General features: G+C 46.8%; 3 protein-coding genes across 4 annotated transcripts in view; 2 read left to right on the forward strand and 1 right to left on the reverse strand.

Moving 5' to 3' along the window:
* Window positions 1–4,361, forward strand: part of Aldh1b1 (aldehyde dehydrogenase 1 family member B1) — a 5,353-nt gene extending 992 nt beyond the window's left edge. For both annotated transcript variants that reach the window (XM_004658306.2, XM_045142355.1), the window contains exon 2: window positions 1,815–4,361. In XM_004658306.2, the coding sequence (XP_004658363.2) occupies window positions 1,825–3,378 (1,554 nt within the window). In that variant the 5' untranslated portion in view covers window positions 1,815–1,824 and the 3' untranslated portion in view covers window positions 3,379–4,361. The remainder of the gene's footprint in view (window positions 1–1,814) is intronic.
* Window positions 4,362–14,101: 9,740 nt separating this feature from the next.
* Window positions 14,102–32,973, reverse strand: Igfbpl1 (insulin like growth factor binding protein like 1). The gene is made up of 5 exons (XM_045134445.1): window positions 32,529–32,973; window positions 23,194–23,303; window positions 21,725–21,841; window positions 18,054–18,211; window positions 14,102–15,575 (listed from the first exon to the last, which is right to left on the reverse strand). Exons 1-4 carry the CDS (start codon window positions 32,971–32,973, stop codon window positions 18,062–18,064), a joined length of 822 nt encoding a protein of 273 aa, XP_044990380.1. The 3' UTR covers window positions 14,102–15,575; window positions 18,054–18,061.
* Window positions 32,974–57,066: 24,093 nt separating this feature from the next.
* Window positions 57,067–121,063, forward strand: LOC101602009 (stimulated by retinoic acid gene 6 protein-like). Its single transcript, XM_012948766.2, has 18 exons — window positions 57,067–57,107; window positions 66,947–67,022; window positions 69,099–69,199; window positions 71,596–71,726; window positions 83,124–83,244; window positions 84,991–85,036; window positions 87,475–87,603; window positions 90,316–90,386; window positions 91,676–91,787; window positions 107,374–107,527; window positions 112,642–112,717; window positions 115,341–115,422; window positions 115,584–115,632; window positions 116,004–116,121; window positions 117,622–117,741; window positions 118,973–119,136; window positions 120,214–120,360; window positions 120,915–121,063. Exons 1-18 carry the CDS (start codon window positions 57,067–57,069, stop codon window positions 121,061–121,063), a joined length of 1,887 nt encoding a protein of 628 aa, XP_012804220.2.
* The last annotated feature ends 17,845 nt before the right edge of the window (window positions 121,064–138,908 follow it).

Consider the following 138,908-nt stretch of genomic DNA (forward strand, 5'->3'; position numbering starts at 1 on the left):
TGGGCTCTGTGGCTGGAAAGGAAGGGATTCCGATCCTGGTAGGAGATGAACTCCTTCGGTTAATCTAGGAAGCTTAAACGCGATTTAATGTTCATTTACTAAATTTACACACTATTTAAATTTTATAGCAATCGCCTTAATAGAGTTTCCATGGTTTTGAGAGTTATAGTTGAGAATAAACAGACGCTTCTCAGCCTGTCTGACACCCTGGGAAGCTGAGCTTCCCCCTCCCTCCTGCTTGAGTGCCCAGCTGGTTTCTGAGGTCCTGGATTGCTGAAGCTCATGGTGGGGTGGACCTTTCTTTTTACATGCTAGATCCTATTCAACATCACCCCGTTGGGCTGTTTTGCATATGAGGAAACAGAGTCCCTCAGCCAGTTCCTCAGTCACTTTGTGGAGAGTCCTGTGTTCCCGTAGCATAATCATCCTTAGCATATCACTCAGTCTGTTGAGTAGCTATTCTAACACAGGCCTAATTCTAGGCTTATGGACCAAGGGAGACTCAAGTTGGTAAAGGGAGAAGGGTTTTGTTTTGTTGAGACAGGGTTTCACTCTGTAGTCCAGGTTCGCCTCGAACTACGGCAGTCCTCCTGCCTCGGCCTTCCAGGTGCTGGGGTTACAGGCATGTGCCACCACACCTGTCTTGAGAAGGCTTTACTTGCAGTTATGGCCAGAATTAGGGTGAGAAGTTCCTACTTACTATCAGCCTTGTCTGCGGGGCACTGTTAAAATTCGATTGAAAAGATGAAGTAAAAGCCAGGAAAGATGCAAATGCCGACTTAACAGTGATGGAACCTTAGGAGCTTTCTGTCTTAGAGACCTCTCTCCTGGTGCCAAGGCTCCAAGGCATTGCCATTCTCAGAAGGGGAAAGGGTACTTTCTGGAGAAATTCTACTTGATCGGAGTCACAGAATGAATTCAGAATGTTTTACAACACTAGCAAAGAATGGGACAGCAGTCACCCAAACTTCCTGCCCTGGGGTTTATGTTCAGTGCAGAGGGACACAGCACAGACATGTCACATGCACATACAGTGGTTGGTGTATGACATGAAAGACAATCATACTGAATGATACTGGGGTTCAGAGGCACCTCCAGAAGGGTTCTAGGTTATTGTGCCTCCGAATAAGAAATTGAGCAGGCAACAGTTTAGCAGAAGCAGAGAGGTTGCCGAGATAGCATGCTTCCAAGGGAGAAGTGGGCTGGGCAGAGAAAAAGTTGTTGAGCAGCTCACATGACAGAGAGAGTACAGAAAGGCTCAGGGCTTTTATGTCACATGGCACGGGCACTCTCCTCACATGCTCAGTCTGTAGTTCTGTATACAACTTCAAACGTCACTTGTCTCATTTGCATTTTAAATCTCCACCTAGGAATGTGCATTTCAGTATTATAATGACACTTGTCACCTTCAGGCTTTGAAGTGGGGGGGTGGTCTTCCAGTCTTCCTCTTTGCCAACTGTTGTTTTTTTCAACATATGTTAATTTTGTAAGACCTTATTGACCTCACTTTCTGCTCTATTCTCCTGCCTCAGGAAGAGTACAGGGATAAACGTTGCTTTATTAAGGGGGGGGGGGCAAGGAGGGCCTTACAAAGGCAGTGATATTTGACAGACCCAGAAGAGGTAAGGATGTGATCCAGAGAGGGGGCGCATCATGAGCAAACCAGAGTTCTTTGACTCCTTGTTCCTTTGACGGTCCATATTACAGAGGTAGTAACCCTTTGTGTTAAGTCAGAATGTCTGGGTTGGTGGGCCTCTGGCTGGCCCTCTACCTCCTCTCACTTGTTCACGATCATTCCATCTGTCACTCTCCAGGGTGATCAACATGCTTCGCTTCCTGGTGCCCCGGCTGCTCTGTCTCCAGGGCAGGGCTGCCCAGTACTCTTCGGCGGCCGCCCTCCCGAGCCCAGTCCTGAACCCAGACATCCGCTACAGCCAGCTGTTTATCAATAATGAATGGCGAGATGCAGTCAGCAAGAAGACCTTCCCCACAGTGAACCCCACCACAGGTGAGGTCATTGGGCATGTGGCTGAAGGGGACAGGGCTGATGTGGACCTGGCCGTGAAAGCAGCCAGAGAGGCCTTCCGCCTGGGGTCCCCGTGGCGCCGGATGGATGCCTCCGAGCGGGGCCGGCTGTTGAACCGCCTGGCCGACCTCGTGGAGAGGGATCGAGTCTACCTGGCCTCACTGGAGACCTTGGACAATGGGAAGCCTTTCCAGGAGTCTTACGCCTTGGACCTGGATGAGGTCATCAAAGTGTATCGCTACTTTGCTGGCTGGGCTGACAAGTGGCATGGGAAGACCATCCCCATGGACGGTGAACATTTCTGCTTCACCCGACATGAGCCTGTGGGTGTCTGTGGCCAGATAATCCCCTGGAACTTCCCTTTGGTCATGCAGGGCTGGAAGCTCGCCCCAGCGCTCGCCACAGGCAACACCGTGGTCATGAAGGTGGCAGAGCAGACCCCACTTTCTGCCCTGTACTTGGCCTCCCTCATCCAGGAGGCCGGCTTTCCCCCGGGCGTAGTGAACATCATTACAGGCTACGGCCCCACGGCAGGAGCGGCCATCGCCCAGCACATGGATGTGGATAAAGTGGCTTTCACGGGCTCCACAGAAGTGGGTCACCTGATCCAGAAAGCCGCTGGCGACTCCAACCTCAAGAGAGTCACCCTGGAGCTGGGCGGGAAGAGCCCCAGCATCGTGCTGGCCGACGCCGACCTGGCTCACGCCGTAGAGCAGTGTCACGAGGCTCTCTTCTTCAACATGGGCCAGTGCTGCTGCGCGGGCTCCCGGACCTTCGTGGAAGAATCCATCTATGATGAGTTTCTTGAGAGAACTGTGGAGAAAGCCAAGCAGAGGAAAGTGGGGGACCCTTTTGAGCTGGACACCCAACAGGGGCCCCAGGTGGACAAGGAGCAGTTTGATCGGATCCTGGGCTACATTAAGCTTGGCCAGAAGGAGGGCGCAAGACTTCTGTGCGGCGGAGAGCGCTTTGGGGAGCGCGGCTTCTTCATCAAGCCCACGGTCTTTGGGGGTGTGCAGGATGACATGAGGATCGCAAAGGAGGAGATCTTTGGACCTGTGCAGCCCCTGTTCAAGTTCAAGAAGATCGAGGAAGTGATCGAGAGGGCCAACAACACCAGGTACGGCCTGGCAGCTGCTGTGTTCACCCAAGACCTGGACAGAGCCATGTATCTCACCCAAGCCCTGCAGGCTGGCACAGTGTGGGTGAACACCTACAACATCGTCACCTGCCACACACCATTTGGAGGCTTTAAGGAGTCTGGCAATGGGAGGGAGCTAGGGGAAGACGGGCTTAGAGCCTACACGGAGGTGAAAACAGTCACCATCAAGGTGCCTGAGAAAAACTCCTGAGGAGTGAGCCCCGGAAGTCCCACCCAGTGCTTCGATACCACAGCCACCCCACCCAGTGGATGCCAAGTTAATTTTAGCCAGAATTACAAACGAACTCTCAGATGGAACCTCAACAAATAAAGCAATGAAATCAGAGCTGTTCTAATTAAAGCAGGGACGGTGGCCGGGCCCAGGGAGCTCTCCCCATTCCTTTCTTGCCTTGCTAATGACCTTTGAGTTCTCTCCATGCAACCTCAGGAGTCTCTGAGAGATGTATTAAAAGCCACTGACTCAGCACTCGGGAGGCAGACATAGGAGGGTGGCTGTGAGTTCAAGGCCACCCTGAGACTACATCGTGAAATCCAGGTCAGCCTGAGCTGACCCTGTCTCAAAAAAAAAAAAGGAATGATGTACTGATCCATGCTGCAACATGAGTGAGCCTTGTAAACAGCATGCTAAGGGAAAGGAGCCAGCCACACAAGGCTGTGGATTGATGACATTTCACAGATTTGAACTTTCCAGACCAAGCAAATCTATAGCGGTAGAAAACAGATCAGTGATTGCCAGGACCTGGGGGAGGACGGATGGGGAATGGCTGCTAATAAATAGTGGAGGCTTTGAGGGAGGTTTTTAAACTGTTCTGGATTTAGACTGCAGTGAAAGGTGCACAACTTGGGAAACGTGCTAATTGGCTGGAGAGCTGGCTTAGCAGTTAAGGCACATGCCTGTGAAGCCTAAGGACCCAGGTTCGATTCTCCAGGTCCCACATAAGCCAGATGCACATGGTACTACATACATCTGGAGTTCATTTGCAGGGGCCAGAGGCCCTGGCACACCCGTTCTCTCTTTCTATCTCTCTCCCCCTCTGTCTCAAATAAATAATTTACAAATCTTTTTTTTTTTAAAAAGAAAATGTACTAGTTGACTACTAGAACTGTATACTTTAATTATGATACACGAATTAATTTCAGTTTAAAATGAAAATAAACTCTGCATTCTATTTACAGATTCATTTTGTCTGAATATTTTCCTGCTGCTGAGTATATCACAGTCTTGGGGCCAGAGAGCAACCAGGCAGTCGTTGAGCCTCCCACCCAGTGTTTCTGTTCTTGCTTTCATTTCCTCTTGGCTGATGACACAGTGCAAATTTAAGACCTGTGGAGAAACGCAGCTCCTGCCCAGAGCAACTCTATATCACTTAGAGCTTCCATTAGCATTCCTTCCCCCACCTCTGCTAAACCACCCTACTCCACAAGCCAAGCCAAGCATCAGGGCCATTCTGACATGCTGCAGGTTTCATTCCTCAAGTGAAGGGAGTTGAGGGAAATCCAGGGCTGCCAGGCTAAGGTCAAAGGCCAAATGCTGAGCCTGCCTCTCCTTGTCTGTTCTAGATCATGGTGCTTACAGATCACCCTGTTCATCTCTTCTACATCCAAATGTCCAGATGATTCTGTCTCATATCTGGACTTGGATTAGGCTTGAAATGGATTCTTTTGTTGGTGGTGGTGGTGTTGGGGGTATATATGTATTGTGAGCATGCATATGTACATGTGTGTTAATGTCCACATTTGTGTGCGTGTGTATGTAGGCCAAAGGTGGCTACTTTCATTGCACTCCTTTATTTTCTTTCTAAATTTTTTCTTCTTCTCTGAGACAAAGTCTCACTGAGCTTACACCACACTGATCTGGCTGGACTGGCTAGCCAGCAAGCCCTTGGAATTCTCCTATCGCTGCTTCGCCAGCATCGGGATCATAGGCACGTACCTGGTACTTTGTCAGGGTGTTGGAGATCTGAACTCAGGTCCTTGCACTTGCACAGTGAGCCCCTTAAGCCACCCCTTGAGGGTTGAAGGCTAGTTTGGTTCCCTTAGCTCCCTTCCTAGAACCCCCTTCTTACACCTCGTCTCTAAGGCTGACCTGACCCTCATGTTCCCTTAGTGTACCCTCCATCTATTTCTCTTGGAGGTCTTTGGTAGCCACTTTGCTCGGTAGTAAAGGTTTCTTATTATGCTGGTTAATCATTGTCGATTGGACTGGATTTAGAATCACCTAGAACACTGTTGAGCATTTGAGGGCATTTCCAGAGAGGTTTAACCAAGCAGGGAAAAGTCACCTTAAACATGGATGCCATCAGCTTAAGGGCTTGGGGTCTAGACTGAATCAAAAGGAAAAGAAAACCGGCTGTGGTGTCACCTTTAATCCTAGCACTGGGGAGGCAGAGGTAGGAGGATCACTGTGAGTCCCTGGCCACCCTGAGACTAACTACATGGCAAATTCCAGATCAGCCTGGGCTAGAGCAAGACACTACCTCGAAAAACCAAATAAATAAATAAATAAGGAAAAGGGAGAAGTCCTGCTGAGCACTAACATTCAGAACTCTGCTTCCTGATTGTAGACATTGTGAGCAGCCACCTCATACTCTCACCACCATGCTTTCCCTTCTGTGTTCTTCCCACATACACTACAGACTGTCTCATCACTCTGTGGGCCAAAATAAACCCTTTCTTCTCTAAGTTACTTCTTTTCAAGTATTTGATTGCATCAATAAAAAAGCAACTAATACACATAGGTACATAGAGAGTGGGGAGATAGAAGTGGGTATCTCTCATGGCTAACATGCAACATGGCCATAGTTTATAAAATATTTTATTTGCATTTATTTATTTGAGAGAGAGAGAGAGAGAGAATGGGCACACCAGGATCTCCCGTTGCTACAAATGAACTCCAGACGCACGCCATGCACTACCTTGTGCTTCTGGCTTACGTGGGTCTGGGGAATCAAACCTGGGTTCTTTGACTGTGCAGGCAAGTGCTTTAACTGCCAAGTCATCTCTCCAGCCCCCATATTTTAATATATTCTTTCTTCATCTGATTCTTAGTACTTTTAAGCCAGAAAGGAAGTGTCTCACTATGAGATAGGACTGGGAAGAGGCAATCTGTATAGTCGTGTGTGTGTATTTTGTTTGTTTGGTTTGGTTTGGTTTTCAAAGTAGGGTCTCATACTGGCCCAGGCTGGCCTGGAATTCACTATGTAGTCTCAGGGTGGCCTTGAACTCATGGAGATCCTCCTGAGTGCTGGGATTAAAGGCCTGTGCCATCATGCCTGGCTAGTGCCTTATTTTGATCCCTAAAGTTTTGAGATGGAGGTCTCCAGTCAGATGCTTCATGGGCTCAGCCTTCAATGGCCAGCCGCGCCTGTTCCCATGGCTTAGAATGCTGGCTGTGAGCAGGGAGGTTTACCTGGACATCATCCTTCAGTCCACACATGAGGCCTGCAAGACTGAGCTGTGGTACATGCCACAGTTTGGGGCACAAACCTTCACCAGACTTGTACTTGGTGAAGCAATGTTTCAGGCACATTCATGCCACTGTGGCCTTGAAGCTATCTTGTAAAGCAGGTAGTGGACTTGGCCTCCCTCCACCCCCTCCTTTCATTGAGCGAATGGAAGTTGAAAGGTTTCGCAGGCAGCTCATTTGGGTCAGTTTCCCATAAGCCCTGGGGAGCCGGGAAAGGCCACTCTGCGAGGCCTCAAGCAATGCTGCATAAGCCCAGCGGACCCGGCTCCTTGCAGTTCAGTCACCAGTTCTGAGGCCCTTTAGCAACTTAATTTAACTTGGCTCTATTGTGGGTGTGAGGCTGACCTCTGGTGGACACACCACTAACTAAGTTGCTCAGATCCTCCTTGGTTTAAGAAAAAGAAAAAATAAAGAGAGAAAGAAAAGAAAGATCCTGGCTCTTAGGTGGACCACTGGGGGAAGGGGAATCAAATCAGACAGCCTCTGCCCCGCGGAAGCTCGCAGTGTGGCAAGAGAGACAATCACAGAGCGTGATGGAAAGCGGGGTGACGTGAAGAAGTGACAAACCATGAGGTCACCAGAGAAAGGAATATACTTCTTAGCACAAGGTGCCATCTCGTTTAAAGCTCCCCCACCCTCCCACCATCGAGGTGCTTAGTTTAGTTCCATACGCACTAAACACGGAGCCCTGGAGATGCTCAACCTGAGTGGAACCAGGACTCCAACCGGAGTGTCTCTCTCTCTTTCTCTCTCTCCTGCTGCATACCACTCAGCCCCAGGGCAAGGGCAGGTGGGAATGGGGTATGGGGCATGGGATCCTGCCGGATGAGAAGTTACCAGGCCTTTTAACAAGGGACAGGATTTCCTGGTAGAGGGCAGGCAAGAAGCCCATGAGAAACTGCAGGAGGAAAGAAGGATAAGCTGGTTCCCATAGGGAGAAGGAGTGCATGGGAAGGGTAGGGAGGTAGGCAGGGGCCCGAGTACCCTGCCCTGCAAGGAAGGGGCTTTGCTGTGAGAAGCCTAGATGGTCTTAAAGAGATAGGATCATATTCAGCTTCTAAAGGCAACTTTGCTTTCTAGATGGACCGTGGGCCTTGGATGGGGGAGGGCATGACTGGGAACCTGAGGCCTCACAGTGACAGCCTATCTGAACAAGATGTGGGATGGTGGAAGATCCTGGTGAGCCAGGAGGCAGGCTAAGATGGACAGACTGACAAAAGAGGATCGTGAAACTTAGGATATTTCCACGTTTCTGGCTGGTTTAACTATGTCGGTGGGGATGCCAGCTACTTCAAAAGGGAACCTTAGGGCTGGGGATATAGTTGGTAGAGTACTTGCCTGCAAAGTCCTAGGTTTCACCACCAGCACCTCATAAACCAAGTGTAGTGGCACATGTGTAATCTCAGCACTTGAGAGGTGGAGGCAAAAGGATCAGGAGCTGAAAGTCATCATTGGGGCCCAGCTGGAGAGGCACCTACAGGGAGTGCAAGGAGAGCAGAAAGAGACTACTATAAAGGAACAAGGCAAAAGCGCTGGAGGAACTGAGAAGGCAGAATTCCCAAAGGAGGGAGCCACCTGCAGAGCTACCTGCTCCCAAGAGACCAAGAAAGGGTGCTATGGGGAAGGATCCCTGATTGGAGCCACAGACAAGCCCTGGAGTCCTGGGCTTGGGATAGCCTGTGTTGGAGAGATGATGGCTAGAAGCCAGGCAGTGAGGGTTGAGAACCACCAAGTCCCCATGAGGTATACAGTGATCTGTGCTGTAGCTCTAGAGGAAGATGCGCAAGAGAACCAGAGTCATACAGGGAGGCTGTTTAATATGGCTGTAGTATTACCCCACCTCACCTCATCAGAGGAGTCTGAGTAACAAATGCCCCAGGTCAGTAGTTTAGTAGGGCCATGGCATGGCCTAAGTCACAAGCCCCTTAGTCTCTAGCCAAGTAGATGTGACTTATGTGTTAGCTGCCACCATAAATGAACCCCAGAGAGTGTTCATTTCCTGTTTACGTCATAATCCAATGCAAGAATCCTAATGAACAATCTTTTCCACATGGAGATTCTAGGATACAGGGGGATTCCTTTCATCTGTGGTTTCACTATGATTTTTTTTTTTTACTTTTTATTGATAACTTCTGTACATAAAGACAATATATCATAATCATAATCCCCTCCCACCACCCTTCCTTTCCCGCTCACAAGTGAATTTCTTATTATTATTCTGCAGGTCGTGTGTAGGTGGTGTCAATGATTAACCTGACTGTCATGAATACTACTGCCAGTTTGTGTGTGGAAGACAGATTACAAAGCACTCCTCCCCTTCTTTGGCTCTTGGTTTTAAGCCACCTCTTCTGCAGTGGCCCCTGAGCCTCAGAGGGTGTGACAGAGATGTCTCACTTAGTGCTAAATACACCACTGTTATTTTTTTTTTTTTCTCTCAGCACTTGGGTGAATTTAGAATCTCCCCAGTGGTCACTGCCATCTGATAAAAGAAGCTTCCCTAACCAAAAGTGAAAGTAGCATTAATATATGGGCATACACATAAGTCTTTAGAATATATTTAGTCAGACAATAGTAGTAGTTGACCCCCTAGGGCTTGGGTTCTCTTCCACCCTGGCTTTTAATTAGGTTTTCGGTACCAGGCATGAGTTCTTTCCCATGGAGTGGACCTCAAATTCAATCAGAGAGCAGTTGGTTTCCCTCATAACAGATATGCCACCATTGCATCAATTGATACATTTGGCCCAGCTCTCAGCCATGAAGCTTGCAGGGTACACGGCTGGTTAAGACCGTTGATGACTTTTCTCTCCCAATAGGCTGCTTAGGTCTTTCTAGCATCCTGAGAGTCAATAAGGAGGAGATTTCCAACTCAGCTCCAGCTTGAGTTTTCAGTGTCCTGCAGCCCAAGCATGTGATATCCTCAGCAGTAGGGGCTTACCATCTAGTTCTGGAAGGTATCAAGAGCCTTGACAATGGCCTCCTGTAATGTTATGTGGGTATGGGGGGGGCTATGGTAGTTTGAATAGGTGGCCCCCAATATATTCAATGTTGTTTTAGTTTGTAGTTTGGATCTGCAGCCACCTGGCTGGAGGAGGTGTCACTGGATGGATCTTAAGGGGTGGTGGCAGTATTGAAATTCCAATCTAAAAGATATGCAAAGTGCCTAGCTGGAGTTCCTGAAGTGTGCTGTGTGGCTTTTGGCCTATGGCTTCTCTCTCTCTGCTTGGCCTTTTTAAAATAAACTTTATTTTTATTTATTTATTTGAGAGACAGAGAGAGAAAGAGGCAGAGAGAGGGAAAGAGAGAATGGGCACACCAGGGCCTCCAGCCACTGCAAATGAACTCCAGACGTGTGCATCTGGCTTACATGGGAAATTGAACCGAGGTCCTTTGGCTTTGCACACAAATGCCTTAACTGCTAAGCCATCCCTCCATCCCCTCTGCTTGGTCTTTTAAGAGGGGGACAACTTCTTCTGCCATTAAGGAACATCCCTGGATCTTTAAGCTTCAATAAGTCCCTTCCTCCATAATGATGTCTAGTCTGGAAGTTCATCTCAGCAACCTGAAGCTGTCTGCTACAGAGGTACTATGGTATTTCTTAACAATTTTTGTGTAACATGTTGCTTGGAAAATCCAGGAAAGGCAGCATCTTTCACCATACTAAAACACACATGTACACATTCATACAAAATTCTGCCCCACTATGGAGGGGGCCATGGCTTCCACTCTGTTACACATGGTCCCTCCAGGCAGGTACACAGCACGCCTAAGATTCAGTCTTCTTACAGACTGTCCTCTGCTGCCCCTCTGATCCTGCTGCTGTTCTCACTTTATCTTCAGATTCAACCCATTTTCTTAGAGCCTGCTTAAGACCCACCTCCTCCATGACCTTGGGGTAGTTTGAATGTATGACCCCATAGACTCAGGTGTTTTGTTGAAAATGAGTTTGCAGCCTTAGCCCCTAGCAGACAGACTCCGGCTATGGCGGGGGCGGGGACGGGTGTCACTGGAGGCAGATCTGAATTCCAGCCCAAAGGTACAGAGAAGAGTTTGAGCTCTTCATTCCTGCTCGCCCGTGCTAGGTGTTTGCTAGCTGCTTGGTGGGTTGCTCTCTGCTTGGATCTATGGAAGGGAGCTAGCTCAGCTGCTACCGCCATCGATGGAACTTACCCTGGATCTGTAAGCTTTAAATAAATCCCTTCCTCCGTCAAACTGTGTCTGTTTAGGGGTTCACTGCAGCAATGTGGAGCTGACTGCAACAGACCTAATAAAGGCACATCTGGTCCCTTGAGCTCAAGGCACCCACCTGTCACTTGGTTTTGTCCTGTGGCATTTCTTGCCACTTGTCATGTAATGCAATGAGTCGAATTTGTTGTTCGGCCCGACTCCCATGTCTTCCAGGAGCGTCTGCCTTCCCACGAGCTCTACGCATCTCCTGAAGAATGGACAGTGTGCGCCCTTCCCTCAGGGAACCCTCAGAGCAGCAGGTCAGGCCAGTGACATCCCTGGGCCCATGAGGAAGCAGTCAGAAAGCCAAGCTCAAGCTCTGCCATGGTCTCCAGGTCCAGAGTATTTCTCTTGGCTTTTTCTCTGGGCTTCCAGCTCCAAAGCTAAAGCCCAATCTACCCAGGTAACGAGTGTGCCTGACCGCACGGCACTCACCTTCCAGGAGCAAGTCAGCTCTAGCGTGCCCATGTGGGCAAGCTCCGTGGTGGGCTTCACATCCTGAATTCATTAAACTGCACACAGCAGAGCAATGTGGTTTCCCTTAATTAATTAAAATATCACATAATAACCATTCTCTGATTTAATGTTCATGAGGCCCTGGCGAAGGCTGGGAGCAAGGAAATTCATTAGAGAAGACCTTGCTGTAGGTTGATTTTGCTCATTCTTATTCATTTTACCTGGATACGCTATCTCTAGGGGGAGGAGAGGGCAATGTTTTCTAAAGATGTAGAAATTCATTTCGCCATAAAACCTGAAGGGAAAAAAAAAACCTACCTCAATTAAAACTCAGCTCTTTTTCTGGTTTACGGTAAGAAGTGGGTACACCTGAAGTTGAATCCTGGCTCACTGTACTCTCTTTTATCTCTGGGAAGTACATTTTAAGATTCCCACAGGCATTGGAAACCACAGGTTGTACCAGCCTCTATAAATACTATATATTTTTTCCTATACATACATGCCTATGATAAAACTGAGTTTAAAGATAAGCCATAGTAAGGAACAACAATAGCAAAAAATAAAAGGTTATAATGTACCATAAAGAAAGTTCTAGAGAAGTTCTTTCTCTCCAGGTTTCTAACTGGGCAGCTGGCAGCCCAGTTCCAGGAAGGCTCTTGGCACACGGTGGCCCAGGCACTGGCAAGGTCTTCCCCACCCAGCCACTTGCATCTTCCGGGCACCTGGTTTCCTTACTCATGTGTTTCTGGGAGATGAATGCACAGGTTAGTGAGTGACTGAAACATGAGAATGTATAAACAGTATCACATGCATGTTCAATAGGACTAGATGGTTAGGCCTGGTCAATGACTGCAAGTAGGAACCACTGCCCAGATGGGAGATACGAGGAGGACTGGACTACAGTAGATGATACAATCAGGAAAAGGGGGTAGAATGCATACAAGGTAACAAAAAAGCATGAGTGGAACCTGGACCTACCTACTGCCCACGGCTACATCCCCAGAGCAGAAAGACCACCATGATCAGCCTTCTAAAAACATTTATTTTCAGGGTACAGGGGTTGCAAACATAGCACCTGTGAAAACAGAGTAGAAAAAGGTACAGGCTTGGGCAGATGGGTGAGGAGAGGGCCTCATGCTTCCAACGGTGACAGCAGCCTTAGCACATGTTCCCAGCCTCTGAGAAATCCTTGGGGAGCTAACTTGTGGTAATCAGGAACTGGCTAAATAGTCACATCCATCCGTTTGGCCTTCGTGAAAATTTCAGACAGTGTAGCACAAATTATGATGTCACTCGTAAACATGCTGCGAAACCGGCCCCACAGGGATACGATGCTCAGCACAGGCACCAGGGCCTCCCATCACCACTGCCCCACCTTCCACCCAGTGCTGACCGGGCAGATGAGGGGACTCGCTGATTCTCCTGCATGTGCTGACGCCCCGTGTGTGATGAGGTTCTAGGAGCTTCCCCACAGCTCCAGGTCTGTAGTCCTTCAGACATCATTCCATTAAGCATCTGAGCAGCTCATCTCCTGCCCACTCAACCCACAGAGAAATTAAGAGTATTCTCTCTGACATGGGGGAGACAAGAGGGGCAGGTGGTGTCAAGTGGGGTGAGCATGTGAACAGAGCTCCTGGCAGCCCCAACTCCTGGTAGCAAGAGCTGCTTCCAATTTGAACAATTTCAACTTTGATTAAAAAAAAAAATACTGGACTGGAGAGATGGCTTAGTGGTTAAGCACTTGCCTATGGAGACTAAGGACCCCGGTTCGAGGCTTGAGTCCCCAGTACCCACGTTAGCCAGATGCACAAGGGGGCACATGTGTCTGGAGTTCGTCTGCAGTGGCTGGAGGCCCTGGTGTGCCCATTCTCTCTCTCTATCTGCCCCTTTCTCTCTTTGTCTGTCACTCTCAAATAAATAAGTAAATAAAGCTGGGCGTGGTGGCGCATGCCTTTAATCCCAGCACTTGGGAGGCAGAGGTAGGAGGATCGCTGTGAGTTCGAGGCCACCCTGAGACTCCTTAGTGAATTCCAGGTCAGCCTGGGGTGGAGTGAGACCCTACCTCGAAAAAACAAAATAAATAAGTAAATAAATTACTTGCAAGCAGAGAGAGAGAATGGGTACACCAGGTCCTCTTGCCACTGATAATGAACCCCAGACACGTGAGCTACTTTGTGCATCTGTCTTTATGTGAGTCCTGGAGAAATGAACCCAGGCTGACAGACCTTTGCAAGCAAGGGCCTTTAACTGCTGAACCATCTCCCCAGCCCTCAGTTTTTAGTTTATTCAAAGAAAGGGTTCTAGTGTTTTAAGTTTGAAAACCATTCCTCTAGTTCATTTTGTTTGAGAGAGCACAGAAGGCCTAGAAAATGAAAGGGTCTTATCCAGGGCTACATAACAAGATAGCTATGAATATGCAAATAAACTCCATGTTTCTGAATTTCCAGGCTGGTCTCCTGCTGTGTAATACATCAGGGCAATGCCATCTCAGCATTTCAGAAATGGATTGGTCGGGATTAAAGGCAGAAAATTCAGGTCTAATAAGGACTCCAAAAAATACATAAATAATTAAAGTTCAACATGAGCAGCACGAGAATGTGATGAAAAGCTAAGTCTTGGTAAGAACCTGAAGCCGGTTGGAGAGATGGCTTAGTGGTTAAGCACTTGCCTGTGAAGCCTAAGGACCCTGGTTCAAGGCTGGATTTCCCATTACCCACGTAAGCCAGATGCATGAGGTGGTGCATGCATCTGGAGTTTGTTTGCAGTGGCTGGTGGCCCTGGTGCACCCATTCTGTCTCTCTCTCCTTCTTTGTTTGTCTCTCTTAAATAAATAAATAAATAAAAATAAAACAAAAAATTAAAAATATATAAAATTGAAAATAAAAAGAACCTGAAGACTGTGGGACTGGCAGCATCTTCCTGTCCCTGGTTTTCAAGGTCACCCCGAGAAGCAGCTCTGTGGGAAAAGTGAGCCAGGGAGGTTACACTAATCCTACCGTGCTCAGAAGCATCTATATCTCACATGGAGCCTCCACCCTGAGCCGAACAGGAAGGACAGATTCCTGCTCTGCCTTCACCTTGCCCTCCCTCCAGCCCTTGGGTTAGGCTCAAGGATAGGAAAGTGCTTCATGCACTTTAAGGGCAGGCCACAGTGAGGGATCCTCGTTCTGATGGTAAGAAATTGAAATGACCAAGAGATCTAGTTTTCAGGCCAGACAGTAAATATTCTCCTTCCTTTTTCCCATTAAGAGGGATGTGGGGAAAATGCTCTATGCACTCTACTATACCGTGATTCTGTTATCTACAGATGAAGCCTCACCTTGTCTCCTTTCTCCATTGTAACATCCAGAAGCCAGGTCACCACTGGCCACATGCTGAGAGAATGCCGGGCTGGCAAGCAGACAGCTTTACCTACATCTGTTATCTACAGATGGAACCTGGCCTTGTCCCCTTTACCCAGTATGACATCCATAAGCCAGGTGTCCACTGCCCATGTGCTGACAGAATGCTGGGCTAGCAAGTGGACATCATGATCTCTAAATGCCCAGCCACAGGGCCTCTGCGTCTGGTAAAGTAACCCATCCAGGGCTAAAATGGCAAAAGGTGGGAGCGTAATGGCTACCCTAGATCTCTACACCCTGGTATGAAGTGGTAACTTGGGTTTTGAGGGAACAGCACTTAAAAGTAAATGCTAGGACCACACTTCCACAGAACAATCCAACTCCAGGACAGCAGGGCTATACCAGACACTGGCAATGCCCAGTCTCAATGTCATAATCACAGATGGGGAAGGTTCCTGTCCCAGTCATCCAGGAAAGGAGAGCCGCCCCCACCCCCTCCTTCTATAACACACGCTAAGTCACAGAGCACGTGCTGATCAGTTACAGACACATGAGGTAAAAGAGTCACAGTTGGCACAGGTCTTATGTTGAGCCCTTTAGAATTACAAACATACATTACTGGACCTTCCCTGGAAGGGAATAGTTAAAAAAAAAAAAAAAAAAAGAATCATCAGAGAGCTATTCATTCCAAAGATATAAAAAAGATACATGCATGTTTGTTTCCCAAGGTTTGCCCTGCTAAAAACTACATCTGCATATGAATCTAGTTTGCATTCCATTTTTTAAAAAAACCATACAAAAGGGAGTCAGCTACAAACACAGTTTTTTCCAAGTCTCCACGAAGCAGAATGATCCATGCCTTGACTTCTCCATCATCCTGGTACCAATGTCTCTAAGACCCTGAGAAGGAAAAAGGGGAGACATCAGGAGACAGAAACCTGCTATGTGTGATCAACTATGTGTTAAGTGGGAGGCTGAGGAAATGATACTGAGTTTCAAAGCTCTCCTCAGCAAGGGACAGGGCCAGAAGGGGGTGGAAGAGCCATAAGGCAGCAAGAACTATCCATAAGTCAACGGCCTCCAGTGAAGGTGGCTTCAGCTTACAGGGAAGAACTTCTCACCTACTGCCGACCTCCAATGTGGCTGTCTGGTGGGGGTGAACTCTGCACTCCTAGCTGCTGCAAACAAAAGCTGGCCACTGCTGCACGCTGTAGAGGAAACTCAAGCCCTGGATACACAATAGCACGAAAAACATACACGGTCCAGGAAAGGGCTCACTGAGCAAAATGCTCGCTGCACCAGCGTGAGGACTGGAGTTTGGATCCCCAGCACCTACATAAATGGCATGTGCAGTGGTGCATGCCTATAATCCCAGTGCTGGGGAGGCGCAGGCAGAAGGACCTCTGGAGCTTGCTGGATAGTTTGTCTAGCCAATTTGGTGAGCTCCAGGTTCTGTGAGGGACCCGGCCTCAAAAAAAAAAAAAAAAAAAAAAAAAGATGGAGAGCAATTGAGGGAGGCATCCAACATTGACCTCTGGCCTCCACATGCACATACATACATGCACAACACACACACACACACACACACACATGCAAAAGCCCTAGAGTAGCTAAAGTAATACATACAATAATACACATATCTGTATAATACAAAATAGTATTAGGAAGACAACTTTGAGATGTGATTTCCTAACTCTGCTGAATTTCTACTTCGTGGCTTTTTATACTTTCATATTTTCCCCCCATTTCTAAGACCTCTAACTGCCCACAAGCACCTGTCTTTGAACCTCCATTTCATTTCTCTAACAACAGCATCTTCCTTTGATGTCCCCAGTTCTGAAATGCTTCTCCTGCCTCAAACCCACGAACTTCCTTTGTTCCAGTAACGTTGCATTCTTTGTATTATAATGATGTTTACTTTCCATTTTTTCTGTGTCTCCCCTACAGAACTGATGTGTAAGGTAGTCCAAGAAAAGCAGCCAAAAGCATCATGGGATTTAAACCACAGCAAAATCTTTCTGCTTTTAAGGAAGTCTATCAAACTTGTTTCTAATTTTTCCTGCTTTATTAAAGCCTTGCTGGTCGGTCTTGGTGACGATGCCTGTTTAGGATGCTCCCCCAATGCCTGGCAGCAGATCACACCTGCTTTCCCTCTGTCTCCAGTGAGCAGAGCGCACAGGGCCCACTTCAGAGCTGTGTGGCTTGTACATGACACCACATCTGAGCAGAAATTTTAAACGAGACTGTATGCTTGGCTAAACCTCTTGCTAGTCCCTTCTGCCACAAGAAAGGACACAGTCCAAACAGGGCTGCCCCTCCTGCTGGGTACCAAACAAGAAGCCAGGTGGAGCACAGCCACAGCCAACCCTTACCGGTTACATGGATGTATGAACAAAAATGTTAATGGCTGTGAGTCATCAAGGTTTGGAAGGTGTTCATGGTCACCTGTGTATGGGGACAGCTGTCAACTGTGTGACAAGGACTAAGAGTGATCCAGACAGCAGAGAGAGGAAGAGATCCCCCCTGCCGCAAAGTGTGTTGCTGAGCATCATACAGCACTGAGGACAGCCAGGCAAGGCCTAGGGATGCAGTGCTTCCCACCAAAAAGGTGACCTGGGAATGTCACTGTCCGCCACCTCTTGGGACCCGAAGGAAATAGTTCATGAGGTTTCAGAACAGAGAGAGCGGACTGGTTTTCTGGCTCGTGGACTCTCACGTTCACAGCTTTGGGCTTTGCGTGTTGGGAAACAGCAATGCGTGTGCAGAGGTTCGTACAGCCCTGCCCTCCTCTGCTTTTCCTCTGGTTTGCCCCACTTAATGTCTCTCCCTGCTTTCGCTGTTTCTTTTTGTCTGTGTGTGACTATGTGCTATGTCTGTCTGCATGCTCACATGTACATGTGGAGAGGCTGGAGGTCAAAGCCAGGTGTCTTCCTCAATTGCTCCCCACTTTATTTTTTTTTTTTTTGATAATCATGAAATTATTATATTTATCGAGGGAGATACAGAGCCAAGGAAAGGCATCCACGTGGCTAGAGATCCCACATGGAGGGCCTGGAAAAACCACAGCTGGAGGTTCCCAAGTGATCAGAGCCCCACTTTATTTTTTGAGACAGGGCTTCTTACTAAGACTCACTGGCTAAGCTAGCCTGGCCAGGCAGCAAGCCTCAGGGGGCCTCTTCTTTCTACCTCCCACCGTGCCTGGCCTTTTACATGGGTGCCGGGGACCCACACTCAGGTCCACATGCTCGCCTGGCAAACGCTTTCCTAGCTGGGCCATCTTCCCAGCCCCTTTGCTTCCTTTCCCCCAGCCATCCAGTAAGTCACTTCCAATCTCTCAGACACATGGGGAGAAGCACAGAAATGACTTGGAATGCTTACCATGCTCATCACAGGCGGCTAAGCTGCAGCGGGGGACGAACACTTTTGTATCTGCTCAGGTCTAGGACTGTCACCGTGCTACGTGCCTGGGCCTCTCCGACGGCATTGGCTGCGTGGCACTGATAGACTCCCTCGTCTTCCTTTCTCAAGGGGTTGATCTAGAGGTACATTGGCACATCTATACCAATACACTTGGCACCAAAACGTGTAACATGGTTTTTTTTTTTTTTTTTTTTTTTTTTTCAGTTTTTCTAGGTGGGTTTCACTCTGGTCCAGGATGACCTGGAATTCACTATGCAGAGTGGCCTCGAACTCATGGTGAGCCTCCTACCTCTGCCTCCTGAGTGCTGGGATTAAAGGCGTGCGCCACCATGCCCAGCTCAAAAAGTGTATTTTTAATGAATTAGACAAATTGCTTTTTTAAAAAATAATTTTTTAACAAAGAAAGATTTTTTTAAATTTTTATTTAGTTATTTGAGAGCTACAGACAGAGAAAGAGAATGGGTGCACTAGGGCCTCTAGCCACTACAAATGAACTCCAGATGCATGTGCCACCTTGTGCATCTGGCTTACATAGGACCTGGGGAATTGAGCCTAGAACCGGGGTCCTTAGGCTTCACAGGCAAGCACTTAACTGCTAAGCCATCTCTCCAGCCCACAAATTCCTTTTTTTAAGTATAAATTATTGAGTTTATTTAGGAAGAAATCATAATTCATGAGGCTTATTTCAGGGAAATTGATATCTAGAAAAAGACTGGAGCAATTCCACACACTTGGAATATCAGACAGAGAAGCCCCTTCAAATCACAGACCAGAAAGAATTAAGAAATAATGAAGCCGGGTGTGGTGGCACACGCCTTTAATCCCAGCACTCAGGAGGTAGAGAAAGGATTGCTGTAAGTTTGAGGCCAGTCTGAGACTACATAGTGAATTCCAGGTCAGTCTGGGCTAGGGCAAAACCCTACCTTGATAAAACAAAAAACAACAACAAAAAAAGAGAGGTGCTGAGAAATAGTAAAGGACTCAGAAATCAAAGATAGCTCTTACATATAATCAAAGTGAGAGGGTACCCCAAGGCAAACCATTGATAGAAGGCAAGAAGCCAAGTAAGTAAGTATTCTCTTCCCAACCAGGCTGGTCCCAGACAAGCTAGGAAGGAGGGACAGACTCACGTGAATGCTCAGTCCAGGTCACAAGGCAAAAGGAAGAGAAAAGGGTGAATTAAACAAATTTTTAAATTTTATTTATTTACTTATTTTTATTTTAGAGAGAGAGAGAGAATTGGTGCTCCAGGGCCTCAGCCACTGAAATCGAATTGCAGATGCTTGTGCTATCTAGTGGGCATGTGTGACCTTGCCTCACCTTTGTGAGCCTGGCATATGTAGGATCTGGAGAGTCAAACATGGGTCCTTAGGCTTCGCAGGCAAGTGCCTTAACTGCTAAGCCATCTCTCCAGCCCTTAAGCAATTTTTTTTTTCTTGGTTTTCAAGGTAGGGTTTCACTCTAGCCCAGGCTGACCTGGAATTCACTATGGAGTCTCAGGGTGGCCTCGAACTCACAGCGATCCTCCTACCTCTGCCTCCCAAGTGCTGGGATTAAAGGCGTGCACCACCATGCCCGGCGCTTAAGCAAATTTTTAATGATACACCTGCATGCTTGTTCGTTTTCAAGAACTGACTGGGCTTCCCATGTCTCTCCTGGCTGTGGTGGCCAGGCACACATGGAAACTGCCTTCTCAGGGGCTCTCTTGAAGAGACTGCTTCCTGCTGTGCACTGGCTTTTGTTACTCCTCTGTATTCCCAGCCTGGCCCTTGCACTGAAGGCAACAGGTGGAGTTTGAGAAAAACCCACAAAGAAGAAACATCTACCCTCAAAGAAGGACCCTACATTGTTCCCCATAGGACAGGCTTCACAAAATACCATGGAGTGAACCTGTCTTCATCTTTTGTTTCTTTTTAAAAATTAATCAATTTTTATTAGTTATGGATATACTCAGTATGTAAACAGCACATGTTGGCACATCCTCACCCTCATCCCTGCCCCCCCTCCAAAGGGACCCTCCTTGGTGGGGATGCCGGTTATCCCCATGGGGATTGTGGGTCATGCATTGTGGGGGTCGCCATCAGTTATGGGGAAGAGGCAATGTCTTTGTGTGTAATGTCCCAACTTGTGGCTCTAACAATGTTTCTGCCCCCTCTTCTGTGAAATTCCCTGAGCCATGTTGGGTTCTTTTTAGGTCAACTTCAGTGATGGGCTCTTAGGGGCCTCTGTAGCTCTGGACCTCTGGTTTGGTAGGAGCTGAATGTTCTCTTCATCTTTTCTTGTAAGAAAATAAGGGAATGTGCTCAATTTGAAGAGTCCACAGACTCAACTGTATGCCAGGTCCCTTAGCTATGGAAAGTGTGACCACACCTTATAGAGCAGAGGGGCCAGGGGGAGAGACAGTGAGGTGAACGTGTTGAAGTGGTCACCCCCACATCCACAGCCAGCTCCCCTCTTTTTGGGTCATTTTATAACACCCGGTCCTATCCACTGCAGGCCACAGGGAAGGTCAGGCACACCCTGTCATTTTGAACTCACACCAGTCAGGAGTAAAGAGTGAATGCTATCAGCCACTTGTTACAGGTGATTCAGGCTGTTAGGATCATGAGAAACTGAGGCTAAGAAAAGAACAGTTACTGCCCAGTATGAACCTTAGCTGCTGGTTTCCCCAGGCTTTGAGGACAGGATATTTTCTTATCTTAGCAAAAATGTTCTGAGTGCCTTAACAAAGCCCTTGGGGGAGGACTCGAATGTCCTTCTTCCCTCTTTTCCAGTAATGTGGTCTTAGGCAGGTATATGAGTTTCCTTCCCATGGCTGCTATAACAAATGGTCCCAGGTAGATTGGCTTAACAACACAAATGTATTGCCTACATTTCTGGAGATTGGGTTCAAATCAAGGTGCCAATAGCATTCCCAAGCCTCTAGGAGATGGTGTATTTCCCTGTCTTGTCCAGGACTCCTTGGCTCATGGTCCCTTCCTCCATCTTCAACTCAACAGTGGTGGCAAGAGTCCTTCTCACATCTTGCCCCGGTTTTCTGCTTTCCTCTTCCTCATCTAAAGACTCCTCTTTAAATTGGACTCACCTGGGTTATCCAGGCTCCTCTTCCTCTCTTAAAGTCAGCTGTTAGCAAGCTAAATGCTCCTTGCCATGTAACAGCATATCCACAGGTATTGGGCATTAGGCCATGGGCATTTCGAGGAACAACTGCAGAAGACCACTTATGCTCCCAGGAGCTTTTCAACCTGTCCTGCCTACATATAGCCACTGGAGGCCCCAGTGGGAAATAGGTAGGAAGAAGCTGAACCTATTGGCACATGCCTATAAATCCCAGATAGTAGGGAGGCTGAAGCAGGAGAATAGTGAATTTGAGGCCAGCGTAAGCAATTTAGTGAGACTCTATCTGACATAGGTAAGTGGCAGAGTACTTGCTTAGCAAGCATGAGGCCCTCCCTGGGTTTAATACCCAGCAGAGTCAAAAGAAGGAAGGAGGGGAAGGAGGGGGAGGAGGAGGAGGAAGAGGAGGAAGAAGAAGAGAGACATGGATAGGAACAGCTTCAAAAAGTATAACATGTCATAGAAAGATAAAGGGTTAGGTCAATAATAGCCAATAATCCTAAAACACTCACCAAAATCCAGGCTGTGGCCTCATGGTCGGCAGGACCTCCTCGCACCTGGACAGCTATATTGACATGGTCTCCAGGCAACTCCTCCAATCCCTGGATGCCCTCAGGAGAGCGTGTGACCTGCAGAAGACAGAGAAACCAAGAGCAGTTTAGAAAAAGTATTTCTGGATGAAAACTACCCCTTAGACCTCTTGCTATTTGAGTTTCAAAGGCTGAAACCCCACTACCTCTCTCTCATTCCCCATGCAAGTGAAGTCAGGCTTCTTTTAAACCGACATGTGTGCAGACTGCACCCCCTGCTGGACAGTAAGGATGCCAACTTCACCAGGTTGGGAAAACAGTTGGGAATTTTACTCCCCCTATTGGTCCCTATTGAGGCAAGGGACCAAAAAAATAAAGGTGTGGTCTTTCAAACATGTGTTCAGTGTTTAGGGCAGGATTGGGTCTTCCTATGCCACCAGCCATATCTACAACTCCATTCCACAGAGAAGCAGACTGGAATGACCAAGCAGCTGATGTTAGGTGACAGCAGAATTTTCTGGGTACCTAAATGACCAAAGGAAGGGATGGCAAGAGAAGAATTGCAACCCCCCTTTGGATAGAGGCCTGGGTGACAGTTTTGAGGTAGAGGAGTGGTAAATATCAGGTATTTTTGTCTAATCGCCTGGTCTACATATATACACTCTGTGGTAGTTTGAATGTGTGTCCCCCATAGACTCAGGTATTTTACCAAAGCTTGTCTCCAGATGCCTGGCTGGAGGAGGTGTCACTGGGGGGCAGATCCTGGGCCCCAGCCCTAAGGTGTGTTGGAGGGGGGTCTGAATTCCAGCCAAAGGTATGCAGGGCAGTCTGAGCTCTGCAGGGTTCCCTGCTGTTTGCTGCTGCTTTTGTGCTTGTTGCTTTTGGTGTTTGCTGGCTGGTGATGGTCTCTCTGTGCTTGGGTGTATGGAAGCAGCTTCTTCTGCCACTGATGGGATTTCCCCCTGGATCTGTCAGCTTGAAATAAACCCCTTCCTCTGATAAACAGCGCCCGGTTTGGATGTTCAGCCCAGCAACACAGAACTGACTACAACACATCAAACATACTTAATGAAAAAGTTGGGCTGGAGAGATGGCTTAGCGGTTAAGCGCTTGCCTGTGAAGCCTAAGGACCCCGGTTCGAGGCTTGGTTCCCCAGGTCCCACATTAGCCAGATGCACAAGGGGGCGCACACGTCTGGAGTTCCTTTGCAGAGGCTGGAAGCCCTGGCGCGCCCATTCTCTCTCTCTCCCTCTATCTGTCTTTCTCTCTGTGTCTGTCGCTCTCAAATAAATAAATAAAAAATTTTTTAAAAATATATATTAAAAAAAAAAAGAAAAAGTCTTTACCGCCCACCCCTGTCTTTCTGTTCCCGTCTCTCTTCCCCATGCACACAAACACACCCATGCACAGATTACACCCTCACACGCACAACTTCTTGGGAAAAAACATACCTTTTTCCATGTGATGACTGGGGTGGGCATAGCTCTCACTTCACACGACAGATACACTTGTGCCCCAGTGACATTGCGAATATCCCAGGGGGGCCTGACGATCACGGGAGCTAGGGGACAAAGGAACACATCCTTTATCCGGGCTACACAGGGCCTGCAGGAGCTCTGCCTGCAGGGGAGCAAGGGCTCCTCCTCTGAGGAAAGGCACAGGGAGCAGAGACGGAGCTCTCCTCGGGTTTGGAAGGATGTCTTTGTTTTCCTGCCAAGAAAACAGAGGTCCAGAGAGGAAAGGCCACTGGCACGGTGGGTGGTGTGGTCTCAGCTCACTCCCTCCCTGGACCCGCTCCCTGGCCGGCTGCCATCTGCTTGCAGTTCGGGTGCAGGTCCCTCGGCAGCCTCTTAGAGGCCAGCTTCTCACACCATGTGCTGTGTAACTGAATGTGGGGCTGGGAAAACTTTGGCGGCAATCAAAGGTTTTCTGAATGCGCAGCGACCAGAAACGAAGTCAGAATCAAGCGAGGGGTGAATCCACGCTGCTTCTGGCAACACTCACGTCATGCGGCTTCACTGCAGCCTTGGTTCTGAACCCAGGGTATGTGCACGCTTTACCCTGCGCGCGCAACCATGCATGCAACGCCCAGGAACGCAGCTCAGATTGCGTGATGAACTGCAGCATTTTTACCATATGTACTGCTCTCACAGAAACATGAGCTCAAAACAAATGACACACACCTTTCTGCTTTTTTTAAAAAAAAAAATTTGTTCATTTTTATTTGTTTATTTGAGAGTGAGACTAGCGGTGGCAGGACTTTTATGCCTCATGGGGCGTGGCGGGCTGACCAGTGGGAGGGAGCTGGCCAGCGGAGGTGCAGGCTCAAGGAGCCAGCTTGTCCGGGTCCTGGTGGAGAGTGGCCTTCTGAGGAACTATTCCAGTTCAGGAGGCGAAGGGAGCTCTGAGCCTGACAACAAGTGGAGCACATTTAAGACCCCTGTCCTGAGTCAAGTCACATCACCACCAGCAGAGACGCTACAGGAGGCTTTTCAGCCTCTATTTCAAAGGGGACCTGAGAAGCCTGCAGAATGGAGTTAGAACCTCTTAGCTCATCTTCCACACCCTGCTTCCTTCCATGCCTGGCGTCTGCTTGGCTTGCACAGGCTGTGGGAATCAATCCCAGCATCCTCACTGTCAGACCATATCCAGAAGTCTCGCAGTGCCCTGCCTTCTCTGGGCATAGGATACCCATACCCTCTCTACCCCTCACCCCCAGCTTTACCCATCATGTAGGTCCAGCTCACCTAGAACCAGGGGTTTGCACCTCTTTGGCCTGCTGAGTCATAGCTGGCCTCGCAGTTTAGGGGGCTCTACGTACTCTCACCTGTGCCCGGTGGCAAGCTCAAGCCACCCTGGTGTACAGCCATGATGTTCTGGGCAAGGTGTAAAGAAAAGGGCTGGCCAGAGAAAGCTTTCAGCTCAGACTTCCTCACGTGTGAGATGGGGCCAAGAACCCTGCTTCCCAGGGCTGTGGAGCAGACCAGCCAGGAAAAGAGAAAGCGATGACTTTAGCAATATGTAATGCAAGCAGGAGCCGGCGCAGACCTGGAAAATAGGTGACTAGATGAAGAAATAAATGACAAACAAAAGAGCATGGGGCTTTGTCTGCTTGCTCAGGACAACCCTAGGAGGGAACAGCTTTTGTTCCCTAGGATACAGATGCTATAAAATAAGAAAACAAAGAGAGGGAGACCAGAGAGGGACAGGGTTGCGCACTCTGTAAGGCACAGGAATTGGCCAGGTACAGAAAGAGACTGGAATGGCCACTTCTTCAGACACTGCAAAGCAGATCGTGTCAAATGAATGAAAAGAAAAAAAAAAAAGAAAAGAATTTCTGACAAATTGTCTTAGAGTCAGTCTTGCACAGAATTATCCCTGTAGCACCCCAATTCCTTAAGGTTCTGTGCCTGACCCTATATTTCCCTCCTCCAGCCTCACTTGGACAGCTCCTTGGACAGAAGTCCTTACCTGCAGAGCCAGGCCTTCCGTACTGGGAGGGCTCTGCTGGTGAGAAAGTTCATCCTCACTGGAGCCACAAGCTTCCTCTATGCTCTCCCCCTCTGCTGATCTCAAGGCTGCCCTCTGGGGCCCACTGGGCAATGGCTCTCTGGAGTTAAATAGAGAGGCTGGCACTTCCATGGTAGAGTGCTTGCTTAGCATGCATGATTTCCAAGGTTCATTTTCTAGCACCAAAAAAGAAGAAGAAGAAACAGGACAGACAGACACTGCCTTCCCCATGCCAGGCCACCTCCACCTCCTGCCTGTGGCTGCCCTACCAAAGGACCATTCCAGCCCACATCTCAGAATGACACCCCAGTGAACTGAGCTCCTAGACTTCTAACATAGCCCACAGCCACAAACCCGCACACAAACTCCTCCAGCAGGATCCCATCTGTTACAACAAAGAGAGGCTAATTTATTCACATCATCCTTCCAGCACCTCTTCTGTGGCACAGGCTCTGTCAAGCTGCTTCCGCCCACAGGCCCCAAATGCTGGCTGTGGGACAGTCTTATTCCAGGGCCCTCAATGGGCTCCAAAGGGACGCTCCATCAACAATGTGTTTCACTTTCATTCATGTAAAGTCATAAATTTTAAATGAGATTTCATCACTCCCTTTCAGGCCTAAATGAATAAACCAGTAAATCACATTTCCCTTTCGCACTCCTCACGACTCTGTCTCTCCCTCCCTCTCTTTCAATAACTACAATTAAGAAAGACTGTCTGGGGGAAGCTGTCTAGGCCGCAGATTTCAAGGCAGGAAATACCACTTCTTTGACAATAGGCTATCCTGATTTCAATGCTAAGGGGATGTTTCACAGTGTATTTATGTCTTTATAAATTTGCATGCCACAGCATTCATTCTGATGCACAGTTCCAAGTTGTACAAATGCATATATTTAGAGAGCCATCATGATAGCCAAGACACAAGACAGTTGTTATCTCAAAAGATTTCCCCAGGCTGCACTATGCCACAATCAGCTGCCTTTAATTTTGTCATATCAGACATTAAATCTGCATCTATATCCATAACAGCTCTTTGTAACCAAATGATAATCACGGTAATGGTGGAAAAAGGTAAAGGTAAAAACTAATGCAGTGCGGCTAGGAGTTACAGCAATCTTACCTGCGGCCAGCAGGGGGAGCTGTACAGGGTTAGCCCGAGGAGGAGGCCATGAGCCTAGTGCTTTGGCTCTAGAGTCCAAACTCTTTTCAACCCGTCTGAATACTATCTTGCCTTTCCTTCAGAGGACCTTTCTGTGTCCTCACACCAGCCCTGTGAGGTAGGGGCTTTTATCCCCATTTGACAGATGGGGAAACGAAGGCTTAGAAAGGTGAAGGATCTGGAGGCATGGGGATTCAAACTTCTACACTGTTTTCAGCCAAGGAAACACAGCAAACTTAGCAGGGAGGAAAGTCCAGTGGGGGATCCACGCATCAGCTCCCCAGAGCCTCTCAGGGGAGCCACACAAGATGCAGCTATGAATAGAGCCAGGATTGTGAAAAGCTATCTGATTAGGAGGCTCACAAGGGGGCCCAGTGCCAGTTGTTTTTTTTTAATTTTGAATTTTTTAGAGAAAGAGAAAATTGGTGCGCCAGGGCCTTAGCCACTGAAATAGAACTGCAGACGCTTGTGCCACCTAGTGGGCAGGTGCAACTTGCATTTGCCTCACCTTTGTGCATCTCACTTACATGGGATCTGGAGAGTTGAACATGGGTCCACAGGCAAGTGTCTTAACTGCTAAGCCATATCTTCAGCCCCAGTGCCAGGATTTTTAGTGTGAGCTGGTAACATAGGCACTGATTTATGAAACTAAAGTTTCAGGCTCCCAGATGGAAAGCAGGCAATGCTATGGTTGGACAACCATCCTTAAGTCCACATGCTGAAGGTGGTTCCCAGGGTGTGTTACTGGGAGATTATAACGCCATCAGGAGGTCGAGCTTAACAGGAGGTCTTTAGGTCACCAGAGGGGTGTGTTCAGAGGAGACTGTAAGGTTCTGATTTCTTTCTCACCACACACTCCTGAAAAGATGTGCTATTCTAGCCAGAGTTCAAAGAGGAATGGGTCTGCTGATCTTTGACTAGAACCCCAGAACTGTGGGCCAAAACAAATGTATTCTCCTAGGCTAGTCCTCTCCGGTATTTTGTGTCGGTGATGAAAAGCTGACTGGCAGGCAGGCGGCACCCTGAGTAGTTGAGGCAGCGAGCCACTCTTCTTGGTTCTGGGAATGGCATAACCTCCTGAAGTCCAAGTTCTCAGACGCCAGCCACAGGACAAACCTGGCCAGCAGATCACTCTGAGACTACAGTCTAGGCTAGTCATGTTAGCTCTATTCTCAGAGAGGAAACACTCCAAACATCAACCCCACAGTGAAGCCCACAACATGGGCAATGGATCCTCAACACTAGCCATTCTCAGTCTTCACACTCACCGAGTGTGACACCAGGGTGCTCTGACTACCAGAGCAGGAGGCCACAGTATGGTGGGTGGGGGAAGGAGAGGGGAAGGAGGGAGGGAAGTTTGTCTATGTCATGTTCTAGTGCCTCGTCTCAGCCTCAGCTGCTGCTTCCTTAAGATGAACCCAGGAGCCCACTCTCCCTGTGACCCAATACCTGACAGAAACAAGTTAAAGGAGGAAAGATGTATTTTGAGTAAAAATTTCAGAGGTGTCAGTCCATGGCTAGCTGGCTCCATTTCTATTAGGTCTGTGGCAAGACAGAAATATCATGGTGGAAGGGCCTGGGGAGAGAAAAGCTGCTTAGCACGGCAGCCAGGAAGTCCGGGAGAGGGACAGAAGGAGGTGCAGGAACAAGATTCCTCCTTCTAAGGCATGACTGCCCACCTACTCCCTCCAGTTAGGCCCGACCTCCTGAGGCTTCCTCCGCCTCCCAACAGTGCGACCAGCTGGGATAAACCTTTGGAGAGCATTTCAAGTTTCCATCCATGGCGTTTCCCATGCTGCTTCCCACAGGCTGATGTGAGGAGCAGCTGCAAGGCCCTTCAGTACCTGTGAAGGTGTTCTGAGGAGGGATCCGAGGACACAGCAGCTTGTGTAACCCCAGGCCTACTATTTTTTTTTCCCTGTATTTGGTGTGTGTGCATGTGCAAGTTGTATGTGTGGTGTATGCACACGTGTGCAGAATGCGTGTGCCCTGTGTGTGTGCATGCAGAGGCCAAAGGAGAATGTTAGACGTCTGCTTCTATTGTCCATCCACGCACTTCTGTAAATGGAATCTCACTGAACCTGGAGCTGCTGTCTCCACTCCCCACAGGCCTGGGACTACAGACAGGTGTGGCCATGCCCAGCCGCCAGGCCTATTCTTCAACTGTACCATGTCTGCTGCCAGCTTTTTGCAAGTCTCTGGTGCCAGGGCCCATATGGAAGTACAGGACACCATGACCCTCAGACTCTCAGTTTGACCAGTCGAGGGCATCTCCTCTGACCTTATGGTTTCCAGGACTACCACCACCATGGAAGAGACAGGGCTTTCCACTGCACTTACCTTTGACAAGAAGGTTGTTTCGGGGGCGAGTCTTCACCTCTCCAGCTCTTTCTCACTAAATACTTGCTTTGTTCTGCTCATGCCCACAACAGCCCTGGAAATGTGGGATGGCCCAAACCCATCCATCCCAGAGCTGGACAATGGGTAACACAACCCAGTCACCCAGAAATGCCTGGTCACAGGAGGAAGTACCGTGGGGAGGTACCAGGAAGACTTAGCTGCCTGGGCGTCTAGGTGCCCACCTCTGAGTTTAGGAGGTGAACCATTCCTCCTTGCCTGCAGCGAGAGCAGTGCCCGCCCACACCCTCTGGAGTGTGGAGAGATAATTCATGTGCCTGTGTTAGCTGTGTGGATCCACATAAATAAAAGAGGTTTGTATTATTATTACACCGTGTGGTGATATGTCTCCCTACCCCATCCATTAAATGGGTCCTTGATGGCTGGGATGAAAGATTGTCCCAAATGCCTCAGATTTCATTCAAGTTAATGCTGTCAAGGGGAGGGGGGATAATAGTAAAAGTCATCCCCCAGGACCCCATCTGCTTGTATTAAGACACACACAAGCAAAGAGTTTAATAATCAACGCATCGAACATCCCTGATAATTTATGCTAATAGTCACGGTGGGATGTAGAATGAGACCCAGCTTAATCCCACCGCCTGCAGCCTGAACCTAAAATCCCCTCCCTCATATTCATAAAAGGCTTCTGAGCATGAGGCCCCTTCCTTTGTCCCTCTCACAAAGTGGCATTCACTGCCTCTTCTGGTTACCTGGTAACATGAACCCCAGGTTTCTAAATGGAACTGGAATTCCAACCAAGGTGAAATTTTCTAAGATTCTGGATATCAAGAGCTCATAGAAGCTGCCAGGGCTCGATGCCCTCCAGGCTGAGGATGGACAGCAGCTTTCTGCAAAGAGCCAGGCAAACAAACAGAGCTGGAATCCCACCTCAGCTGGAATGAGCCATGTGGCTCCAAGGAATTCCCTTGTATTAAGCATCCCCCTTGTATTAAGGGGGAGCAAGAACTACCCTGGTAGCTTTGAGAAACAAGATAGAAAATAGGTGCAAAAGGAATGTCCAGGGCTGGAGAGATGGCTTAGCGGTTAAGCGCTTGCCTGTGAAGCCTAAGGACCCCGGTTCGAGGCTCGGTTCCCCAGGTCCCACGTTAACAGGTGCACAAGGGGGCGCACGCGTCTGGAGTTCGTTTGCAGTGGCTGGAAGCCCTGGCGCGCCCATTCTCTCTCTCTCCCTCTATCTGTCTTTCTCTCTATCTCTGTCGCTCTCAAATAAATAAATAAAAAATGAACAAAAAAAATTAAAAAAAAAAAGGAATGTCCAAAAGTCAAGAATTATTCACACACAGGTCTTTAGTGGGCACCGATTTAAGGCTGCTCTCAGCATTACACATTGGGGCATTTCAAAGCAGAGGCTTCTGGGAAGAGCAGTATTTAGGGCCAAAGACCTCTTGCCACTGCCCAGAAAAGGCATTGCAGGGAAACTGGCCCTCACTGGGAGGAACTTACTAATACGTATGGAGCCTTCATTCCATTAAGGTGGAGTGCCTGGATGCTGGAGGAGTCTGGAAGAAGCTGAGCAGGCATGACTTTGTCACCAGTATCAAAGCAGAAGAGCCCTGCTCTGGCTGTCTGCTTTCCCTCAACCGCACTCCCCAGGGGCATTGTTAAAAAGTGTTCCTGCAGTGTCTTCTGAATTAAAGATGGCTTAGGGGCAGCCCAGACTGAGGTGTAACAGTAGCTAAGAAACAACTGCCTCACCAAGGACCAGGGCTGAATCACGTAAGCCCTCGAGGACAGAAGGTGGCCAGGGAGACTGCACCAGGTCTGAGGTGGGTGACAAATGATTTGGGGAAGGACAGATGAATTCAGGAGTCCTGATGCCTACTGCTAATGAGCTCATGAAAAGCGGTTTCTGAATTGCTCCCACTGGCTCTGAGTACCTCTTTATTTCCTGGGCTGGAGCTTAGGGTGGGCCTCGGAGCCCATAGATCAGAGTCGAGGGGCTGTCACATTTACTTGCCATTTGGTAATTTTCAGTGAATTAGGGGTGTAGGGTTTCCATCTGCCATCTGTCTGTACCCTGGTAACCATGGCAACAACCATCTGCCTGACAATGCTATCACGTCCAGTTCGAAAAAGCACTATATGAGGGGTTGGGTCCTGCGAAGTGGACAGTCGTTACTGGACATCTTGGACAAGTCCCCTACGCTTGCTGGGTCTGGATCTCTTTGCTTAATAGCAGATTTGGTTCATGCATCTTTTAGGAGTCTGTCTTCAAGGAACAGAGGGCCACTCCAGGGAGAAATGATCTGAGCCCATCACTATGGATTAGCTGCTGGTCAGCATTTCCTCTGTCTCCTGCATGCGCGGTCAGGGCTACCTTTCTGCAGACAAAGGGGACTGCCGGAGAATTAACTGCTGAGGAAGGCAAATTGTAAAAACGAGTGATAGAACTTTGAGAAGAAGAGACAGGACTGGTTCAGTGCCACAGAGCACAGAACAAGCACTCAAAGTAAAAGGGCCTTTAACAATGACTCCTTTAACAACGACGGCGGTGGTGTGGCCAGAGAGGGAGCTAGCAGCAGCCCAGCTCTGTCCTCCGCTGGGAACCCCAGCCAGGAATAGCTAGTAACTTTCCCAAGGAACCGAGGCAGCTCCAGCTCTGTATCTCCTTACTTTCTCTGGTCCATGACTTCCTGCTCCATCTCCAACAACCCATCAAATCTCCTGGATTTGAAAATATCTCTGCGGGATGTTTAAAGAGGGGAGGCAAACACCACAATAGCAGATAACTTCTTAAAACTTGGAACAAAGCAGCACCAACTTCCAGACTTCCTCCTTGAAGTTACGGTCATTACACTGACTTGGACTTTTAGTCTGGATTTGATCTCCCAGCCCAGGTCAGAAATCTTCCCCAGAAGCCTGAAGGCCAGGCTGCAAGGCAAGCTTTAGGGACTCACCAGCCCCGAACTCCCCACCATCTCTTCCAGGCAGAGTAGACAAGGACCGTTCTCCAAAACCTCATGGCATGGCTCAGACTTGGGCACAGTAGACTAACTAGGTTTGGCAGACATCCCTATATACTGATGCTTTAGTTTCTTTCTGTTGTGTGTTTAAAAACTTACACAGAGAAAGTGGTTACTATGATACCAATGGACAGTTCCAGTGTGATGTGAATGAAGCTTAAGTCAGGAAGGCCCTGGCCCTTCATAATTTTCTATTCCGTAAAGCAGAACCACAAAGCCTGGATTTGTCCCGAAGGGTTCCATAATCTTTTCAGAGCTTAAGTTTTCCAAAGGTCTCACCTGTCCTGGGTGGAAGCTCACCCAGAACCAGTGGCTGGGGCACTGGTCCTCTGGCCTGGTGACCCAGGAGTCCCCTTTGTAGCTTCGGCTCGTCCGGCATCCTTGCCTCCCTGTCTCATCTTTCAAACAACCCACTTTGGCACTGGACACCATCCTCCCTCCCTCCCTCTTCTCTCCCTCCGGGGCAAACATGCTAAGCCTGCAAATGATTGCATCAGCAGGTTTTTAAGCACCCAAATTCCTGCTTTCTCTGGGCTTGGAGTCTCCTTGCACTTGAAAAGGCAGGAGTAGGACGGATGCTAAATACATCTCCAGAAGGGGAAACTGAAGCCGAGGCGGCGCTGACCACCCCTGTGTCGCAAAATCCTTTGCTCCCCTCCCACGCCTTAAATAATTAGGATCCCTCTTTTTCCCACCAGCCTGGACCCTTCAGGGACCCCCCTCAACCCAACTCACCGAACTCGCAGGACCCCTCGTGCACCTTATGCAGGTGTCCGGGGTGCGCGCGGGGCGCGTGCCGGGCGCGCAGACGGAGCGCGCACACGCTGGGATAGGAGCGGCCGTCGGAGCCGCAGACGATGCCGCGCTGCGCGCAAACGCACTGCCCGGTGCCCTCGGGCGCCGCCCCCGCGGCCCGGCTGGCGCACACCAGGCCCGGGCCGCAGCGCTGGCCAGCCGGACCCCCGCAGCTCGCGCCCTCGGCGCCCAGGCAGCGCGCGCAGCAGCCGCACTCGTCGCGCGCGGAGATCCAGGGCGCTGGGCAGCGCACGGGCGCGGGGCAGCGCTCGGGCCGGCACGGAGCGCACTCGGGGTGCCGTCCGCCCGCGCCCCGGAGCCCGAGGCCGGGGACCAGCGGCTGCAGCAGGAGCAGCAGCGGGAAGAGCGGAGGCCAGCGCGGCATGGCCGGCTCCGGGGCGGCCGTGGCTGCTCTGCCCCGCGCTCGGCTCCCCGCGTGCGGAGCCGCCGCCAAGCCCGCCCCGCGGCCGCTGATTGGCCCGGCCTGCACCGCGGGGCGCCCGCCGGCTGCGGCCCCGGCACCGGCCCGGGCCCCGAGGCACAGTCAGCTTCCAGCCGTAGCGGGGCTCGGAGCGGGACCAACCACCCAAGACCAGCTCTCCCACATCTGATTGGGCTCTTTGGGGAAACCCAGCCGCAGTCCGAGCCGCAGTCCGAGCCGCAACTTGTCTGAGATCTCCAGGGTAGAGTCGGGATTGGAGGTCTTCATATCTAAGGCTGGCTGCAAATGTTATTTATGTCTTATAACCCTCCCAGAAGGATGAACTGTTTTATTTTGCCCGGCTTCCAGATTTATTTAATAAAGGGAATATCTAGTTAAGACGAACAAAAGAGATTATTTTTCTCCGCCAGCTTGAACTCCAGTCCCTCCGACTGGATGCCAGAGGCTACTCTTCCTGTCAGGCATTTGCATTACCTTTTCAGAAATTCTTCAGTGTAAAAGCGTAGATGACTGTTTACCCTCCCCGGTCGGTCCTCACTTAGAGCACCCACATACACCCAGTGCCTTGCTGCACGCATTACTTTGCAGTTGGGTTTTCCACCGACAGTATTTCGCATAATTTCCTCACCTTTTATCATCTCTGAAGTCCAGTCTCTTGTCTAAACAATGGGAGCATGGCTTGAATAATGTGTGTGCACTTGGACGGGTATTTCTTTTCTTTTTTCTTCTTTTCTACTTTTTTATTGACAACTTCCACAATTACAGACAATAAAACACCCCCCCCACACACACACACACTTTCCCCTTTGCAACTCCACTCTCCATCTTATTCCTTTCCCCCGTCAATCAGTCTCTCTTGATGTCATCATCTTTCCCTCTGAAGGAGGGTAGAGTTAGGATGACTGGACCCCTGAAAGTGTAAAAAGGGCAGGAAAGTTTTTCTTCTCTCTTGCTCAGTTCCAAAGAACTGTTTTTCCACAAACAGGACCCCTCCTGGGAGGGAGTCTTTCATAGGATTTAGACATTGTGGTTGGTTAAATTCAGCCCCCAGAAATTTGTGCCAGAGCTACTCTCTTCCTGAGACAGCCCCTAGTCCAAACCAACCAGCTGGCCCTCTGGCTCACCAGCCAAAAGACAGCTCACCACCCTAAGGTTATAAATAAATACCTTTGCAAGGGGAGGACGGGCTCTCTGGCTCTGATCACTTGGGAACTTCCAGCTGTGGGTGAGTTTTTCCCTGGGCTGGGCTAGGCCCAGCCAGGAGGGCTCCTTAGCCCTTACTCTGCATGGGTTCTTTATCCCCTCCAGGTCCCCACATGGGAACAGCTCCTTGAACTTTCTTTTCTCCTTCTTTTCCATGCTTTTTATCCAGATCCCTATCTGGTCACATGGACTTCTGAGCTCCACGTGGCTTTTGGGCTCCACATGGTGTACTTCTCCACCTTACCACACCACGCCTTCCCCTTTCGGCACTCCTTTGTAAAATCTGAATAAAATGTGCTATTTTAAAAATTCTCTTAGGGCTAGAGAGATGGCTTAGTGGTTAAGTGCTTGCCTGTGAAGCCTAAGGACCCTGGTTTGAGGCTCGATTCCCCAGGACCCACGTTAGCCAGATGCACAAGGGGGCGCACGCGTCTGGAGTTCGTTTGCAGTGGCTGGAAGCCCTGGCGCGCCCATTCTCTCTCTATCTGTCTCTCTCTCCCTCTCTCTGTCACTCTCAAATAAGTAAATAAAAAAATGAACAAAAAAAAATTCTCTTGAATCTGGAATTGCCAATTCTTAGGTTAGTTTTCAAATATGAACTGAGCGCTTGGAGTTCCAGGAAGTACCCCAGAACCTCATTTCCCCCATTACACCTCCTATTATGATGGCCTTGTGCAGGTAGTGTCAGGCACTGGGAGGTCATGGATATCCAGGCCATTCTGTGTCTGGAAGGGTGCATTGCAAGGAGTCCTACCCTTCCTTTGGCTCTTACATTCTTTCTGCCACCTCTTCCACAATGGGCCCTGAGTCTTGGAAGGTGTGATAGAGATGTTTCAGTGATGAGCACTCCTCTGTCACTCCTTCTCAGCACGATGGTGTCTTCTGAGTCATCCCAAGGTCACCGCCATCTGAAAAAGAGAAGCTTCTCTAACCAAAAGTAAAAGTAGCATTAATATATGGGTATGAACATTAAGAAAAGTGCTTACATGCAGTTTATAGTTTATATGTTTAGTCAGACACCAGCAGACATTACACCCCTATGGGTCATGACGACCCCTGTTGTAGGTTTTCAGTATCAGGATGTATTCCTTCCCATGGAGCGGGCCTCCAGTCCAATTAGAGGGCAGTTGGTTTCCACCATGACAGATGTGCCACTATTGCACCCATTGGCTCATTTGTCCTGGCTGGCCAAATATAAGGCTTGCAGTGTCCACTGTTGAGTATCTCACTGGTGATTTCTCTCTCTCCCATTGAACTGCATGCAGCATGGCTTCTTCCAGCTTTCTGTCAGCTGATCACCATGGAGGAGGTTTTCAGCTCAGCTTCCACAGGATTTCTCAGTGCCTTGCATGGGCAGGTATTTCCTAATGCTGCACAAAGTCGTGGTGTGGCTTATGATTTAATAGCGACCTCATTGTGATCAGATATGGTGATATAATTTGGAGGCCAAGTGGACTAGGGTGTTATAACTTTGCACAAAATTATGCAAAATGTTTAATTGCACAAAATTGTAGTTATTTAACCAGTTGTTTTCTGTCCTTTTGTTACAGGGAATGCCCCGATCAAGTTCTGGTGCATAGTGCCAATGAACCTGTGGCATAGAGGAGACAGAGTGTGGGGAAAACAGATTCTTGCTGTCAGTTATTCATGCAGGTGGGGAGCCAGGTTCTGCACACCTCACCCTTGTCCTAGAGGGTTCTGGTTGCTGGATTTCAATGTGTGGCCAGCTGTAGACACTGGAGGAATGAAGGAACTTTCCAAACAGGCTTCATGGAGGACTTTGGCTTCATCTGCTATTGCTCTTTTGCTCTGCCCTCCTCTCCCTCCGCCACCTCTTCCACTGCCACCACCTCCTTCTCTTTTTTCTCCTCTTGCTCTTCCTTCTTCACTAGTACCTGATAAGAGCTGGGCAGCTCTTGAAGTTGATGCTCAGTTTTCTTTCCCAGTCTGTAGTCTTCTGTTGGAGGACCTGGGCCCCCAGAAGTAGTCCCTTGGGAGGCTAGTTTATGTGGCGTCACAGCAGAGTGCCTTTCACTTCAGCTCCTAAGACCTTGCAGTTGGCCACGTAGAGCAGGGATGCTCAGACGCCATGGGGAAGGGAGGAAGACGTACTGAGGAATGAACAGGGTACTGATGGAAAGCACTCTGCACACGTTTGGTTTCTAGTCATGGTTGCATGCAAGCAGGAAGCCGCTGGCTACCTGGAGTGGCCTTTGAATGTGCTCACACCGCTTGACCCTATGCATCCATTCTCGTGTGTCTCCTAATGCTACAGGAAGTCATTGAGTCAGTGAGAGTAATCAAGTAAAGTGCACTTCAGAGAGAGAGGAGAGAACCTTTATTGAAGCTTTACATGCAGTCTTCTGCTAGCTAACACCCAAACAGAGACCCCGAACATTGATTTGTTAGAGTTTTATTTCTTTTACATTACCGCAGGTTGTTGTCTCCCAAGATAAGGCAGTTCCATATTGTCTGAAAGGGACCAGGCCCCAGTCAGTTCCTGTCTGCTTAACTTTAGCTGCAAATTATTTAAAGGAACTTTCCCAGCTACACTTCCACAGCAGTGTTGACTGCCCTACTGAAAGTCTTGGGTATATTCCTATATTTCTTACAGATTCATCAGTTATAGTCCATCCAGACGAATATAGGCTAGGAACACTAGCAATATGATATTTCCTCAATACCAAAAGAATAACCACTCTGTGTGAATATTTCATCTGGATATGGTCGTTAAATCAAAAACTTAGAAGTGTCCTACGTGCCCATGGACATCTGATCAAGTAAATCACTCTCCATCTGAAATAGAGGATTGTGTAGACACCGAAAATGAGGAAGGGCATGTAGGCTCATTGAAATGAAACATGTTTGTAATATATGGTTTAGTGACACAGCAAATACGAAATGCATGATCATATAACTGTGCGTTTTATGGCGCATTTTTTAATTTTTTCATTGTTGTGACCGAATAACTGACAAGAAGCTTGAGAGAGGGAGAGTGTATTTTGGTTTACAGGTCTAGGGAGTGGAGGGCAATGGAGCCAGGGGTGGGAGGCAGCTGGTTACACTGAGTCCACCGTCTGGAAGCAGACAGGGATGCTTGTCTAATGCTCAGCTCCTTTTCTCTTTTCATTCAGCCCCAGACCCGAGCCCACAGAATAGTGCTGCCAAGTTACGGTGGGTCTTCCCACCTCAGCTAACAATCTAGTATATCCCTCACAGACATGCCCAGAGGTTTGTCTCCTAGGTGATTCAGATCCTGTCACATGTGAGCATGCAAAACTTTTATGATTGTGCAATGAAGTCTGAAACCTGATGATTATGAAAGAAAGCGGAATTTAAAAGCAAAAGAGAAATAAGAAATATGTTTTAGCAGGGTGTGGTGGTGCACGCCTTTAATCCCAGCACTCAGGATGCAGAGGTAGGAGGATCGCCATGAGTTTGAGGCCATCCTGAGACTCTATAGTGAATTCCAGGTCAGCCTGGGCTAGAGTGAGACCCTACCTTGAAAAAACCAATATATATTTAAATTTTTAAAATATTATTTAAAAAAATAAAATAAGGGCTGGAGAGATGATTCAGAGGTTAAGGCACTTGCCTGCAAAGCCTAACAACCTGAGTTCTGTTCCCCAGGAGCCATGTAAAGCCAGACACACAAGGGGCCGCATGCATCTGGAGTTTATTTGCAGTGGCTGGAGGCCCTGGCGTGCCCATTCTCCCTCTCCTCTCTCTCTATTATCTCTCTTTGCTTGTAAATAAGTTAAAACATTATAAAAAATGAATAAACCAAAAGAGGTAAACTTTTCCATGAAATGTCAGGAATGCCTTCCTGATAAGTCCAAGCTTCCTAGTGGTTCCTGATTGCTGGAAGGGAGAACAGCCAGTGAGCTCTGTCAGTGGAGGAGTCTCAAGACAAAGGGGATCAAAGCGGTATGGGCTGGCTAAGGGGTACTTAAGTGGAACTGTCATTTCCTTAATCCAAAGCCGGGCCCTGAGACCTAGCCTAACAAGACACAGCAGTCCAAGCACACAGGACTGAGATGTCTGGTTTTACTTTTTTAATGCAACCTCCTAGGGAGCAATCACTGAGTGATGTCACTTAAATCCATGTGTGCTTAATGCAGGTTGAGCTATACACTCGCACAGAGGCACATTTACATATATCTGCATTCCTTTTAACTGGTGCAGAGAGCATTATGTATGCAGAATGACTCAGAATTAAAGCAAAAGACTCATTTCCAGCCTAGAGCTTGGGGCTTCAAAGTCTGAATGTCTGGGTGGGGGAAAACTACGAGGCTTTGAAGATATTAGCAGTGCCATTGTTTTGCTTTTTTTTTTTTTCTTTTTATTGCCCTCAAGCACACAGCCTTGCTTTCCAGGGGACCCGCTAATACTGTGGGCTACACCTGGGGCCCTGTAGGATGATGGAGAATGGTGAGGACAGGAAAGGAGGCTGGGGCACCACTATTGTCTGCTAGGCGCTGAGATCCCAGGCCTCTGGGAAATGAGAAGGCAGCGAGCATAAATGTGATTTTCTGCCTAGTGTGGGCACACCACTTCAGGGAAGAACAGTCCGTGTCCCACTTAGAATGAGGACCTATGAGGGCCCACACGCCAGACATTAGCTGGTCTCCCTGTCCCCAGGGAGCTCACACTGGGGGAGGATGCATGCATTTGAATCCCAGATTCAACCAAACACCTCAGGAAGGCCCTGCTCTGTGTCTTCAGATTGTCAACGGAGGTGTTTGGCAGAGGAAAGCCCATGAATAGAGAGTGGGGGTTCGCTTTAATGATGTGTACAGGAGCTCTGTAAAGATGGGCATACAGTTGCTGACAATGAGAAAAAAATAAAGAATAATAGAGGATTTCCTCCCCGCCCCCCCCCATGAATAAAATAAAATAAGATGGGTAGACAATGGATAGAGGAAGCCAGTCATCTATCTCCCAGCCCTTCTCCCAGGGGATGCGTTCCCGCCACAGTACAGAAAAGAAGAGCTCAAGTAATGAAGGAGAAATCTAGCTTCTTTTAGGCAATCTCAGTTAGGAACAGAGGCCCAGGGAGAACCTATGCCGCCTCACCTTGGCAGGAATGGAACCTGTGTCTCACCCAGACTCACCCACACAGCTGTGGTCCCCCCACCCACCCACCCCACCATCTAGCATGCTAGATGGGCGGTCTTCACCATCCAGGTGGGCTAGCCCTAGGGTCCGCCCTTTACATACCTGAATCAGAAAGAATACATTTTCAATTGACTATCAAGTCTTGTTTTTCAGCCTTCTTTCTCTCTCTGTGTTCTTGCTGGCCCTGCCCTGTGCTGCTGGGATACACTGGAGTCTGTTTCCAGTCCCCGCCCCCCCACCCCCCGACTCATACTTTGGGGTAACTTCTCACTTTAATTTCATGTCTGATTTTCCGCTGGTCTCTGAAATCTACCATGTGTGTATTTCCCTTATACTCCAGATCTATCACGTGGGGGCTTTCTCTAACTCTGGGCCTATACCTGTGTAACTTCTTTAAAATTGGGACAGCTGTGGGGACAACCCTCTTTGCCACTCATTTCTCATCTGAATTTCTTAGCCTCTGCCTTGATGGTTTCCCTCTGCTATTCCTTAAGCCACCACCATTTGCCCTCTTACCTTCCTTCCCTAGGGAAGCTCAAGACCGATGCTGTGTGTGCTCCTTATAAATCTCCCTACACAAGCGCCTGGGTTCGGTCTTCCTCGCTGTGACTGCACTCCAGGCTTTCCCTAAAACGCCCCGTTTCTCTTAAATGAGTCTCGTGACCTATGTTGTGTCTTCCGCATGAGTGCGCGTTCCCGCGCGCCTGTGACGCTGCTCTACCTTCTTTCCAGATTCCGAAAGGAGAGAATGGGAGGGAAAGGAAGAGGAGGGGAAAGGGGAGAAAGAAGAAGAAAAGTCGGAGTTTAGAACTAAGGAAGATGGGTCACACGAAGGGCCTGAGGAGCCCTGAGAGTGCACTAGAGTTTAATCCCCAGTGTTAGCAAAAAAGCAGGAAAGAGATGAGAGAGAGACTGCTCAACAGCAGAGACGGGCCTTATCAGGGGAAGCTGGAGGAGGGCTCTGAGCAGGCATGTCAGAAGCCACTTCCTTTACAGACTAGGGGCTACCTATGGGACAGTGGGGTCATTGCAATTCTTTGGTGGCAGGGTGGTCCACCTTGCCTCAGGGCTTGGGCCTCTTCAGGGAAGTCATAATCAGACAGGTGGTTTGGGCCATTCCAAGAAAGTGCTAATTGGGAGGGATGGTTTGGGTTACTCTTGGGAAGCAGAGCGCTACAATGAAATGGCAGTCAGAGTCCCAAAATGGAGACATTCTGGTCCTAACACCCAGGACCTGCATAGACAGCTGATTGTGACTATGTGCACCTGTGACCCCAATCCTGTGGGAGAGCAGATACCTGACAATCATCAGAGCTTTAAAAAGCCACGGGGGCTGGAGAGATGGCTTAGTGATTAAGGCACTTGCCTGTGAAGCCTAAGGATACATGTTTGACTCTCCAGATCCTATGTAAGTCAGATGCATAAAGATGAGGCAAGCACAAGGTTGCACATGCCCACTAGGTGGCATAAAGTCTGGAGTTTGATTTTACTGGCTGAGGCCCTGGCATGCCAATTCTCTCTCTCCTTCTCTAAAATAAAAAAAAAAAAATGTCAACCTCCAGGATCAGTAAGAGACTTTGGCTTAAATAAGAATGGGTAGGGGGTGGAGAGCTGCCTTAGTGGTTAAGGTGCTTGCCTGCAAAGCCTAAGGACCCATGTTCAACTCTCCAGATCCCACGTAAGCCAGACACACAAAGGTGAGGCAAGCACAAGGTTGCACATGCCCAGTAGGTGATGCAAGTGTCTGGAATTTGATTGCAGTGGCCAAGGCTCTGGCATGTCAATTCTCTGTCTGTCTCTCTCTGTCACTCTCAGTCTCTTTAAAAAAATGGGTGGAAAAGGGTCTGGAGAGATGGCCCAACAGTTAAGGCGCTTGCATGCAAAGCTTAATAACCCAGGTTTGATTCCTCAGTACCCATATAAAGCCAGATGCACCAAGAGGCACTTGCATCTGGAGTTTGTTTGCAGTGGCTAGAGAAGCCCTGGTGTGCCCATTCACACTCTCTCTTTCCATCCTTACAAACAAACAAATAAATAATAAAAGAACTGGTGGAAGAGAGGTGGAGCCAGACACCCAACTTCCCTTCTGCCGTCACAGCCATGGGCATACACACATGCAAACGTGGCACACACACACACACAAGTGAAAAAAACTTAAACAATTCAGACAGCTGGGTTTGGGGGAGCAGGACACAACAAAAGGAGGGCTAGGGAGAGGGGACCACAGAAATGTCAGACCTTTGACTCTATGCTATACCAATGTAGAGGACATTTTGGAGTGGTTTCATGGTGTCCCTTCTCCAAGAAGAGTGTAACACCCATCAGCTGGGCAGCACACCCCTGCCGAGGAGGGGGCTCCCACTCCAAGGACCCCTTTCTCTGCACTTCTCCATCATTCTTCCAGGCCGAAGAGTGGCAGCTGCTTCCAGCACTTGCCATCCCCCCGCCAGCCCCCATTGCTTAGATATCATTTTTAATATTAAATTCTGTCCGCTATCTGGTAAGACTTGAAAGACATACCAGTTAGTGGTGTTGCAGATTTTCTTGATACAACACTAGGAACAGTCCCAGGAAACAACCCACAAAGGTGGGTCACAAAGAGTTTCCCTAGAAATAAGCTTCCATGATAATGTAAATTATTCAAATAACAAATGGAGGGTTGAGGGGAAGGCTCAGTGGATAACAGTGTTTGTTGTACAAACATGAGGACTGGGGTTCAGATCCCTAGCACCCATGTAAATGTGGGCTAGGTGTTGCAAGCTGCCTGCAATGCCAGCCCTAGGGAGCTGAAGATGGGGCCCTGGAACAAACTGACTAGCTAGATGAGCCGAATCTGTGAGCTGAGCTCACGTGAATGATCCTGTCTCAGCGAAGTCATCTAAGAAGACACCCATCATCAACCTCTAGTTTCACATACATGCATGCACACCCCACATGCATGCGCCACATGCATATAAACATGCACACACACATGCACACATACACAAACCCACAAATAAATGTATTCTTGTCACTGTAGAGTCAGTATTGCTGACAATGACAGGGTAACTATGTGAGTTGTATAATCACAACCCAAGCTGAATTCACAGCCTTGCCAGTCACTGTGTGAATGTTAGGATGTCGGGCTGGAAAGACGATTCAGCAGTTACAGTGCTTGCCTGAAAATGACCGGAGTTTAATTTCCCAATACCCACATAAAGCCAGATGCACAAGGTGGTGCATGCATCTGAAGTTCATTCAGTGTCTTGCAACCCCAGCTCACCCATTCTCATTCATTCATTCATTTATTCATTCTCTTTCTGTGCCAGGTGTGGTGGCGCACACCTTTAATCTCAGCACTCAAGGCGGCAGAGATAGGAGGATCGCTGTGAATTCAAGGCCAGCCTGAGACTACATAGTGAATTCCAGGCCAACCTGGGCTAGTGAGACTTTACCTCGAAAAAAAAAAAAGTTAGGAGCCACCGGATCCTGAGGCTTGAAATGGCGATATTGGGGTAGACTCCAATGAAGCTGGGAGCTTGAACCCTTGAGAGCTTCTGAGCCCCCCTTGCTGGCTGAAGCAGCTCGCCTGGCATGTCTGAAAAGACTCACTTTCCTTTACTTAAGGACCCTGTAGTAAGGTCCGTCTGGGCAGTTGACTTACAAAGGATACCTTTTCTCCTGGAGACCAACCTCCTGTGGCCACTATATTTTCTTACCCCTGCAAACAAACTCCAGATGCATGCCTTACTTTGTGCATCTGGCTTTACGTAGGTACTGGGGAATTGAACCTAGGTCTGTAGGCTTTGCAAGCAAGTGAATTTAACTAACTGCTGAGCCAGCCACTAGATATGCACAGGAATGCATTCTAAGGGAGTTAGTTGGAAGAGGACAAAAATGCAACTCTGTGTGGAGTCAAATTTCTTTAACCAATCATTAATTAATTAATCATTTTTTGTAGTAGGGTTTCATGTTAGCCTAGGCTGACCTGGAACTCACGATGCAGTCTCAGAGTAGCCTCAAACTCACAGCAATCCTCCCATGGGCTGAGATTAATGGCATGCACCACCACGTCTGGGCTTTGGAGTCAAATTTCCTTCAGAATTTGGAATACATCACTCCAAGCCCTTTTGGCTTTTAAAGTTTGTGATGCATAATCTATCTGCTGTAATCCTGATGGGCTTGCCTTTGTAGGTAACTTGATTTTTCTCTCTAACTGCTTTCAATATTTTTTCTTTGGATTGTGTGTTTGGTAGTTTGATTATAATATGGCAAGGAGAGGTTCTTTCCAGGTTTTGTCTGGTTGGTGTTCTAAAGGCTTTCTGTATCTGCATTGGCACCTCTTTCCCAATTTGGGGGAAGTTTTCTTCTATGATTTTGTTGAGGATGTCTATTATGCCTTTGGAATGAGATTCCAGAGCCAGAGCCATGGCTTCCACTGCCCTGGAGTCAAATTTCTTGATGGAGGTGTTCTTACGAGGGACTGGACTCTGTGTTGCCTTGGTTCTACAGCTATCCTTACAGCTGGACTGAAAGTAGGATTCAGCGATGATCGCTGTGTGATGCACCCAGATGCCACAGCCTCCTTGGTGTGTTTCAGGGGAAGGAACACAAGGCCTAGGGGACACTGAACTGATTTACTTGGACAGCCTGCATATTTGCTGTGCTGGTTTGCATGGATGTCCCTCCAATACATTCAGGAGTTTTAGTCAAGCTTGTAATTTGGCTGGAGGAGGTGTGGGGGTGGGTTTGAAACTCCAATCTAAAGATATGCATGCAAAGTGCTGGGGCTCTGCCTGGGCTTCCTGAAGCGTGCTTGCTTATGGTGCTGCTGGTGGGTTTTCTCTCTGCATGGACCTGTGAAGGCAGGCCAGCTTCTTCTGCCAATATGGAACTTCCCCTGGATCTGTAAGCTTCAATAAATCCCCTTCCTTCTATAACTGTGCCTGGTTTGGAAGTTCATCCCAGAGAACTGGGGCTATTATACCTGCCTATCCTCTGTAGTTCTCAAGTGAGACCAGAGGACGTTCCCCTCACTGTGACATTGAGAAAGTCCCTCATGAAGCCATACCATTCCTGGGAATGTACCCAAAAGAACCTAAGCCCACCCACCATGGAGATACCTGAACATCCAAGTTCATTGCACTAGTCACAGTAGCAGACTTAGGTGTCCATCAACAGATGAATGGCTAAAGAAGACGTTGCATATGTGCACAGTGAAGTTTTATTTGTCCGTAAAGAATGAAATTATGTCATTTGCAGGAAAACAGATGGAACTGTTACTGCTGGTCTCTGCATGTTTCCAGATTCTTGGCATCTTACTCAAAGAATTGAACACACACACACACACACACACACACACAGTGAGTTAGCAGGAAACTTTATTAAGAACAAAGCAATAGTAAAAGACTGAAATACTGCCAAGAGGGTCAGAAGGCCATAGAAATAGAAAATACTCAAGAGTCCTGGATATTTCCTGAGCCTTCTTTTTACTTTTTTATTGGCAATTTTCATACATGCACATAATGTATTTTGATCATAATCCTCTCCTATTACCTTCTGTAGCCCTCCTCCCTCATCTTGATGCAGGATTTTGGGGTTTAGGAGGGGGGGCCCCCAGAATTTATTAACCAAAAGTTTTGGATTTTGTCTTAAATTTAATAAAGAATTACTAAAGACAGAGTCAAGAAGGATAAATTATGAATTATTAAGTCTATTTAGGGGGAAATCACAAATTATGGGGTTTGTTTAAAGGACATTGGGATTTAAGAGACACCGAGGCCTTTAAAAGAGAAATTAGAGTAAAGTCACAATCATGGAGAATAGAAGTTAGGAAGTTATGTAAGGAGATTTAGAAGGAACATACACATGGCTTGTCCCGGGTGCTTTCCTATGGAGGGAAGTTAAGAGGGCAAACGGTGAGGCTCAAGGAAGAATAAGAGGGAGAATATCAAAGCAGAGGCCAAGAGATTCAGAGGAGAGATGAGTAATGAAGAGAGTTAAACTCATGGTTACCTCGAGTTTAAGGAAATTACACAGGTAGCAAGCTTAGAGTTGGTGAGGGCACCCACGTGGTAGATCTGGATTTATAAGGGAAGTACACATGTGATAGATTCAGAGACCAGAGGAAAATCATACAAGTAATCAAACTGGGAATTTATTCCAAACTATAAAACCAAGGCAAGCAGAAAGGTTCAGCTCAAGAAACAATGCTGTGCTCTTGCACCCCATCCAGCCAGGCTGGGTGGGGGCAGAGGCCAGACTCACTGGGTATGTCCGAGCAGAGATGAGAGGGAATCCAGGAAAGGCACACAGAGATAAGGGGAGGGGGCTGAATGCAGCCTCTATAGTGCCAGGTTCAGGTAGACAAGGGAAGACCTGATCGGTTTGTAGATTTGGAGGGCAGACCCCAGGGCCAGCCCACCTGAACCAGCCCATCCAGGTATGTACTGAACTGTGGGCAGCAGAGGATGCTCTTGATAAGTCTCAATCAGACGTAAGTTCCATTCCTGCCAAGAGTTCCATTTTTGTGCCAAGGGGAGGTGGCATGTGGGGTGGCCTCCCTGGTTCTCTTTGGGCCTCAATATCTAACTAAAACTGCTTAAAAGAAACTAGCTTTCTCCTATCCTCCTCCAACTTCCCTTCCACCGGATCCCGTATTTACAACTAGCCCCTCTTCTTTGATGTCTTTCCTCCCTCTTTCACCATCCATGACAGAATAATATTGATGAGCTCAAGGCTGTGCTAGCCCTGTGTAAGTAATGACAGCCACTTCATACCCAGAAGACAAGGTTCCATACACTCATCCTCATGTTCTCGCTCTTACCCCTGGACACCTTTTTTTTAAAGGACTACATAAAAGGAAGGCCCTTGTCAATGGTGCTTAATTTGGGTGGTTCTCTGTTTTGATCAACAGGTTTGGGTTACATAAGGGACATGAGTATGCCCCTTCGCTGTGGGTTCCTGCATCCTCTGGAGCCTGGCTATGGTCCCCCGAAGGTGCCCAGGCAACTGGGGTGGGTGAGTGCCTGATGAGAGAAAAACTCCCGGGAAATAATTGAACAGCTCTCTCCATTTATTGTCAGTGAAATGGGGTTATAAGCATCTGAGGGTGGAGGGGAGGACCCAAAGGGGATTGGATATACCAAGTTCATTTCTGATGCCTAATTAGCATATGGGGCCATTCATTCTAGCACTAGACAATGGCGGGGGGGGGGGGGCGGGGGGGCGGGGGGGAGGGGACATCAGGTGATCTAGGGTCTCAAGACTGTGTGAAGGTCTGTTGGCTGAGAAGGAGTTTCCTAGGCAACTGGCCAAAGATCACAGGGCTATAGGCAGAGCCTAAATTCAGGTGTGCTCGGCTTGGAAAGGGAGTGGCCTCCTGTACCCTGGGCATCCTTAGCCATGCCTGGAAGCTCAGGCCCCTCTCCTGAAGGCTCCAGCCTGTGCCTGGCAGTGCCTGACACTTCCCATGATGCATCTGATTTTCCTCATATGTACCCCCAGTTATGCATAGTCATCAGATGGTAAATAGCTCACTTAGAAGTTTGTCTTACTTTTTATGCACTTAAAATAGGTTCAACGCGGGGGCTTGTCGCTCTGTTCAAATCACTCTGTAGTAACTTCCAGGGTTCCTCAGTAAATAGATGCACGTAACCAGCAGAAGCTTAGCTTGACTCAGTGACCCACAGAGCAAGGGCCACTGTGAGGCACCGGGCCGTGGAGAGCTCTGGAGTCTCTGTTCCTTTGGAAGCAAAACAGCCACTTCCCGTTTCCTCACAAGTCACTGAACGACAGGCCATCTTGATGACATAGGATTCATTTTCCCCAAGAGGCAGATTAGCCCCTAGGAAGGAAGCATTTGCCTCCTTTGAACAGGCTCTGACCCTGTCCTGTCAAACTCATGTGACACCATTGTTGTGCTGAGAAGCACCAATGCCTTCCCAGCCAAGGTGCGCAGAGAATCAGTTTATGCTTCTCTTGTTCTCAAACGTCCTCACCGCTGAATGTGGGGGTCAGGTCATCTCGACCACGCAACCCAATTTATTCATTCTTTCATTCATCATCCAGCAAACTTCCAGGGCTTCTGTGCCGGACATAAAGGTTATAGATGCCCATGCCACACAAAGTATGTTCAAGAAGGTGGTCTGGGAGAGGCAGAGAAAAATGTCACGAGTGTCATTATGGAAAGCCTAACGGCCTGGGTTTGATTCCCTAGTACCCACATAAAGCCACAAAAAAGCACAAAGTGGTGCACGTGAATGGAGTTCATTTGCAGCCACTAGAGGCCTTGGTGTGCCCATTCTCTCTTTTCTCTCTCTGCTTGCAAACACACACACACACACACACACACACACACACACACACACACACACACTTTCTAAAGTGTGGAGGGGAAGAGAGTAAAAAGGTTTTCTAAGAACGTTGATTCCTCAAGCCACTCTCAAAGCCGCAGGAGTTGCCTTGGGAGGAGGACGAAGAACAGATAGGAATGTCAGTGGAGGGAAGGGAGCATGGGAAGGAATGGGGAGGGAGCTTGGGAGTAAGGGGGCATGGCCTGGGGGGGGTCCCTGGGGCATGTCACCAGCCTACCCTTCCCTCCAAGAGCCCAGACTTACGCCAAGCTTGACGACTGCCGCTCAGATGTGCGTTGCTCCTGAGAGACTGGAACATTACAGGAGGAAGGTCGCACACCTGCCCAGGGTCAGCGAACAGGACGGTGAGGAAAGCCCCGCACCTCTACCGTTCTGCTTCCCTGGGCTTCCATAGCGCTTCTGTGGCGGCCGCCCGTGCACCAGCGCCACCGTGTGGACAGTGTCCCTCATAACTAGCTTGCTGATGATTGAAGACCCAAAGCGGCGGCCCGGGGAAGCTGTTGGGTGGGGGAGGAGAGAACAGAAATCACCACGTGCCCAGCGGTGTGAGCCTGCCTGCGGTAATGTAGTAGGTGAAGGCGCCAGGGACGCCTGCAGAGTTGGCCCAGGTAGGGAGAAGGATCTTCCGAGGTCACCCGCTGAAGCCCCTCTTCACAGACGGACGGGGGAAACCAAAGATGGAAAGGGGGCTGGAGAGATGGCTTAGCAGTTAAGCGCTTGCCTGTGAAGCCTAAGGACCCCGGTTCGAGGCTCGGTTCCCCAGGTCCCACGTTAGCCAGATGCACAAGGGGGCGCACGCGTCTGGAGTTCGTTTGCAGAGGCTGGAAGCCCTGGCGCGCCCATTCTATCTCTCTCCCTCTATCTGTCTTTCTCCCTGTGTCTGTTGCTCTCAAATAAATAAATAAAAAATGAACAAAAAAAATATTAAAAAAAAAAAGATGGAAAGGGAGTTAACCAAAGATTGCTTGGCTTTCTGTTGCTGTAACAGAATTCCTGAGACTTGAAAACTTATGATTAAACGAGGTGACTATGTCTGGTAGTTCTGCAGCGTGGGAATTCCAAGAGCATAGCACCAGTCTCTCCTTCACTTGTGGAAGGTTCTGATGCTAAAGCAACAGGGCATGTGTGACAGGCACCTGGCTTAATAATAACCAGCTCTGGTAGGAACTAACCCAGTCCTGCGAGATATATACTTTAATCTCTCTTAGCAACTCAATCACCTCTTAAAGGTTCCCTCCCTCCACCACAGGAGCCAAGTTGACCATGAGGTTGGGAGGGAACAAGCCAGACTCTCACTACAGCAATCCCAGCTCTTACTTACAGTAGCACACCCAGGTTTCTAGCTGTCCCGACCCAGGGCTCTTCTGTCTTGTCCTGTTAGTCTTTCATTCAAGTGGATCTCACTTCTGGAGCTCTGGAAATGGCCTTTGCAGGACTCCTGCCCCTACTGTCCCCACCGCACCATCCGGGGATTTGTCCAGCCTGTTCCATGGGCAGGAGTCCCTCCCTCACTCCTTTCTGTTTGAAATTATGCAACACTGACCTGTCCCCAGGAAACAGCCCGCTGAACCAGGCGGTTGATCTATTCCAGGAGCAGGAGCAATGGGTTCCAGGAGCCTCTATCCTCAGGGACAAGTGTAGTTCTAGGTACCTCAAATATTTGTGACATGAATGAATGAGTAAAGTAAGAGAGAGGACAAGTGAGAATCTAATTCCACCCCTATGTGGCTTTTTCAGAGTTCCACATTTTCTAGAAGCCTGGAAAGGTAAACTGAGTCCAGATGATGCAGGCCACTGAATGCTCAGTTGAGAAATTTGATTTTATTCTACCAGAGGCTGGGGGAGGGGCGGGAGAGGTCTGCTTGTGAACTGAGAAGGAACAGGCTGAGAACATAATCAGTAGCTTCTTTTTCAAAGAGAAAAACAGTCCCAAGTCCAGGGTTATTACCAATTCCAGAAAGCAGGCAGCATTATCTAAAAAAGAAAATCGCACCCTGTTTGCTACATAGCTGAGTTCTTTTGTTTCTGAACTTAATAATTAAGCCATATCTCTACAGAATGGATAGAAGCTGTCCTGGGACAAATTCCCAACACTCAGAAAACAAGTGCAAGCTTTTTGGTGCACTGTTCAGTTTTCTTTTGTGGCTTCATGTGCACACGGAACCCTGCTAAACACGGGCATCAAAGACAGTAACTTGGGGCTGGAGAAATTGCTCACCCCAGTACCCACGTGGAGACAAATACACAAAGTGGAACATGCCTCTGGAATTCCTTTGCAGTGGCTGTTGGCCCTGCTGCGCCCATTCTCTCTGTCTGTCTATCTCTGCTTGCAAATAAATAAAATATTGTAAAAAGAAATTTAAAAAAAGTGCAGTAACTCTCCTTCCCTGGGTTTGGGACCTGCATCTATCAATACTTTCCTCACTCCCTGCCAATGTGCGGTACCCCACCTTTCATAGCTCCTGGAAGGAGGCTCTAGTGGAGTGCCGTAAGGCTCTACTGTATGCAGTGTTTTTACCAATAAACACACATCTTCAAACGCCCAAAGCTGGAGAAGGAAATTAATATGCATTGAATAGAAGAAACAGAATTCAAAACAGTTTGTGTAGGTTAGTGTTCTGGAAAGAAATCAAGTGTTGAAATGTACTAGATACATGCTAAATTCTGTGTTTGGATTCAACATAAGATGGTTCAGAGAAAGCCCGAGAGAGGGGGAGAAATCTTGCACCCAGAGCTGTCACTCGGTTCAAAACAGGCCATGTGTGGTGTGCGGCAGCTCCCTTTCTCCAGAACTTATTATTACTTCCCTCAGAAAAGTACTTATTATTACAAACAAAGTTCCCCAGAACTTAAGCAATAGAAAACAAATGTCTTGACGTTTTTGCACTTCTGGGTGTCTGCCTTTCCAAAATTCCCCAGGCCAGTGACAATTCAACCATGATTCTTAAGGATGTGAGGAGAGGATAGTAGAATTATAAGGAGAACCACAGCAGTCACCCAAGAATGGAATGTACCCATTTTCAGCCAGGCCCGGAGCCAGGACTCACCTGGCAGATGGGCACTTCTGGAACACATAGCGTCTCTGAGTGCCCAGGAGAAGAGTGTTGGGATCCTGTCCTTGGAACCTAGCAGCACAAGGTGCAGAGAATTGCAGTTCCTGGGAAGCGGACTCCCCGATCATAGGAAGGGTTTTCACAGGCTTCCTGTTTCCAGGGATCGTGAAGAACGCCAGTTGCATGGCCCTCCTAGCTCTCTTCCTCATCTTCCTCATCTTTCTCATCATTTTCATTTGGAGAGCAAGCATTTTTGAAGCTTCAGCTGTATCCCAAAACACTGCGCTGATTCCGATCTGGTCAGGACTTACTCACCAGTATCTGATGTTCACAGAGAGCTCACTGTGCCAAGTGCCTGTCTTTTTTTTTTTAAGGATTTTATTTATTTATTTATTTGACAGAGAAAGAGGGAGAGAGAATGGGCGCACCAGGACCTCCAGCCACTGCAAACGAACTCCAGATGCTTGCGCCCCCATGTGCATCTGGCTAACGTGGGTCCTGGGGAATCGAACCTGGGTTCTTAGGCTTTCCAGGCAAATGCCTTAACCGCGAAGCCATCCCTCCAGCCCAAGTGCCCTTCTTTTTAAAATTTGTTTTATTTATGGGAGAGAGAGAAAATTGGTGCACCAGGACCTCTAGCCACTGCATTCAAACTCCAGATGTGTGCACCATCCTGTGAGCATGCATGACCTTGTGCTCACGTGTGACCTTGTGCATCTGGCTTACATGGGTTCCCAGGAACCGAACCTGGGTTCTTAGGCTTAGCAGGCAAGCAGCTTAACCACAAAGCTATCTCTCCAGCCCTCTAGTGTCCTTCTAAACATTGCATGTGTCTTAGCTCATTTTGGCATCAGGTACTTATAGTTCAAGCGTGGCTCATCTCAGTGAAGAAGCGGCCCAGAGGTGATGTCAGTGTGGCTTACCCAGTTTCACACCCAGTGAATGGTGGAGTCTGCTCCCCAGCCTACAATCCCAGCCACAGCACCGACTTCATCTCCACAGACCCAGAAGGTTATGTACACAAGAGCAGATGGATGTAATACAAGCCAAGAAAATGGCACCGTTAGGGTGTGTGGGGGTGCCTTAGGCCAGGGCACAAGGATCAGGGTGGGCAATGCCACTGGTCGGGACAGTCAGTGCTTGCTCATGGTCTGTACTGTAGCTCCTTTCCATCTTTCTCTCCTTTCCACCATTGTTGGTTATGCTGGAGTGTCAGGGTCTGAACTGTGTTCTCTCCAAGTTCAAATGTTGAAGCTTGAACTCCCAGTGGCTTAGAAGGCAACTGTATTTGGAGATGGGACCTTTAAAGAAGCAATTCAGCTAAACCAAAGCCTTATTCTTAAAATAAAGGACAGCTCAATTGCAGAGTACTTGCTTCACAAGCATGAGGACCTGAGTTCAATCTCCAGGACCCATGTAAATGCAAAGTGTGGTGACACACGCCTGTATTCCCAACCCTGGGAAAGCGGAGGCAGAAGGACCCCCGGAGCTTGCTGGCCAGCCACTCTGGCCTGATTGATGAACTCTAGTCCAATCACTGGAAGACTGTCTCAAAAGAACGAATGGGGCTGGAGAGATGGCTTAGCGGTTAAGCGCTTGCCTGTAAAGCTTAAGGAGCCCGGATCAAGGCTCGATTCCTCAGGATCCACGTAAGCCAGACGCACAAGGTGGCATATGCAGCTGGAGCTCATTTGCAGTGGTAAGAGACTGTGGCATGCCCATTCTCTCTCTCTCCCTCCACCCCCGCCTCTGCCTCTTTCTCTCTCTCTCTGTCTCTCTCAAATAAAGAAATAAATTTAAAAGAATAGTGGATGGCATAACTGAGGACAATCCCAAGTTTGTCTTCTGGCTTCAGCACACAAGCATACAAAAGTGGATGGGCACACCCCCATACACACACATCAGCACGTGCATACCACATATATGCATACACGGTGTTGGGGGGCGGGGACTTGGGCACATGGTTCTGGCCAGCCTTCTGCAGTTTCTATTATATAAAAGAGGATGGTGTGAGCATCTGTTAACAAAATAGCCACACACATCACTTGCTTATTAGGAGACAAATTTATTTCTTGCTCATAGACTCGTCTGTTGAGAGGACAGCCTGCAGGGGCCAATGTTTTTCTTCGTGGTGATTCAAGGACCCAGGCTCCTTAGAGCTTGTTGTCCCCCTTCCTGTAGAGGTCAACCTCAGGTGGAAAGGAAAAGGTGGCAGCAGCCCCTTGCTTGGTCACCATGTTGCCCAGAGGTGGTACACATCCCCCACTGGCCCTGTTGTGTTTGCTCCGACAGCCAGGTGACTGGAGCATGGCCCTGGCCAGGAACAGCCACCCAGTAGCTGTCTCACTTTTTGTCCCCTAGGAGTAGGAATCCACGAGGGACTGTTAGCAGGCTCTGTTCAGTTTTGAACTTGTCCCCATCCCCTTCTGTAAGTGAACCACTGCTTGTTGCCGAGGAGAATCTCTAAGCCAGCCGTCCTAGTTTATGGGTTGGAAGCCGAGTCCTAATTTATTGCCTATAGTGATTGTTATAGTCAGCCAAAGGTGCATAGCTGCTGGGTCCAGGCAGCTCCAGGGACCAGGGGCCCCATCTGAGGTACACGTAGGGATAAGAGAGGCAACAGCAAGGGCTTAGGGGAAGGCAATAAAGACAGACGTCCTGCTTTTGCAGCATGAGGAGGGGAGGAAGCCAGCAGTGTTGTGAAACAGGAAGGGGACTGCCCACCTGCTTTCATTCCCAGGTAAATATTTGACTGACTGTTTGTCTCTTCTGAGGCTTTGGGTGCTGCAAAGAGAACTGAAGAGTATCAGCTCACCTGAAGCCATCATAACCAAGAGCCCCGAGGAGCTCACAGAACACTCCAGGGCAGCTTCGACTGCCAGCACCTGGCCCACAGCAGCGCTTCGCCAGCAAGATGCTTGCAGCAAACGCCAGGTAAGTGTCAGAGGCTGGGCCGAGAAGATTCATGCCCAGCACCCTCGTGTTTCCGTAGCTGTGGTCTTAACATTGGCAAGTAATGGAGCCTGGGAGAAGGGCGTGGGTTAGTGGATGTGCAGGTGAACTGGTGTGAATGGAAAGAACCGTGTTCCAAGCTGCAGAGTGGGTGAGCAGAGCCCAGGTGTGGGTTTGGGGACCCTGGATTTGAATCCTGATTTCTAGCCCCAGTTTCTTCATCTGTTATTGTAACAATCACTGTCCTACCTCACCCACAGCCTTATTTCTTAATTGACATTTTATAATGTCTATATTTCTGGGAACGCTCTGATGTCATGACATATTGTCATGTCGTGGTATCACGACGTTGCACTGATCTAAAAAGGGCAGTTTGAGAGCCGGGCATGGTGGCGTGCACCTTTAATCCCAGCACCCGGGAGGCAGAGGTAGGAGGATCGCTGAAAGTTCAAGGCCACCCTGAGACTACATAGTGAATTTCAGATCAGTCTGCGCTAGAGTGAGACCTTACCTTGAACCCGCCCTCCCCCCAAAAAAAGGGCAGTTTGAGGTTTTTCACCTAAAACGTGCAGCATTTCCTTGTGATGAGAACATTCCCCAACCTCTCTTCCAGCCAGTCTGAAACAGTCAACAGCTGGTGTTAACTGTAGCCGCGCTTCTGTACTGTGCACACCCGTGCTTATTTCCCCCAGTCTAACTTCGTATCCGTGGGCCAGACTCTCACCACCCGCCCCCCCCTTCTTCGCAGACCGGTCCTGCCCTGTGCTTGTACGAGATCAGCCTTTTTTAGATGCCACGTATGAATGATATCATGCAATGTTTTTTTTTCTGGGTCTGGCTCATTTCGCTTCTACAGTGCCCTCCCGGTTCATCCATATTGTCTCAAATAACAGGCTTCTCTGCTTTTGTAAGGCTGAGTAGTTTTCTGTTGTGCGGACTTGGCAACTTTCCTTTCTCTGTTCATTCATGGTTGGGCATCATTTAGATTGATCCCATGTCTTGGTTATCATGAAGAGCGTTACAATACACAAGGGAGACAGGTAGCTCTGTGACATGCTAATTTCATTTCTCAGCAGTGGAGTTATTGAATCCTAGGGTCGCTGTATTTTTAATTTTTTGAGGAACTTCTGTGTTGTCTTCCATAATGGCTGTGCTAATTTACAGCAATAGTTCTCTTTTCTCTCCACCTTCAACAGGATTTGTTTTATTTCTGTCTCCTGATACCAGCCATTCTGGCACCAGTGAGGTTAACCCATGGCTTTGCTAAGATCAGATGAGAACAAGAATGGGAAAGGATTGGAAATCCAGAAGGTCCTGCCTAAAGGGCAGCAATTTGGAATTATACTTGTGTGTGTGTGCGTGCGTGTGTATGTGTGTGTGTGCGCGCGTGCGTGTGTTATGCATCATGTGACGCACATGAGGTCAGAGGACAGTCTCAGGGGTGGTGTCCATTCCTTCCTTCCTTTGTTTGGTCTCCTCTCTTGTTGTTCCTCTCTTGGTGCTTTACCACTGCTGCGTGTGAGCTTCTGGATTCCCCTGGCTCTACCTCCCATTGCCACAGACATCATGGAATTGGAGAGGCACACGCCACTTTGCACCGGGATTTATGAGAATTCTTACCCTGTCCTGAAAATGTGTAAGATCCAAGAACCAAAACGCTTTTCCAAAACATAACAGAAACAGGCCCGCTGCCTCCTGGCATCTCTAGGTCTGTTCAGAACACCAAGGGGTCCCGTAGAAGGGGAGAGAGGAGCCATTGAGACACAGTAGGCACGATGAGTGTCCCACTCAGGAGACACCTCAGTCCCGGGTAGAAGGAAGGAGGGAGCCCAAGAGAAATGAGGAGAAGGCCAGGCCACAGGGTCTTGAAGGACAAGTGGACAGAGTACTGGGAGCTTCTGGAAGAGGTAGGAGGAGAGCTCAGAACTGGAGAGTCCATGAGAAGCAGCCTCTTCCCACCTGTCCAGTGGACTCCATGGCCCGCAGAGAAGGGAGAAGTCAAGCTTACATGGGACGATGTCCTCAGATGTGGATTTTTAGAAAGGTCTCTGGCCCAGATGGAGGTTGGGATGGAGATGAAGCAGAAAGCTACTGCAGAGTCCCAGGAGGATGAGGAGGGCCTGGGCTGTGGGCCTGCACAGAGGTGGCTGGATTCCGTAAGGACTGCGGAAGGAGGCCAGGCTGGCTCTGGGTCTCGGATGTGGTGTGATGGGTGCGTGGTAACACCATTCCTGAGGTGAGGACTCTATTGGACGAGCATGGTGGAGGGTGGTGTGGCTGGGACGCCACTGGTATGCCTCCTAAAAGGGATACCCAGGACACAGCAGCTGGCCCCATGGTCTGTGCCCAGGAAGCTTGGCCCACCTTGTGTTGGCTGTGCCTCTGCCTCTGACCTTCTTATGTCACCAGCTACTGCTCTCGAGAGCGTCCTCCCTTACTCCTTCCAGGAACCCTTCACCACCATGGTCATCTCCCTGGATGTGGCCTAGACAGTCAGGGTCCTTCTCACAGGGACACTCAGACCCTACCATGTTGCTCAGATTCATGAGCAATGCAGAGTGAGGGGTCAGAAACAGAAGCAGGAGGTGTCCCTTTAAGGACTCTGCTCACGAAACCTTTACCACTGTCTTCATGTACCCTAAGCACTTGAACGTGCCTCCTGTTAAGAAAGTACAAGATCATTCAACTTCCAGCTCTGCCACCCAGTAGCTGAATGACTTTGGGTTTTTTGTTGACTTTTTGTTTGGTTTGGTTTGGTTTTTGTTTATTTGTTTGTTTTTGTTTTTTGAGGTAGGGTCTCACTCTAGCCTAGGCTGACCTGGAATTCACTATGGAGTCTCAGGGTGGCCTCAAACTCTCAGTGATCCTCCTACCTCTGCCTCCCGAGTGCTGGGATTAAAGGCGTGTGCCACCACACCCAGCTGAATTTTTTTATTTTTACTTACTTACGATAGAGAGGGAAGGAGGGAGGGAATGGGCATACCAGGGCCTCTAGCCACTGTAAACTAACTTCATATGCATGTGCCACCATGTGCATCTGGCTTATGTGGGTTCTGGGGAATCAAACCTGAGTCATTAGGCTTTGCAGGCAAGCGCCTTAACCACTAAGCCATCTCTCCAGCCCAACTTGGGGCTTTATTTATGCCCCTCCAACGCTGTTTCTCACCTGTGCAGCAGGAACACATGTTGTATGGATTGCAAAAATGATGATAACTAGAGGCGCCCACCCAGTGTGCAACAGAAGGCAAACCTTCAGCCAGCAGTTGTATGGCTGTGTTTTCACTTGATGGGAAGGCATGAAAGTTAAGTGTCGCTTTATTAGACAGCTAAGAATGGTAGGAAGGGGGGAGGGCGAGATGAGCAAAGGCATCCTGCTCTGGGCCACCCTCCTGGCAGCGTAAACTTCGGGACTGGTCATGGGGCCACCCATGGGCAGCTGCTCTGGCTTTTGATTAACCAGATGAGGGATTGCAATCCATTGTGTGGCCAGGGCCCCAAGGGAAGGGCATCCCCTGACACCACAGTCATGTAACCATGACTCATCGGGTGGAGATGCAGAATGACTGGAAGGTAGATGCTGGGAACAAGGGCGCCTGGAGAAGAGCTCCCCAGTTGCTCTGGGGACAAAGGAACAGACATTCTCTGGGGTCTGTGGAGGCAGAAGCTCAGCCAGTGGAGTTTCCTATTGCTCTTCAAAAGGGAGGACATTTGTTTGTTTGTTTGTTGAGACAAGGTCTCATCTTGCAGCCCAGGCTGGCCTTGAACTCATAGTAATCCTCTTGCCTCAGTCTCCAGAGTGTTTACAGGTGTTGGGTCACCAAATCCAGCTGGGGTAAACTTTGTTATTGTTCAGAGCTGCACACAAGCTGTGGGGAGCTGGAGGAAGGAACGCCCAGATTACTGGGGAGGGCACTTGTCTTTCACTGTGTTAGATCCTCACAGTACCTCTGAGGGAAGGAAACTGACTCATTTTTTAAAAAAATGTTTTTGTTCATTTTAATTTATTTATTTGACAGCAACAGAGAGAGAGAGAATGGGTGCATCAGGGCCCCCAGCCACTTCAAATGAACTCCAGATGCATGCATCCCCCCTTGTGCATCTGGCTAACGTGGGTCCTGGGGAATTGAGCCTCGAACTGGGGTCCTTAGGCTTCACAGGTAAGCGCTCAACCGCTAAGCCATCTCTCCAGCCTGAGACTCATTTTTTTAAAAAAAAGATATTTATTTATTTATTTATTTGAGAGACAGAGAATCAGATAGAGAGAGGGAATGTGTGTACCAGGGCCTCTAGCCAGTGCAAATGGGCTCCAGACACGTGCACCCCCTTGTGCATCTGCCTTACATGGGTGCTTAGGCTTTGCAGGCAAGCGCCTCACTCACTAATCCATCTCTTCAACCTCAGACTCATTTTTAGAACAGTAAGGCCTAGAGAGGGCAAAACTGGCCCATGGTCACATAGCAGTTGCTCTGCCCAGCTCCCCTCAGTGGAGGAAGGGTTTGCACGGGAAGGATCCTATGCCCAAATCGAGCTTCATGGCAACCCCATGGGAGTCAAGTATGGGGAGAGACAAAGCATTCAAACTTTGTGTGGGAGCCGGGCATGGTGGCTCACGGCTTTAATCTCAGCCATCAGGAGGCAGAGGTAGGAGGATCACTATGAGCTCGAGGCTAGCCTGGGACTACAAAGTGAGTATCAAGTCAGCCTGGGCTAGAGTGAGACCCTGCCACGTAAAAACAACAGCAACAACAAAAGCTTTATGTGGGAACTGAACATGGTGGTACAGGCTGTAATCTGGCACTTGGGAGACTGGGGATGCCAAGTTGGAAGCCAGCCTGGGCTATATGGTGAGATCCTGTCTCACACTTACCCCCCTCCCACCACCCCCAAAAAAGAACCCCACCCTCACATGGGCTTGGATTTCAGAGCCTGGAGTGTCTGTAATTCCATGAGCACCATGGGTAAAGGTGCTGACATCGTGGGTGGGCAGCTGCATTTCAGCCCAGTGTGTGCCCAGAGCGTGCTCTTCAGTCTTCCTTTCTCCCTCTCTCTCTCCTCTCATTCCTCCCCTTGCCAATTTTTGTCTTTTTCTGAGACAGAATATCATGTATCCCAGGCTGACCTCAAACTCCCAATGTAGCAAAGAATGACCTTGACCTTTTGATCCTCCTGCCTTCACCTCTCAAGGGCTAGGATTACAGGTGTGTGCCAGCCTGCCAACTTATTTGGTGCTGGGGTTTAAACCAAGGCCTCATACATACTAGGAAAGCACCCAACCACATTACAGGTTCTTCCTGTCCTTCTCCTCCCCTCTCTTCCTCCCTTCCCTCCAGCTTTCCCTTCTTCCATCATTCTTTCAATAAATACTTGCTTGGATTTGTGATGTACTTTCTCTCAAATTAGAAGGTAAGGCTGGAGAGATGGCTTAGTAGTTAAGTCTCTTGCCTGCAAAGCCACAGGACCCAGGTTTGATTCCCTAGGACTCACGTAAGCCAGATGTACAGGAGGTGCATGCGTCTGGAGTTTGCGGTAGCTAAGGCCCTGGTGCACCCATCTCTCTCTCTCTCTCCATCTGTATTTGTCTCTCTCTCTCTCTCTCAAATAAAAAAAGAAAGCATTTTCTGACTTTCGTATGAATGTGGAAGGTGCTTAAGAAAAAGAAGTCCTAGTAGCAGTGTGGTGGAGTATGACTGAACAAAATATTTCTCTAGCTTGTGAAAATTCCACAATACCAAAGCAAGAGATTAGACATAAAAATCCCACCAGCAACAGATGACAGAAAGGCTACAGGCTGAGTGCTGGAGAAGCGACGGGGTCGGGAGAGTGCCCCTTTGGGGGAGGGAGGGAAAGAGTCACCCTGGGTCGGGGAGACATGCCAGGAGACTGCAGTCCTGGAGCGAGGGGTCAGGGTCTGAGCTGAACCTCCAATGTGTCCTCACTCTTCTTTCTGCATCAAGGTGAATTCTGGGGTGTGGATGTGTCACTGAGTGATAGAACTATTGGAGGGATGGACCCTTATCACTCACCCACTGTCAGACTTGCTGGGTTTTTGTTTTGTTTTATGTTAGTTTTTGAGGTAGGGTTTCACTCTAGCCCAGGCTGACCTGGACTCTAAGAGGCCTTGAACTCACGGTGATCCTCCTACTTCTGCCTCCCGAGTGCTGGGACTAAAAGCATGCGCCACCGCGCCCGCTGCTGGGTTTTGTTTTTTTTTTTTCCTTTCAAAACATTTAATAAGCACATGAAGCTTTTATAGGTACATGTGGAATACAGAAATCATGAAATCACCAAACCTAATATACTAACATTTATGTCCAAGTTTACTCGCTCATTCCTGTCTTCTCTTGGTAAATTTCCAAGGTTTGTCAATGCCTTCTACTGGCTGGGTCCTGGGTACAATCACTGAACAAGACTGACCTGACCCTACCTCTACCCAGGTTTTTTTTTTTTTTTTCTCTTAACAGCTGGTTTCCACTATTAGTGGTCTGTCAAATTAATTAATCATTTCTTTTTAGCAGTACTAGGGATTGAGCCTAGAACTTTGAACATGCTAGACAAGTGCTCTACCACTGAGCTACATCCCCAGCCCTGTCAAATTAATATTTGGGTTATGACCAGCATTTTACAGAATGGAATGGGACAGAACAGAGATGAGTTGAACCAAATTAAGAATGTCAAAGAAGCTGGGTGTGGTGGGGCATGCCTTTAATCCCAGCACTCAGGAGGCAGAGGTGGGAGGATTACCATGAGTTCAAGGCCACGCTGAGACTACATAGAGAATTCCAGGTCAGCCTGAGCTAAAAGTAAGACCCTACCTCGGAAAAGAAAAAAAGAACAGAGCATAGTAAGAACATTGTTTTGTGAAAAGTTCACACACACACACACACATACACACACACACAAACACACAGTGTCTGAACCAGATCATAGCTATAACTGCGCTTTGTATGTAACATACAACTGATTTATAGTTTTAAAAGAAACTTAAAAACACTGCTGTGGCCCAACCTGCCCACTTAGCAGAGTAGGAAAAAGAAAGGACTGAACACAGATGTGGGGAGGAGAGGAGGCAGATGCTGGCGTTCTCTGGCGTCCTTCACTGTGAACTTAACTTTGCTCATGCGTAGTTAATATTTACCTCAGTTCTCCAAACTTGGATATCCTTATCATTCTATTCTCAAAAACCAGGGCACATGGGCCGGTGGTGCGCTGGGAGATGCGGCATAACGACCCCTACAGAAGAGGGTGTGGACGTGTCCCTCAGTTCGTTGCAGCTTACACAAATGTTGCGGCTGCATTGCACACGGCGTATAGCATAGTAACACCCAGTGCTCTTGATCTCAATTCCACACAGCCTGTCAATGGCCGCAGAGCGCTCTCGTGGAGTTTGGCTGTACTCTGGTAGCCAGCATTGGACTGTAGCTGATCAACTTTTTTGTGAACTTTTCACAAAACAATATTCTTACTATGCTCTGTACTCTTTGACATTCTTTTTTTTTTTTAATTTTTTTTCTTTATTTATTTGAGAGTGACAGAGAGAGAAAGAGGCAGAGAGAGAGAGAATGGGTGCGCCAGGGCTTCCAGCCACTGCAAACAAACTCCAGACACGTGCGCCCTCTTGTGCATCTGGCTAACATGGGTCCTGGAGAATCGAGCCTTGAACCGGGGTCCTCAGGCTTCATAGCCAAGCACTTAACCGCTAAGCCATCTCTCCATCCCCTCTTTGACATTCTTAATTTGATTCAACTCATCTCCGTTCTGTCCCATTCCATTCTTTAAAATGCTGGTCATAACCCACAGTTTGGACATGAATGTTGCTCGATTTTTGTTTTGTTTTGTTTTGTTTTCCGAGGTAGGGTCTCACTCTAGCCCAGGCTGACCTGGAATTCATTACGTAGCCTCAGGCTGGCCTGGAATTCACAGGGATTCTCCTCTCAGCCTCCCAAGTGTGGGGATTAAAGGCGTGTGCCACCAATTCCCCCCTCCCTCTGCTGGTGTTTTTATTTACACTCAAGAGTATGACAAATGGGAAACAATCAGGAGGGATGTTAGTCAACATTTCATGATTCATCCGTGCACAAGAACCACTTCTTTTCTCAACTGGATGAGAGTTTCTGAATCACGGAAGAATATTTCCTCTATTTTTGTTATAATGTAATGGTTACAAACATAAGTTTTCAAAGATGTGCATAATGAGCATTTTTTCCCCATTATTTAGAGGCATCCTACAAAACGATAAAAGCAGGCCCTGATGTGCATGACTATTAGTCCCCACAGCGAAGACTCCAGCCACAGCTGGTCTCCAGTCTCAGCCTGTCAGCAGCGCGGTTCCACGCCGCCGCTGTGAAGAGCCCCAGAAGCGTGGATGAGGACTGCAGAGATGGCTGAGTGGGTTAACCGCTGCTGCGCAGGCATGGGGACCTGAGTTCAGTCCCCAGAGCTCACATGTAAAAACAGCCAGGCATGGGGCTGGAGAGCTGGCTTAGCAGTTAAGGCGCTTGCCTGCAAAGCCAAAAAGGATCCTGGTTCGATTCCCCAGGACCCACGCAAGCCAGATGCACAAGGGGGCACATGCATCTGGAGTTTGTTTTTATGGCTAGAGGGCCTGGCACACCCATTCTTTCTCTCTCTGTCTGTCTCTCACTCACACACACACACACACACACACACACACACACACACACTTGGAATCCCTGCTCTTAGGAGGCGGAGACAGGAAGATCCCTGGGACCTGCTGGTCAGCCGTCTAGCCTACTTGGTGAGCTCTAGGCCAATAAGAGGCCCTGTCTCAAAAAAGGTAGAAAGTGCCAAGGAACAACACCTGAGGCTGTCCTCTGACCTCCATGTATACCACATGCATGCACCTACACACATGAACACACGCACACAAACGCACATAGATAGAATGCAGATGGTAATAAAAGGTGGAAAAATGATGAGGATATGATGAATTTCAGTTCCTTATTACTTTTGTTTTGAATGCAACTAATTACAATTTGATATATTCAGTTTGTGAAAATTGGCTTTTTAACGACCACCACGCACATTTTCTGCCAGTGACAGTTGATCCTCATGGGCACTCCCCTACATCCTCCTCAGAGCTCCGAGGCTGGGTGCTGTGGATTTGTGGGATTCCCTGGGAAGCAGACTCCCTGACACATGGGTAGCTTCACTGTAAGCGGCATGCCGCACACACACTCACACGGACAGACTCACGTACAGATGCACGGTGCACACTCGTCCCTCTTTCCTTGCCCTTCTTCTCACTGTGAAATGGGAACCATCCCTTCTACTACCCATGATGGGGACAGCACCCTTAAATAGTCCTGGGTTCTGTGACTTCCCTTGGGCATTGTCCCACTCTGGGTGCCAGCCTCCAGAGGAAGGTTCCTATGGAATTCAGTAACCATCCCAAGTCTCTGTGCCAGGCACCAGTGAGGAGACAGCCCGAGGAACTCTGGGAGCTTGGAGAAACCACCAGAGCTTTGGTGGGGGCAGGGAGGAGGGTGACCACAGGGGAGTCTGTCTCAGCTCTCGTCTTGGCTTCAGTTCCTCATTTGTATTTATTTATTTTGGTTTTTCGAGGTAGGGTCTTGCTCTAGCCCAGGCTGACCTGGAATTCACTAAGGAGTCTCAGGGTGGCCTTGAACTCAGGGCGATCCTCCTACCTCTGCCTCCCGAGTGCTGGGATTAAAGGTGTGTGCCACCACGCCCAGCATCAGTTCCTCATTTTTTATATGGATGTGTGTGTGTACACATGTGTGTGGAGAACAGAGGCTAAGCTGAGGTACCTCAGGAATGCCATCCATCTTTTTTGAGACAGAGTCTCTCGTTGGCCTGAAGCTTGCCAGTTAGGCTAGACTGGCTGGCTTTAAAGTCCCAGGGATTCACCTGTCTCCATCTTTCCAATGCTGGGGTGACAGGTGTGTGTTATCACAGCTGGCATTTTTACATGGATTTTGGGATTAAATTCAAGACCTCATGCTTGCAAGGTAAGCACTTCACCAATTAAGCCATTCTTCATAATTACAGACGAAAATGTTTTCACTTACTGCATTATACACTTGAAAAATATTTACAGTGTTTTACAGCGAACGTATTGCATTTAAAATTTTATACCCATGTAGAAGGGAGAGAAGGAGGAACGAAGGGATAGATCTTAGCATTCCAGCACGTGTCTTCGGGCGTTTCTTTGACTATGTCCTTAGCTTGTGTTTCTTAGAAGTCGAATTCCTAGGAATAAAGCTGTTGTATCTTAAAGACTCTTGGTATATGTTGCAAAATTAGTCCTCAGCATGGCTATGCCTGTTTATTTGTCTTAGCCTTCAGTACCCGTGTCAGCTACTTCCAGTAGCTCCAGATTTAATGCATCGGGTAGCATTTCCTCTTCATTTCTTCTTTCATTACTAGTTAAATTCAAGGTGTTTACTTTTTCATTTAGAGCACTTCCTCAAGTAACAACTTCAGAGAGGGTCACATTAGCTCTGTTTCTTCAGGAGTCAGAGAATGAGGTTTTTGCTGAGTCATAGGCTTTAGTTTGCTGCATAGTCTCTGCCTCAGTGTCTTGCACTTGTCCATAGTGTGCTCATCTTTGATCGTCAGTTCTGTGGGACCATCTGCTGGCCCTGCTGTGAGTGTGGTGGTAGCTGCTGCCAGATTCCAAGGCTTGCTTCCAGAGATGGGAGGTGCGGTGAGATGTCCTACTAAGCTGGCTTCTGGATACTGGAGCTCTGGTGTCCTTCCAAGCACTACTTGCAATCTGGCATTGACCTTCTCTTTGTGACCCATGTTTTCTCCTGGGAGACATAGATCCCATTTCCCCCTGCGATCACCAAGGGTGGGATGATGCATGGGCAGAGGTATGTTGTCTTATTGCTATCTTTATAAGATCCCGATTCAACACATGTGTTCTGGGGTATGTCTCCAGCCCAGTTGTGATTCTTCCTGTACTGTGGGTGTGGAGCACATTCAATGTGGTCCCATCATCCATACTCATGTTGGCTGGGGCATTTTTTTTTTCCATTTATATTGTCCCAACTGATCCCGTTGTTCAGGGCCTTCTAGTGCTTTGCCCCCAAGAGATCACTTCTTTGAAGTACGGTGTCCTCCCTCCCTCCCTTCATCCTCCTTCCATTCCTTCCTTCCTTCTTTCTTCTCTCCATCCTTCTTCTCTTTCTGCTTTCCTTCCTTCCTTCCTTCCTTCCTTCCTTCCTTCCTTCTCTCCATCCTTCCACTCTTTCTGCTTTCCTTCCTTCCTTCCTTCCTTTTTTCCTTCCTTCCCTCCTTTCTTCATTCTTCCTTTTTTTCTGTCTTTCTCCCTCTTTTTTTGGGGGGGGGTGGTTGAGGTAGGGTCTTGCCCTAGCCCAGGCTTACCTGGAATTCACTGTGTAGTCCCAGGGTGACCTCAAACTCATGGCAATCCTCCTATCTTTGCCTCCTGAGTGCTGAGATTAAAGGCATGTATCCCACCATGCCTGGCTCCTTTCTTTTCTTTCTTACCATTTTGAGGGATTTGTGTGAGATGAGAGACTGATATACAGGCTCACTTTACCTTCCTAAGGGCAGAAGTTCTGTCATTCTTGACAACTTGAGGTCCCTCCTGCCCAACACCTACTGGATATAAAGTTCAGATCTGTGCTTAGGCACAACCACAGGATGCTGTAGTTTTAAAGACATGAGGGGAATTACATCATGCTGCTGGGCTCCCCAGAAAGGTGCTGTGGTGGTTTGAACCAGATATCCCTATAAATTCATGTGTTATGAATGCTTGGGCCCCAGCTGATGGCAATTTGGGAGGTAGAGCCTTGCTAGAGGAGGTGTGTTGTAGGAGGCAGGCTTTCCCTTTTACTCTCCTGCTTCTGTTTTCCACCGGATGTGGTGAAGATGATGTCCCATCTCTGCTCATGCCATGCTTTCTCTTGCCATCATGAAGCTTCCCTTTGTGACTATATGCCAAAATAAAAGAACAGAAATCCTTCTTTCCTCCTATCAGCTGCTTTAGATCAGGTGTTTTGTCCCAACAAGGAAAAGGTAACTTCAACAGGTGTTCTTGCCTGGAATCCTGAGGGCTCAGCAATCACGGGGCAGAGGAAGAGACCCAGGAGATGGCTGGCTGGGTGCTACAGGAGGTCTGGAGATGTAGTCCAGTGAGCCAGGGTGGCACTGTAGAGTCAGGACAGTAAGAAGACACGTGATGGGAGTCCTAGAAAGGATGGGAACCCTGTATGGAAAGAGGCCACCAAACTACTGTGATATGTTTTAGAACACCACAAGACCTCAGCAGCCCTGTCCCGAGCACAGTGTCTTCAGTATGAAGCTCAGGCGTCCCTCCTCCCCACAGCAGCTCAGCTGGTGCTTCTTGACCTTGACTATGAAAAATGAGGTCCATAGACTGATTTCCTACTGAAGCCACCTCACCTTCCCAGGGCCTCTCCAAGGTTCTGGGAGGGTGTATATGTGTGTGGAGAGAGACTCTAGCTAGTGTGTTTTCATGGTAATTATATGTCCTTAAAATGTGAAAAAGTTTTCTTTAAAAAGAATACCTCACAGAACCCAAATCTGCCCCTGACTGTGACATCAATCAATATGGGTCTTGGGACTGAGGAGGTGGCTCAGGATAAGAATGCTTTCCATGCAAGCACAAGGGCCGGAGAGCAACTGGGCTGCATCCCCAGGAACGATGCAGAAGGCTGAGCATGGCCACATCTGCCTGTACCCCTTGTTTTGTGAGAGAAAGAGACTAGAGAATTGTTGGGCCTCTATGGTCAGTCAGTCTCACATAAGGGAGCAGCTCCACGTTCAGTGAGAGACTTCATCTTACAGGAAAAAAAAAAAAAAAAACGTGGAAGAGTGATAGAAGAAGAAAACTGAAATTCTGCTTTTGCCTCTAATACATGTGCACGGGACACATGCACCTTCATACAGGTGAATACACCACATCACACACACACCATACCATACACAGAACACACATACTGGAAAAAGAAGAAAGAAAAGAAATGGAGGTCTTAGTTCCAGTCACTAGGGGAGTTGGAGAAGTAAAGTGATAAAAAAATCAAAAAATTAAAGACAGATTAATCCATTTGGGAAGACAGAGCATGGGAGAGCAGGCCTGGTTCTGAGAAAGAAAGTAAGCAAACTCAGATGGTCTGACGGGCCACGAGAGGAACTCCAGGCTGGGGTCAATAACCCACTGTGACAGTGACTGATGACGCGAATGTGATCTCCGCCATTCTTCAGGTCCAGGCAGCTAAATGTCACCTGTGCCAGCTCAGTGGACATGGAGCTTTTCCTTCACTACTCTCTCATCCCATCAGTAAGTGAAGGCAGAGGGGAGAGAGGGGAAGGGAGGGAGGGACTGTGGACTGCTACACCACACAGACTCCCCCCAAGCAGGCCTGAATATGGCAGAGGAAAATATCAGCTAGGTTTCCTACTAAACGTTTGACTCAGTTTTCTGGGCTTTTGAGGGAGTAAAAATAGATTTGTTTAAAAGACTGTTTTAGACGCAGGACCGAAAGGGTCCATGGAGGGAGGAGGGGTGGGGAGTGGAAGTGAGGGGTCAGTGAGGCTGGAGCGGAGACCGGAGCAGGGAGGGTCTGGGGAGCAGGGAAGGCTGGGCCAGCAAGAGTACTGTGGGGTCAGGTAGGGATGTGTGGGAGAGGCTGTGGTGGGGAGCCGCTCCTGGCCTTCTGGCTTGCCCTGTAAGGACTGTGACAGCTGCCCCCCACCATTCAGGAAATTGTAATCCCAGCAACTCTGAAGACTGAGCCAAGAGGATAGAAAGGTCAAGGCCAGTTTAGATTACAGGGGGAGTTCAAGGTCACCTAATGAGACCCTATTTCAAAATAAAAAGTAAACAGGGGCTGGAGAGATGGCTTAGCAGTTAAGCACTTGCCTGTGAAGCCTAAGGATCCCGGTTCGAGGCTCGATTCTCCAGGACCTACGTTAGCCAGATGCACAAAGGGGCGCACGCATCTGGAATTCATTTGTGGTGGCTGGAGACCCTGATGTGCTCTCTCTCTCTCTCTCTCTCTCCCTCTTTCTCTCTCTCTCTCTCTCTGTCTGTCACTTTCAAATAAATAAATAAATAAAAATAAGCAAACAAAAAAAAAGTAAACAGGCCTGAGAACCTAGCTCCGTGGCAAAGCACGTGTCTGGTATGGTCAAGACCCTGGGTTTAACCCCCAGTACTGACTGTGCACGGGAGTGGGGAGGGATGGAAGGGGAGACAGGAAGGGATCCAGGTTTGGGATGGAGAAGAAACAGGGCAAGAACAGGAATATCACAAGTTCCATTTAAACCTGCAGAATCTGAGAAGTTTTCCACACACCAAAAAGATATGCCAACTGTGTAGGCGAACAGGTCTGAAGTCATGGGCGGAGCAGGCTAGAGACACAAGTTTGTGTCTTCTGTGTAGTGAATAATGACCAAGGGTGGAGTCAACAAAGATAAGACCAGGTACAGGGAAAAGTGAGCCTTGGGTGGAACTTCAAGAATCTAGGAGCTGGTGGGCTGGAGAGATGGCTTAGCGGTTAAGCGCTTGCCTGTGAAGCCTAAGGACCCCAGTTCGAGGCTCGGTTCCCCAGGTCCCACGTTAGCCAGATGCACAAGGGGGCGCACGCGTCTGGAGTTCGTTTGCAGAGGCTGGAAGCCCTGGCGTGCCCATTCTCTCTCTCCCTCCCTCTATCTGTCTTTCTCTCTGTGTCTGTCGCTCTCAAATAAATAAATTTTTAAAAAATTTAAGAATCTAGGAGCTGGGGAAATGATTCAGCCAATGACGTGGAAATAAATGGGGAAGGTAAGAATGTCATGGTGGAGGAAGCCTGGGAAAGTTCCCCGGAGAGAAGGGAGAGGTCAGCACAGTGCTGCCGAGAGACCCAGCTGGGTTCGGCTTGAGTGCACCCTGCATGCAGCAGCTAGCAGGCTGTGGGTGCCCCTGGGCATAGCTCCTTCTACGCAGTGGTGAGGGGCCGAGGAGCCCAAGAGAAATCAGGAAACAAGGGGCACCTGTAGAAGATTTTCAAGAAGTTTCCGGTGAAAATAGGAGAGAGTCTGTATAGCAAGTGCATGAGAACACACCCAAAGCTACAGGACTTCCAACCTGCCCAATATTGCTGTCCTTTTACAGATGGAAACCAAGGCTCAGGGAAGTCTGGTCTCCCTCCCAGCCAGTGTGTGGAAGAGGTTAGACTTGAACCTGTATCTGTTCAGTATCACACAAAGTTACATTCTGCGTTACAACTCTGGGGTGCATACATTCAGCCCCTGCCTGGCGTTTAAGTTATCACAAACATTTTGAACGCTCTGCTTGCCCACTGTTCCTGTACTATGAGACATCAAGGCCATGCTGAGGATGACTGGGCCACTGACTCATCTTCTTTTCTTACAGCTTCTCATCATTTTGGTCTTGTCTTTCCTCCAAAGACGAGTGCATCGGAAACAAAGAGATGACACCTTCTACCTCCTGGGGAACCACTTTGGAATGATCGTGTGAGTGGAGTCAGTCAATTCCTACAGCTTGGGTTACTCTGTGGTTGGGATGAATACCAAGGGCAAGGCCAGGGAGCTCCCAGGGTCTAATCCTGCCACACCTGTCTATCCTACCCTTCCCGCCCCAACACAACCAAGTCTGAGATGTCAGAACCAGCTTCCAAGCCTCTGCAGCCCCCAACACACAGAATGGCCTAAATATGCACGAACCCTCTTGAGGAGACCCAGACCACTGTGAAAAAGGCTTTCTATTTGTGAGGTTTCAGCACATAGACTCCTGACACTTAGTCTGATTTTCCCAAGAGTGTGGTTTATAGAGGGTCTTGGACTGCCGAGTCACCACCATAGTGGAAATGTTTGTCTTTTTTTGAGGCAAGCCCAACAGATTGGCTTTTTTTTTAGAGTGAGCGAGTGAGAGACAGAGAGAGAGAAAAACAGGAGAGAAAGGTACACCAGGGCCTTCAGCCATTATAATTGAACTCCAGACGCATGTGCCACCTAGTGTGCATGTATGACCTTACACACTTGCATCACCTTGCGTCTGGCTTATGTGGGATCTAGAGAGTCAAACATGGGTCCTTAGGCTTTGCAGGCAAGTACCTTAACTGCTAAGCCATCTCTCTAGCCTGGAAATGTTTTTGAAATGAAATCTTGCTTTTGTTCTGCTATTTGCCAGCACCCAGCACCAAAGTGAGAGGGTTTTTCCTGGCTTCTTCTGGTATTGCTTCTGCTGCTTTGGGTGTGCCCCATCCCCCCTGTAGTTTAGCATGTCCTTTGTTTTTCTGAAAGTTATTTTTCAGCTTTCAACCCAGGAGATACTGGCCAACTGTGCCTGAGTGTCGTCTACCATCTTTAGTCCTCTAAAAAAGCCCTTTTGTATAAGTGATTTTTTCTTGTTGCTGTGCAAATACCTGAAGAAGCAACACAAGGAATGAGAGATTCATTTGGGCTCATGGTTTCAGAGGGTTCAGTCATTTCATTTGGGCTCATGGTTTCAGAGGGTTCAGTCATTTCATTTGGGCTCATCGTTTCAGAGGGTTCAGTCATTTCATTTGGGCTCATGGTTTCAGAGGGCTCCATCATTTGGGTTCACAGTTTCAGAGGGCTCAGTCATTATGCCAGGGAGACATCTGTGCTGGAGAGGCCAGGGTGATGGCAGCATGGGTGGGTAGTGGAGTTCCACATATGGTGGCCAGATCAGGAAGCAGCGGCTGGACTGGAACCAGAAGTGGGCTGCAGCTTTCAAAGTGCCCTAGTTCTCCCATCGAGGCCTTCCCTCTTAAAGGTTCCATAGACTCCTCAAACAATTCCATCAGTGGAGAAACCAAGTGTTCAAACTCATGAACATGGGGTGGGGGTATTTCACAGTCAGATCATAACATATTTCCACACTCATGACTACCAACAAAAGAAGGCATACACATTTATTTAATAGAAAATATACATCACAGGGCTGAAGAGATGGCTTAGCAGTTAAAGCACTTGTCTGCAAAGCCAAAGGACCCAGGTTCAATTTCCTAGGAACCATATAAGCCAGATGCACAGGTGGCACATGCATTTGGAGTTTGTTTGCAGTGACTCTTTCTTTCTTTCTTTCTTTCTTTCTTTCTTTCTTTCTTTCTTTCTTTCTTTCTTTCTGTCTCTGTTGCAAGTAAATAAACAAAAGTTTTAGAAAAAGGAAAAGAAGACATGCATTACACAGGAGCCCTCATAAGGAAATGATGATCCAAAGATATGGCAAAAGTTAAGCACGTATATTTTGAATTGAAGAAGAGTAAATAAGTTGTTGAAAAAGTTGAATGGGAGTGACAGGAAGACAGGCTGGTTTATAAGATCAATGTAAAATTCTCTTACCTTCCTGTTCTTGAGAATGTTATTTTCCTGTGTAAGGGAATAGCTTTTACTTGGGGATTTCATCTGCTGTGTAACTCAAAATAGTTCTTAGGCCAGAATGGCACGGTCTCAGAACTCCTTCAGTCACATAGCAACAGCATAGCCAGTGACATATAGAGCCTCATCAGGGATATCGGAAAGAAGAATCCTCATAGGGTGTGTATAGGTACAGGGCAGGCTCCCCTAAACCCAGGTAATACATGCTTCTTATTTTGGCCTTTGCGTTACATTGTGTCTCATAAAAGCACGTGCCATGTTTCTTTGTGTCATGACTAAGAGTGTCCTCGCTGTGTCCCCTCTTGGAGCTCTTCTATGGAAAGAAAGAATTTTGTCTTAGTACTCTGTGCTTCACACCAGGCCCATAACAAGGATTTCTCAGAAAATTTCAGCTGCAATAAATAGTTCACTATCCCATAATCCCTCTTCCCAGCGGGATGGCTACTTTGGAAGTGATCTGTAGGAATGTCATTTCGGGACTCACAAGCTGTTTTTGCTGTCTACAGGCCTCTGGACTTCGTGGGGACTTTTAGTAACAGATGGTCCTATGGAGTGGCCTTTGGGGCCACAGCCAATAAGGTCATGTTCTTGTTCTCAGAAGGCTACCAGCCCCTACAGGTCCCACAGTGGGCCCAAGGTACCAGGGTTACCTCTTGCTTGCTTCCTGGGAATGTCAGCTTGGAAATTTTTGCTCTCAGAGACCACAGGGGCTGTCTGGGATCAGGGGTCAGCTTTGTCACATTCATAGTGTTTTCCTAGCTTGTCACTTGCCCAAGGTTAATGCCTAACCCACAAAGCCTACAAGCTTCGGTGGGGAATTTTCCCACAGTTAGACTTAGAGGCCCTTTAGACACAATGTAACAAAGCTGAAGACAGTTAGGATCTTCCTCATATTCTCCCAGATGCCTGTTGTCTCCTTATGTTAACAGTCCCTGGGGCTCCTCCTCAAAGAAAGATGCTTGCTTCGTCGGCCTCACAGTTCCCCTGGACTTTGTGCCTTGCCTGAAGAAGCAAACCTAATCAATACATTTGGTGATCGCTGACCCAACAGTTCAAACTGTCCAGCCCAGTCATGGGCTCCAAGCCTGTATGAGCAAATGCCTACCAAACTATCATTAGCTGTTTATTTTAGTTACATATGCATATATTAAGCCCTCTTTTCTCCTCCCTCCCTCATGGCCCCTTAGATTATATTTTTCTTAGAGAAACAAGCAGTTATTCCAGTCATTAAACCATTTTTAAATCATTGCTATCAACAATAAAAGTTCTAGTTTTCCCACATTTGCCAACACTTCATAGGTTTAGATCTTAAATTTTAGCCATTCTAAGAGGCATGTAATGACATCTCACTGTGGTATTATTTTGCATTTTTGTGATCACTAATGATTTTGAACATCTCTTCAAATACCTTTTTTGCCTTTCATATGCTTCTCTAGAGAAGTATCTATTCAATTGATTGACCTGCTTTCATTTTTTTGTTTTCTTTTTTTTAAATTTAGTAGTGATAACTTTAAAGTTTTATTTATTTATTTTATTTATTTATTTATTTTTGAGGTAGCTGTCTCACTCTAGTTCAGGCTGACCTGGAATTCACTATGTAGTCTCAGGGTAGCCTCAAACTCATGGCAATCCTTCTACCTCTGTCTCCCAAGTGCTGGGATTCAAGGCGTGTACCACCACACCACCCCCTTAAAGTTTTATTTTTTTATTAATTTATTTATTTGAGAGAGAGAGAGAGAGAGAGAGAGAGAGAGAAATAGGCAGAGAGAGATGGGGGGGTGAAAGAGAGAGAGAGAATGGGTATGGCAGGGCCTCGAGCCACTGCAAACAAACTCCAGATGCATGTGCCCCTTGTGCATCTGGCTAGACATGTGCTGTATCACTGAACTATATCTCCATCCCAAGAAAGAACTTTACTCCATATTTCACCTTATATGTATTAAAAAACGTATAAAAATTTAAGACTACACTTCTGAAAAATATAAGAGAAAATCTACATGACCTCAGCTTGGACATTGATACTAACATGATGCCATAAGCATGATCTGTAAGAAGTAAGAAAATTAGAAGTCATCAAAATTAAAGATATCAGCTTCTGAAAAGGCTGTTGGGAGGATGAGAGGATATGCCATTGATTGGGACAAAATATTTGTAATTCATAAGACTGATGATGGACTTATTCCTAGTAAATATAAAGACCTCTATAAACTCAATAAGAAAACAAAAAATTGACAGGAGTGATGGCTTAGTGGTTAAGGTGCTTGCCTGAAAAGCCAAAGAACACAGGTTCGATTCCCCAGGACCCATATATGTCAGATGCACAAAGTGGTACATGCACCTGGAGTTTGTTTGCAGTGGCTGGAGGCCCTGATATGCCTATTCTCTCTCTATCTGCCTTTTTCTATCATAAATAAATAAAAATAAAATAAATTTAAAAAAATTTAATGACTACATATGTGTGGGCATGTTTCTGAATTCTGTATTCCATTCCATTAAACCATTTGTCTTTCTTTGAACCAATGCCCTACTGTCTTTGTCTGTTTGTTTGTTTTGTTTTTTGTTTTTCGAGGTAGGTTCTCACTCTAGCCCAGGCTGACCCGGAATTCACTGTGTAGTCTCAGGGTGGCCTCGAACTCAAGGCGATCACACCTACCTCTACCTCCCAAGTGCTGGGATTAAAGGCGTGCACCACCACGCCTGGCCCCAATAAAAATTTTTTAAAAGAATAATTTACATTTTAAAAAAGATAGTAGGGCCGGGCGTGGTGGTGCATGCCTTTAATCCCAGCACTCGGGAGGCAGAGGTAGGAGGATCGCCGTGAGTTTGAGGTCACCCTGAGACTCCATAGTGAATTCCAGGTCAGCCTGGGCTAGAGTGAGACCCTACCTCAAAAAAAAAATATTTTACCTTTAATCCCAGCACTCAGGAGGCAGAGGTAGGAGGATCGCCGTGAGTTCAAGGCCACCCTGAGACTACAGAGTTAATTCCAGGTCAGCCTGGACCAGAGTGAGACCCTACCTCGAAAAACCAAAAAACAAAAAACAAAAAAAAAATTTTTTTATTGGGGCTGGATGGATGGCTTAGCGGTTAAGGCATTGCCTGCAAAGCCGAAGGACCCAGGTTCAATTCCCCAGGACCCACATTAGCCAGATGCACAAAGGGGTGCATGTGTCTGGAGTTCATTTGCAATGAGGCACTGGCATGCCCATTCTTTCTATTTCTCCCTCTCCCTCTTTATCAAATAGTTAAATAAAAATAACAATTATTAAAAAAATTGTTATCACCCTCTTAGTGAAGTAGGCAGCATGTCGGTCTCATAAAAATATTTTATTTATTTGAGAGATAGAGAATGGGTGTGCCAGGGCCTCTAGCCACTTCAAATGAATTCCAGATGCATGACCACCTTGCGTATCTGGCTTACATGAGTACTGGAGAATCAAATCTGGGTCCTTAGGCTTTGCAGGCAAGCACCTTAACTGCTAAGCCACCTCTTCAGCCCATATTATCTTAATTATTATAGAATTATAATAAATCAGTTGGTGTTAGTTCTCTATCTTTTTTTAAAATTTTTATTTATTTATTTATTTATTTATTTATTTGAGAGCGACAGACACAGAGAGAAAGACAGATAGAGGGAGAGAGAGAGAATGGGCTCGCCAGGGCTTCCAGCCTCTGCAAACCAACTCCAGACACGTGCGCCCCCTTGTGCATCTGGCTAACGTGGGACCTGGGGAACCAGCCTCGAACCGGGGTCCTTAGGCTTCACAGGCAAGCGCTTAACCGCTAAGCCATCTCTCCAGCCCTTGTTTTTTTTTAATATTTATTTATTTATTTGAGAGTGACAGACACAGAGAGAAAGACAAATAGAGGGAGAGAGAGAATGGGCGCGCCAGGGCTTCCAGCCTCTGCAAACGAACTGCAGATGTGTGTGCCCCCTTGTGCATCTGGCTAACGTGGGACCTGGGGAACCAAGCCTCAAACCAGGGTCCTTAGGCTTCACAGGCAAGCGCTTAACTGCTAAGCCATCTCTCCAGCCCTAGTTCTCTATCTTGTTTGTTAATTGTTTTAACTATTCTAGGTAATTCACATTTCTAGAAGAATTTTAGATTCAATTAATCAATTGATTTTGAAAACCTGATTTTGATTGAAATTGCATGAAAATTGTAGATCAATTTGGGGAGAATTACTGTTTTAATAATATTGACCATTCTGGCCCATGAATACAATATATCTCTATTTAGAGTTCCTTTAATTTCAGTATTGTTTTATAATTTTCTATTACATGTTTTATATTTACTATCTTAAGGTAGATTATTCATTGCTAATACATGGAAATTAGCTGCTTTTTGTATATTGACTTGTATCCAAAAACTTTGCTAAACTCATCAGTTCTAGTACCTTTTTTTTTTTTTTTTTACAAATTTTATAGTATTTCTACATAGATAACCATGCCATCTGAAAATAAAGGTAGCTTTAGTTCTCCTTTTCAAAACTAGTGGCATTCTTGTCTGTTTATTTGTAGGGTTTTCTGTTGTTGTTCTGTAAGACACGATCATGCCATGTACCTCACAGTGACCTTGAACTTAGGATCCTACTACCCTAGCCTTCCAAGTGAAGGGATTGCAGGTGTGAACCACCTTTCCCACTTGCTTTTGATTTTTCTTATCTAACTGCATATGATAGAATCCCAGTACAATAACCAATACAATCAAATCAAGTATCCTTGGCTTATTCCTCATCTTGTGTGGAAAGCCTATCATTTCATGTCATTGACTTTGAGTGGTTATATTGTGATGCACCTTGAGGCAATTTTCTGCATGTTTATTGTGCTTGGCATTCATTGAATAAATCTCTGCATTTTAATTTTCCTGAAATTTAAGAAATAATTACCCTTTGTTGCATTAATTATTGTTCTTGTTCTCCTTTGAGGATGCCAATTGCACATTGATTGGACCATTGAAGTTGTCCCACAGTTAGCTGGTGCTCTATGCTTCCCCCACCCTTTTCAGGTTGTGTGTGTGAGTGTGTAGTATTCATGATGTGGTATGATTGTTTAGTGTGGTGTATACTCATGTGTGTGCATACATGTATGGACTGCTAGAAGGAAACATCAGGTGTCCTCTTCTTTTTGCTTACCCAAATATTTCCTTGAGACAGAATCTCTCATTGAACCTGGAGCTGCAGTCAGTCAGTTGGTCAGTCAGATGGCTGACCAGTGAGTTCCAGCAATCCTCTGAATTCCAGTCCCCATAGATGCAGGGTTAGAGGCCTGCATGGCCATGCCCATTGACTTACTTAGGCACTGGGAATCAAACTCAGGGTGAATCAGTTCCTCATGCTTGCAGGGCAATAGTTTTGAGCCATCTCCCCAGGCTCTCGATTCCTTTACTGTATAATATCAAAAGTTTTATTTACAAAGCCCATCATCCCACATTTAAATTCTAGTCATTAGGCCATAACTCCTTGTTCCCTTCTTTGTACAGCCTGATAACCTTTAATCTACTTTATAATTCTGTGAGTTGAACTATATGAACAAAAAGCATTTCATTTAAGATACATGTTTCAGCCGGCCATGGTAGTGCACGCCTTTAATCCCAGCACTCAGGAGGCAGAGGAAGGAGAATTGCTGTGCGTTCGAGGCCACCCTGAAAATACAGAGTGAATTCCAGGTCAGCCTGGGCTAGAGTGAGACCCTACCTCGAAAAACAAAACAAAGCAAAACAAAACAACAACAACAAAACACACACACACACAAAAAAGACACAAGTTTCTTTTTGTGTCTGGTTTCATTCATTTAGTATAATATTTTTAGCAGTTATTTATTGTGTTCACTTAGTGTAATATTTTTAATGGTTGTAGCATGGATCAGTATTTTCTTTCTTTTTACAATGGAATAATATTCCATACTTTTATAACCTATCCATCTGTTGATAGGCACTTGGGATGGTTTCATCTTTTGGAGATTGTGAATAATGTTGCAGTGAACACTGAGGCACAACTATCTGAGTCTGTTTTGAATTCTTTTTTTAAAATATCTAGATGTGGGAGTACTGAGTCACTTGCTGGATTAAAGATTCATCAGTGTGATGTGGAACTGGGGTACTATTTCCCACACTGGCTGAACCTTTTTCACATTCCCACCATCATATTCTGGGATTCCAATTTCTCTACATCTTAGCCAACACTTCTTGTTTTCTTTGTTTGTTTTTGTTTTGTTTTTCTATGACAGCCATCCTAGTGGGAGTGAAGTGTTATCCCCTGTTTCCTCAATGACTTGTGATGCTAACAATAATTTTTAAATGTATTATTATTATTAACAACATATTTCATATGGATACATCATGTATTGGCACCTTCTTTTCCCTCATCCCTGCCCCCATTCTGTTGGGGACACTCCTCAGTAGAGTTGCAGGTATTCACTATTAGGTTGTGGCTTATGTGTTGTGGGAGCAGCAGTCAGTAACTTTTTGGAGAAGGGAATGCCTTTGTTTGGGCATGATGTCTCAACCTGTGGTTCTTACAATCTTTTTTTTTTTTTTTTTTTTTCCATGGTAGGGTCTCACTCTAGCCCAGGCTGACCTGGAATTCACTATGGAGTCTCAGCGTGGCCTCAAACTCACAGTGATTATCCTACCTCTGCCTCCCTAGTGCTGAAATTAAACCAAAATAATAGTAATAATCATAGTAATAATAAATCAATTAAATAAAAATGTTTTAATTGGATTGTCTTTTGTTGTATTGTAGGAGCTCATTATATATTCTGAATATTAAATCTTTTCTTGTGTTTTTTTTTTTTTTGAGACAGGTTTTTACATATTATCCCAGGCTGGCCTGGAATTCACTATGTGTAGCTGTTCAGCCTGGCCTCACACTTGTGGCAATCCTTCTGCCTCAGCCTCTTTCACATGTTTGGGTTACAGGCATGAATGTCCAGCTTTAAACCATTTTAAGCATATAATCTGCAAATCTTTTCTCTAATTCTGTAGATTATTTTTCCTTTTTTTTTTTTTTTGTTTATTTGTTTTTTGAGGTAGGGTCTCACTCTAGCCCAGACTGACCTGGAATTCATTATGGAGTATCAGGGTGGCCTTGAACTCATGGCAATCCACCTACCTCTGCCTCCCGTGTGCTGGGATTAAAGGCGTGTGCCACCACGCCTGGCTTGCTTTTTTTTTAATACATATAGGTTTTAAATTTTGAAGGCTGGAGAGATGCTTTCCACTTAAGTATGAAGGTTTCCTGAGTGAGAGACCACCAAGTTTGACTCCCTAGAACCCACATAAAAATCTGAATGTGGCCACACCTCTCTGCAACTCCAGTCCAAGAGGGCAGGCAGAGACCAGAGAATCACTAGGGCTCCCTGACTGATGGACAGCAGCTCTCGAGGAGAAAAAGATTTTTGTCCAAAGGAAGGAAATATGAGGGTGTGGCACCCGGTGTTCTTCTCTGACGCCCCCCCATGCAAATACATGAGGCATATGCATCTATACCTACAAGTATCCACCACATACTCCATGTACACGCATGATTGTACGCATGCAAAACAAACAAACAAATAAGCAGGTGTTTCATTTTGATGCAGCTCTTAATTATCTCACAGTCGTGGTACCCCGAGCTTTCCCCGTGTGGCTGGTGAGAAGGTGCATTAGTCCTGGCCCTGTGTGAGCTGTGAGGCACTGCTGCTCTCACCTCTTCAAGTGGCCCTTTCCCTGGCAGGGGGTGGTTTCTTCACACCACTGAGCCGCTGTGGATGGCTTCAGCATTCTCCTCCTGGGCATCCCTCATGTGCCCCCCCCCCACCCCCGGGATTTTCTCCTGCACTCCTGTCTTTATCTTCTCACACCCTCAGTTCTGTCCCCTCCACTGGAGCCTGCAGGGCTCCACCTGGGCTTTCCTCCCTGCAATATGGGAAGGCGGAAGTTGTAGGGTCCCTCTTTATTTCCTGATCTGTTTTCACCACTGCCAATGTCTGGGAAAAATTCTTTCATACACTTACATGGTCTTTGCTGTTTTATTTAGAAGCATGAACTCAGAATGTTTTTTTTCTTCTGTGTCATTATACAATCAAGAGAGACAGGAACTTTTTGTTTTGCGTTAGTCTTCTTTATTATTATCTATTTCTGAGAGAGAGAGAGAATGGGCACACTAGGGCCTTCAACTGCTGCAAATGAACTCCAGATGCATGCGCCCCCTTGTGCTCATGTGCAGCATTGTGCACGCGCATCCCTGTGCGTCTGGCTACTTGGGACCCAGAGACTCCAACCTGAGTTCTTAGGCTTTGCATGCAAGCGCCTTAACCGCTAAGCCATCTCTGCAGCCCTAGGCTTCATTTTTAAACAATTTTCTTGTATTTTTAATTTTGTAATGAGTTCTCTGAACTACATTAGCAAATCTTTCTTTTTTTTTAATTTTATTTAATTTTATTATTTTTTTTTAATTTATTTGAGATAGACAGACACAGAGAGAAAGGCAGATAGAGGGAGAGAGAGAATGGGCGCACCAGGGCTTCCAGCCTCTGCAAACGAACTCCAGACGCGTGCGCCCCCTTGTGCATCTGGCTAACATGGGACCTGGGGAACCGAGCCTCGAACCGGGGTTCTTAGGCTTCACAGGCAAGCGCTTAACCGCTAAGCCATCTCTCCAACCCAAATCTTTCTTGTCTTTGTGCCATTTTTGGTTTACAAATTCTGATTTATAGATTAGTGATTCCTAAATTCTATTATTTTCTTAATTTATTTAGCTTCATATGGAAATATTAGGTCACAGTTTTCATCTATCTGGAGTGGTTTTATTATCTGCAAGGATATTTTTCTGTTTCTTATATTGTTATTCTCACAGTAACTTTGGAGTTTGACTGGGATAATTTTTTGTGGCTTGTCATATATATATTTTTTTTTGTTTTTGTTTTTGTTTTTGTTTTTGTTTTTTCAAGGTAGGGTCTTGCGTAGCCCAGGCTGACCTGGAATTCACTATATAGTCTCAGGCTGGCCTCAAACTCACAGTGATCTTCCTACCTCTGTCTCCAGAGTGCTGGGATTAAAGGCATGCACCATCACACCTGGCCTTGGTTTTGTTTTTGTTTTTGTTTTTTTTTTTTTTTTGGTTTTTCAAGGCATGGTCTCACTCTAGCTCAGGCTGATCTGGAATTCACTATGTAGTCTCTGGGTGGCCTTGAGCTCATGATGATCTTCCTACCTCTGCTTCCAAAGTGCTGGGATTAAAGGCATGTGCCACCATGCCCGGCTATGTTTTTGATATTTTTAAAATTTACTTATTAGATTGCTGGAGAGATGGTTTAGCAGTTAAGGTATTTGCCTCCAAAGCCAGAGGATCTCAGTTTGACTCTCCAGGACCCACATAAGCCAGATGCACAAGGGGGTGCATGCATCTGGAGTTTGTTTGCAGTGGTTGGAGGCCCTGGCATACCCATTCTCTCTCTCTCTCTCTGCCGCCTTCTCACTCATAAATAAATAAACAAATACATAAATAAAAGACTTAAAATTTTTATTTATTAGAGACAGAGAGAGATACAGAGATTGAATGGGCACATCAGGGACTTTAGCCACTGCAAATGAACTCTACATGTATGTGCCGCTATGTGCATCTGGCTTATGTGGGACCCGGAGAGTTGAACCTGGGTTCTTAGGCTTTGCAGGCAAGTGCCTTCACTGCTAAGCCATCCTCCAGCCCTGTGGCTTGTTTTTAAATGCAACATGGAAACATTGTGTCAGATTGCTTCATGGCTTTAGCATTTCTCTTCTATTCTCACATGTGGTTATTTCATATCTACAGGTATATTTGTATCCATCTATCTATCATCTATCTATCCATCCATCCATCCATCCATCCATGTATCTGCTTTACCTATCATCAATATCACCTATCATACCATCTAGTGACCTACCTACAATCATATATCTGTCGAATCATATCTGTCTGTCTTGAATTGTTTTAGTAGTACTTGAGATCGAATCTAGTGCCTTGTGCATGCTAGGCAAACACTCTCGAGCTGAGCTACATCTCAGTCTTCTTTTTCACTTTTTATTTTGAGACAAGATCTCACTATTTAGCCCAAACTGGCCTTGAGCTCATTCTGTAGCCCAAGCAGGCCTTGAACTTGTGAACTTCCTGTCTCAGCTACATGATTAGCTTGTTTGAACCTGGTGAGAAGAGGAACTGTGCCATCAGGTCTGGCTGTGTACATATGTGTCTGTGTGTGCATCATCTATTATCTGTCATCTGTGTTTCTGTCTATTATCAGTCATTATCTATCATCTATCTATCTATCTATCTATCTATCTATCTATCAATCAATCAATCATCTACTCACCCATCCATCCATGTATCATCATCTACCTATAATCTATATCTGTTTATCATCTCTGTATCTTCAAGTTTGCTGCTATCCCCCAACCCTCATTTGGACCCACTTTCCCCAGCTCCTTTTCATTTGGGATCTGCTGCTACACTTGATGTTCAGTGGAGGGATCTGTCTTGGGTGGCCCTTGGATTGTGAATATAGTGCATTCCTGTGAATAGATACTGCAGCCTCCTCAGATCTATTTGAAATCTGCTTACTCTCACCCATGAGTCGTGGCCTTCAGTACTGCATCTAGTTTCAGCCGAAATTTCATGTTAGTATTTGCTGGCAATGTTGGATTCATCATAACCTTTAGGCACTTTCTGGTCTTCCTTCTGCTTCCCCTAACTGTGCATATCAAATGGACCAGTAGGTTCCTTGCAGATGTGTCTGTGGGTCTTGGTTTTGTGTCCTAGTGCTCTGCCTGCTCCTATGGGACACTCAGGGACATGCGGTCATTGTGCTGCTGCAGCTGCTGTCCTTGTGTTTCTCTTTTTGCTGTGATTCTTCCTGCCAGCCTCCCACAGTCATCTCATCATTTTTATTTATTTATTTGAGAGCAACAGAGAGAGAGAGAGGCAGATAGAGAGAGAGAGAGAATGGGCGCGCCAGGGCTTCCAGCCACTGCAAATGAATTCCAGACGTGTGCGCCCCCTTGTGCATCTGGCTAACATGGGTCCTGGGGAATTGAGCCTTGTACTGGGGTCCTCAGGCTTCACAGGCAAGCGCTTAACCGCTACGCCATCTCTCCAGCCCCCACAGTCATCTCTTGACCTTTGAGTGATCAATGTCCTTCCTGCCCTGCTTATATCTCTTGGCTCACAAACTCTGGAGTGCACTGCTAGGGAAAATGTCAGCACCTCCAGGAAGCCCACCCCAACCTCCTACTCTGAGCACAGGTCACTGGCGTCCTCCTCTGTGTCCTGTGACAGGTTAAATGTGCCTCTGTTGCTATACCTTCAAACCACTGATTTCCCCACCTGCCTTTCCCACTGGACTGAGCAACAACTCTGCCCATTCCTCCTATGGCTAGTGCCCCGTCCAGAACTAGTTCAAAGCAGTCACCCAGCAAAGGCCATTTTACATGACTCAGAGCTCCCAGATTCTGTCAGGTCTTCTCAGAGCTTGTTCATGGCCAGCTGAGGTGGCACACGCCTTTAATCTCAGCACTCAGGAGGTTGAGGTAGGAGGAGAGCTGTGAATTCTAGACCAGCCTGGGCTACAGAGTAAGTTCCAGATCAATCTGGGCTAGAGTGAGACCCAGTCTCAAAAAGAAGAAAAGAAAAAGAAAAAAAGAGTACATGGTAGTACATAGCATGTCCCCCTGTATGTTGTATGGTGCATTTGGGCACTTTCCTCTCAGTTGTTTATTATTTATTTACTTGTCTTTGTTTATATGGTCTGGTTCCACCTGTCACACTGTAACCGAGTGGCCTGCAGGGAATTCAAGTTTCATCTTCAGAGCAGGCTGGAACCCCACGGAAAGGGGAGCAGGAGGTCTCTGACAGGAAGGAAGGTGGCCCCGCGCTCTGCTGTGGCGTACACTGGAGCTTTCCCGCTCACCTCGCTGTGTCCAGAGGTCCCCAGCTCAGCACGAAACACCGCAGCTTCTCTAGGTCTCCCGAGAGCCTGGTGAGAAGAGGAACTCACGGGTCTTGGCCCAATCTCTTCCAGCCTTCGTGCTTCTGATCGGAGGTGTGGAAGTCGGCCTGGCCCACTTCCCCTTCTTCGCCTGCCTCTCCTCCGAGTTCCGGCTAGTCAGCTCTCTCCTGGGCTTTGGATACTCCCTGACCTGGTAAGATGACTCTGCCTGCTCTCCTCTCCTGTCTCCTTCGTCCATGGTTGAGCCCTGTGCAACGCGGCCCAGATAATCTGAGGATTCCCTGTGGAGAATACTAAGGCCCAGGGCGGGCAGCTTGTCAAAAGTCCCATTGTGGCCACTTGTTTGAAATGTCTTGGAGGCTCCCAAGGTGAGGCCAACACCTTGTCTGCCTCGCACAAAGTACTCACAATTAGAATATTCAAGAATTCAGGAAAATTCATTTCTACAAGCTGCTAAGGCTGAAGCAGGAGCTCCACTCTGTGCTGTTCTCAGCCCTGTCAGGGCTTCTCTCACTGAAGGTTCATGGACCTGTGTTTAGAGTTTAGGGGAACCTCCCCCTCTCTTGCCAGCCTCTGACAGTGTCCAGTGACCCTTGCAGCCACACAAGTGTCTTGCATCCATCTCTTAATTTGTTCATTCAACAACCATTCTTTATATCCCCATGGGAAGTCAGGGACCACACTGGAAATAAGACAAATCCTTGGGGATCCTGTGTTCCAGCCTTTGAGCCTCTGAGTTCCTATTTCCATGTGATCAGCTTCCCTGTGCCTGTCCTCCTGATAGACAGCGTCTCCTGCTGTGGTTCAGACCTACAGGTTAGCGAATGCCCTCGGCAACCAAGCCCCACACCTGCACAGAGCTGGCACCAGGGACTACTTGCTTGGCAACAACTCTCTCCTAAGCCCCTGAGGTTCAGCCCTTGCCTCCATCTCCTGGCTCACCAGCCTCTCCCATTCAGAATTTTCTACAGTGCAGGGATGCTTGGATCAGTCTTTCAGGGATGCCTGGCAGGGATTCACAAACAAGTGACATGCCAATGGTTACAATCCCAGGGTTTTTCAGGGGCTTGCTTCTTAGAATTTAAATCGAACATATCATGTGAGATGTGGAATGATAGCCTCCATTAGCTTTAGGTAGGCCAAGTAATGGGCCTGCACAGCAGAGTGTGTGCCAGGAACATTCCCCAGCCCAAAGGTGATCAGGAAAGTGTGTGGAATAGAGCTGTTGCAGTCAGCTTCACATTGCTGACACAAAGAACCCAGCCGAGAGCCGCTTGTGGGAGGAAAGGTTTATCTTGGCTTATAGAGGGGAAGCTCCATGATAGCAGAGAAAATGATGGCATGAGCAGAGGATGGACAGCACCTGCTGGCCATCAGATGGACAACAGCATCAGGAGAGTGTGCCAAACACTGGCAAGGGAAGCTGGCTATAAAACCCATAAGCCTGGCCCCAACAATACACTGCCTCCAGGAGGATTCAATTCCCAAATTGCTGCCAGGTGGGGACGTACCATTCAGAACACGTAAGTCTATAGGGAACACCAAGGCTCATTACTTCAGAGTGGTGTTTGTATGCACGACTGAGGAGAGGCAGCAAGAGATTTGGAGTTTCACCCTGGCTCTATCAGTGTGTCTGTGTATAGCCTGGGGAAATCCCTTGCCAGCCCTGGACTTCTGGTCTCCCTTATGCTGGGGGGTCAGGGAGGAAGAGTTTCATGAGTCTTTCTGCTTTGAGATCATGCCCCACACCAGTGCACACAAAGTACATTTAGTGTTTATGGACTTTGACACAAACATGGTGCCCAATCAGGAAGAGACATCTTCAGAGGCCAGGAGTCTGTGGAGGGAGGGAAGCCAGGCTAGGCAAGTGGGATTTCAGATGTTCTGGGGCTGTGCTGGGTGGGAAGCCAGGGCCCCAACCCAGCTCCTGTTCCTGCAGGTTTGTTGTCACCATTCTTCAGATTGCACAGTGTCCCCACGGGCAGGTAAGTACCTGTTGACCATGATTAGGGCATTCAGTCTCCTCACCATGGCCAACCTGATATGGGACCTTGGACAGGCCTTCCTTGCTCTCGTGGCCACAACCTCCCTATGTGTGCAGGTAAGGGGTGGGAGCTGCTCGGGCAGGATGCTTCCATTTGTGGAGAGCCGATGTTCACCGAGGAGCCCATTACAGCCAGCTGTTCTCTCATTTGGCCCTCACAGCACCCTGCCTTGCCCATCAAATGCAACCTGCAGGAGAGACAGAGGCCCAAGCATATTAAGTAGTGATCAGGCAGCAGCCAAGTTGGGAGTGGAGGCTGGGTCTGGCTGACTCCAGGGCCAATGCTAACCCAGCTTCTCCTTCTATAAAATGAGATGATTAGACTAGCTGAACCTTTCCACACTGGCCACACATTGTCCTCAGAGTGGCTGAAAGGCAGAAGTTAGCTCATCTCCGCACCTAGGAAAATCAGTAAAACAAGGGGGGGTGTCATGCTGAATCCAGAAAGACTTCCAGACAGGCTGAGGGAGCTCAGGGACGCCACCTGGGCCTGGAGCCCGCCTGGACCTTGTCAGGGCTTAGCAACAGTGCAATATTAGATCAGTGTGATAAAGAGATGTCTGCGGGAGCCCTGTTGGAAAAATGGGACCTCCTTCCAGAGCATCTGGCAAACCTCTGTCCACGAAGATGGTTCTTTCAACCCCCACTCCTGGCCCCAGGGGCTTTTCTTCAGTACCTGTTGTCTGCTTCCCCCACCCCCCACCCCCCTCCTCTCCCCTTCCTTCCCCTTTCCCCCTCCCGCTCCTGGAGGAGCCTTTGAAATTCTAAATATTCATGGCTAACTAGAGAGAAGACAGGATCTCACTTCTAAGACCTACTCTACCCTAAGCTTTGTCCTAGAGTCCTGGTCCTTAACCACTGAGTCCTCAAGACAGCTTCTGAAGACAGTAGGAAAGCTCTCCCCGCTCCACTGACAGGCAAAGTGAGGCTCAGGGCTCTTGTGACTTACCAGAAACTTAGAAAACCACAGGAGAAGAATCCAGACATTTGACTTTCTGGAGCTGAAAGTCTTCAATGAAACATTGTTTATAAAAATGGGCTGGGCGTGGTGGTGCATGCCTTTAATCCCAGCACTCGGGAGGCAGAGGTAGGAGGATCACCAAGAGTTCAAGGCCACCCTGAGACTACATAGTAAATTACAGGTCAGCCTGAGCCAGAGTGAGACCTTACCTCGAAAAATAAATAAATAAAATAAAATAAATAAAAAGTAAAAAAAGATGGAATATTGGGAAAAGTCTAGAATGTAATTATTAGGGGCAATTTTAAGTAAAGTTTGGTTTAGAACAAATAATGTGTTTTGATGCAGTTTTGCAGCAGATGCTTACAAATTATCTATACCTGTGAGGAAAAGTGGCTTACCAGCAGCCTGTGTATTCAGTGCGATCTCAGGTCACATGTAGACATGGGCATAGACGGCAAGAGTGGTCATGGCTGAGCCAGAAGCACAAGTTGGAGAATGAAGGGCAGATGTGGGTATCCCCCAGCTTCGCATATGTCTATGCTGTACCCTGATATCACGACCTCAAACTCAGATTTCCCATAGGGGAGCTAGGGCTCCAGAACATAACAAAACTGGAAACCTTTCAGTCCATTGTGAAAGATTAGTCATGAGCTGGAGAGATGGCGTAGCGGTTAAGCGCTTGCCTGTGAAGCCTAAGGACCCCGGTTCGAGGTTCGGTTCCCCAGGTCCCACGTTAGCCAGATGCACAAGGAGGTGCACGCGTCTGGAGTTCGTTTGCAGAGGCTGGAGGCCCTGGCGCGTCCATTCTCTCTCTCCCCCTCTATCTGTCTTTCTCTCTGTGTCTGTCACTCTCAAATAAATAAATAACTAATTAAAAAAAACAAGATTAGTTGTAATGGTATTTCTCTAAAAAAAACAAAAGCAGTTCAAAACAAAACTGAAAATACAATAACACTATGAACACCATCTTGACAGGCCTGTTGCTTTCCCACCATCATGAGTTACTTCATAACGGCGACACAGGTTCTCCTCCCTTGCCTCCCCCTCTTCCTGTCATCCCTCTCTTTGCCTCTGTTTCTTTTTTCTTTCTTCCTCTCCCCTTCCCTGCCTCCTCCTTCCAGCTACCTACCTCCCTTGTTTCCCAATCTTTCTTACTTCCCCAAAGGAACAATTAATTTCCTAATCAGAAAAGAAGCCACAAAAGCCATTTTCATAAAATGAAAGGGGGTGCAAAGACTACCCAGTGGGTGGAAGAACACCAACTGGGTGATCATGAGGGGCAGGGGAGCGGGGGGGGGGGGGTTGGCCACTGAGCCTGGCGGGAGGTGACTTGGCTTATCCAGGGCTTAGTCGTGTGGCTGGGCCCCTCTCCATCCCACTACAAGCTTTGGAGCCCTTGTGCTCTGCTTCTGTTGCAGTTTTTGGGAAGCTATGAGACTCTTATATTCTACTGGCCCTCACTGCTGTGCCTGGCTTTCCTGCTGGTCCACTTCCTACACATGTTCCTCAAGGCACTGAGGGTCTACCTGGGCCTGGAGCCCCAGATGGTAAGTGCTAAGTACAGGCACTGTGGGTTGCCATGGGGCTAGTCATCACTGCAGCCCTGAAAGTCTTAGGCTTCTCACATTCTGCCACACATAGCCTCTGGCCTGGGGGAAATGATTCAAGATTACAGGTTATACTGGGGTCAGAGCGGTCCTTTTGCTTTCCATGCCTTGCTGTTGGATCTTATGTTGGGGTTTACAGCGATCCTTGGTGCTTACTTGCCATAGCTTTAGTCTCTGTATCTCCTGTGACTGAAGAAATGAGTAAATGGTTTGTTTTATTGATTTTGAGTTTTTCTTGCTCTTTGTTTATCTTTTCAAATTAAGGATGTGACAGTCAGGGACAAGCTTAGTTATGCTGTAGTAACAAATAGTCCCTGAAATCTCAATGGCTTAAAACAGGAAGTGTTCATCTCTCACTATTGCTACATGTCAATCAAGGTTGTGCTGGGGCCTTTCTCTGGTGCTCTCCTCTGGAACTCACGCTGATTGAGCAGATACCATCAGGTAGATCACTGACTGGCACAGAACCAAAAGGTAATATGGTGAAGTACACATTAGCTTGTAAACCTCCACCATGATGCCAGCCCCACTCAGTCTTCTTTGGACAAAGCAAGCTGACCACATGGTCCTCCAAGTGGATAGAAGATGCACTCTGTTGTATGTTGTATCTTGAAGGAGGGAGAGCCAAAATATTTATTAATAGCTGCAAGGCTTGGGATCAGAACAATGTGCCGTTCAGCTGCTGAAAAACAAAAAGAGATGGGCTAGAGAGATGGCTAAGTGGTTAAGGCTTTTGCCTGCAAAGTCTAGCAACCTGGGTTCAAGTCCCCAGTACCCATGTAAAGACAGATGTACAAAGTGGCACATGCATCCGGAGTTTGTTTGCAATGGCTGGGGCTTTGGTGAGTCCATTCTCTCAGTCTCTCCATCCCCCCGCCCCTCGTTTTTGCAAATAAAATATTTTTGTAAAAAGGACACAGCACTAAGATATTCAAGTTGGCCAGGCATGGTGACTCACGCCTTTAGTCCCAGCACTTGTGAGGCAAAGGTAGGAAGATTACCATGAAACTATGTAGTGAATTTTAGGTCAGAGTGAGAGTTAGACCTTATCTCAAAGTAAATAATAAATAAATAAAACAAAAAAGATATTTGAGTTATGGGGCTAGAGACATGGCTGAGTGGATAAAGCACTCACCACTCAAGCTTGGTTCCCAGATTACAAGTCAAAAGCTGGAAACTGGGCTAGAGAGATTGCTCAGTGGTTAAGTGCTTGCCTGCAAAGCCTAACAACCTGAGTTTGATTGTCCGGTACCCGTGTAAAGCCAGATGCACAAGGTGACACATGCATCTGGAGTTCGTTTGCAGCAGCTAGATGCCCTAGTGTTTCCATTCTCTCTGTCTGTCTCTCTTCTATCTGGATCTGCTTGCAAATAAATAAGTAAAAATGAAAAACGAAGTTGGAAGCTATGGTGGACTTCTGTAATTGCAGTACAATGACCCTGACAAGATGGGAGGGGAGACAGAATTTTCTGGAAGCTCGTAGTGAATATAGTAAAGAACCACAGAGTATGAATTCAAGTGAGAAACCATGACACGTGCACACTGGCACAGACACATAAAAATTTAAAGCCGGGTGTGGTGGCATACACCTTTAATCCCAGCACTCAGGAGGCAGTGGTAGGAGGATTGCTGTGAGTTCGAGGCCACCCTGAGACTACTTAGTGAATTCCAGGTCAGCCTTAGTTAGAGTGGGACCCTACCTTGAATAACAACAACAACAGAAGATTGTGCTGGGGGCTTTTTCCAGTGTTATTAGATGTGGCTTCAGAACTTTTCAGAGCTGAGTATGGAACTTGAATCTTCCTGCATTTCCCTCAAATACAAATTGCTTATCAGGCACAATTTTGCAAAAAAATATTCACACAAAATATTAAAGTTTAGTTTCCTTTTCTCTATGGAAAAAATTATGAAGGTAATGTTATCACAGTTTTATACAGATATTATCCATGTGTTTTATACATGAGATCTTATTTAATCCTCACACTAACCTTCTGGGAGGCATTTATTTCTCCTTTTACTGATGAGGGCCTGAAGAATAGAGATGGAACTTGCCTGAGGCACACAAATAATAATCCTTCTTCTTTTTAAAATTTCTTTTTATTTGTTTATTTATTTGAGAGGGAAAGAAGCAGGGGGGGGGGGAGAGGGCACACCAGAGCATCCAGCCACTGCAAATGAACTCCAGATGCATGTGTCACCCTGTGCATCTGCCTTATGTGGGTCCTGGGGAATCAAACTTGGGTCCTTTGGCTTTGTAGGCAAGTGCCTTAACCACTAAGCTATCTCTCCAGCCCATAATAGTCCTCCTTTAAAGGTTGAGAAAGAGAAACAAAACATTGAAACAAGTAAGAATCCTTCACCAAAGTAAAAAGCTGGGATCTGATTCAGTGGTATGAACTGTAACAGCAAGTCCCCAAGTCTCTGAGGAAGACTGTCTTCACAGAGCAGTGACTGGTCCAGCCAACAAGCAGGAGAGTTGAAGCTGGCCAGACTTCTGGCCTTTTGGGAAAGCAAGAGCCTGGCAAACGCAGCTCCATCTTGTTCTTCCTCAGAGCAATAAAATGGCTAAGGCTCCAAATTCCATCTGAGGATTAAACTCTAGGGAGAGTCTGTGAACCAAAATACTGCCGTCTCTTGTCCCTTTCCTCACAGGAAGAGAAGCCGATGCTGGAAGCCCACCAGGCTGAGCACGTGAAGCAGCTGCTGAGGAAGGCCTGCCCGCAGTAAGCTGCACTTCTGTCCCTCCTCCCTGAAGTTCACACCAGGCCCATGGGGCAAGCCTGGGATGAGGGGGGGGCTTCAGGTGTCAGTACTCTTGCTTGCTAATAAAGTCAGCCAGCCCAAAGTGGACTGAAATAAGGAAGGAAATGCTGGGCTCAGGGTCACCAAGAAATCTAGGGAGAGCCTGCTTCAGGCCAGCTAGACCCAGGAGCTTCATAACCAGGTCTCTCTCCCTCAAGTTTCCTTCTCTGTCTGGGCCTTTCAGTTACGGCTTTTCTTCACATGGTATTCCCCACATTCTCCAAGCTGGTACTCTTTGAAGAAAGAATTTCCTCTTCTGCCAATCAAATCAAATCCCAGGAGTATGTTTCATTGGATGAAACTGGATCCTGTGCCACCTGGAACCAGTTACTGTGGTTAGATGATTGGCTTATCGTGATTGGCTAAGCCTGATCACATGGTTCCTGCTTCACCTCTGGGGCCAGGAAGTAGTGCCTGTGTCATCCCTTAGCCAGCGGGACTCAGGCTGGGGAAATTGGTAGTTTCCCAAATTAAAACCGAGCTGCTCTTACAACAGGAAGACGTGGACGTCAGCCAATCAATGGCACAGAGCTTCAGAGATGGCTCAGGCCAGCCCACCTCACTTCTGTGTCCAGTGGGTCACGTCTTGACTCAGGTCACATAGTAGCAAAGTCCCTTCTGTGGTTGCAATTAGATTTGGCTACCTATATCAGAACACTCAAGTCAGTAGTGGCATATACAAGAGGCAGATTTATTGCTTTCTCGTGTGTGGGAACTCTGGAGGGGAGCAGTGCCTAATGCCCCTTGAGTGCCACTGCGGCAGATCACAGATCACCTGTGTTCCTCCTACCTGAGTTTGCTTGTGCGTCCAGTCTCCAGCGCTGTTTCGTGGGCCAGTATGGCTGCTGGAGTGCCAGTCTGGACCAACTACCATGTCTGTATTTCAGAGGGTAAGTAGAAGAAAAGAAAGCAAGGCAAAGCAGTCCTTATCTGTGTAGTTCCATCTGGACAGTTGCCCCAAAGTTCACATTACACTTCTGGTGGCCTCAATCTAGTTTTGACCTCTCTCAGCTGTAAGAAAAGTTAGAACATTTGTCTTTTAGTTTGTTAAATTGTTACCCCCTACCCTAAATGGCAGTCTTTGTTCTCAAGGATGAGAGGGAAATGAAAATACTGGGAACGAGCAGTGTTCTCTATGCTAAACTCCAAGGGGAAGAGGAGAAGCTTCTATTACTTCCAGCGATTTTTCTGGGTGTTTATTCATTCACAGAGAGACAAAGAAGTCTTGGTTCCAAGCCAGGGTGTATGAGTGGGAACCCTGCTTCCAGTTTCCCAGCAGAATGATTGGCACCATTGTGTTGGCATTCATCTGCCTGTACCTTGTAAGTAGCTCTATGGACGTCCTTTTTATCTATTTTATAAATGGAGCAAGGACCAAGGTTATAGAGTCAGAGCCAAGCAGTATATGCCTAAAAGACTGGGTCAAAATAGAATCTTTGATAGAATCTGGGATATGGCTCAACAAATACCTTAGTGGGTTTATTTGTATGGAGTAATTAAAGCCTCAGTAAGTCTGTGTATGTTGTGGGGGGACTGTGTTTCAGGAAATTTCTATACCCCCGGGGGCTCTTGCAATCTTCCTGTCCCCTCTCCCACAACATTCCATGAGTCTTGGTGGGTCTGTTAGCAGTCTGGTTTAGTGCTAAGTTCTCTGCAGCCTCTGCATTTCTGCTTTGAAGTGCTTTGATTAACCATTGTGTCTGTCACCATTTCCCTGGAGCTGGTTGTCAAGGTAGCAGTGTGAGCAATTCTTGAGTTGCTGTTTCCTCTGCAACTTTCTCCTGGAACCCAGTAGTTATGGCACATAGGAGCAGGCAGTCAGGTATCTTTACTTGTTATACTGATGGATCTTGGATCTCTGCTATCTGTAAAATAAAACAATCTCTGACAAAGGTGACAGCAATTTTGATTTAAGGAGATATGCATAGTGATTTGAAACCTCTTGATTAATATGCCCATCTATATATGCCTACTGTACTTATCCACAGACTGCTGAGGGCTTCTCTCTGGGTTCTATGAGTTTCCTGGCCATGAGGTTCTGATTTCATTTCCAGTACCAGGTATGAGTTCTCTCCCACTAAGCAGGTCTCATATCCAGTCAGAGGGTAGTTGGTTACCTGCACAGGCTGTGTGACATGTTTGCACAGTTGAGTACCTCTTGCCCGGCTGGTTGGTTGCATAGCTTGTAGGGTCCCCTGCTTATTCATAATATTGCTGATCTTTATCCCCCAATAGCTCCCACAGCACTTTTCTATGTTATGAGGGTCTGCCAAGGAGAGGACTGAGTTTCCTGTCAGTTACAACATGGTTTCTCAATGTCCTGTGACAGCAGCCTGTGGTCTCCAGCAATAGGGTCTTTCCTTTTAGCTCTTTTAACTTAGTGGGTAACCAAGTGCATTGGCACTAGCTGGCATTGTTTTGGGGATCACTTAGGCCTCCCTGACCAACAGCTCAGTGTGCATGGTAACCCAATTCTGATCCTGAGATTCATCAGCAAGTGCCCATGGCTTGAAGATTAAGCTTTCTCCACCTACTACTGAGAACTTCTGTCTAAACCATCCAGCCACCTTTGGTGGGGGTTATATCTTGTATGATGGTATCCAGGAAGAAGGTTTCTATGGCGCAGATTGCTTTTGTCTTTAGTTTAGTGTAGTTCCCCTCCCCAGTCTCCCTTCCCACTTCCTCCCCCTGTCCTCCCATCCCTTATTTTCTTTCCCATTACTAATCTGTCAGGAGTCTTCTCCTCATCTCCTTCCCTATTTCCACTTTCTTCTAGTCTCATTCTAGTTCTATGTCCTTATTCCTAATGCTAACTCCTGTTTATATTGAACTCCAGCTGATGTAATTTAGAAACCATATATGAGAGACAACATGGGGAATTTGTGTGACCATGCTTAGAATGATATTTTTCCAAGTCTATTTATTTTCTTGCAAATTTCATTATTTCATTTTTCCTTACTGCTGAGTAAGATTTCATACATGTATATGTACCACATCTTCACTATACATTCATCAGCTGATAGGCATCTGGGCTGATTACAATCCCTAGCTATTGTGAATAGAGCAGCAACATACATGGTTGAGTACATATGTCTGTAGAAAAGAGTGGTGTCTTTAGGGCATATGCCTAGGAGTGCAATTGCTGGATTGAATGGTAGATTTATTTTCATCTTTTTTAGGAGTCTCCATACTGATTTCCCTGGTAGTTGTACAAGTTTGTATTCCACCAACAGTGAATAAGGGTTCTTCTTTCCCCACATCCCCACCAGCATTTGTTGTCATTTGATTTTCTGATGATTGCCATCTTGACTGGAGTGAGATGGACTCTCAGAAGGTTTTAGTTTGCATTTACCTGATGACTAAAAATGTTGAACATTTCTTTAAATGAGCTTAGCCATTTGTATTTCCTCCTTTAAGAATTCTCTATTCAGGTCTCTGCCTCATTTTTTGATTGGATTGTTAGATTATTTTTATTGCTTAGTTTTTTGAGTTCTTTGCAGAGTCTAGATATTAGAGCTTTGTTAGAGGTATAGCTGGTAAAGATTTTCTCCCATTTTATAGGTTTTCTATTGGTTCTGTTAATGGTGTGCTTGCCTATATAGCAACTTTTTCATTTCATGAGATCCCACTGGTTGGGTTTCTGGTTTTCAGAGATATTCAGATCTTATTCAGAAAGTTTTTCCCCACACCTATGTCTTGAAGTGTTTTCCCTGTTTTTTCTCCCAAACATTTTAGAGTTTCAAATCTTATGTTGGGGTATTTAATCCATTTAGAGTTAATTTTTGTTCAGGGTGAGAGAAGTTGGTCTAAATTCATTCTTTTACATGTGGATATCCAATTTCTATAGCACCAGTTTTGAAAATGCTATCTTTTATCCAGGTTTTTTTTTTTGTTGTTGTTGTTGTTGTTCCTTTGTCAAAAATCAGGTAGTTGTAGTTGATCGAGCTTAAATGAGGATATTCTGTTCTATTCCATTGAGCTACATGTCTATTTTTGTGGTAGTACCATACTCTTTTTATTACTATGGCTTTGTAGTACAGCTTGAAATTAGGTATGGTGATACATCCCGAAGTATGTCTATTGCTTAGGATAGTTTTGGATATCAAAGGCCTCTTATAGTTCCATATTAATCTTGAGATTATTTTTTCTAACTCTGTGAAGAATGTTGTTGGTATTTTGTTGGAATTGCATTAAATCTGTATTTTGCTTTTGGTGATATGGCCATTTATATAATATTCATTCTTCTAATCCATGAGCATGGGAGATTTTTCCATCTTTTCATGTCCTCCTCAAGTTTCTTCTTCAGTGCTTTTACATTTTCATTATATTAAGTCTTTTACTTCCTTGGTTTGTAGTATTCCAATATATTTACTTTTTGTGGCTATTGAAAATGGGATACTCTGATCATTCTCCAAACATTTATCTTGGTGTATAGGAAGGCTACTAATTTTTTTGTATTGATTTTTGGATCCTACCACTTTGATGAAAGAATTTATTACCTATAAGAGTTTTTTGGTTGAGTCTTCTGGTCACTTATGTATAGAATCATTTCATCTGCAAATAGGGATAATTTGACTTCTTCCTTTCCCTTGTATACCACTTTTATTTTTCTCTTGTCTTATTGCCTGAGCTAAGATTTCAGCTCCTATGCTGAAAAGCGGTGGTGAGAGTGGGCACCCCTGTCGTGTTTCAGATCTTAATTGGAATGCTTCAAGATTTTCCACATTTAGGATGATCTGGGCCTTAGGTGATTTATATATAGCCCTTCTTATATTGAGATATAGTTCTTCCATCCCTAATCTCTCCAGTGTTTTGATAATGAAGGGATGTTGTATATTGTCAAAGGCCTTTTCTACATCAATTGAAATGACCATGTGGTTCTTGTGTTTAGGTTTATTTGTATGGTATGTTACATTTATTGTTTTTTTCCCATATGTTGAACCATCCCTGCATTCCTTGGATAATTCCTTTATCAAGGTGGATGATGCTTTTGATGTGTTCTTGGATTCAGTTTGTGAGGATTTTGTTGAGAATATCTGTGCCTACATTCATCATTTATAATTTTCTTTTCTTGTTATGTCTCTGTGTAGTTTTGATATTAGAATAATGCTGGATTCATATGAGGAGTTTGGAGTGTTCCTTCATTTTCAATTGTGTGAAATAAATTGAGAAAAAGTGATTTAGTTATTCAGTGAAGGTTTGGTAGAATTCTGCAGGGAATCTGTTTGGGTCTGGACTATTCTTTGTTGGGAGGTTTTTAAAAACTTTTTAATCTCACTGGATTTAATAGGTTTATTTAGGTCATCTATCTGTTCTGGGTTTAACTTAGGTGGTATGTATCTAGGAATTCATACATTTCTTCAAGATTTTTCAATTTTGTGGAATACATGTTTTTGAAATATGTCCTGATTATTTTTCCAACTTCGTTGGTGTCAATTGTGACTTATCCATATTCATTTCTAATTTTGTAAATTTTAGTCTTTTCTTTTTGTCAATTTGGACAAGGGTTTATCAATCTTGTTTCTTTCTTTATTTTTTTAATAACCAGCTCATTTTTTTGTAAATTTAAAAATTTATTTTCTTAATTTCCAGTTCATTATTTTTTGCTCTGAGCTTGATTATTTCCTTATGTGTATAACTCTTAGATTTGGTTTGTTCTTGTTTTTCTAACACTTTTAGGTAGATGGTTAAGTTATTATAACTCAAGGTTTCTTTATCTTTGCAATGTAGATATTTAGTGCTATAAACTTACTCTTAGGACTGCCTTTATTGTATCTCTCATATTCTGGCATATTGTGTTTTTTTTAAATATTTAATTTGGGCTGAAGAGATGGCTTAGTGGTTAAGCACTTGCCTGTGAAGCCTAAGGACCCTGGTTCAAGGCTCGACTCCCCAGGACCCATGTTAGCCAGATGCACAAGAGGGTGCATGCGTCTGGAGTTTGTTTGCAGTGGCTAGAGGCCCTGGCATGCCCATTCTCTCTCTCTCTCTCTCTCTCTCTATCTATCTATCTGCCTCTTTATCTCTCTGTCACTCTCAAATAAATAATTTTAAAATTATTTATTTATTTGACAGAGAGAAAGAGAGAGCAAGAGAGACAATAGGCATGCCAGGGCCTCTGGCCAGTACAAACAAATTCCAGATGCATATGCCACCTTGTGGGTCCTGGGGAATCGAGCCTGGGTCCTTTGGCTTTGCAGGCAAATGCCTTAACTGCTAAGCCATCCCTCCAGCCTATATTGTGTTTTTGCTATCATTCAGTTCTAGAAATTTATAGATTTCCTCTTTGATGTCTTTAATGACACATTCATTATTTAATAGCGTGTTATTCAGTATCCAGTATCTGGTCTATTTTTTGTTGTTCTTATTGTTGATTCTAGCTTTCATTTGTTGTAGTCAGATATAATACAGGGTATTGTGTCAATTTTCCTGAATTTTTGAAGACATGCTTTATGTCCTAATATACAGTCTTATTTTATTTTATTTTATTTTTTGATGGGCATAGATTATTTTATTGAAAATTTCTTTCTTTCTTTCTTTCTTTCTTTCTTTCTTTCTTTGCTTTGACTTTTTTTTTAATTTTTATTAACATTTTCCATGATTATAAAATATATCCCATGGTAATTCTCTCCCTCCCCACCCCCACACTTTCCCATTTGAAATTCCATTCTCCATCATATTACCTCCCCATTACAATCATTGTAATTACATATATACAATATCAACCTATTAAGTATCCTCCTCTGTTCCTTTCTCTACCCTTTATGTCTCCTTTTTAACTTACTGGCCTCTGCTACTAAGTATTTTCATTCTCACGCAGAAGCCCAGTCATCTGTAGCTAGGATCCACATATGAGAGAGAACATGTGGCGCTTGGCTTTCTGGGTCTGGGTTACCTCACTTAGTATAATACTTTCCAGGTCCATCCATTTTTCTGCAAATTTCATAACTTCATTTTTCTTTACCGCTGAGTAGAACTCCATTGTATAAATGTGCCACATCTTCATTATCCACTCATCTGTTGAGGGACATCTAGGCTGGTTCCATTTCCCAGCTATTATAAATTGAGCAGCAATAAACATGGTTGAGCACGTACTTCAAAGGAAATGAGATGAGTCCTTTGGATATATGCCTAGGAGTGCCATAGCTGGGTCATATGGTAGACCAATCTCTAGCTGTTTTAGGAACCTCCACACGGTTTTCCACAATGACTGGACCAGATTGCATTCCCACCAGCAGTGCAGAAGGGTTCCTTTTTTTCCACATCCCCGCCAACATTTATGATCATTTGTTTTCATGATGGTGGCCAATCTGACAGGAGTGAGATGGAATCTCAATGTAGTTTTAATCTGCATTTCCCTGATGACTAGTGACGTAGAACATTTTTTTAGATGCTTATATGCCATTCGTATTTCTTCCTTTGAGAACTCTCTATTTAGCTCCATAGCCCATTTTTGATTGGCTTGTTTGATTCCTTATTATTTAACTTTTTGAGTTCTTTGTATATCCTAGATATTAATCCTCTATCAGATATATAGCTGGCGAAGATTTTTTCCCATTCTGTAGGTTGCCTCTTTGCTTTTTTCACTGTGTCCTTTGCGGTGCAAAATCTTTGTAATTTCATTAGGTCCCAGTGGTTAATCTGTGGTTTTATTGCCTGAGCAATTGGGGTTGTATTCAGAAAGTCTTTGCCAAGTCCAATATGTTGAAGGGTTTCCCCTACTTTTTCCTCTAGCAGTTTCAGAGTTTCCGGTCTGATGTTTAGGTCTTTAATCCATGTGGACTTAATTCTTGTGCATGGCGAGAGAGAAGAATCTATTTTCATCCTTCTGCAGATATATATCCAGTTTTCAAAACACCATTTGCTGAAGAGGCTGTCTCTTCTCCAATGAGTATTTTTGGCATTTTTATCGAATATCAGGTGGCTATAGCTACTTGGGCTTACATCTGGGTCCTCTATTCTGTTCCACTGATCTACATGTCTGTTTTTGTGCCAGTACCATGCTGTTTTTGTTACTATGGCTCTGTAGTATAGGTTAAAATCAGGTATGGTGATACCACCAGCCTCTTTTTTGTTGCTCAGTATTATTTTAGATATTCGAGGTTTTTTGTGATTCCAAATGAATTTTTGTATTGTTTTTTCTATTTCTATGAAGAAAGCCTTTGGAATTTTGATAGGGATTGCATTAAATGTGTAGATTGCTTCAGGTAAGATTGCCATTTTCACGATATTGATTCTTCCAAGCCAGGAACAAGGGATGTTTCTCCACTTTCTAGTGTCTTCTGCAATTTCTCACTTGAGTGTTTTAAAGTTCTCATTGTATAGATTCTTTACTTCCTTGGTTAGGTTTATTCCAAGGTACTTTATTTTTTTTGATGCAATTGTGAATGGGAGTGATTTTCTCATTTCATCCTCTGTGTGTTTGTTGTTAGCATATATGAAGGCTACTGATTTCTGTGTATTTATTTTGTATCCTGCTACATTGCTGTAGGATTTGATCAGCTCTAACAGCTTGCTAGTAAAGTCTTTAGGGTCCTTTATGTATAGAATCATGTCATCTGCAAATAAAGATAACTTGATTTCTTCCTTTCCAATTTGTATCCCTTTTATGTGTGTCTCTTGCCTTATTGGTATGGCTAAGACTTCCAAAACTATATTAAATAAAAGTGGGGACAGTGGACAACCTTGTCTTGTTCCTGATTTTAGTGGAAAAGCTTCCAGTTTTTCCCCATTTAGTAATATGTTGGCTGTAGGCTTGTCATAAATAGCCTTTATTATATTGAGATATGTTCCTTCTATTCCCAGTCTCTGTAGGACTTTTATCATGAAGGGATGTTGGATTTTGTCAAATGCTTTCTCTGCGTCTAATGAGGTGATCATGTGATTTTTGTCCTTCAACCTGTTTATGTAATGTATTACATTTATAGATTTGCGTATGTTGAACCATCCATGCATCTCTGGGATAAAGCCTACTTGGTCAGGGTGAATGATATACTCTTGTATTCTGTTTGCCAATATTTTGTTGAGAATTTTTGCATCTATGTTCATGAGGGAGATTGGTCTGTAATTTTCTTTTTTTGTTCTATCTTTGCCTGGTTTTGGTATCAGGGTGATGCTGGCCTCATAGAAGGAGTTTGGTAGAATTCCTTCTTTTTCTATTTCCTGGAAAAGCTTAAGAAGCAATGGTGTTAGCTCTTCCTTAAAAGTCTGGTAAAATTCAGCAGTGAATCCGTCCGGGCCTGGGCTTTTTTTTAGTTGGGAGATTATTGATAACTGTTCGGATCTCCATGTTTGTTATAGGTCTATTTAAGTGATTAATCTCATTTTGATTTAATTTAGGTAGGTCATATAGATCAAGGAAATCATCCATTTCTTTCAGATTTTCATACTTTGTGGAGTATATGCTTTTATAGTATGTCCCTATGATTTTTTGAATTTCTCTGGAATCTGTTGTGATGTTACCTTGTTCATCTCTGATTTTATTAATTTGTGTCTCTTCTCTCTTTCTTTTGGTCAGATTTGCTAAGGGTTTATCAATCTTGTTTATCCTTTCAAAGAACCAACTCTTTGTTTCATTAATTCTTTGGATTGTTCTTTTTGTTTTTATCTCATTAATTTCTGCCCTAATCTTTATTATTTCTTCCCGTCTACTGATTTTTGGTTTGCCTTGTTCTTCTTTTTCCAAGGCTTTAAGGTGAAGCATTAGGTCGTTTACTTGCGACCTTTCTAATTTCTTAATATAGGCACTCAAGGCTATAAATTTACCTCTTAGAACTGCCTTCATTGTGTCCCAGAGATTTTGGTATGTTGTGTTCTCATTATCATTTGACTCTATAAATTTTTTGATTTCCTTTTTGATTTCTTCATTGACACATTCATCATTTAGTAGTGTATTGTTTAGTTTCCTTGATTTTGTGTATGCTCTATAGCCTTTCTTGCTACTGATTTGTAGTTTAATTCCATTGTGGTCAGATAGAATGCAAGGAATTATTTCAATTTTCCTGAATTTGTTAAGATTTGCTTTGTGTCCTAATATATGGTCTATTTTAGAGAATGTTCCATATGCTGCTGAAAAGAATGTATATTCTGCAGCCTTTGGATGAAATGTCCTGTATATATCTGTTAAGTCCATTCCTTCTATGACCTCATTTAGTCCAGATACCTCTCTGTTTATTCTTTCCCTGGATGACCTGTCAATTGATGAGAGTGGGGTGTTAAAGTCACCCACCACCACTGTGTTTGGTGTTATCTGTGACCTTAGTTCTAATAGTGTTTGTTTGACGAATTTGGGAGCCCCCATGTTAGGTGCATATATGTTTAGGATTGTAATGTCCTCCTGTTGGAGTGTGCCCTAATCAATATAAAGTGACCTTCCTTATCTTTCTTGACTAACATCGGACTAAAGTTTACCCTGTCTGATATTAGGATAGCAACCCCTGCTTGTTTTCTAGGCCCATTTGCTTGAAACACCATCTTCCAACCTTTCATCCTAAGATAATGTCTATCCTTTGTAGAAAGGTGAGTTTCTTGGAGACAACAAATTGTAGGATCCTGCTTTTCAACCCAGTCTGCAAATCTATGTCTTTTTGTTGAGGCATTGAGGCCATTGATATTAAGAGATATTATTGAAAGGTGTGTATTTATGTTTGCCATTTGTGTGTGTGTGTGTGTGTGTTTCTGGTTCTACCTGCCCTCTCTTCTGTTAACTAGTATTTGAGTATTGCTTGTTTTTTCTAGGTTCCTCATATGTGTGCTTTTCCGTTTCTTCGGCATGGAGGATTCTATCAAGTATTTTCTGTAGAGCTGGTTTTGTCTTCAAATACTCCTTTAACCTGCTTTTGTCATGGAATGTCTTTATTTCTCCATCTATTTGAATGGATAACTTTGCAGGATAAAGTAACCTTGGTTGACAGTTGTTATCTTTCAGAACTTGGAATATATCACCCCAAGCCCTTCTGGCTTTAAAAGTTTGTGTTGAATAATCTGCTGTAATCCTGATGGGCTTGCTTTTGTAGGTAACTTGATTTTTCTCTCTAACTGCTTTCAATATTTTTTCTTTGGTGTGTGTGTCTGGAAGTTTGATTATAATATGGCGAGGAGAGGTTCTTTCTAGGTTTTGTCGGGCTGGGGTTCTAAAGGCTTCCTGTATCTGCATTGGCACCTCTTTCCCAATTTGGGGGAAATTTTCTTCTATGATTTTGTTGAAGACACCTACTATGCCTCTGGAGTGGAGTTCTTCTCCTTCTATTATGCCCTGAATTCTTATATTGGATCTTTTCATAGTGTCCCAAATATCTTGAAATTCCTACTCATACTTTTCTATAAGTTTGTCTTTCTCTTTGTTGGACTGCATTAGGTCTGCCACCTGGTCTTCTAGCTTAGATATTCTGTCCTCTCCCTCATCCATCCTACTGGTAAGATTTTCTACAGAGTTTTTTATTTCATTAACTGTGTTCTTCATTGCTAGTAATTCTGACTGGTTTTTCTTTATTATTTATATTTCCTTATTTATGTCTTGTATTGCCTTCTTTATTTCATTAAATTGGTGTCCTGCATCTTCTTTGATTCCTTTGATTTCCTCTTTGATTGTTTTGATGTGTTCTTTGACCTCTTTGAACATATTTATAATCATTCTTTTGAACTCTTTCTCAGGCATTTCCTCTAACTCTTTCTCACTGGAGGACATTTCTGATGCATTAATACTTTTAGGTGGATTTATATCGTCTTGCTTTTTAGTGTTTCTTGTGTTATAATGTATATGTTTTTGCATCTTGGATTAAGTTAATGCTTGGATTTTCTAGCTAGCTGTGTATTCTTAGCTGTATCAATTGATTTGATGTAATATATTTTCAGGGTAGGACCTTAATGTGTTAGGTGTGGCTCTTAAGACTCTCAGAGTATCTACAAAGATGATCTTAGGGGTTGAGTTTCCCTGCTATAGGAGTATTCAAGCAGGCTAAGTGGAATTAAATACAGGTAGATTCTAAAATTTAACTAAACACTGTACACATTCAATCAAAAACAGCCCCGAGTATGTATGCAAGAGTAGTTATTATAACAACCAGATCCTCTATCAACAAAGAGGTTAAGATTTCTGGTCTGTTGAGGGATCCAAATCAGCTTGCGACCAAGTGAGACCCTTCCCTGGTGCAATCCCAGTTACCTTGGATGATTTTGGTCTCAGTCAAGTTGCTGCCTGGGTCATCGGGCTGCTGTCCTGATTTCTGGAGCTGGGCACTTGCTTTTCCTGCGGGGTCAACCGAGCCTGGCAAGTGTGGCCCTGCAGATCAACACCCCTGCTGCTGGAACTGCTGCTGCTCAAGCTGCCCCTGCTGGGTCTGTAGCCACTGTTGCTGAAGGTGTTGCCGCTGGACCGACCGCTGCTGGTGCCTCTGCTACTGCTGTAGCTGCCACTGCTGGAGCCACCACTGCTGCTGAAGCTGCTGCTGCTGTGTCCACTGCCGCTGCTCCCCCTGAAGCTTCTACTGCCGAGTCTGCCGCTGCTGCCACTCCTGGGTCTGCTGCTGCTGGGGCCGCTGTTACCGGGGCTGGAGCTGCTGATGTTGCTGCCGAACTCTGCTCCTGCTTGGGTCCCGTTGTCAGCCCAAGTTGGCGTGGCCGGGTCCCGTGCCGCTGCTCTGTTCACTGCAGCTGGACTCAGGCGGTGGGGGAGGGGAGGGAGCCGCAGCTGCTCTGGTTCTCTCGCTGCTTCACGTGTTCTTCTACCTCGCGCTTCTCCGTTGCTCGCTGCAGCTCTCCCCTCATGTTTCCCAAGTTGCGGAGAGCGCGGTGTGAGGGGAAGCTCCAGCACCTGGCTTTTCCTGCGGCTTGAGCCAAGTCTGGCGGCTTTCTGGTGCGCCGCGGCCGCAGCGGTTGGCCGAGCTCCCGGAGCCGCTTTTCCCGCCTGTGCAGGCTCTGGATGCTCTGGAACTCTTCTACTTCTCCGCTGCCGCTTCAATTTCCTATACACCTCACTTTTTAGTAAAAGTGTGTATTTTGCTGAGTTTTTTTGGTCTTTTTCTCCCCTAGGCTGCTTTGGCGTGGTACCTATGCCACCATCTTAACCAGAAGACTACAGTCTTATTTTAGAGGATGTTCCATGAGTTTTTAAAAGAATGTGTATTCTGTAGAATTAGGGTGGAATGTACTATAGTTGTGTGTTAAATACAGTTGAACTCTGGAGTTGTTTAGCTCCATTACTTTTCTGTTAATTATCTGTGAGAGAGCGAGTGAGAATGGGCATGCCAGGGCCTCTAGCCACTGCAGATGAACTCCAAATGCATATGCCACCATGAGCATCTGGCTTACATGGGACATGGGGAATCAAACCTGGGTCCTTTGGCTTCACAGGCAAGTGCCTTAACCACTAAGCCATCTCTCCAGCCCTAGTAGGTTTGATATATAAATTTTGGTGCACCTATGTTCAGGGAATATAAGTTTATGATTATAATATTCTCTTATTGAATTGTTCCCTTAGTAAGAGGTGGCCTTCGTTATGTCTTTTGATTACTTTTGGTTTGAAGTCTACTTTGTCAGATATTAGTATAGCCACACCTACTTGTTTATTTTTTTTTGCTTGGAAAATCATTTTCTATCCTTTCACCCTGAGGTGGTGCCTATACTTACTGTTAAGGTGCATTTCTTATAAACAACAAATGGATGGATCCACTTTTCTGGTACAACCTGCTGACCTGTGTTTTTAAACTTTATATATTTATTTGCAAGCAGAAAGAGCTAGAAAGAAGAGAGACAGAAAGAATGGTTGCATTAGGGCCTCTAGCCATTGCAAACAACTTCCAGATGCATGCACAACTCTGTACATCTGATTTCACATGGATACTGGGGAATGCAATCCATATTGTTAGGCTTTACAGGCAAGTTTCTTAACTACTGAGCCTTCTCTCCAGCCCTAACATGTGTCTTTTGATTGGAGAGTTGAGTCCATTTATGTTCAGAGTTAGAACTGTGAGGTGTGTGTTAATTCTTGCTATGTTGAAGGCTTTGTGGAGTTTGGTGCTTTCTTGAGCTTTTTGTATTTTAATGCCTGTTATACTTTAGGTTATTGTTTTTTTTTTTCCCCCTCTTGTAGCCTCTTGAGGCTGGTTGTTCATTTCTTCAGTGTGGAGTATCCCTTGCACTAGTCTCTGTAAGGTTGGCTTTGTACTCATTTCTTCATAGGGTTCTCATGAAGAGATTTTCTTTCACCAACTATTATAAGGGATAATTTTGCTGGGTATAGTATTTGGGGTTAGCAGCCATAATCCTTCAAGGTTTGGAGTATTCCATTCCAAGCCCTTCTGCTTTTTAGAGTTTCCATTAAAAAATCAGAGGTAATTTTGATAGGCTTGATTTTGTATGGAATGAGCTGTTTTTCACTTGCTGCTTTTAACACTCTCTTTGTTTTCCCTGTTCAGAGTTTTAACTATGATGTGCTTTAGAGAGTTTCTTCTTTTGTCCTGTCTGTTTGGTGTTCTGTGATCTTCTTATATCTGGATGGATCTCTCTTTTGTGAGAGGTGGAAAATTTTCCTCAATAATTTTTTGAAGATATTCTGTAGGCCTTTGACCTGTATTTCTTTCTCTTCCTGTATGCCCATTATCCAGATGTTTGGTCTTTTTGTTTTTATTTGAGAGTGACAGCCAGAGGAAGAGGGAGAAAGAGAGAGAGAGAGAGAGAGAGAGAGAGAGAGAGAGAGAGAGAGGGAGGGCGGGAGAGGGAGAGGGAGAGGGAGAAAATGGGTGTGGCAGGGCCTCCAGTCACTGCAAATGAACTCCAGATGCATGTGCCACCTTGTGCATCTGGCTTACATGGGTCCTGGGGAATCAAGCCTCGAACTGGGTTCCTTAGGCTTCACAGGCAAGTGCTTAACTACTAAGCCATTTCTCCAGCCTCATGTTTGGTCTTTTTAAGGTGTCCCACAGTTCCCTCATATTCTAGTCACACATCTCTTTTTTAACTAATCATAATCTTTGGGCTCCCAGTCACTTTCCTGTCTTGTCTTCTATATCTGAAATTCTGTCTTCCACATGGTCTATTCTGTTGGTAAGGCTTTCTGAGGAACCTTTTAAATAGGCTATCTCATTTTTGTTCTCCACTGCATGTTTCTCCAGCATTTCCATCCTATTCTTGAATTCCATTTTAGATCCTGATTTGACTTTCTTGTTGTCTCTTGATCATGCACTTGATCACGTCCTCATTATGCTCATTCCATTGACTGCTGAGCTCTTTTATTTGTTGACTTCCCTTCAAATCAATTATCTGTCTAAGATCTTGCTGTTCTCTTCAATTCTGTCAGTGTGAGTACAGATAACTTTTTGTTTTGTTGGTTCTCTTTCATTTCATTTATGAGTTGTAGAGTTTTGTTGACTTTCTTCAGTATCATCCAACCATTTGGTCATGATGCATTGGATATGTTTAATCTGCTTGTCATGCTTTCATTTTGAGATTCTATGTCAGAGTATCCTCTGTGTTTCCATTTGAGGCTTCCATTATAAGACTAGGCATTCTTGGTGGGGATCTCTTGGCTTAATGTCTGGTCTTGTTTGTTTTGTGTTGGGGGTTTGTCCATGTGTAGATTGACGTTTTATGCTGAGAGTGAACTACTACCCCACTGTCTCTCTCTCTCTCTCTCCTGTCACTCAGCTGGCTATCATTCAGTGATGACTCGCTCCCTCCATCAAAGACCAAGACTTCCATGTTTTTGCACTCCCTCTCTCCTGTCTCCAGAGCCAGTCCATGATCACTAACACCCTCCCTTGCAGAACGCTTGTGCTGCTCTCTCACTTTCTCATATTTCCCTATGTGGTCACATTTTTAAATGAATGCATTAGGTAGGCTGTGCTGCAATGTGCAACAATTGCCTGCATTTCACTATTTATTTATTTATTTATTTGCCCACCCAACCCCAACAATGCTAAGACGTAGGGAAGGAGACAGCTCTCTTTCATGTAGATATTCAGGAACCCAAAATTCTTCCATCAAGTGTCTTCCCCATTCCTGAGCATCTCATCACCACATGTTTGTAGTCAACAGAAGGGAAGGAGCATGGAGAAATGTTTATGGGTGTTTCATGGACTTAGTATAGAAGTGTCATGTGTTTCTCCTGCTCCTTTCAACTCACAAAAATGGGGGTCATGTGGCCACACCTAACAGAAGGGGGGGGCTGGAAAATGTAGTCCAATATTGTGTCCAAAGAAGGGAGAATGTATTGTAAAGGATAACTGGAGTTCTCTCTAATGATGAATGAGCTGCTTGGAATCATGGTGTGTCTGAAGTATTTGTTGAGTATCCTCTGTAGGCCAAGAACTATGCTAAGAGGTAGGGAGAGAGCAGAGAGCTGATGGAGCACAGTCCTGGCCTGAAAGAAGCTTCTGGTCTAAGAGGTGACATGGAATGAGGAATCTGCCATTCCAGGAGAGAGAATAGATAAGGTGAATGTGCTCTAAAGTTGAGTGATTTGCTCTAGATGGAGAAGCTGCCAGAAGATGGTAACATTTAACCTCTATATGTTCAGAGAGAAACGGGATTGGGTGGTGAAGGGAGGTATCACAGGAACTGTAGAAGTGGCACCACAACTGTGGGCAAGTGCAGGCACATGTAAAATACCTTCACCATTTAGTTCCCGCAGAGACCAGTAAAGATGAGCAAAGGAAGAGTGGCTGGAATCGCCCTCAAGGTCATCCCTTAATCATTCTGATTCCATGAATGTTTGAGTTCTTAGAGCCCTTGTAGGTGGAGAACAGTGTGAGGTCTTCCAAGAACTCACCTTCCTCTTAGAACAGCCAGTGCTTAGTCATCTTCAGAAGAGTTTTGACTGCCTGGGAGAAGGCTGGTCTCAAACCTAAATAGAGTTCTGTATGTTGTTCCGATGCTGAGCTGGACCATGAAACTTTTGCTCTGTGTCCCCAGTTTATTGTCATTGAGTTCTGCATGTTTGTGTACGTGAGAGACAAGCTGGCTGTGTTTGAAGGCAAGCTGGAAAGCTACCTCACCTACATGAATGAGACAGGGACTCTGACCCCGGTCATCCTGCAGGTGAAAGAGCTGATCAGCATCACCAAAGGTAAAGCCGTCTTCTCTTCTCCCAGTGCCCTGCCACCCATGGGGGAAGCAGTCAGCAGGGACATACATGTAACAGGTGTTGCTGCTGGTATTCACGTTACCGGCTGGGATGCCTGGACTTGGAGAAAAATGTGTTAGAATTCATTTGTGCTTTCCTGGGCTGACTTGGACAGAGGGGTCAGGACATGGCTCATTGTGTTAAAATCTATTGAGAGCTGAACATGCCCAGATAATTCTTTCTTCTTAAATACCTTGCCCCTTCCTGTCCAGTGCCAGATGGAATAACTAAAATGATGGTCTATTTTCCACTGGGTCTAAACAAATAAATAAACAATACCAACCTTTGACTCTTCTAAGATTATATAAAAAGCTTATTATATCTTTCAAAATTTGCCCCAGGACACCCTTCAAAAATAGTTTTATTTATTTATTTTTTTAAAGTATTATTTATTTATTTATTTGACATCGAAATTTATTTGACAGAGGGAGAGGGAGAGAGAAAGAGAGAAAAATGGCACACCAGGGCCTCTAGCCACTGCAAATGAACTCCAGACACATGTGCCACCTTATGCATCTGGGTTACATGGGGAATCAAACATGGGTCCTTTGGCTTTGCAGGCAAATGCCTTAAATGCTAAGCTATCCCTCTAGCCCCATTTTTATTTATTTGAGAGACAGGGAGAGAAAGAGAAAGAGAGAGGCAGATAGAGAATGGGCATATGAGGGCCTCCAGCCACTGCAAACAAACTCCAGATGCATGCGCTACCTTGTGCATCTGGCTTATGTAGGTCCTGGGGAATTGAACCTAGGTCCTTTGTGCAGGTAAGCACCTTAACCGTTGAGCCACCTCTCTAGCCCCAGAACACTTTTTTTGTTCATTTATTTATTTATTTATTTGAGAGCGACAGACATAGAGAGAAAGACAGATGGAGGGAGAGAGAGAGAATGGGCGCGCCAGGGCTTCCAGCCTCTGCAAACGAACTCCAGACACATGCGCCCCCTTGTGCATCTGGCTAACGTGGGACCTGGGGAACTGAGCCTCGAACCAGGGTCCTTAGGCTTCACAGGCAAGCGCTTAACCACGAAGCCATCTCTCCAGCCCTCAGAACACTTTTTAAAGTAGATTTCTTAGAGGGCTGGGGAGATAGTCAAGTACTTGATTTGCCACCATGACGACCTGTGTTTGATCACCAGTACCCATATATATATATTTTTAAGCATGATGGTGTGTACCTATAATCTCAGTGCTAGGGACAAGACCTCAGGCAGATCCTTGAGGCTCTCTAGCCAGCCAGTCTAGCCTAATTAGCAAGCCGTCAGTCAATGAGAGATACTGTCTCAAGAAAAGGTGGATGAGACTGGGCTCATACTTTTAATATCAGCACTTGGGAGGCAGAGGTAGGAGGATCTCTTAGTTCAACCACTGTAGCCTGGGACTACAGAGTGAGTGGCAGGTTTGTCTGGGCTAGAGTGAGACCATACCTCATAAAAAAAATGTGGATGGTACCTGAGGAACCGCACTTGAGGTTGTCCTCTGGCCTTCATGTGCATATGCACACACACACACACAAACACAGTAAATTCAGATTTCTTGGACTTAACTCCTCTTGGCTAACTAAATTTTGTACAATCTGTTCATTATTTTCTCATTTATATGAATAAATACCTGGCAGAAGCAGCTCAAGAGAGCAGTTTTATTTTGACTGGGGAGCATCGTGAACCTCATGGTGGGAAGCTGTGGTAGCTGGGCTCTGTCCATGGTGGTGGGAGTTTGTGGCTCAGCTTCTTACATCCCAGAGGAAGAAGCAGAGAGCTCAGGCTCCTAGGGGAGCCGAGCTCTAAGTGTCAAGTCTTGCCCTCAGGGACCTTCCTTCCTCAGTTAGGCCCTGCCTCATGAAGCCTTCATGACATTCCCAAGTGCAGCACCAGCTGAGGACCAAGTGCTCAAGAACACATGACATTGAGCAGTAAAGTGCCTGTTCACCACCCTCCCCCCACGTCCTCCCCGCTGTCACTGCCCATCCCTGATAGTCACCACCCTGCCTTCTGCTTCTGTGATTTCAAATTCTTAAGATTTCATGGGCAAGTGAGAGGATATAGTATTTGTCTTTATATGCCTGGTTTATTGCTCCTACATAATGTTCTCTAGGTTCAATTATGCTGTCACACATATCAGGATTTCTTTTTCTTTATGGCCAAATAGTATTCCATTTTTAGTATATACAACACATTTTCTATATCTGTTCACCAGTTGATAAGCACATACATTGATTCTACATCTTGGCTTTGATGAATGCTTCAATTAACGTGAAAATGCAACTCTCTCTTTGATTTAGTTTCTTTGGAATTAATAGTAGTGATATTGCTGGGTTACATGTTTTATTTTTACTTTTTTTTTAAAGAGGTTCCATACTGTTTTCCATAATGGCTATAATAATTTTCATTCCTACCAACAGTATATAGAAGTATTTTTCTCTATATCTTCACCAGCATTTGGTAACTTAAAAAATATCCATCCTAACATGTGTAAGGGGATATCTCATTATGGCTTTAATTTAAATTTACCTGGTGATGAGTAATGAACATTTTCATATACTTGTGGCCATTTGTATACCTCCTTTTGAGAAATATCTATTCAGACCTTTTGCCCATTTTTATGGGTAATAGGAAAGTTACTTTTTATCAAAACAAAGGCTTCTTTGAAAATGACATATTCTAATAATATTTCCATTGTCTGTGGAGGGAGGAGAGCAATTTACTAACTATAGATGAGAAAGGACCCTGGAAAAGATATCAGAGTGATTTCTGTCTGTCACAGAGCAGGGAAAGATCTCAGGATAGAGTCCCTGAGTTTCTTAGGCTCAGCTTTCTCACTACAGGACAGAGCTTAGGTAGGGGTTCACATTGCTGGTAGAAAACATCTGACCAAGAACAGTTTGTGGAAAGAAAGGGTTTATTTTGGCTCACGGACTTGAAGGGAAGCTCCATGATGGTAGGGAAAAGCAATAGCATGAGCAGTGGGTGGACATCACCTCCTGGCCAACTTTAGATGGACAACAGCAACAGAAAGTGTTCCAAACACTGGCTTGGGGAAACTGGCTATAACACCCATAAGCCTACCCCCAACAATACACTGCCTACTGGAGGCTTTAATTCCCAAGTTGTCATCAGCTGGGGACCTAGCATTCAGAACAACTAAGTTTATGAGGGACACCTGAATCAAACCACCACAGGGCACTAAATGATTTTCAAAAGGTTTTATGGCTCTGATGTTTAATGGCTCTAAACCATAAAATATTCTCTCAGCCATGAAGCAGCAGGTGCAAGTGATTTTTTTTTTTTCCTGTTCAGACTGATGAACTGAGAGAATGTCAAAACCAGAAAGGGGACATTGAGAGGAATCATTTTGGTGTACTTCTAAGATAATATTGAGGCAAAACTGTTCCCTCCGCAGTGCCATCCCCTGCTGTTGTCCGTGAGCATCTTTGAGTCTTCAGTGAAGATTTATGATCTAATCACTAAGCACATTCTAGTGACGTTAGCAACACCCATTCTTAGTCTTACTTGGAACAACCCCACTTCTGTCTCTGTTCTGGACATGTTCTTTCCTTTCCTTTCCTTCCCTACTTCTCTCTCTCCCACTTGCTTGCTCTCTTTCTCCTTCCTTTTTCTCTTTAACTCATTCATTTCCTTCCTTCCTTCCCTCCCTCCCCCCTCTCTCTTTCTCTCTCTCTTTCTTCTCTTATGTAGCCCAGGCTGGCCTTGCACTTGCTGTGAAGCTGTAGCTGAAGATGGTATTAGCCCTATGATCCAGTCTCTACATCCCCAAGGCTAAGTGTGTGCTTGGCTCTTATTTCCTTTTTCTTATCTAAGTGCATGGGTCACAGCCTCTAGCACAGTTGAAGTAGAACTGTCAGTAGTGGACGTTGCTTTTTCTTATGTTTTAGGTTGGGCATTGGGTGGGGCGGGGCTTCAGCCTTCCACCCTTAAGTAATAGTATTTACTGTGTTAAGATTTATTTATTTATTATGAGAGAGAAAGAGAGAGAACGGGTGTGCCAGGGTCTCCAGCCACTGCAAACGAACTCCAGGTGCATGTGCCTCCTTGTGCATCTGGCTTTATGTGGTCCTGGGGAATTAAACCTGGGTCCTTTGGCTTTTCAGGTAAGTATATTTTTTTGATGATGACTTTCTGGGGCTGACCAAGTTCCCTTTCATTCCTATTTTATTGAGTGTTTTCAATCATAAAGATATGTTACTAAGAGCTAGGAAGATGGCTCAGCAGTTAAAGGCACTTGCTTGCAAAGTCTGCTGGTCCAGGTTAACTTCCAGTTCCCAATCCACCCATGTGAAAGCCAGACACGACAAGTGATGCAGGCATCCGACATTCATCTGCAGCAGCAAGAGGCGCTGAGTGTTCTCTCTCCCTTCCTCCTCCCACCTCTCTCTCTTTCTCTCTCTCTCTCACACACACACAAATAAATAAATAAAGTTGTCAAATGGTGCAGACATCTATTGAAAGTCAGCTTAATCTTAAATTAACAAGTGACCTTCCTTCCCTGTTTCATAAACACACAGAATCCCTCTTGTTGCAGTCAGGTTCGCATTGCTGGCAGAAATCACCCAACCAAGAGCAGTTTGGGGGAAAAAGAAAAAAAGATTTACTTTGCCTGACAGAGTCAAGGGAAAGCTCCATGATGGCAGGGGAAAATGATGGCATGAACAGAGGGTAGACATCACCCCTTGGCCAACATAAGGTGGACAATAGCAGCAGGAGTGTACGCCAAACACTGGCAAAGGGACACTGCCTATAATGCCTATAAGCCCACCCCCAACAATACACTCTCTCCAGGAGGTGTTAATTCCCAAATCTCCATCAGCTGAGAACCTAGCATTCAGAACACCTAAGTTTATGGGGAACACCTGAATCAAACCACCACAGTCGACAAGTGACCTAACAGGGAAGTGGCTAAAATGAACCAGTTTATCTGCACAAGAAATGTGGAAAAGAAGGATGGTGGGTTTTGTCTAGGCCTCTTTATTGCAGTATCTGCATTTTGAAGATGCCATTTAGGTTTTCTCTCCAAGGCCTCTCATATCACTTTCCACCTTGCAGGAGTCTGGGTGGTGACTATTTTGCCTGCCTCCCTCACATGTATCAGCTATCTGTTCCACGTTTTAGCTTGTTACAGGTAAGACTTTGAGAGTCATTTATATAACTTCAGCAGTATTTTCACTTCCAGTTTTACAGTTGAGAAAGCTGAGACTGAGCAAAATTAAATAACAATAATGTACCCAAGCAATGAGTGAATGATCAGGTCCTTCTGAACCCCCAGAAAGCTTGGTGATTCCTGTAAATGCTGCTACCTCTAATGGGTGTCATATCTACTGCACTATTGAGGGCTGATCATACCAACTTCTGGCAGGTAAATTTGGCTCAAGGGGACATCAGTGAAGGTGGATTCAAGAGGACCTAGAGCATCAAACTCAAGAACACTGTGCAGGAAGATGGGATGGTCTTAAATATGCAATATGTAATATGAAGTCAGTATTTACATGTAGATATCAACTTTGGTATATTCTGTCTCTTTCTTGCCTCTCTCTCACACACACACTTTTTCTTTCTTCCCTTCTCACCCCTCAAAGTGAGAGAGAAAGGGAGGGAGGGAAGAGGGAAGGAAGGAAGGAAGAAACACAGGCTTCCTTTCCTCAAGCAGCCTCTTCTCTTCAGCATCCTCCATCAGTGCCTCTTCCCCAGCAGCATGACTGTCCCTATTTGTGCACAGATGACTCACTGAGCATCTCCCAGCCCCACATGTACAGACTGAAGGGAGGAGGCAGACACAGATATGCGCTCACACAGGCAGAGCAAGGAAGCGATAAGAGTTCAGATATCCCAGAGAAAGGGAGCCAGGCATGGCTGGCTGGAGCCTTGTGTCAGGACAGTCTTATTATGGCTGAGGACAGTGTATAGGCAAGATACTCCTGGGGGCTAGAAATTGACCCAGGGTTTCCTGGGGAATTGAGCCTTGAACCGGGGTCCTTAGGCGTCCCAGGCAAGCACTTAACTGCTAAGCCATCTCTCCAGCCCCATCACATTACTCCGTTCTAAGCATCTTCAATTTAATGGTCATAACAAATGGAAAACAGTGTGGGAAAATGCTGTAGGAAAAATGTTTTAATAGGACTGGAGAGATGGCTTAACAGTTACGGCGCTTGTCTGCAAAGCCTAAGGACTCTGGTTCGATTCTCCAGTACCCACGTAAGCCAGATGCCCAAGGCAGTGCATACATCTGGAGTTTGTTTTCAGTGACTGGAAACCCAGGAGCACCCATTCTTTCTCTCTTTCTCTCTCTCATCTGTCTCTTTGTTCCTCTCTCTCAAATAAAGATTTTTTTTTTTTTTTTGGGTTTTTCGAGGTAGGGTTTCAGTCTAGCCCATGCTGACCTGGAATTCACTATGGAGTCTCAGGGTGGCCTCAAACTCATGGCGATTCTCCTACCTCTGCCTCCTGAGTGTTGGGATTAAAGGCATGTGCCACCACACCCGACTTTTTTTTTGGTTTTTCAAGGTAGAGTCTCACTCTAGCTCAGGCTAACCTGGAATTCACTGTGGAGTCTCAGGGTGGCCTCAAGCTCACAGCGATCCTCCTACCTCTGCCTCCCAAGTGCTGGGATTAAAGGCGTGTGCCACCACACCTGGCTCTGAAATAAAATATCTTAAAATGCTAAATAAAAGAGGAAAGCGTTCAGTAGAAGTGGAGTGTTGCAGTTAACCTTGTCTTTGCTGGCACAAACACACCCAACCAAAAGCAGCTCACGGGGGGAATGGGTTTATTTCAGGCTGACAGCTTCAAGAGGAAGTTTCGCCATAGCAGGGAAAGCATACAGAGCAGAGGCTGAGTGTCATATCTTGTCACGTCAGCTGGGAGGTAGTAGCAACCGTGAATGTGCTACCACTGGAAAGCTAGGCTAACATCTCCTCTAGCCAGGCTCCATCTCTTAAAGGCTCCACCAGTTGGGGATGGAGGCTTAATCACAGACACTTGAAGCTATAGGTGACACTCCATATTCAAACAACCACAGAGAGAAAGGACAAAAGAAAGCAATGGGAGGGGATTTGATCAATATACACTACCCATGTAAGAAAATTGCCAATAAAGTTTTAAAATGTTGAATAAAATAGGCAGCACACAGACACATGTGTGGCCCAGGGATGGAATGCACCAACCTGACCTTCCATTTAGGGTCAGGAGCTAGACCAGAATGTGGGAAAAGGGTGCTATAGCAAGGGGCTGATGTCTTATTTTGAGGTAGTGCCTTGCTCCAGCCTAGGATGACCAAGAATTCACTATACAGTCTCAGACTGGTCTCAAATTCACAACGATCCTACTACCTCTGGCTCCCAAGTGCTGGGATTAAAGGCATGTGACACCACACCTGGCTGTTGTTCTCTTTTGATTTCATATTGTTACAAGGTTACACTGTCTATAGAACTGGTTTTCTATTTTTAAATGTTTCCAAATCCTGCTCTTGCAGTGTAACACGCTCAGCACATCATCATCATATAGAAAGCAGCACCTAGAGAGAAACGCCCACACCTAACGTCACCTGTCAGTCACCACTTGGACTTGGTCAATACATACTATGTTTACAAACTATATTAACCTTCAGGAATTTGAAGGTAGATCGAGTGAACCAGGGGCTGCAGTCACCCCACACGTCCAGGGGCCCCTGGCAGGCTGTCTGCTGAGCTTTCACCCTGCAGAGAGGGCTGTGGTTCGGAGCACGGCTCACCCTCACCCTTGTTCTCCAGAAAGCACATGAAGCGGCTGCGGGCCGGCGATAAGCACTTCCTCCCCCCGAAGTTCCGGAGCCCTTCCTCAGCACAGTGCGTGGTAAGTGGGCCGAGGCTCTGTCCCCAGATGGAGTGGCGCGACCAGCCTGTCTCACTGGGATATGAGTGAACTCCTAATGAGACAGGATGCTGGGTGTAGGGATTGGAAGGAAAGCAGCTCTCCTCCTGCTCTGAGGCCTCCATTTTCCTCCTCATTCTCAGGTAGCCATTGCAAGATACTCAGGCTGGCAAATTGCCTATATCCTGTGGGGTAAGTGCCAACCCACAACCCATCCAACCCAGTGAAAGTCCCTTGGAGCTCCAGCTGAGGGGCGGTGGTGGCAGAGGCGGGTGAGCAGCAGCCCTAGCCTCCACCATCATGGCCTCCTGAATGGTGGGGGGCACACACTCAGCGTGTCATCCCCCACCAGTCCTGAACTCCCTAAGCGCGCCTGTGCCCCAGGAAGCAGCTCTCCAAGGCCAGCTCAGGGCTCAGTGGCTTTCTAGGGCAGTTGGTATTTGAACTGTAAGATAAGGAATGCTAGGCAGAAGAAATAGCATCAGCACAGGGTGGCCTATGGGGAGGGCATAGGAGCTGGTCAGGAATGAGGACCTGAGTGACCACTGCTCCCTTGTCCCCAGGATACCTTATCATCCACGTGGTGCAGAGCCTGTGTGGTGTCATGATCATGTATGGTCTGGTGCTCCCTATTGCCCACAACAAAGGCCTGGAGATGCTTCAAGGGCTGGGCTTAGGAATGTAAGTACTGAGCAATTGCCCTGTCTTTGCTCATCCTGGGGACCACACCCTTGGCCCACGACCCTGATTGTGACCCAGGGACAGGCCACCACACCACCTCACAGGGAGGGAACACCACAGTTTGCAAAGGCTTCATCTCTCGTCCATGGGACCCTCAGAACCACATGCATATGTGTGCACACATGTGCTTGTGTTTTACATACATGTCCATTGTCCAGCTGGGAAACGAGTTGTAGGGAAAAGCAGAACAGTAGGAGAGTAAGAGGCAGGAATCCTGGAAGAACTTTAGGATGTGGGATTTATCCTGGATAAACTTATTTCCTTGCCTGAGGCTCACTTAGCTCTTTGAGGACAGTGACTTCTGGATGGCTAAGCACTTCTCATACCTCTTTTTCATAGTATCCCTGGGTGTTGCTACCATGGGACAGGCACTGGGGAAACTGAAACCTAAGACCCCTTTAGCCACCACCTCACACTGCCCAGCACACGTGGTGCTCTCTGAGTTCCTCGGCTCCTTCTTTGCCTGTAGCAGTCAGCTTCAGTCATGGGGATGAGCTTCCAGACCAGGCACAGTTATGGAGGAAGGGATTGATTGAAGCTTACAGATGCAGGGGAAGTTCCATAATGGCAGAAGAAGCTGGCCCTCTTCCACAGATCCATCCAGAGAGAGAGAAAAGGCAACCACCAGCCGCACAAACAAGCACACTTGAGGAACCCCAAAGTTCTAGCACTCTGCATATCTTTGGCTGGAAATTCCAGATCCGCCCCCACACCTTGGAGGCTGGACCCTAGGATCCACCAAGAGTGACACCTCCTCCAGCCACGTGGTTGGAGATCTAAATTACAAGCTTTAATAAATCCCTGAATCTATTGGAGAGCATTTATTGAAACTACCACACTGCTTAAAGCCACCTGGGGGACTATGGATGCATGTTTCCCTGTCCACACTTTGGTAGACTTCTCAGATGCTTCTCCAAACCTCTCCATCTCTTACTTTCATTCTTTTTTTTATCATTATTTTATTAGTTATGTAAGACTCAGTGTGTAAACAGCACATGTTGGCACCATCCTTACCCTCAACCCTGTCCTCCCCCTTCCTAAGGGACCCTCCTCATTGAAGATGTCAGTTATGTCCATGGGGATTGTGGGTCATGCATTGTGGGGGTAACCATCAGTTATGGGGGAGAGGCAATGTCTCTGTGCAATGTCCCAACTGTGGCTCTAACAATCTTCCCACCCCCTCTTCTGAAAAATTCCTTGAGGCATGTTGGGTGCACTTTAAGTCTACTTAAGTGATGAGGTCTTGGGAGCCTCTGTGTCTCTGTATCTCTGGTTTGGTAGGAGTTCAGTGTTCTCTGTATCTATCTCCTTCACCCTTGTGCTAGCACAAGGCTAGCAGCCTCTCTCTCCCTCTCTCTCTCCTTTCCCTCCCTGGGCATTGGAGAAAGGTCTGGAACAGGAGCACGGGCCATCTCAGGACAGTTCCACCTTGTGTTTCAGCCTCACCATATCCATCGTTGTGGGTCTTATGATCCTTCAGGTGTGGATTGCTTCCAGCTGTTTCCTGCAGCCTAAGCTGGGCACAGCTGACAAGCAGAAGCCCTTGGCTCTCAACAACAGGTGAGGCCCAGAATGGATTTGGGAAGTGTAGGGTTTCTGCTATCTCTCTGGCACATGGTAATCCTTTTGAAACCTTTCATTCAGCACTAAAGGTATAGGGTTAGTTCCCACCCACCTGCCTCTGAGAGCTACACAGGCTACCAGAGAGGGCTGTAATACACACAAGGACCTTGGAGAAGAAGTGTGAAGAGGAAGAGGAGAGGCAGGGGATGAAGGAGAGAGGCAAGGGTGGTGGGGGAGAGAGACAGGGGAGGAGAAAAAGGTAGAAGAGGGGAAGGAGAGGCATGGGAGGAAGAAGAGCGAGAGGAGGAAGGAGGAGGGCCAGAGGAGGAGAGGAGAGGCAAAACAGGAGAGGGAGGGCCAGGGGAAGAGATGGAGCTAGGGGAGAGAGAATAGAGATACAGAAGAGGAGAGACAGGGGAGAAGAAAGAGATTTCGGGTAGAAGTGGAGATGCTAGGAAGGAACAGGACCCAGGAGAGGAGCGGAAGAGGCAGAGCTAGAGGAGGAGGAGGAAGAAGAATGGGAGGAAAAGAGGCAGGGGAAGAGAAGGCAATGCAGAGGAGCATGGGGACAGGGTCAGTAATTATACTTCCGGTGGGATTTTTGGGCTGAGATATCCATAGCAATGATGGGATTTGCTCCAGTCTAGAGGAGAACAAGGTGTGGCTTATTACAATAGAAAACAGGGTCCCCTGGCCCTGCGGCAACACTTAAACCAGCTGTATGTAGCTCCACGAGATTTCTTGTCCTATCAAAAGCCCAATACAAGGGCTGGAGAGATGGCTTAGCGGTTGAGCGCTTGCCTGTGAAGCCTAAGGACCCCAGTTCGAGACTCGGTTCCCCAGGTCTCACGTTAGCCAGATGCATAAGGGGGCGCACGCGTCTGGAGTTCGTGTGCAGAGGCTGGAAGCCCTGGCGCGCCCATTCTCCCTCTCCCTCTATCTGTCTTTCTCTCTGTGTCTGTCGCTCTCAAATAAAAAAAAAAAAAAAAAAAAAAGCCCAATACGAGAATCTCAAGCGTCACCTGAAACAAATGCAGTTCCCACTTCCACCCTGCGCTGTGTTCAGTGTGTTCCCCACCATCCCAGACCCACACCTCCCTCCAGGGCACTGAGTCAGCACGCGGTCACCAGGTGCTGAATTTGATGCCAGGTCTGGTGGATGCCAAGGCCAGCTACCTAACCACCTCATCTGACTGAGGCACCGTCTTGGGCTGGCTTTTCTCTACAGGAAAGCCTTCCACAACTTCAACTACTTCCTGTTCTTCTATAATGTGGTGCTGGGCCTGGGTGCTTGCCTCTCCAGACTGCTCATCAGCTGCCTCCTGGGCACCTGGCTGATCGCGCGCATCGACAGGACCATCATGCAGAGTGGCTATGAGCGTGCAGACATGGGTGAGTGACCAGCCTTGCTGGCTACCTCTTCAGGGAGTGGCTGGTCTTGTACCTTTGTACCAGTTGCCTGGGAAAGATGGATATCAGAGGCCAAGAATCACAATGTCCGATAGACTTAGAGCATATCTTCTGGTGGAGGGCTTCAAGCTGAGCTATAGAGACCCGTGCATTGTGACGGCCAGAGGAGAGCTCACAATGGTCAGTCTTGCTCACTTGGCACACCATTGAGGTGAAGAGGTGGGAAGTCACAGGTAAGTTAGGTTCTTTCCAGAGTTAGGACTGCCTGTGTGGATGCACAGCGTGCCCATTTTTTGAGACAAGGGCACACCTCAGAATTATTAGTGGTAGTATTTGAAAATTTTTAGTAAAGAAATTATTCTTTCTGGTCCATTGAAATCACTCTAAAATGAAAACTACTTCTGAGGAAGCAAAAATAGCATTTGTTCTGTTTCTGGCCCACATCACACTCTCCCTTGGCCTTGAAGATCTGTGCTGGATGCTCCACCCTAACCCAGCCCAGCCCCTCCAAGCTCTAGGCACCCCATCTAATCACAGAGTAAGGGAGACTGGCCGATGGCTCATGCAAGCATGAAGGCCTAAGAGGGCCTGAGACATCCTGAGTTAAATCCCTCACATCCCCATTCAAAGCTGGGCATGGCCATACACGCCTCTTATTCCAAGTCCTGTGGGGGGTGGCAGAGACAGAAGATTTGCTGGTGCTTGCTGGTCAGCCAGAGTAACTCAAAACAGCAACTCTGAGTTCACAGAGACTCAACCTGAAGGAAATAATGCAGGAAAGTAATAGAGATATACATCCCATGTTCTCCTGTGGCCTCTGCATATGTCCACCTGGGGATGCACATCCGCACACACACACATGCATATACTATACACACACACACCTAAAAGATCAGAGTACAATGTGACCCCAAAGAACTGTTCCAGATCTTGAAACTCATTTTCCAGATACTCAGCAAGGTACCAGCAGGGCACAAAGTGACTTATCAACGGCTAAATAATAAGCAGGACAAACGGGGTCACGGTGTGAGGCTCAGCCTGTGCTGACCTGGCTTTCAGGCTTCAGCGCGTGGGTCGGCATGCTCTATGTGGACCACTATCACACCAACCCTGTGCTGCTCAGCTTCTGCCACATCTTGATCGCAGACCACAGGGAGAGGAAGCAGCAGAAGACCATCAAACACTGGAGCTCAAACCAATCCTCAGGTAATGTCTCCTGTCTGAGCCTGCATTGGGGCCAGTGTGGGAAATGAATACCCAAAAGACTCACTGGGAGCTCCACGACACCCCAGACGCCCCTGCCGCTTTTCTTTCTTGGCACCCTCTGCTTTGGGTCCCTTCAGCCATGTTTGCTCAGGAGGCAGAGCTGACTGGCCACCCCGCTTGCTCCCCGAGGTGAGCTCTAGTTCTGAGGTGGAGTCTTCCATCCCCCTCCCCCTCCATGGGCTCTGGAGCCCATGCACAGCCCAGGTTCCACAGCAGACCCCCTTTCCAAGATGGTGCTCTGTGTTGATTTTTCTGCCCTGTTGCTTGCCTCAAGTGCTCTGAGCCCCCAGCCCCTGAAAGGCTCATTGTTTTTCCCTACACTGCGGATATACAGGCTTGTGGGACACCTCACATCCCCCACTTCCTTCATGTCCCCAGAAGTCTTGACTCTGGCCTTTCTGCCACATCTCAGGCATTCCAAGCAGTTTCCCCCAAAGCTTTTGAGAGTAATGCACTCCTCAAGCCCTGGTGTCTGTGCTCTGACTCTGCCCTAGGTCCACGCATCTCAGCGAGGTCCAGGACGAGGTGGCTCCTCCTGCAGACCCTGATCAACAACCCCAAGCTCGTCATGCTCAGAAAGTCAAGACCAGGGCACGGCTCCCAGGAGTTCACTCCGGTTCTGTTGGCGTCCTCAGATTGCTGACCCCGGCCACCGTCACCGCTCCAGGACCACACCAGGCCGTCCGCTCTCAAGAGAAGGCTCAGTTTAACCAGTAGCTAGCTGTCCCTCACAGTGTGATGGGATGACCCAGGCACTGTCCGTGCACCTGGTAGACAGCCCTGGGCTGCCACCTGGTTGAAATCGCAGGACCATTTCACTTGCTCAACAAAAACAAAAAAGATAAACTAAAGAAAAGGTTGCCGAGCAAGCTTTGCCTGTGAAGACCCCCACTGTGTACTGTGCGTAGGCAGCCTTGGGGCTCACCTGCTAAGAAGCACTAAGTTGGTGTGTGTAGGGGGATAGATTACATCTGATGTAAAAGTAGAAGAGCAAATGGAGGGGGGAAGGTTTACGCAGGGGTGGGGACAGGGGGATAAGAGAAAAGAGGATGTGGAGCCAGGGGCCCCCTCAAAACTAAAGACACATGGAAAAGCCATATGGAAATTTACTACTTTAGAAACTAAAAGTAATTGGAAAAGGAGTTTGAATGGGTATGCCCTACATGGGTGGGTAAATCTGTTCCCAGAAGCTACACATTATTAACCGAAAATCCCCATGCCTGGGATGAGACACTGAGCAATGAGTTTGTTGGTGAGAGATAACTCACCCCGCCCAAAATAAACAATCTAAACTATTGCCAGAGTTCTTGATCACCCACCAACACTAGATGGTAACACCCTATTTCTGAAGCTACCACATGCTTTGGTTGCAGGACATCAAAATTAAGCTGGAACTGAATGGAAACCTCTTCCCTACTGACAAGCTTTCCTAGTGCCAGAAGTTGCCATGCAGGCTGCCGGGGGAGAATACAGTCATCGCCAGTCTACTCAGCTACAGCGATATGTGCTCCTATAGCCTGCTGGGGAAGATATGCCCACCAGTGCAATAGTGGCATGATTGTTATGGAGATAACCAACTGCTTTCTGGTTGGTTTGAGGCCCACTCCTCAGAAAGGAATCCACTCTTAGTACTGTAAGCTGGTCAAAAGCCTGTGGCAGGAGAGGCCAGAGTCTCTGGGAATGACCTACTACTATTGTTATTGTAAATGGATACTTGTCAAACTGTCTTCTAAATACTTATGCCTATCTCCATAGATTAGTGCCGCTCCCAGCCTAGATCACAGAAGTTTCTTCTTTCAGCAGGCAGAAATTGATGCAGAAATGCATAGCTGGGAAAAGTGCTGAATGAGTGACTAGCGTGGCCAACCCTAAGGGAGATGTTGTCATCCCTGCTCCCAACACCCAGGGGGAAAAAAAAGGCACAGAAGAGAGGATAGAAAGATTGTAAGAGCCAGAGGATGGGGGAAGAGGGCTTCGGAACGCTGTCTTCAGACAGAACATGGCCATCACACATAGGAACTCACAGCAGCTGTGGTTTCCCGAGTCAGGCAACATTCCATCATGGAGGGGGAAGCCAAGAGATCCCAGTCCTCTCAGAAGAGCTTTTGGCAGTTTCCAGGTTATTGGAAAAAGGTGTCACAATCTTCAATCATGCAGCTATTGGAATGTTGTTCATCCTTCAGCAAATAGATAACCCATCCACCCACGGTCATGCAAACAACCCTAACTTAATTCAGCGTGACACACACACACACCCTCACAGGTGAGGGAGACCCCCACCTCAAACAAGGCGGAAGGTGAGGACCACTCGTGGAAAGTTGTCCTCTGACCTCCACATGGGTACCACACCAGGGCATCCATGCGCCTGCTCCCACACACATAAATATACACACATACACACCAAAAATAAAAGGAAATCACATGTAAAGATAAAAATAAAACAAAAACCGAAAGTAAAAAGTGCATTACTTATGAAGAAGGAGCGGTATACGCAGGAGTGGTAGGAGAAGAGAGAGGTAAGAAAGATAAGAGAGAGCGAATATGTTCAAAATGTGTTATACTTGTGTATGAAATTGTCAAAAAGCAATTAAAAGAAAATCTTCCTATCAGTACTGGTTCTGAATAGCTAGGCATCACATAGTCAGATCAGTCCCCAGGGAGCTTAGTTTCCTTACAGCTAAAGCCAGACCAACAAAAACTACCCCCTCACACTCAAAATGAAGTCTGGGTGACAAACAGTACACGAAAATACTTCATGAAATGCTAAACACATTATGAACCTTGATAAAAGAAGCACTGAGTTGGGGTGGGGAAATGACTTAATGGGTAACATACGTGTTGCCCAAGCATGGTGACCGGAGTTCAAACTCTAGCAGCCACATAAAATACTGGATGTGGAGGCATGTGACCATAATCCCAGAGCTGGTCACTGGAGAAACTGGGAACCCGGCTCCCTGGCGAGCCAGTCTAACTGAATTGCTGAGCTCTAGGTAAAACAACAGATCCTGTCCCAAAAAATAAAAGTGGAGAGTGATCAAGGAAGATCCCTGATTTCTACCTCTATATGTGAGCACAGCCCCGGCCGGCGGAGGTTTGAACCCCAACACTCGCGAACCCCAACTTTCGCAGCACCCGACTCGTCGGGCAGCCCGACCACGGCACGGTCGAGGTCCGGGTCCAGAGGCGCCGCGGTCCCGCCCGAGCCCCGCCCCCGTCGGCCCCGCCCACCTGCGCTCGCCGCGTCCGTTGGCTGCCAACGCCGGCCCCGCCCGGCCCCGCCTCCCGGCCCGCGTGCGAAGGGACCCGGCGCCCCCCAGCGGTGCGGCGCGCGCCCGCCCAGGGCTGCCCGGGAAGGCTGCGGGGCGGGCGGGCAGCTGCTGGGGGAGCGGCCGCGGGGACTGACCTGGCGGCTCTTTCCAGTCAATTCTGCCCTTTCTTGTCTCCCGACCCGGGGCCAATTACTCTCATTCTCGTAGACATTTCTATTCCCCTCTTTGCCCCTGTCACTTCCAAAGTCAGCCCTGCGCCCTGAGCTCTGTGGCTGTCATTTGTCCCTAGCACCTGTGTGCGCATTCCGTTCCTTTCCACAATCTGACATGCTAAAAGTTAAAGGTCTCCAAGAGCAGGGATTGCTTCGGTTTTGGGGGGTTTTCTGACCTGCACTTAGATCCTCGGATAGAGCCCAGCTCTACGGGTAAAACAAGTATTTGTCAAAATTATCCGATCATGGTAAAGTTATGGAATCCCCAATATTTGTTCACTTGTGCTTCTCACAGTATGTCAATAACATGCACTCATCACGTGATTGGCTTTAGCCAAACTTGAACACTTCCTGTGTTCTACTTCCCATTCAGTATTTTTTTTTAACAGAGAGAGGTATTGTTTTATTTTTTTATTTTTTTGGTTTTTTGAGGTAGGATCTCACTCTAGCCCAGGATGACCTGGAATTCACTATGGAGTCTCAGGGTGGCCTCAAACTCATGGCAATCCTCCTACCTCTGCCTCCCAAGTGCTGGGATTAAAGGCGCGCCACCACGCCCGGCTCTTTTATTTCTTTTTATTTGTTTGTTTGACGGAGAAAGAAGGAGAAAGAGAGCGGGAGAGAGAGAGAGAGGGAGGGAGAGAGAGGGAGATAGATTGAGAATGAATGGGCGCCCCAGGGACTTCAGCTACTGCAAATGAACTCCAGACACATGTGCCCCTTATGCATCTAGCTTACATGGGTTCTGGGGAATTGAACCTGGGTCTTTTGGCATTGCAGGCAAATGCCTTAACCGCTAAGCTGTCCCTCCAGGCCCAGCTACAGGTATTCTTGTTGTCCAGTAAATTATTCATGTTTGAAATGTACAATTTGATATTTCTGACATGTATACACCAATGAAACAATCACTGTAATTAACATAATGCTCTTATCTACCATCCCCTAAACTTCTCTCCTGCCTACCCTGGCCTTTAGCCCCATAACTGCTCCCCTGCTCCTACACCGATTTCTCACTTTTGTTAGGGTTTTATATACTAAATGCGCTGACTTTTTGTAGGGGAGGCTCATTTTACTCTGCATAACTCTATTGAGATTCATCTGTGCTGTTGCAAATGGTAATAGAGCATATCTTTCCTTGTGGAGAAGTATTTCACTGTGTGGCTGTGCCAAATCTGCCAAGAGTGCTCCCAGGTATTAGCCCGAGAGGAACGAAAATGCATATCCACACCGAGACCACACAAGAGTGTTTAGAGCAACGTTGCTCTAAGCTTTGCAATGTCTCCAGCAGACGTCAGCAGGGAAGTGGATAATTGACCACGATGTACACTGAGCATCTCCCGGTAACTGACAACAGAACGGACGCTGACACGCTGTGCTTAAGAAGCACTTGACTCGGGGAGAAGCCGCAGTACTGAGCAGCTCTCAGTGCTCAAAGTAACTCTGACCGCCCACTCACAAGTGCTTTCCCTTCCAGCTAGGAGTTACGCCTGTGTACTGAAGCTAGTGTCTTTGACTGTTGTAGAAACCTGAAACTTCTCAGCCATAATATTTAACTGAACATTTTGAATTTTCCTGATGACACTTAGAAGAAAGTGCTGGCGTACTACTTCAGTGCTAGGGCTTGCTATTGTATTTTTGATGACCAGACTATAAATGTTCACGTAAAATAATAGCATTTAAGTTTTAATATGCTGATGAGCACATCTGGATGTCATTGATTTGTGTATCCAATGTAATATTACAGCAATTCTTAGCAACTTCATTTTTAAAATTTTTTTTACTTTTTATTTATTTATTTGAGAGCGACAGAGAGAGAGAGAGAGAAAGGGCACACCGGAGCTTTCAGCCACTACAAACGAACTCCAGATGCATGGGTCACCTTGTGCATCTGGCTTACATGGGTCCTGTGGAATGGTGCCTCAAACCGGGGTCCTTAGGCTTCACAGGTAAGCATTTAACTGCTAAGCCATCTCTCCAGCCCAACTTCATTTTGTGTTTATGTTGAAATATCTGTGATAAAGAGAATGTTTCCCCACGCATTGATTATTCATAATTGAAGGCATTACTCAAAGAAAAATCTTCACTTTACAGGTTTTTTATTTATGCAAGAGAGGGAGAGAGAAAATGAAAATTGGGGCCACAGGGCTGCAAGCCATTGCAATAGAACTCTAGACACATGTGCCATCTTTGGTTCATGCATGACCTTGTGCTGAGGTGTCACGTTTTGCATCTGGCTTATGTGGGATCTGGGGAGTTGAACCTGGGTCCTTGGGCTTCATAAGCAAATGCCTTAACTGCTATCCATCTCTCCTGCCCAAAGTTTCTTTTTTTAATCTATTAAATATAGATATCACAGATGATGCTCACAGGGAGTAACACACTAATCTGTCATGTGTAGTAATAATGGTAAAACCCAAATTCATATGTTGTTGATATTTAGACTGGGAGTTCTGGTGTGTTAATTAGTTGAGGTCAAAAAGATAGGGTACAATGGTAGCATTCAAGGCTATATAAGAAGACAGACTTGCCCACTGCCGTGGGATGCCCTCCACCATGTTCTCATGCAGCATAATAAAATAATAAATAAAATAAAAATAACTAAACAAAAAAACTTCCATTTATTTTGGTTTGAATTGAAGATAATAGAAAGTGACTCTGTATTTCAGAATTGAGGCTATTATTTTTTCCCCTGAGGAACTACTAAACAGTGTGGAGTTAAACAGAGGGGTGAAAAAAACTCTGCACTTCATCTCTTAACAAAACAGAGGGCACTGCTTCATGTTCACTGGGCTCCTAATAGCCAAGGGATTTAGCAAACAGAGGCAAAATAAAGGAACAATCTGGCGAGGTGGCACATGCTGTAATTCCAGCACTCCTGAGGCAGGAGGATGGCAAGTCAAGGCTTCTGGGCTCCATAGTAAACACTTTTGAGCAAACAAAGCTGCAAGATAAGAGGAGGCATTAGAACCGAGCAGCAGTCACTGGTCCCCACAGGAAGAGCAGGGGACCATGGGAGCAGTGAGGTCACCGGCAGCATTATGACCTCACAGCTGAGCTCACAGGCTGGCACCTTTCATAGCTACAGGGAGTCCACATAGAACAGGACCTGTGGCGACAGGGCTCTGAGATGGCCTCCTCTGGAGGTGATGTTGGCGCTCATTTTATAGTTCATATTCCTGAAGAGACATTTGCCAATGGAAAGGAACAGTCTTCCATGTGGCCTGAATGCCACTGGAGTTGGTTGTGGAGAAACCAACAGAGAAAGCAACAGACCATGGATTTCCAGCTGAAATCCCATTCTTTCACTGACGTGAAGGCTGAACCTGGCCAGGAGAACTGGACTTCTCAGGTGCTGTGACTTGTCGGGCCTCAGGTGTCACGTGGGGGAGGGGCAGGCAGGACTGGAGCAATCTCACAGACATACATTTAGCTTTGCTGTGCTGACGCGGCAGCCATGCAGGGGGTCATGGGCCTCAGTTTCCTCATTGGAAAAACAAGAGTGTGCTTTATTGCCCTAAGATCTGTGTGCAGCCGGCCCCTCGATTCTGGAAGTGAGACTTTGTGTTTGAAATTCTCTGTCCATCAGTGACTCTCCCCATGCATGCTCGCTACTCTAGGAATGAAGGACTATGATTGCCATCTCCTGAGTGGAGCTGATCTGCAGATATTTCCAGAAATGTAGAGTAATGGAGAGATGAAAACAATATCTGACGGGATAGGATGGGACATTAGGAGGGAGTGAGCACTATTTCAAAACTCTGTACGTCATTGCCAGACACCATCATGGAGTAACCTGGTCACTCACATAATAGTTCTGTAAACTGTAAACTACTGTGACTGCTCTTGGTGGCCTCTTCCCAGAATCCCTCAACTACGAAATGGAGGCAGCAGTCTTGAGTTGGAGGCCTGACTGAGCTACATAGGAAAACAGAACCTGAGATAAGATAGAGAGAGAGACAACCTACCTCAAACTAACCACAAAACAATAAGGCGCTCAAAAAAAAAAAAAAAAAAAAAAAAAAAACTGTGTTCAGTCTAGAGATCAGTAGGAACCCAAGACATCATGAGACACCCAGGTCCTGGGTACTTCCCTGGCTAAGTGTGTCATGCTCCCTTGGCTCCTCATGTTTGATCACTTTCTGTCCCTGATCTTACCCAGCAGAAGCCACTGGAGATGTCATCAGGACAACATATATTGAAAATTCAAGGCTAATCTCCCCACCAAGTTGCAGGCCATGGGTAGAGTAACCTGCGATGTCCAGCTCATCGTTAGTTGGCTAAGGCAGGATCAAGGCACCTGTTCAATGGAGGGAAGTCTGTGAGGTGTTCTGAAGCTGGGGGTGGAGAGTCCAGAAAGCAGGAAGCCCTCTTCCTGAAGAGCACTTCCTCCCCAGACCTGTCTCCCTGGGCAGTCTGGGATTCTGGCGTCTTCTGTGTTGAAATTACTTCTTGTTGCTGGGACAAAACACCTGAGCAAAAGCGGCTTGTGAGAGGACAGGGTTCATGTCAGCTCAGAGACCGCAGTGGAAGCTTCCTCATGGTGGGAAAAGCACAGCACAAGCAGGACACGGACTCACACTGCCACTTACCAGCACGGAGATAGCCGAGTAAGAAGGCTGAGCTACGAAGGCCCAGTAGGTCTGGACTAATAAACCTGAGTGTTCTTCCCCACTGACCTCACTCCTCCAGCAAGGCTCCAGCCCCCAAAGGCTCCACGCCCTTCCCAAACTGCCACCAGCTGAGGACCAAGTATTTAAAACATATGAGGGGGCTGGAGAGGTGGCTTAGCAGTTAAGCGCTTGCCTGTGAAGCCTAAGGACCCTGGTTCAAGGCTCGATTCTTCAGGATGCACGTTAGCTAGATGCACGGGCGGGGGGGGTTAGTTTGCAGCAGCTGGAAGCCATGGTGTGCCCATTCTCTCTCTCTTTTTCTCTCCCTCTTTCTTTCTCTGTCTTTTGCTAACAAATAAATAAATAAATAAAAACAAACAACAAAAAAGGAGCAGAGCCTCAGTAAGGCAACAGCACTTAAAAAAAAAACACATGAGGTCGAGGGACATTTTACATTGAAACCACAAGTTTCCCATTCTCTGTCCATGTGGCCTCTTGGAGTTTAGATATCTCATCACGAGCTGTTCTAAGAGTTAGGCCAGATACCATAGAGTCACTCCGCTCAACCGGTCAACAAATAGGTCCAGTTGGCAGGAGGGAAAGGCATGCACGTGGTGGCACGTCCTTAATCCTGGCATGGTCTTTAGGTGGTGTTCCTAGGTATGCGGCCATGGGAACTCCAGATAGTCCAGAGCCAAGGACATGCACTGCTCTCTGCCTTCCCAGGCTGATTATCAATCAACAAACAGAGCCGGTGCTTGGGGACAGTGGGGCAGGAAGGCGAAGGAGAGGGCACGTAGTGATGTGGAGCATGGAAGTACTCCATCCCATAAGCAGGAACCTAGAGAGGTGGTTTGGGGACACAGACTGGCTGGCTGCCCTCCTGACCTGGGCACTTCCTTGCGCCTGTTGTGGTGGCCACAGGTCAGAGCAGGAGGAGCACGGTTCCTGGGTGGTCAGGAAAGAGGCTCTGCAGTCCTGCTGTGAGGTTTTGCAGTCCACCCCGCTGTAAGAGACCTGAGGCTGAGCGAGCTGTGTCCACTCTCACAGCAGCTCCCAGTGGGGATAGTCCCTTCACAAAAGCAGCTCTATCCTGCTTGTCCCTCCTCTGCTGTCTATGGCAGTGAGGCGCCTCTCTGTCACATAGTCCTCTAACCCTGTGCTCTGTTCTCTGACAGCCGCCCAGAGACCACACTGCTCCTGCAGCAGCCACTGATGATCCTGCGTGTCCTGGTGGTGTTCCTGGTCCCCAGGGTGATCTCTGTAGTGTGGCCTCAGCTCAGGTTTGTGCCTTTTCCTCTGTCCCGCAGCCCCTGTCTGCTCACCCCATCCTCCTCCTCTAAGGACAGAATCCCCCCCCCCGCCCCCGCCGCTACTCTCTTTATCTCTCTTGGATTATTTTCATGGCAAGGTCTCAATGTAGCCCACGCTGACCTGGGACTTACTCTGTAGGTTTGGGTGCTGGGATTAAAGAATACAACACCATGCCTGGCGGTGTCCTCTCTCCATTCTCTCTTCGGCTGGCCTGAAAGACCAGTATTGGGGAGACTGTGGCAGGAGGGTTGTAAGTTCAAGGCCAGACTCTGGTACATAATAAATTCTATGCCTGGATTTAAAAGTGAGACACCGTCTCAACAAAACGTAACAATCAACAGCAGAGCACTGGGACTGTTGACCAGTGGCCTGGCGTGTGCAAGGACTTCAGTTTGATGCCAAGTCTATAGAAAATCACCCTGCAGGCTGGGCAAGGCGGTTCAGATCGATACTCCCAGTTACTGGGGAGGCTGAGACAAGAGGATTCTTTGAGGCCAGGAGTTTGAGAACAGCCTGGGCAAGATAGGGAGACCCTCATCTGAAAACAAGCACACGAGAAATGAGGCCATGGGCTCGAGATGCCGTGGGAAATGTCCAGCATGACCACAGCTGCGGGCGCGTCACTGGACACTTACTGGACGGCCAGTGGTGCGTCAGCTCGCTCCCGCGCTTGCCCGCTCCTGAGTGACCTTTCTGTACTTGCAGTGTCCCGAGGGCAGTAGAGAGAGAGACGCCCTCAAGCTGGAGCTGGACGAGATGAAGTAAGGAGGGATGGGAGGGGGCCTGGGGGTTTCTAGGAGGGGATGGCGGGAAGCCCAGGGGACAGGCTTGGCCCTGTGTAGAGCCGAGTTGTGGTCCCAGCCGTGCTCCTGACTCACGGGTGGTCTACGGTCCCGAGTGTCCTCTCTGGAACTGTCCCTGGTCAATCAGCAGCGCTGGTGTACCTTTGGATCTTTTTTCTTTTACTTTTTACTTTTTTTCTTTCTTTTTTTGGTTCTCAAGGTAGAGTTTCACTCTACCCCAGGCTGACCTGGAAATTACTATGTAGTCTCATGGTGGCCTCTCTGCCTCCTGGGTGCTGGGATTTAAGTTGTGTGCCACAGCGCCCAGTCACCTTTGGATCTCCTGATGCCACTGTCCCGTGGGGTGTGTGGCAAGGCTCACGCTTCAGTCCCAAGAGTGGTTCTGAGTGTTCTCCGTTCCTTCCTTTCTGCTTTGTCTCTGGCCACAGAAAAATTAACAACGAGCTGAACCAGGCCAAATGTGATCTGGAGAGGAAATGTGAAGATCTGACAGCGGAGAAAGCTGCTGTGGTATTTGAGGTGGAGGAGCTGCGGCAGCAGGTGAGGAGGGGGTCCTTGCCTCTGAGCCCCAGCATGTCCACACCGTCTGCAGCATCGTTGAGGGTAGCCTCGTGCCAAGAGCTGGGTGAATTGGATCCTCATTCTGGTCCTGGCATAGAATTCTCCAGAAAGGATTTTTTTTTAAATAAAAACCAGACCACAAAATATCAATGATACATTTTTATTTTAAATTTTAAAAATTTTTGAGCAAGATATAGATATAATTGTTGTGCCAGGACCTCCAGCCACTGCAGTCATACTCTAGATGGGTATGCCACCTTGTGCACATGTGTGATCTAGCACACTTGCATCTCCTTGTGCTTCTGGCTTACATGGGATCTGGAGAGTCAAACATGGATCCTCAAGCTATACACGCAAGCACTTTACCAGCTAAGGTGTCTCTCCAGTCCACATTTTTTATTTATTTTATTTTTAACTTTTTCAAATTTTATTTGAGACAGAAGGAAGAGAGAGAGAAAGAGAGATGAGAGAAAGAGAGAATGGGTGCACCAAGGCCTCTGGCCACTGCAAATGAACTACAGATGCATGTGCCACCTTGCGCATCTGGCTGACATGGAAACAGGAGAATTATACCTGGGTGGGTCATTATGCTTCATAGGAACATGCCTTAAGTGCTAAGCCATCTCTCCAGCCCCACAACTCTTACTTTTAAAGTGTCATTACTGAAAGTTATCATTGTGTATTCTGTATTTTTTTAATCAAATGAGGAACAAGGGACCGTTTTGAAACCCTTAACACACAGGACTTTTTTGTTTATTTGTTGGGTTTTTTTTAATTTCTTTATTTTCCTTAATTTTTTTATTAATTAGTTTTGTACTCAGCATATACAGCCAATTTGGTACCATTATTAGGTCATCCATTACCTGCCCCCTCCCCTCGGTCCCTCCTTGTTGAGGTATATGGGCCATGCATTCTGGAGTCAGCCCACAGTTATGGGTAGGATAAATGTCTCTGCATATCATGACCTAACATGTGGCTCTGACATTCTTTCCACCCCCTCTTCCGCAAAATTTCCCTGAGCCATGTTGGGTTCATTTTTGGTCTGCTTAAGTGATGAGGTGTTGGGAGCCTCTGCATCTCTGGCTCTCTGATTTGGTGGGAGCTGATTTTTCTCTGTGTTGGTCTCCTTCACCCTTGTGCTGGTACCCGGTCCACCAAGAAAACAGCACCCTTGCTTGTTTTGCCAATTCTTAGTTTCAGCTGTGGCCCTTTTGAGGTATGATGGGGTGGCTCTCTCCTTAGGATCTGCATCTATCTGAAAAAGAGAAGCAGATTCTCCAATGGAGAGTAAGTTAGCCCCAGACAAATGAGATAACCCTTACTTTTTTATAGAGAATTTAACAGGTGTAGGCCCTCTTGTAGCCCACGATTGGTGGTGGCTTGATAGTGGAGAGCAGGCTTATGTTTGGATATGGTTCTGACTTGTTTCCCAGCTCCAGCTATGGGTCCCGAACCACTGAGGAGATCAGTTAGCCAAATCAAGAGGAGTTGGTTTCCCACCATGGCTGTGTGCCACTATTGCACTTGTGTGGGCATCACAACAAGTTATTTGCTGCTAAGTAGGTTAGACCATGAGTTGCTTGGACAGATATTGGTCATTTTCCCCCAGTCGTACATGTAGCACCTTCTGGCACTAGACGTGCAGACTGTCTGGGGACTGACTCTCTTCCAGCTTCCAGCCATGCCATTCCATTTGGTTTTTAGATGTAGAGTCTCACCCTAGCTCAGGCTGACTTGGAATTCACTATGTAGTCTCAGGATGGCCTCAAACTCATGGCGATCCTCCTGCCTCAGCCTTCTGAGTGCTGGGATTACTGGTTTACAGGACTTTTAAAAAAGAATTTCATTTTTATTTATTTGATAGACAGACAGTGGGGAGGAGGAAGGGAAATGGGTGAGCCACAGTGAACTAACTCCAGATGCATGTGCATCTGACTTATATAGGTTCTGGAGAGTTGAACCTCGGTTCTTAGGCTTCTCAGGCAAGTGCTTTAACTACTAAACCATCTCTCCAGAACTAGTTTGGCTTTTTTTTCTTTTTCTTTTTTGGTTTCTCGAGGTAGGGTCTCACTCTAGCCCAAGCTGACCTGGAATTCACTATGGAGTCTCAGGGTGGCCTCCAACTCATGGAAGTCCCCTACCTGTGCCTCCAGAGTGCTGGGATTAAAGGCATGTGCCACCACACCCGGCCTTTAGTTTCTAATTTTTGAGACAAGGTGTCAATCTAACCCAGGGGGATTTATTACTCATATGTAGCTGAAGCTGGCCTTAAATCTGTGGAAATCCTCTTGCCTCATTTTTCCAAGTGTTGAGATTACAGATATGAGCCACTATGACTGGTGGGAAGGCCACCTTTTATACATTTCATTTATTGTCCAGCCCAGGCCATATAATTCCTATCTCCATATACTTTTCTTACATGGCCATGGCCTTGAGTTGTAACTGATGGTAGTTTACACCCTTTTAGGGAATTCTGAATACTAGCCTGGTCTCCCCAAATTGCAACTGTTTATTTCCCTCATGCAATTGCCTAGTCAGTGGGTGCTGGCCAAGAAATGGGACAGGAGACAGTTGGAGGCTCTGGATAGAGAGTGTAGAGCCCACCACAGGTCAGCTGTACCTGCTGAGGATTCAATGAGAAGAATTGTGGAAAATGGTGGATATTAGGGACCTGCAGTGAAGCATGGATTGCCTGCCTGTGCTCATCCCCAGGTGGGGTCTAACTGTCACGGAAGATGATGAGGTGTGAGGCCATGTGTGGGAGACATGGCTCTGTGAGCTCCCATTTATCCACGGAGAGTGTGGAGCCGGCCACCATCAGCCCTCACGCCCAGGTCTTCCTGCAGGTCCGTCAGAAGAGCCAAGAGGTTCAGGATCTGCAGCAGCAGAGGGAGCAGTGCCTGGCCCTCAAGCACAGATATGCAGCGGCCTTTCAGCAGCTCCGGGTGGCCTGTCACCAGCTCAAGTGTGAAAACTACACCCTGCACAAGCAGTTTGCACCTCAGGGCGGGAATGGGGACCAGCTGCAGCATATGGAGGCCCAAACCAGGGTGGCAGCTGGCATTGCGAAGACTGATCTGATTGTCACAGACACCCTATGTAGTGGAGACACCAGGGTGAGCTGGCTCTCCCCTACCCCTTCTCACCTCCCTGTGTCCCCCTGTGCCCTCCTGACCTCATGCCCTTCCTGTAGGTGGAGCAAAGGAGCCACGAGGCTCTGGAGGAGCAGCTGCACCAGTGCCTGACCCACCTGCAGCGCTATGAAGGGTGCCACCCGCAGCTCCGGGCTGCCTATGATCAACTCAGAGGTGAGCAGGAGGCGCTGCACAGGCAGTTGGTGCTGCAGAGCCAGCACGTGGTCCTGCTGCAGCACAGCGAGGCCCAGGCCAGGATGGAGGCCCAGAGAGCCCAGCAGGAACTGCAGGAGGCGCAGGTGAGACTTTGGTGAGGCTAGGCGCAAGTGGGCCGAGGTGCCAGTCCTGTTCCTTCTCACTCCTTCCTGGTCCCTGCAAGGGTCTGCGAAAGTAGGACCAGAACAGGATCGCACTGACACTTGAAATTCCTATTTTGGCCCCAGACTCAAATCATGATGCTCGAAGCATGCGTCCTGGAGCTCAAGGAGCTCATGGAGGAAGTCCACCATAAGTGTGTGCTGCTCTCTGCAGAGTCCGACAGCATTGGTGAGCAGAGCCAGGCCCATGTCAGGGGGCTGCACATGGGATGGGCCACAGGCGTCACAGGGTCTGAGCCTGTGCATCTGCGTGCCATCCACACAGGTGATTACATTGCCATCTATCAGCACCAGAGGGCATCGATGAAGGCACAGCTCCTAGAAAAAGAGAACTGCATTAGTGAACTGAGGCAGGAGAAGCAGGAGATGGAGGTAGGAGCCTGACACGTGTGTGGGCCGGGCACGTCAGGGCTGGCACTGAGCACCTCTCTCTCCAGATCAAGTTGTCGGAGCGGCAGGAGCTCGGACTAAGACAGGGAAAGAAGGGTTGGAGGAAGTTCTTTGGGTCCCTCCTGAATCCTGCTAATCAGCCCACTCCAGGGCCCCCAGGCCCCCAGGATGGCAGCACTCCTGACCAGCATGGTAGTAAGTACAGCCTCGGGTAGGAGTTAGCAGGGGATAGACATGCCTGCAGGAGTGCTGGCATGGGGTTGGACATACATAGGGCAGGGTTGGCATGACCCATACAGCACTGTCCCTGCCCTGTTCCCACAGATCTTCGAGAGGTGAGCCTTGAAGACAGTGTGGAGCCTGAACAAGGCAAGGCTGCGGAAGCCTCTCCTCCTGAGAAAGCCCCTGCACAGCTGATGGTACAGCAGCCCTATTGGATCCAGAGCCCCGGGACTGCCTGAGCTTGGGCAGCAAACCCTGCATCCCCTTCTACCACCACCATGAGACTAGAAACAGGATCATGCCACAGTCCCCACCACGCCTTCCTTCTCAGCCCTTAATTCTTAAGTAGCAAGATCAGACCTACTGGCACTCTGGCTAAGATCAGATGGGCAGCATTTTAACGGTCCATAGCCTTGGCAGGACAGTGTGATGGGATGGTCCTGCACTCAGCAGAGCTCCTGCCTGTGGTTTCACTGTCTTTCTCTCCCCCTCTCCTTCATGTTTTCTTTCTTTTTCTTTTTTATTTTTTTCTTGTTTTCTCCTTTCCTCTCTGCTTCCTTCTCTCCAAAAGGTTATTTCAAAAAAGGTTATGTAAATTGAATTCCTTTATTAAAACAAGCCTCTCTAAAGTGGGAGATTAGCAGTTAACAGAAGAAGTTTTCAGAACAAGACAAACTCCTGACTTTTATAACCTCCTAGTGGAAGGATCTCTGAGTAGAGATAAGGCCCTGCTTCAGGGTTGATGTGACTCGGAGTTTTTTTGCTAGGGTAAGAGAAGGCTCGGATAGGTGACAGTCACAAATCAGAGCGCCATCTGTTCCTGCTGTCCTGCCCAGGCAGGAAGACTTCTCTCACTGAACCTGGGGTCAGAAGGGAAGGAACTGCAGGGGGGGCTTTGTGTACAGAAGAGTAACAGCTATCTTCCTTTTTAAAAAATAAACCTTTTTATTGATAATCTCCTTACAAATAGACAGTAAGCCATTATACCCCTTCTCTCTTTCCTGCCTCCCTGCGGGACTTGGTCTCAGACCCACATCTCCCTGCAGGCGGCACAGCGGGGCGCAGAGGCGCAGGGTCTCCGGGAGCAGAGGGAGCAGGGCCCGCCCCGCCCGCAGCGCCGCGCCGCCCCCGCCCTGCCAGGCCGCCCTGCCTGTGCCCAGCGGCGCCCCGAGCAGGAGCCCCTCGGCCCGCAGCGGGCGCGGCCAGCGCGGGGAAGGGCGGCCGCGCGAGGCCCCGGCCCAGCGCGCAGCACAGGCGGCCCCCAAGCAGGTACAGGTAGCGGAGGCCCAGGGGAGCAGGGGGGAGGCCAGCCTAGGTGGGAGGGGCTGCCCACCCTGAGCCTGCTCTCTTTCCTGCCCCACAGGAGCACCTGGAGGGCATGGGCCAGGAGAATCTGCCAGGCCAAATCCATACTGGCCAGGCCTGCCCCAGCTCCTGTGACAAGCCCTGCGTCCCTTTTTTCTACAAGGACTATGACATCACTACTATTTAAAAGCCCCCTGCAGGCCAGCCCAAAACGCTGCCCCAACCCAGTCTCTGCCGCTCCTTACCAGTCCCCACTTTCCGCTCAGGTTATGGAATGCCCGCATAAAGTCTAAGAAGCCATAGCTTGGATCCCAGCCCCTCTGTGTCCCTGTCCTTGAGAGGTGGAGACAGGTAGATCGAAGTTCAAGGTCACCATTGTCTACCTAATCAATACCTAATCTATATAATGTTTTTTTAATGCCATTTTCTTTTCTCTTCTGGTCACCAGTTTCCTTTCAACTTAGATTTTCTTCCTCTAGTACTTTTCCTTCTTCTTTTTTTCTGTTTTTTTTTTTAATGCTTTTTCCATTCTTTTTTCTTTCATTCTGTCCTTTCTGTTGAGACACACACACACTCTCTCTCTCTCTTTTTTTTTTTACCATCTTATTTTTTGTATTAAATACCATCTTGGGGCAGGATAGATGGCTCACTGCTTAAAGGGTCTTCTTGCAAAGCCTGACAGTCCAGCTTCAATTCTCCAGTGCCCAAGTGAAGACAGATGCACAAGGTGATGCAGCATCTGGAATTCGTTTGTGGTGGTGGGAGACCCTGGTGTTGCACATTCTCTCCCTCTCTCTCTCTCCCTCTCTCTCTCTTCTGAAATATTTGAAAATATTTTTAAATACTATTTTCATTTAAAAATATTTTTATTTCTATGGATAGATATGGAGAGAGAGAGAGAGAGGGAAAGAAAGAGACAGCAGAAAGTATAGAAGCATCAGGTACTTCCCCCAACACAAACAAACTCCAGACACATGGCCCACTTTGTGTGTCTGTCTTCTCGTGGGCACTGTGGCATCGAATCTGAGCCATCAATCAGCCTTTACAAGCAAGTGGCTTTCAACATTGAGCTATCTTTCCAGACTCCTTCCTTTTTTGTCCCCCTTTTTGCTATTCTTTTCTTTGTGGAATTTTTCTTTCCCCTTTCCTGTTTGATATTTCTTATTCCTATTCCTTTTATTCTTCCTTCTTGTACTCAGCCAGAGATGTCATCTGCTTGAGAATGGACAGTGATGGGCTTCAAGCCAAGAACTATTTAACAAATTATTAATTTTCTTTTAAAGTAGTACATAATAACTATATGTTTAAGAAGTACATTATGAGGGCTGCAGAGATGGCTCAGAGGTTAAGGCAATTGCCTGTGAAGCCTATGGACCCAGGTTTGATGCCGCAGAACCCATGAGAGCCAGATACACATCGTGGCACAAATCCAGTAGGATATCTGATACTTGTCCATGAGCAATGATAAAATCAAGGTAGCGGGCAAACCCGTCACCTCAAATAGTTTCCATTTCTTCCATCAAATGCTGTACTCCTGAGCTATGCCCCCTGTTTCCATTTCTCAGCATTGAGAAGATTCAACATTCTCTCTCCTACCTACTACTACAACTGGATATTTTTACCTGCAATCACCCCACAGAGCCATAGACCCTTACTCCTCCTCTCTAACTGAATCTAGTGCTCACCAATCTCAAAAGACATTTTCAAGGTGAGGGAGGGAAATGAAAACCTGAGGTGATGCTGAGGCCCAAGAAAAGTGTCAAGTCCAGCAGCCTGGTCTCATTCCTCTCTTCCCTGTCTTTTATTTCTGCCTCCCCTCCCTCCCAGCTCCAAACATCAGAGTAAGGCTCAACAGTGACCTCTAGCTGGTTAATCTTTCAGTTAGGACATTGTTGAGTTGGGAGAACAATGGGAATGCTGCCTAAAAGCTACATACAAATTTCCACATTGGGCCTGCAAACAAAGCCCAGAAACTTGGTGGTGAAGGCCAGCAAACTCTTAATGGTGAGGTTATGAATTAGCGTGATTTTCTCCATGGAATTATTTTCTGTTTTCTAATTTTTGCAATAAAAATATAGTCAGAACAAAACATGATATGTGACAGAATAATTCTCTATGTTGTTATACTCATGCACTTTTTTAAGTTTAGTGATTTTCGTATATTATAGACATAATTAAAGAGAAGGAAGGCAGAGCTCTTGCCCAAGGAGACAAGAGGGGTGCTAGAAGTGGAAAAGCCTTCAGGTAATACTGTTGTTGTTGTTTTTGTTTTTCGAGGTAGGGTCTCACTG

Source organism: Jaculus jaculus, chromosome 1, assembly GCF_020740685.1.
Source record: "Jaculus jaculus isolate mJacJac1 chromosome 1, mJacJac1.mat.Y.cur, whole genome shotgun sequence".
NCBI lineage: Eukaryota > Metazoa > Chordata > Mammalia > Rodentia > Dipodidae > Jaculus > Jaculus jaculus.

Coding starts and splice junctions, on each gene's coding strand:
- Igfbpl1 (XM_045134445.1), bottom strand. CDS start 32,973: ATGCCGCGCTGGCCTCCGCTCTTCCCGCTGCTGCTCCTGCTGCAGCCG. Junction 23,304..32,528: donor CGAGGGGTCCTGCGAGTTCG/GTGAGTTGGGTT, acceptor TTTGTCCCCTAG/CTCCCGTGATCGTCAGGCCC. Junction 18,212..21,724: donor AGGCCACAGCCTGGATTTTG/GTGAGTGTTTTA, acceptor ATGTACCTCTAG/ATCAACCCCTTGAGAAAGGA.
- LOC101602009 (XM_012948766.2), top strand. CDS start 57,067: ATGAGCAAAGGCATCCTGCTCTGGGCCACCCTCCTGGCAGC. Junction 107,528..112,641: donor GCTGATCAGCATCACCAAAG/GTAAAGCCGTCT, acceptor TCCACCTTGCAG/GAGTCTGGGTGGTGACTATT. Junction 119,137..120,213: donor CTATGAGCGTGCAGACATGG/GTGAGTGACCAG, acceptor CCTGGCTTTCAG/GCTTCAGCGCGTGGGTCGGC.